The sequence below is a fragment of the Microtus oregoni genome, unplaced genomic scaffold (assembly GCF_018167655.1).
Source record: "Microtus oregoni isolate MIOR12 unplaced genomic scaffold, Mior012 000042F_ref0000377, whole genome shotgun sequence".
Lineage (NCBI taxonomy): Eukaryota > Metazoa > Chordata > Mammalia > Rodentia > Cricetidae > Microtus > Microtus oregoni.
The window spans coordinates 4840522-4984700 of NW_024543209.1; the positions used below are offsets into that span (position 1 = coordinate 4840522).

General features: G+C 41.2%; 3 protein-coding genes and 1 non-coding gene across 10 annotated transcripts; 2 read left to right on the plus strand and 2 right to left on the minus strand.

Annotated features, from left to right (window-relative positions):
* Nucleotides 1-5242: 5242 nt before the first annotated feature.
* Nucleotides 5243-87841, plus strand: Ranbp9 (RAN binding protein 9). Its single transcript, XM_041632619.1, has 14 exons — nt 5243-5900; nt 20539-20650; nt 47811-47863; nt 49098-49265; nt 53712-53734; nt 59510-59694; nt 61807-61919; nt 63173-63281; nt 64958-65148; nt 68294-68438; nt 71187-71308; nt 73205-73356; nt 83163-83274; nt 86849-87841. The coding sequence occupies exons 1-14, from the start codon at nt 5390-5392 to the stop codon at nt 86977-86979; spliced, it is 2127 nt and encodes a 708-aa protein (XP_041488553.1). The 5' UTR covers nt 5243-5389; the 3' UTR covers nt 86980-87841.
* Nucleotides 58693-58794, plus strand: LOC121434190. Its single transcript, XR_005972403.1, has one exon. It is a non-coding gene; the product is annotated as a U6 spliceosomal RNA (small nuclear RNA).
* An 813-nt stretch (nt 87842-88654) lies between the features above and the next one.
* On the minus strand, nt 88655-92809 carry Nol7 (nucleolar protein 7). The gene is made up of 8 exons (XM_041632620.1): nt 92523-92809; nt 92381-92441; nt 91414-91472; nt 90289-90317; nt 89978-90059; nt 89395-89516; nt 89077-89154; nt 88655-88885 (listed from the first exon to the last, which is right to left on the minus strand). The coding sequence occupies exons 1-8, from the start codon at nt 92774-92776 to the stop codon at nt 88806-88808; spliced, it is 765 nt and encodes a 254-aa protein (XP_041488554.1). The 5' UTR covers nt 92777-92809; the 3' UTR covers nt 88655-88805.
* A 3499-nt stretch (nt 92810-96308) lies between these two features.
* Sirt5 (sirtuin 5) lies at nt 96309-117357 on the minus strand. 7 transcript variants are annotated; one of them, XM_041632751.1, is made up of 10 exons: nt 117107-117200; nt 115955-116037; nt 114282-114430; nt 110961-111094; nt 110004-110229; nt 107604-107691; nt 106845-106898; nt 104487-104610; nt 101632-101747; nt 96309-97608 (listed from the first exon to the last, which is right to left on the minus strand). In XM_041632751.1, the coding sequence occupies exons 3-10, from the start codon at nt 114394-114396 to the stop codon at nt 97533-97535; spliced, it is 933 nt and encodes a 310-aa protein (XP_041488685.1). In that variant the 5' UTR covers nt 114397-114430; nt 115955-116037; nt 117107-117200; the 3' UTR covers nt 96309-97532. The 7 variants fall into 7 exon arrangements, with proteins under 7 accessions (XP_041488685.1, XP_041488684.1, XP_041488681.1 ...); XM_041632750.1 differs by having other exon boundaries at nt 117038-117189; XM_041632747.1 differs by lacking the exon at nt 117107-117200 and adding an exon at nt 116843-116858.
* Nucleotides 117358-144179: the final 26822 nt, after the last annotated feature.

Sequence of the window (144179 nt, forward strand, 5' to 3'; positions counted from 1 at the left end):
TAGTTCTGAAATGGCCTCACTAAATCACTTTAGACCATGGTACTCCAATCACAAGTCAGTTTTGTGCCTTCTCTGAAGGCATCCTGACTTTCAAAAATCAGTTATCTCCATGCTGTAAACAACACTCAAAAAACCTGAATTAATTCATGTTACTCAAAATAATGGGTTAGGCCGGAGAATACTTTTCTCCTGTGATATTAGCCCGACACACATGGCATTTTGGTTTGCTTTGAGGCCCAAGCTGGCCTTGAACGCACGACCTTCTTGTCTCAGTCTCCCAGTTCTGAGGAGATGGACAGTCACCAGTACACCTGGATTCCCTGACACTATTGCCTTTATTAGGGCACTTTTCATACTCTGAAAAGTTGATCGTGTAAGTAACATTCTTTCCCACAAATTACACACTTCTTAATGGCAAGGATGGTAAGTTATTTCAAAAATGGTGTTCTGGGCCTGGTGTGGTGTCTTGTAATTACCATACTCAAGGGGCTAAGGCAGTTCCAGGATATGGACTGCAGAGAGAGAGAGATCGTGTCTGAAAAACACAAAGCAAAATGAAACCAAACTAATGCACGTTAGCCCTAGGGTCTAGGATTGTAGCTCAGTGGTAGAGCAAACATCACACCTTGGGTTCATTTCCCAGTGGTCCCCCCATCTGTGTGCTCCTCGCTTATGTATTTCATCCGATTGGCACTGGATGGCTGAAGAAAGGCATGCAGGCCACTTTTTGGGCCAACCCACAGTGGGTAGGCAAGTTATAGCCCCATGATATCTGGCACTTCGGAGAGCTATTTATCATGGCCCTAAAGCACCATCATTTTCTCTAGTCCCTACCCTGTCTATTTTTGGCTACTGTGTCCCCTTTCCTCTGTCATCCTTCCTAAATATGCCTTTGGCTGCCTGCACAAGAGAACAGTCACTTAACTATGGCACCTCCAAGGATGGCAGGTGCCTTTCCCTGGGGCTCAAGACTTTCTGGGTCAGCTTTCCTTGTCCACAATTCTGTGGTGAACTTGACCTTTGACCCAGAAGCACTAGGGAGGAGATGCATTCTTGCTGTCTGCTCTCTGTGGTGCATGCTCCATTTTAAAGCATCCTGTTTGTCAGTTAGCAATAAGATGATTCTAGTTGTGTTAGGTTGACAAACAAACACCCAGTACAGGATCTGAAGCAGGGAGGGTGTGGTGGTTTGAATGAGAATGGCCCCCATAGGATCATATGTTTGAGTGCTTAACTGGTCCCTAGTTAGAGGAATGGTTTGAAAAGGATTAGGAGGTGTCCTTGTAGGAGGAGGTGTGTCATTGGGGTCAGGCTCTGAGGTTTCAAAACCCTCACACCAGGTTCTCTCTCTCTCTCTCTCTCTCTCTCTCTCTCTCTCTCTGCCTACAACTTTCAGATCGAATTGTGAGTTCTCAGTTACTTCTCTAGCACAATGCTTGACTGCATGCTTCCTGCCTTGGTGATCATGGACTAACTTTCTAAAACTGTGAGCAAGCCCCCAATTTAAATGCTTTCTTTTATATGAGTTACCTCGGTCATTTTGTTTCTTCACAGCAATAGAATAGTAACTAAGACAGAAGAAACTTGCTTCATAGATACTGTTCAATAATAAATTTTTAAGCCACTAAGTTTGGGGGTGTTTGTTATCCAGCAACTGGTAACTAATACAAACCATAAACTCATATTCTAGATCTTGGCACACATTTTGTGCCAACTTTCAGTACATAGAAGGAAGGATGTTTGTAGTAATAAAGGCGGCGGCGGGGCTGCTTTCCCAGCACCCCGGCCGCCCGCTTGGCTAGCTTATGCCCGGAAATAACAACACACAAACTGTATTCATTTAATCACTGCTTGGCCCATTCTCTTCTAGGCTAATTCTCACATATTAATTTAGCCCATATCTAATCATCCGTGTGTAGCACCCCAAGGTGCGCTTACCGGGGAGATTCTAGCCTAGTCCATCCTGGGTTGGAGCTTCATCCCATGTGTCTGCCAGGGAGCAGGGCATGGTGTCTCTGCTGAGGCGTCTGCTCCGGAGAGCAGAGCTGTGGCTTCTCTGAGCTCACTTCCTCTTCCTCCCAGCATTTTGTTCTGTTTACTCCTCCCACCTATCCTCTAACCAATAAAATGGGCCAGGGCAGTTCCTTTATTAGCCAATGACCTTCCTCCATCAGATGTTATCATGGACATACGTGAAGCTGACCAGTGTCTGAAGCTCTTTCCTGATACTGAAGACCCTCTAAAGGGTCCTTTTCCCACCAGGGCAGTCTGTTTTTGACTACTCTACGTCAGGCCATAGTCAGAAAGCGAGACGTCAGATACTCAATGAGTACTCTCTGGAGGATGGACTGTGAGGACTACAGCCACTGCTGGGCTATCCTGAGCTGATACTATCCCTATTAAGCTAGCATACCTATGACACTTGGATTAAGCTGTCTGTCTCTCTATTGGCAGTTACTGGCATGGGCAGGAGATGTGTGCTCGCCTGCTTTGAAATGTGTGTGAGTGGTGTGGAGATGAGAAGGATCAGAAATTAGAGAGCAGAGAGTGCTCTTATTTGGGGGTGACTTCTGTGTCTGTTCAGGGCCTGGGCCTAATCTTCTTGACCTTTGTCCCTCTGGTTGTCCAGATTTCTGATCAATTCTGAGAGTCATCCAATTTGTTTCCATTAGGTTCCCGGTCTGCTTAGGATAACCAGATCTGGCTCTTGCCATTTGTTCCTGAGAAACTCAGTAGACATGGATGAACAGAAATATTGTGGTAATATATGATAAAGATGGAATAATCTAGGCCCAAGAAGAGTGATCAAGTTCGTGGCTAATGGATTTTTACCAGCTGTCTATTACAATTATAATATTTTGTAATAATTTATTTTTAATTATACATTTTAATTGTCTGTCATTGAAACATTTTATGATGTTCTTTCATGTCTTTTGGTAACGATTTGGACAGTGCTATAATTATTGGATAGCCTCTTTTCATTTAGCATATCATAGTCATTTTTCTGTGTCGGTAAAACCATGTTTTAAAAAGGCCATAAAATCTTTGTTTAAGCCTCTGCCTGTGGAAGCAGCCTCCAGGGAGTGTCTGAAATTGGGCCTGAGATCCACCGACTAGTATGAAAGGGGTGGGGAGTGGTGCTTTTATCTAAGTGCTTGGCTCTCTTTTAGCAATTCCACAGCCTGAAAGGGAGGCTTTTCAAGAAGCATAGTGCAGCTACACAGTATGTGCTCCTGTAACCATAATCCCATTAAGTGGCACCCAGATAATTTCTTCAGCTAGTCTGCTCACGTTGGGCATTTTTGTTTTATACGTTCACCTCCCATTAATATTTTCACACTTGGCCTTTGTTGCTTGGCTTCTATATTTATTATCTGCTTACTTATTTAGGGTGTATGTGTGTGTGCTCCCAATCATATAGAGAGGACAGACGTCAGCTTCAGGTTCTTTTCCTCAGGAATTGTCCACCTTAGTTTTGAAACGGGACCCCTTATTGTCCTGGAACTCATGCTTTAGGCTAGATTTGCAGGTCATCGAGTCCCAAGGACCCTCTTGTCTCTGCCTCTCCCCTGTGATTACAAGTGGGGGCCACCACATCCCACTTTTTTTTTAATGTAGGTGTTGGGGCTTGAACTCAGGTCTTTGTGCTTGTACAGCAAGCACTCTACTGACTGGGCCATCCTCTTAGCCTGTAAAAAGTTCTGACAAAAAAAAAAGATTAGTACCTTTCATGAGTAAAATCTTGATGACTCTTTTAAGAAAGTTTGATGAGGCTCGGAGCCCATATGTTCTAACTTGGCTACCAACATGTAGAAGAACATGGCTTCCCTTGAACTTATTGCTATTTTATATAAATGAAAGTTTCAGTGTGCTTTACATGCAACGGTCTCATGTAAGTGTGCTGTGACTTGAATTCAGACCATAACTTAGAGTTACGTGCTATTTTTTTTTAAATAAAGAACAATGGAATGTCTAGTGTGGGTAACTTAAGATGGAAATCAGGAAGAATGACAGCAAGTTCTGGCCAGGCGCTATGGCAGTCTTCAATTAAATCACCATTGGCCCATGCTCTTCAAAAACAAAATAACTAGTTCTCCATTCAGCCGAACACTCCATGCTTATATGGCCCAATGATTACCATCATCTCGGGAAGCAAACAGGATCTGTATCATGTAGCTGACATGATTTTGTGTGAAATCTGATTTTGGCCGCCTAAGGAAAGGGTAAGCTAAACAAAGGGAAGTGGTGAACACAGAATAGTAACGCTATGCGGGGTCAGAGAGCAACACTTGGCAAATTGTGCCAAATGAGTTGACCAAGCACTCTACTGAGAATTGCGAAGTAGGAAGTCCCTTAAAAACAAAGCCCCAAACCCAACTCTGCTGACCCCAGTAAATAATGTTAAAACATGGGCATAATCTCTACTATCTAACAAAGAGGCCTAGGATGAGAATGAATAATCCTAGAAAATGTTTTGACGTCTCCAGGAGCCCTTCGTAAACGCACACGCAGTTCGCGTCCCTGCCCTTTGACGATCCGCTGGTCTTGACTGGTGTTCCTAACGTGCCTTTCCCTCCATCAAGTTCGCTCGGACTCCTCATAAACTAACCAATTAATTAATTAGTTAGAGAGTCACTATTTGAAGCGAGAGACTTCGCCTTCAGAAATGGTTTCTAGGGGCCTTTTTATTGACCCGCTAGCGTTCAGGCGTTAGGAACCCGGGGCTCAGCTCCCGGCGGCCCAGCGGAGCTCGATTGCTCTCGCCTGGGAGCGACGCGGGCTCCCCGCGGCTGAGGGGGGGGGGACAACACGACAAGATGTGCGGGCCGCCGACCGGCGGGGCGAGGGTCCCGCGGCCACCGGAGCCCCGTGCCCGCGAGTGCCAGCCCTAGGCCGCCGAGGAAGCCGTCCGCGCGCGCACCCGGCCCGCCCCTCGCGCTGCGGCCCGCCCCTTCGCCTGGCGCCGCCCGCGCGCAGCGTCTCGCGCCGCTCGCCCGCCCGCCCGCCCGCCGGGAAACAGCCGCGAGAGCAGCGGCCGTCGCGGCCGCCCGCACCCTTCGCAGCCTCCCCGCTTCACCGCGTCGCCCCGGGCCGCGCGCCCACTCGCCCGCCAGCTTGTCCGCGTCCCTCGCCGTCTCATCCCGTCGCCCACGGGCCGCGCGCCCGTCAGCTCCGGGTTAACGCTCCGTCGCTCTCGCCTGCCTGCCCGCCCGCCCGCGGCCGGTCGCCTCAACCGCCGCGCTCCGCCGGGCCGCGCGGCCCGCCGCCTGCTTCCGGGGCGGGCGGACACTGGGCGCCTGGTGCCGGCGGCAGCAGCCACAGCGCCCCCGGGAAGCAGCAGGAAGAAGCAGGGACGAGTGGAGCCGCCGCAGACTGAGTCGCGGCCGGGATGTCCGGGCAGCCTCCGCCGCCACCGCCGCAACAGCAGCCGCCGCCGCCGCCGCCCGCCGCCGGGGCCCCGGGCTCTGGAGTCGCCCTACCCGCGCCCGCGGCCGCCAGCGCCGGCTCCTCTCCGGCCGGCTCGCCCGGCGGAGGTTTGGGGGCCGCGGCGGCCGCCCTGCTGCTCCATCCGCCGCCGCCGCCGCCCCCGGCCACCGCCGCGCCGCCGCCCCCCGCCTCGGCGGCCGCCCCCGCCAGCGCACCCCCCGGCCTGGCTGCGGGCCCCGGCTCGGCCTCAGGCATCCCGGCCCCGGGCCTGGCGGCGGGCAGCAGCGCCGCGGCCCCCTTCCCGCACGGCGACTCGGCCCTCAACGAGCAGGAGAAGGAACTGCAGCGGCGGCTGAAACGCCTCTACCCGGCCGTGGACGAGCAGGAGACGCCGTTGCCCCGGTCCTGGAGCCCGAAGGACAAGTTCAGCTATATCGGCCTCTCGCAGAACAACCTGCGGGTGCACTACAAAGGTACGGGGCGCGGGGTCCCGCGGAGAGATCCGACGGTGCGGGGCGAGGCTCTGGGCGAGGGAAGGTGAGAGTGGGTCCCCCAGGTGGGGAGGAGGTGGGATTCCTAGGCCGGGAGCTGGACGCTTGGAGGGGAATCCGGGATGACGGGACACCTCGCACCTTCCGATTTCCCCGAGATAAATCTACGGGCCGGAGTTGGGTTACATTGTTCTCCAGGTGGAGGGTCAGAGGCGGTCTCCTCTTACGCAGCGGGGGTGAGAGGTACGATTCCGAGGTACAGTTTCTAATTAAGGGAGCGCAGAGATACACAGGAAGGGGGAGGGAGGCGTGATCTGTGGCGGATTTGTCCCAAATTAGGCCAGAGATTGTCTAGGGGGACAAAAGGACAAGGGGCCCAAGTTGGCCATCATTGCACCTTATTGAAAGCAACCGGGAGGGTGAGAGGGAAACCTTAGGATTCGCTGTTTTCTTTGGGGAGCAGAAACCCGCCCCTCCGGGTGGGAAATGCCCTGTGTTTCCGGGTTGATGTTACATGAAGTTTTGTTGAAAACAAGGGTTTTCAAACATGTTATTTAGCATTCTGAAGAAAATTGGCTCCCATTTTGCACCTGCAGTTAGCAACCTAAGCACCTTAGGCTACTGCTCCCTCCTATCCCCACTTTTCCTTGGTTAAAACAAAGCTTCAAGCAAATCGGTTGTATAGGAAATTGTAAATGGCAGTAGGGGTTTTTTGAATTGTAGCTCAGATTGATGGCATGCGTCTAGTTTACTTGCGTGAAAGGGGTAAAAATAAATGCAGTGGTGTCAGTTTGGAAGCACATTCTGTGTTTCAGGCCCTAAACCTAAAAGCAGGAGCTTTTACATTCCGAGCAGGTTCTTTTTGATTGGCTCTGAAGGAAGGGTCTTCGGATCTTAGTGACAAGCATGTAAAAGGATATAAACAACCTTGCGATAAGATTCGGGAAGCATTCAGAACTGGGGTTTGATAAGAATCTTAATAAATCTGCTACTATTTAATTGGCGAGGAGTATGGCAGCAGAAATCTGCTGAATGATTTGGCTGTAAAGACTACACAAAGATAGGCCTTGTTGAACATTCCTTTTTATTCTTGCCATAGGTCCAAAAAAGTGCTTACTATTTCGAACGTTATGTTCCTTGATCTAAGTGACTGAAAATTTCAAAATACTGAAGGTTTTTTTTCCCCTTTTAGTTAGGACATTTTGTTGATTTCTTCCTGGATTATTACTTAATTTTGTTTTTAAATTTGTGTGAACAGTGAGTGCTATGTTACGAAGTGTTTACTTCTGTTTTGGCTGCCAGAATGCTTTTGTTAGATTTGACAAAACTTTATCATTTTAAATTTGTGGTTTATGGTCAGTAAAAAGCTTTTAAAAGTAGAGACTGTATGTAGGGGAGATTAGTGAACAAAGAATCATAGGTTTCCTGAGTCCTGGCAGGCACTGGCAATATTAGGTATGTTAAAAGAGAGCCTCAGTTTCTTCTGAGTGTTGTGGGAGTTGGGCTACATAGTCCCTAAGGAAATTTCCATGGTAGCTTAAGACTCACGATTATGGCTTTATTTAACATTATAACATGCCTTGATTAGTTGTATTTATTTCTTTCATGTAAAATTAATCATCTGGGCCAGAGACAAGTGTGTGTTTATGTGGTTGGGGTTTGACTATTATGGTACTGTTGTCGTAATTATTTTTTCCTGTTGGCCTTTTTATTACTTTCTGTTGTGTAACACGGAGATTCACTTTCTGGAAACATCTCTGTTTTATAAACATAAACCATTCATTCTGGAAGAGCAGATTTGTTGTCATATTTTCTCCCCGTTTTTATCTCCTCTTTGTTTCTCATTTCCCCATGTTACAAAGACAATGTCTCTTTTCTAAACCTTCAGCTAGTCTATTATTTTAAAGTCTGTGTGTTTTCTTTTGTTACTATTTTTCCTGTGTGTCTTTTGAGAGGAAACCAAGTATTCTAGGCAACTTTGACTTAGTAGCAAAAAGGAAGTGTTGTAGGTAGTGAATAATAAAACTTAAAAGTCACAAATAAGTATAGATGTGTTATGTAATGTATCCTTGTACTGCCTTGATTTTTTTTAAACACAAAATTGTTATTCTATTGGCATTTTTTTTGTATTACAGAATTTTAAAAGATTAATCATACTTGTTTTCCAAGAATGATGATCTTGATTTCTTTTTTTCTGAACAAATGTTTTCTAAGTCGGAATTGCTGATTATGGAAATAGTTTCTTTAGTGACCTAAAGATCCCATGTCAATAATGACTGATACCTAGATAAAATGAATTGAGTTGCAGAAGAGTCCCCGTGTGTGTAGAATAGTGTATGTTTTTTCTTTGTGTGTGTGTGTGTGTGGGGGTATGGGTGGGGTGCTCGGGTGCTCCATGGTGCACGTGTGGCTCTCACAGGACAAGTTTTAGGAGTAGGTTCTCTATTTCCACCATGTGGGTCCTAGGTTCCTGTCAATCAGATTTGTTGGCAGGAGTTTTTACCCACTGAGCCACCTTGCTGGCTTTATATGAAATTTTTTGAGGCTTTTTACTTAACAGTCACACATTTGTTATCGAGATGATCCTCTTATTTCAAAAATTGTTGATATTGACTGATTTTTAAGGTGACAGGTTTAGATGTAATTATAACTTTATTTTTAATAATTATTAAAGAAACATTTAATGAAAATTGGGTTCAGATAGCATGTGTGCTATTGCTATCAGGATGCTTTACAAAGACAAGTAGATCTGGAAAGTGGGAGCACCTGAAGGTTAGATTTTTTTTCAGTCACAAGTCAGGATTAAAAATGAATTTTCTGGGGCTGAAGAGATGGCTCAGCTGTTAAGAGCACTTGTTGAGCTTGCAGTGGACTCGGATTCAATTCCTAGCACCCACGTGGTGGCTCATAACCATCCATAAGTAACTACAGTTCCAAGGAATCTGATGCCCTCTTCTTACCTTTTTGGGCATCAGGAACACATACATGCATGCAGGCAAAACACTTTTACATATAAAGTAAAATAAATTTTTAAAAATTTAAAGAAAATTTAAATGTTTTTGCTGACTCCAAATTTTGTGATCTTTGTTTTATTCTTATGACTTCATTCCATTTGTGTGAGCATAATTTCACATTTCTAAGACAGCTGTGCTCAAAGGCACTTCCCTCTGGGGGAAAAGGTAGCGGAAATGCAATCATGCTTCAGAAAAGTTGGGACTCCTTGATACTCCTAATTTAAAATGCTTCATACAGACGCCAGAGAACTGAAACTTGAATTTGAGGAAGTGATGGAATAGTGAATTGTACCTTTTAATTGAAGCAGCTTTCAAATCTCTAAGTAGATACTATTTTTATGTGTGTAGGGTGTGGGGGTAGGGAGGTATGTATGCCTGAATGCATTTGCCTTGGTGTCCAGAAGAGGGCATTGGATCCCCTGGAGTTGGAGTGAGTTACTGGTAGTTGTGAGCCACCTGGTGTGGGTGCTAGGAACCAAACTTGGGTCCTAGGAAAGCATGAGATTCTCTTGAATTGCTGAACCAAGTCCCTGAAGTTATTAATTTTTATATAATTGCTTATAATTTTGTATTTTTATTTTTTTATTTATGTGTGTGCATGCAGGCTTGTGTGTGATTGTGTGTTGTGGACATGTACTTGTGAAGGTCTGAGGACAACTTCCAAAGTTTGTTCTCTTTCTGTCTTGTGGGAGCTGAGGGATTGAATTTAGATTGTGAGCAGCACTCCTGTTCACTGAGCCGTCTTGCTGACTTGTTTTCCTTAAATCTGAACAAATATTTTAACAAATGTTTGCTTAAAAGGACAAGGGCCTATTAAGGATTATAGGGTGCTGAGAAGATGGTAAAGTGCTTCCTATATAAGCATGAGAACCAGAGTTCAGATCCCTACTGCTCCCGAGAAAGCAGGGCCTATCATTGTATTTCTGAAACTCCTGGGGTGTGTGTAGGGGGAATATGGACACAGGTGTATCTTGGGGACTTATTAATCAGAGAACAGTCAGTTCCAGGATCAGTGAGAGATCATAAAATAAGAGTAAAAAGTGATTAAGGAAGGTAACTGTCATTCTCACAGGGCGATTTAAGAGATCTTTAAATCAAGGAATTTTACTGGGCGTGGTGGTCAACTCTTGTAATCTCAGAATATGTGAGAGTTAGAGGTAGGAGTTCTAGGCCAACCCAACCTTCATAGCAAGATATTGTATTAAAACAAAAAATCAAAGAATTAAAAACGAACTGAGTTTTCCCTGGGAATCTCTTTGCTAAGGTTTTGATAAATTGGCTGTGGTTGCATTTAATAATTATACTCAGAAAAAACTAGATAGCAGTAATGATAATTGAGCAGTTGCCATGGGGCAGAAAATTGTGGTTTGTGTGCATACCTTGTTTACTCATTCATTCTTTCATTTAAGCTTTCATTTCATTTCTACATGTTTACTTGGCACTGGTTTCTGGGCTTAAAGATGACTAAAATACTGTCTTTGACCTCACAGAAAGAACATAAAATGGAGTAGTAAGGAAATATTAGAGGATACTGTGGAAGACAGGAGCATCTAACTTAGACTGACCCTGGGAAGGGGTGCAGTGATTCTCAACCTTCCTAATGCTGTGACCCTTCAATATAAGTCTTCATGTTGTGTGTGGGGGGGTCCATCAAGCATAAACTTATTTCATTGCTATTTCGTAACTGTAACTGTGCTACTGTTAAGAATCATAATGTAAATACGCAGAGATACGCAGGATCTCTGACAAGAGACCCCTGTGAAAGGGTCATTCGAACCTCTGAGGTTGAAAAACCACTGAATTCGAGATTCAGTCATGAGTAGTTTCTTCGAGAAGTTAAGCTCAGTGGTAAAACTTAAAAAATGAGAGCAAAGGCTTAGAGACCTTATTCTGTGGGCGCTGGAGAATCGTCAGGTTTTAAACAGAAAGTGCCTGGGTCACATTGTTATTTTGTCAGACCTCACAGCTGATTGAAATATAGATCCAAATGTATAAGACAAAAAATTCAGTTTCTTTAGGAAACTGTTGCTTTAATGTCTTGATCAGTGGAAGGGGCAGAGAAGACCTATATATATATATATATATATATATACATACATACATATATATATATACATATATATATATATATGTATGTATGTATATAATGAGAGTTTAAAGGTAATAGAGATAGGAGGAATAATGGAGAAATCAAGGATACTGGAGAAAACCAAGGCCTAAGTCCTTGCTCTCATTTCTTCTAGCTCTGTTGAGATCTTAAAGTAAACCTTGAGTCAAATAGGTTGGAAGATGTTAGTGCTATCTCACAATATCTTTGGGGTAGGTGAAAATGGGAACATTTTGTTTGTTTCTGAAACAGGAGCTTCCTATGTAGACCAGGCTGGCCTGGAACTCACAGAGATCCACCTGCCTCTCATCCTTCTGAATACTGGGATTAAAGGTGTATGCCACCATACTAGGTTCCAGAAGTGGGAACTTGAATCTGAGATCTTAATGGAAACCAGGAGATGCTGAAAAGGGGAAAAAGCCCTAAAGAGGAGCAGACTCAAGGGTCTTTTTAGTCATCTCAGCAGTGGAAATCCACTGTAGTTGAGACCCAACTACAGCTGCAGATTTTGGATCTCCCCCATGGCCGGTTTATATTTCCTTCCCCATTTGAAGTCCTGGGGCCCTATGGTGTCTGCTGAGCTAATTCTTAGTTTATTGGATAGAGCTTTTCACGGGCTGTTGCTATATGAGCTGGTAGTCTTCAGATGGGGTGCTGGTTAGTTACCAGATGAGAAAGATTAGTTACCTTTCTCATTACTGTGACAAAATAACTGGCAGAAGTCCCATGGGGTAGGATTGACTTACTCTGTCCACTCTTGAGAGGGGAGGCAGTCCTCTACAGTGGGGAAGGCCAGGTATGGAGGGCTATTTGCTTACATCACTATGGATCGGGAAGTAGACTGCAGTTAGACTGAAGGAGAGCTGGGATGGCCTCTGTTCTGCCCCCAGCCACTCACTTTTTCCAGCTCAGTGGATGCCACCTCTTAAAGGTTCCACAGCTTTCCCAGATTGCTATAACAGTTGGGAGCCAATTTCAAACATATGTGCCCGTGAGGGACAGTGCCACTCAAACCCCTCACAGCTGTGTTGAGTTAGTTTGGATTGGGAGTAATTATAAAATGCAAGCTGAAGTAGCAACAGCATAGTCTGGGTCCTGTCTTCAAGGAAGGGTGTGTAAGTCACCTGAAGCTTGGGAAGAGAGAGGGCTCTCTGTTAGGACTATTTAAGGACTCATCTTGAGGTGGTAGTTGAAACTGAAAGTGTTGGAGTGTATGGAGTGAGAAAACCATGGCAGAGGCAGAACATGTACTGCATCCATCATTAAAAGGCAGGTGGGGGCCCAGGGAGAAACCATTCATTTCCAGGAACCTGAGTGGAAGGAGAGTAGTGTCATAGGACCTGAGCAGGGGGAATGAGAAAGGTGGAAAAGGCCCTAGTATGTGTATAGTGTAGTGTGTATGGAATAGGCCTGGACCATTTATTACTGAATTTGGAATAAGATCATTGTAGCCTTTGAGAGAGCGTTTTGGGTTTCATGATAAGAACAAAACCCAGGTGGCAGGGATTGAAACAATATGTGTGGAAGGGTCCAAGTAGAGAGGATACGGCACATAGAGCACACTTGAGAAAATTAAGGGGAAAAAGATCTGGTTTTTTTTGTTTGTTTTTTATTATTATTGTTTTGTTTTTTAAACCCTGTAGCTTTGGAGTCTGTCCTGGAACTTGCTCTTGTAGATCAGGTTGGCCTCAAACTCACAGAGATCTGCTTGCCTCTGCCTCCTGAGTGCTGTCTGTTTTTAATGACTGGTAGTTGGTTACATTTTAGCTGAGGGCTAGATTCTGATATCAGGATAGATGAAAATCCCACATAATCAAGACTTCTTAAAATCTGAAAGATCTGTTCGGAACAGTTGTATCGTTTCCAAGTCAGTCTTCATTTAGTTTGTGGGTAAAGCTGAAGCATGAGACTATGATTTTAATTCAAGGTTTGGTGTCTCAATAATTATAAAAATTTAATAAATAAAATTGATAACAGCAAGGCCTTTTCTATTACTTTGAAATAAAAAAATTATTCACTACCAGCCTTGATACAACACTGACAATGGTTTTTAACACAGAGGTACAGAACTTGGTGAGAAAAGTGTATACATTTTAGGGATATTGTGCTCTTAGAGGTTGAGGTGAAATTAAAAAGAAAATGGCTGAAAGTATTTAGCTTGCAGACTGATGGGGTCAAAGCTGGGAGGAGCGTGCAAAGCACAGGTGGGTGACTGGTCTTAGAGAGGAGAAAACCTTCTGTTCCTCCAGTAGTAATGGCATTCTTAAATTGGTGTGGACTTTGGAATAGCAGAAGGAGAGCTGACTGTTACCACATCTAATGGCCTCCCATTTTCTTCACAAAATAGGCTCCCTGAACTTACTCTGCCATGAATGAAGAAGATGTAGATGAGCCTTTTTGAATAATTGGAACAGGTTGAATGGAGGGAGATTTCTGAACATGTCGTTAGTAGCCCTGGGAAAGGCCAGGTGGTATTCTGCCTTTGCAATAGTGTTTGTTTGCCACCTGTTAGACGTCTCAGCAGAGGCTGACTGCTCGGGTGAACAGGGAAGGTGGACTGTGAGACCCATAAAAGGCCGTGGCTGTAACTTTCCTGGTTGGTGTGGTGGAAGGATAGTCTTAGGAAGAAAATCCAGGGTTTTTGAAGCCTTTGAAGAGATTCCCATGTAAGCTTGTCTTGGAAGGAGAGGAAGGAATGGAAAGAAAAACCCCAAGGAAAAATTCAGAGAATTAGATAAAGTTTAGAAGTGAGGTCCTCAGAAAGTGTTGTATAAGAAGACAATAGGCTTTTCTGCTTCAGTGCCACAAATGCGTTGCTGAGAAAACCCTATTTTCCACTCAACTGTGCTTAAAAATAACAGGATCCCGGGAGTTTGGGGCTGGCATAGTCACTTAAGAGTGTGAGCTTTGGGGCTGGAGAGATGGCTCAGCGGTTAAGGGCATTGCCTGCTCTTCCAAACGTCCTGAGTTCAATTCCCGGCAACCACATGGTGGCTGACAACCATCTGTAATGAGGTCTGGTGCCCTCTTCTGACCTGAAGGCATACATGTAGACATAATATTGTATATATAATAAATAAATTAAAAAAAAAAAGAGTGTGAGCTTTGGTAAGAGCCAGCAGAATGCAGAGCAGTGGCTGTCACACTCAGTGATCTACAATCCTGGTTCAGTCCCCACAACATTTGTGCCATTGTAGCAAGGGTCTAGAATGTGGGTCCAGGAGGGAGTAGGAAGCCCATGATAATCACAGATAAATGCTAGTATGTTAGCATCATATAGGAAAGAGGCATGTTATTGGGAGTGTGTGTAAAAACGAGGTTAGACCAAGTCAGAGAAGTTAGCTGGTGTTTGAGGCAGAAAAGATAGAGCTCATATCTAAAGAGTGAGGAAGAACTGGGCAGCCTAAGAGAAGACAAACTTTCCCTTACAGTTAGTGTCCAGATAAACTAGCTGTGTGACTAGAACAGGGCTAACAAGGCTGAGCAGTAAAAGAGGTGATGATGTATCCAGATGGCAAAGCTAACAAGGTTTGTAGCAAGTGTGTCTTATAAGCTAATGGGGGAGGTTTTGCGGGGAGTTTTTCAGTAGTATCTCTTAAGGGACCTACTATTTCCAGAAAGGTAGTTGGCTGGCTGCTTGTTGGAGAGTAGATGGGTGTGGCTTTATTCAACTTTCCATTTCAGTTAAATGGAATCATCAGATTGTTAGAATACAATCTAACAAGAGCTAATCTTGTTGACTTTAAAACTTCTAAGTAATATATCAGTTTTATTCTAGAGTTATAAATGTCTCGTTAACATTGAGGACTTTGAACTTACAAAGATTTAAACTTAGCAGGGTATATTGACATATGCCTTTAATCCCAGCACTTGAGGCAGAGGCAGGCAGATCTCTGAGTTTGTGTCTACATAGTGAGGTCCAAGACAGATAGCTGGAGCTACATAGTGAGAACCTGTCACACACACACCCCAAAAATAACCCAGTTTTAAAGTTTGGGGGATCAGCACAAAGGCTCAGTAGATAAAAGCACTTGCCAAGAAGCCTGAAGACCTGAGTGTGATTGTAACTGGAGGTTTCTCTCCCGCCCACCAGTTCCTGAATAACCACTCTGAGGCTTAATATTAATTACAAACTGTTTGACCTATTGACTCAAGCTTATTATTAACTAGCTCTTACGACTTAACCCATTACTATTATTCCATATTTTACCAAGAGGCTCGTTACTTGTTACCTCACATCTTGCTTCTCCGGTGGCTACCTGTGTCTCTCTTACTCTGCCTTCTTTTTCCCTTTATGTTTGCTTGGATTTCCTGCCTAGCTATATTCTCCCTTGCCACAGGCTAAAGCAGCTTCTTTATTAATGATAATAAAACATAATCATAGCATACAGAGGGGCATCTCACATAACTTGATCCCTGGAACTTACTCAAAAGTGGAAGGAAAGAACATACTCTGCAAAGTTGTCCTCTGATCCTCCATAGGTGCCCTGTGACTCTTCTGTATCCATATACGTGACATGTATCCATATACGTGACATGCCCATCCCTAAACATTTTTTAAGAAGATTGAAAGAAATCTTTTAAAGTGAGACTCATGAATCTGTACTCTTATAAAGAGTGAGGCATGCCTGTGGTCCTCATCTCTATCTCATCCCCCAGCAGGGATTGAATTTAGGACCTTCTTACATATGTTAGGCAGGCACTCGGTCACTGTCTCCCCAGCCTCCTTTTACATTTTGTTTTGATCTAGGATCTCACCAGGTAGACCAGGTTGACCTGGAATTCATTTTCTAGCCTGTGCAGACACTGAATGGAAATCCTTCTGCTTCAGTGGAATGATAAACTTGTGCTACTGGCCTTGGCTCCACCCACCCCCTCTTTTCTTTCTTAAAACTATAGACTTTAAAATAATAATAATCTTACATTTGATGAGCATAGCTAGAGGTAGGCCCTATGCATATGATATTACCAGCTTTGTCTAAGAGATGGTACTTTTTAAAAAGAAATTTATTTATGCTTTCTTTGTTTATCTCTTTATTTTCTATGCTGGGAATTGATACTAGGGCTTTGAGTATGCCAGGCATGTGCTCTATAAGCTGAGACACCCCAACACCTCCTGCATTTTATTTGTTTTAGTGGAACTGGGGATTGCCTAGGGCAGTGGCTTTCAACCCCTTTTTGATTGAACCTTTCACAGGGCTTGCAAATCAGATAGCTTGTGTATTAGATATTTGCATTATGATTTATAACTGTAGCCAAATTACAGTATGAAGTAACAATGAAATAATTTTGTGATTTTTGGGTCACCCCAACATGAGGAACTGTATTAAAGGGTCACAGCATTAGGAAGGTTGAGAACCACTGGCCTAGGCAAATGCTCCACCACTGAACTATACTCCCAAACCCCTGTAACTTTTAAATTTAATAATTTAATAATGTGAAAATTTAATTTTCACATTTACAGAACTTTTCTATAGTGTTTTAGAAAAGCATAATAAACAAAGGCTGTTTAACGATTTAAGATTGTGAAGAACTTATGGATATTTTAAATAATGAGAACATATGAGATTTTAATCTGCATGGATTTAATATAAATCTACCAATTTGGAACAAATCATATTATCTCTATAAAAGTTTAATTTTAAAAGAGGTGTTAGAAAATACCTGTTACAAATGTTGAATGAGAAAGTTGCATACAAACGCTTCTGTCTCTGCTAAAAGTTGTGTGCCTTTCAGTATTGGTCCTCAGTTTTAGTCTGCCTTGATGTAGGAAGAATAGATAAGGATAAGTGTGGAGGGATTCCCAGAATTCTCGGTGTCCTTAAATCTTTCATGTGGGGTCAGAGCTCTTGCTTGATCAAGCTTCTTGAATTTAAATTGCAGCACATATCCTGACTTGGAATTCTCAGTAACCAGTAGGGTTCTAAAATGGACATGGTTTATATAACTTTGTGTCCTTAGTTGTGAAATGAGGCTACCTAGTATTTCCTTCTTTGGATTGCTTTGAATATTGAATGAGTTACTAAAAACAGTTCACTCAAAACAGTGCTTTTCCTATAGTACTGGATTATTTCTTAAATCTATCTTGAAATTACTCCTAGAAGCTGTGGCTACCACCAGAAATTTTATTATTCATTGTTAGTATAAACTTTTTGGTAAATTAAAATAAGCTTAAGTCACTGCCAAAATTTACTATTTATTTAAAAAAACCCAACAATAAGATAATTGATTTAGAATTCCAGTCAGAGTCTTCATACTCCCACTAACCTGCTTTTAATCCAACTAATCTCCCTTTTATCACCACCATGCATGCGTGTGCTTGTGTGTGTGTGTGTGTATTTAATACAGTGAGTTTCATTAGAGTTGCTTACAGAGCTTGGATGATGGGTGATTTACAGGAACAAGAACAACTTCTTAGTAGCTACACCACTGAAGAAAGTGTTTCTCACCTAATAACCTGTAGGTCCTTCACAGTGTTGACAGATCCAAGCTTGTGCAGATAATCTTGTCAGCTGAGAATGCAAGCATTGTCTGTGCCATGCTTGGAAGACAGCATTCCACAACACTCCGTCCTCTAGCTCTGAACATTTTCTCCATATCTCTTTTGTGATGTCCCCTGAGTCTCGGAGAGGGTATTGTAGATGCTCGTTTAGGATTGAGTATTGTGTGGTCACTTATTCTCCACACTTGGACCAGTAACTGCTACCCACTGTGGAAAGAAGCTCTTTGACCAAAGCTGACAGCAGCACTAGTTTATGGGCTAGACATAAATGTTTAGAAGACAGGCACATCATGGTCCATTTAGCACAACAATAGTAGTAGCTTCTTCACTAAAGCCTGTGACCTCAGCTATGGGCTTTTTTGTTCAGGTTTATAGAACTAAATGTGAACTGACCCCAAATTGAAGCAAAAAGTGGTTGATCATGCCTTTAGTATTTATTGTGCCAGTAAACTTTACTGGTAGGTCAGTAGTGTATAGCATATAGTGTCCACAGTTGAATAAGACTGCTGATGACATCTCCAGCAGCCCATGTAGCACCTTTTGGCAGTATTTAACATTAGTTATCTGGGAGGAAGTTAGCTCAGCTTGGTTATTTACGTACTATAACTAACCTTGTCTTTGGCAATAGGATCTTAGCCCTCTAGTTTTGGTGGGCAACTAAAAGCAAGGACAAATAGCCTGTATTGTTATAGGGGCTATATAGACCTCCCTGGCCAACAGCTAGCTTACAGAAAAAAGGCCTAACTATGACTGTGCATTCAGTTCACATGAGTTTTGGATTATCAGGTAACCTAATTATTTAAATAAATTTTACTGAGAAGCTAGTTAGTTCACTGTTACCACAATTCAATAAATGTTTGTTTATTAAGTAGTTATATATTGGGGCCGGAGAGATTATACACTTGTAATCTTAGCTCCAGGGATGCAGAGATTGGCATACCATTGTATCCTACGCTGTTGAATTCTAGGCTAGTGAGACTCTTTCTCAGCAAGGTTGGTAGCACCTTTGGAACAATACCTGAGGTGATCTCTGGCTTCTATGAGATCACATGTCTCACACATGGACACCACCTACACACATAATCATACGACTGTTTCTCACATTTTGCACTTTTTTTTCTTGCTGCTCAGCGTACAGATGTTAGAATAAAATTGTCGGGCTGTGGAGGAAGAGGCTGCATTTTGCTGCTTCCGTTTTTTGTCTTCCTAGCTAACTTGTTAGCTCTCTGTGGTCATGGGGCTGAGTCTGTTGCCTTTATCAGAAGTTTCATGGTGGTCTGGTGAAATAAGTGCAAGTCTGATAAGCCGGGTTCAGTCCTTAGGACCGACAGTGGAAGGAGAGAACTGACTCCCGAGTGTTGTGCACATACATACTCCCCTCTTAATGTCTATCATACACGCGTACAGTAATAAGAAAATTTGTTTTCATGATAATAGAAAGGAAAAGGAGAGGTCCAGCTTTGATCCCTGCTGCCACCACCACCTACCACCACCAGGGGAAGAAAAGAATCCATTCAATTCATTCTTTTGGGCCAGTGACCATGTACTAAGTTGGCATTGCAATTGTCAGTGTAACTTCTAAAATAAGGTGTATGTTAGTAATTTGGTAAACTGAATGCTGAGATACATACCTCATTTGTGTATATTGTATGTCATATGATAGAGTTTTTTACTTGAAAGCAGTGTTTCATTGTAGAGCAACCATGGTGACTTTGAGATGGAAAACTCCACTGTCTGTGAAGGATGGTAATGACAGTTTTGTACTGAGTGACATGTACCTACCTAGAACACTTGAGTAGTGATCGAGACTGTTTCTCAAGCAGTCCTTCTGAGGGTGGAGGAGGTTTGACTCACATTCTGAGATTTCTGATAGATGGACCGTTGCCAGCTTCTATTTTCTTGTAGTTTTTTGTTTTTGTTTTTTAGTTAGGTGTATATGTATGTGTCTGTATGTAGGCGTCTGCATGTGAGTACATGTGTCCTCCAAGGACAAGCATGTGCTCTTCACTGCTGAGCTGATTTTTTTTTTATTTGTTCATTTTGTTCACAGAATAGCTTTCAGGATATTTAAATCGTGAGGAAGGAGTTAAGAATTGATAAAGTAAGGTGATTTGTGAGTGATGGAGACCTGTGGGATTAGAGTAGAGGAATGGCAAGTTTAGAAAGTTTAAAGCCATTGCTGAACAGATGGTCCAGTATGTTAACAATAGCATTGTGTTATTTCATTTCTTACAGAACTGTACTTAATCAATAGACTATTCTTGAATGAGATTGTGAGTTGGTGTTTTTTTTTTCAGAAACGATGATAAGAACATATCAAATAATAGGATTCTAAGTTCTTTGTGAGATCTACCTATTAATGTAGTTTATTTAAAATTATGCCATCATATAAATATCTCCAGTTTAAAAGTGGTCTGTTTTGCAGAAGAATGTATAGGATTGTTACAAATTAAATGAAGATTTAGATATGATAAAATTAAGATCTTTTTATTACGTGATTCCAATCCAGAATAATTACCTAAAATACTGTAATCTGGGGACTGGAAAGATGACTTGGTAGTTCTTGCAGATGATTTGGGTTCAGTTCGGAGCACCCACATGGCAACCTCACAACAGCCTGTCCCTCTAGTTCCGAGGGATCTAACACTCTTCTGGCCTCTGGGCAGCAGGCACACAGGTGGTACACATACATAGTTGCAGGCAGACACATAAAGTAAAATAAACCTTTAAAAAAAATCTCAAAATTTTAGTTTTCATTAAGGGTCACTGCCAGACTCAGTGTGTTCAGACTCTGAACTCTTCACCTAGTGATAGTATGAAGGGGTCTTTGGCTGGTTTCTGCTGTTTTGCATATTGGATTCATTGTGATGATAAATGTTTCATTACCTCTTCAGTTGCTTGAAATTAAGTTTCATTCAAGTGCCTTGTTTTCTTGAGCTGTTTAAGATTTTCACATGAAAATCTCATTTGCCACTTTCTGTCTTATTTTCCATGCAGGTCATGGTAAAACCCCCAAAGATGCAGCATCTGTTCGAGCCACGCATCCAATACCAGCAGCCTGTGGGATTTATTATTTTGAAGTAAAAATTGTCAGTAAGGGAAGAGATGGGTAAGTGTAAATTTTGGTGGGCATGACAATTTTTTTATTCCTGGGTAGTTATATTTGAAATGATTCATAAATGTTTATGATATAATTGGAAAATTGTATTCTTAAACCTTGGTTTTGGAAGAATAGACTCTAAATATCACAGTACAGCAAATTGGTCCTGGTTCTGGTTAAGTCCTAGTTGAACTAAAGCTTGAGTTCATGCTTTTTATCAGTCTTTTCTGGCAGTTCATTATGAAAACTGAGAGTTGAGGTTTAAGCTATAAAGTGACTAGTTTTTCCGAGTTCTGCCAAGAGGCTAGATCTAACTCATGGTGAACAAAAACAAAGCCAGTAAGTGACTTGCAGGTATTGTAAAGGGTGTGGTGTTTAGAATTTTAGGTGATACTTGGAAGATGGATGTTTGTGTTGTGTGTTCTTGATTAGAAAGCTTCCTAGGAGGTTAGTTTAATACGTGGTATGGAAACTTCAGAGTGAAAATGCTGGTTGATTATGGAACCAGCTTTTGTTTATTGCTTTCAGTCTTAGAATTGATGTGTGTGATATGTGTGTACATCAGAACTACTTATGGGACTATTAAAATATAGTTTGGGCCTTAACTGGAATGTTATTAGAATTCACAGAAGTAGAGCTTTGGTAAAGTGTAGGCATTTTGAGAAAAGTCCATGGGGAATTTTGGTACATATTCCTTCCTGGTTCTCTCAAGTCATACTATTTTTGAACTTCATTGGGATGTTAGAGAGTCCTTTAAGCAACCATAGAGTCATTCATCCAGCTGTTAAGATATTGGGCTCTTCCAGTAAGTAAGTTGACCTGTATTTGAATTCCTCTTGTTGGTTTACCTGTGTTTGATTAAAAAAGTGTCTAATACATTATTCTTCACTTTGCTGAATATGCTCAGTGCCAGTGGTACTGAAAGTAGACAAGTAAAGCTTGAGCTTTAATGTCCTGTTTTGTCACCTGATCACACAGAACGTAAAACTAGAAATTCCCAAGAGAAAGCTTCTGAGAGAGACATTGGCCTAACTCTGTAGTTGTATGTTCGGCTTACTTGGCTACATAATGCTGGCATTGTCATGATGACTCCCAGGTATCTCTAGCTTTCATTCTGTGTAGTCCATCCATAAATGACCTTGGCCTTATATTTTCTTGGCTACAAGTACCTGGAACCTTTAGTCTAATGCTGTGTTTCATTTATTCCCCTGAACTCCAGTCAGATAGATATATCTACTGAGTTGCTCCACAGTCATTAAATTTAGCCTCTCTGAAATGCTTTTCTCAAAACCAGTTGGGTCAGTGTTTTCACTGTTGGTGTAAACTTGAGGTCTTCCAATTTTTTTCTTGTCTCCACTGCATCTCCTGTAGTTGGATGGGTCTTGACAGTTTAGCTCTGGAGTTCCCCCAGGTGGTTGGTAATTGCCTCCCAGCTGCTCCATGTTTGTAATTGTTACCAGTGTCTTAAACCTGACTTGATTTTGTCTTTTCCTTAAGAAGCTAAAATAGAGCCGGGCGATGGTGGCGCACGCCTTTAATCCCAGCACTCGGGAGGCAGAGGCAGGCGGATCTCTGTGAGTTCGAGACCAGCCTGGTCTACAGAGCTAGTTCCAGGACAGGCTCCAAAGCCACAGAGAAACCCTGTCTCGAAAAACCAAAAAAAAAAAAAAAAAAAAAAGAAGCTAAAATAGGAAACTTTTTATCAGAGTTTATGATGTGATTGGATCCTGTGTAATTTTCATTCTTACCTGTTTGTAGCCAGGATTCCTCATCCTTCTTTTCCTCTTGTTTAAGATTGTATATGTTTTGCATGTAGTAAATTTGGTCCCTTTTGGTGTAGAGTTCTGTGAGCTTTTGTAAATATGTTCAATCATAACCACTATAACTAGTGTGTAGAGTAGTTCCCTCACTCTCTGTCCCTTGGTAGATGACCCTTTCCCCCATCTCCAGCCTGGCAACCACTGATGGGGTTTCTGCCTATCCTTTGCCATTTCTAAAATGGCATATGATGAAATCATAATATTAAACCTTCTAAGTCTGCAGTATTTGCTCTTCATAACTCTTAATGAATTGGAGATCCATCCTTGCTGCTGTATATTTTGGAGAACAGTCCTTATTGTTGAGGGTATGGAAGATTAAACCAGTATGCTAACCCAGTCCCCAACTGAAGGGTAGGTTTTCACAATGGTAAATATAACCATTTTTTTCTGTAAATGCAACTTTTCTTTTCACTTGGATAAGTATCCAGGAATAAGATTGCCAAAATGTAGTTAAAACATATTTTTAGCCCTATAAGGAACTGTGAGATAATTTTTGCAAAGAAGCAGGCCTAATTTGCATTTTCACCAACAGTGTATGAGTATTCCTCTTGATCTGCCTCAGTGGCATGTTTTGTTGTGTTGTCAGAGTTTTAATTTTTTTGGCTATTTTTTCCACCTCTTTAAAAATTACCTCGGTAAAGTATACAAACCACTGTGACACTTTCTTAACAAAACCTGCCATAATTACTTTGTCCTTGTTTTCAATGTTCTCATGGTTTCCACTGTTGTAATGGTGTTTGTTTTTTCAAATGAGAGCTTCTTAATTCTCATCGGCTCTTCCTCTATAAGGCAGTTTCTTGACATGTTCTGCTCATGTGAGCTTAGGTTTTTTTAGTTCTTTATATCTGCCCTTTTCTTTCCCCCTAGTTAGCTTCCTGTTCCCTCTTCATATTTGCCATTTCAACAAATCAGTTTTTAAGGTCTAACTTCGGGATATCTTTTTTGTATGTGTGACTGTCTTTATCCCAGAATAATATTGTGTCCCCTTTACCTTTTGATCAGGCTAATGATGGAACATACACTCTTTTAATTGTCTGTGTACTACTGATTTAAGTGTAGGAATATTTCAAATCTTGAATTTAGATGAGTAATTAGTTTTTGTCTCTATTTCTGCCATTCTAAAATGGCATATAAATACTACTTAAGTAGTCTTTTAAGTGTGGCATCTTCAGCTTAACGTAGTGCATTTGAGATGCAGTTCTGCTGCAGCATATATTGGAGATGATGGCGTGGATGAGCAAACTAGTTCACTTACTCACTCCCCAGTTTCCTTGGAGAGAGGAGTGTCCATCTGTTTGTTTATTTCATTTTAAGTAGAATTTTCTTTAGACCATGTTTAAGAATAGAACAGGTAAAATTATTTGAATCCAATATCTTAGCTTTCTAGAAAAATTGTCATTGATGAGTTTACTCATGAAATGGCAGGATTTAGTATGATTGCATCTCTGGACACTGAAAGCTAACAGGCGGGTTGTGGTGTTAAAGTGTCGAGTGTGTGAAAATGCTGCACATTGTTTCTAGGTCTGGTGAAGAGAATTAGGAGCATGACTGTGGTGGGGATTTTTTTCTTCTGCCTAGAAAATAAGACTTGAAGGAAATTTGTTTTACTGTATGAAAGAATATAGTTTATTTTTTGAGTTAGCTTTTTATTTAAACTGAGTATATTTTTATTTTTTAAAGATTTATTTATTTATTTTTATTATGTATGCAACATTCTGCCTCCATGTATGCCCGAACGCCAGAAGAGGGCGCCAGATCTCATTACAGATGGTTGTGAGCCACCATGTGGTTGCTGGGAATTGAGCTCAGGACCTATGGAAGAGCAGCCTGTGCTCTTAACCAATGAGCCATCTCTCCAGCCCTGAGTATAATTTTATGTGTAGTCATAAAAATAAGTTTATAAGGGCAAATTATCTGACCAGTAACCTGTGAATTTATTAATTTAAAAATAAAAACTGAACACATTTCATAACAAAAATTAAATTGTGTTATATACATGACCATATTTTTAGGAGACATAGTAAGGGTATATTTTCACTTTGTGTTTTTAATATTGATCAAAGGCTGGTAAGAAATTTTTTAAAATCATTTTCTTTATGAATGTACTTTCAGGTTAGGAGTTTCATTCAAGTTTTTAAATTACACACGCCAATAGACATAGAGGTAGCAGAGAAAGTTAATTCAAACTGTGAAAGATAATATTTTATTTGAGAACTTTCAGTTATAATTTATTATGCGTATGATATTTTTAACTCTTCAAACAAAATATTGATACCACTGTTTGACAGTGATTCTGGAAGAATTGGCAAGTGCTTCAGTCTGTATTATATTCCTCAGTTTTCCTGCTGGTAATAGTATACTCTCAAAGTGTTCCTTTTATGCTTATTAACTTTATAAGCTATTTTTTATGAAGAATAGAAAGTGTCCTATCTAGCCTTGAGACTATCCAAAAACCAGAAGGACTCGGACTAAAGAGATGGCTCAGCAGGGAAGAGCGTGTACTACCCTTGCAGAGGACCCCACCTCAGTCCTAGCGCCCGTATCAGACAGCTCACAACTGCCTTCTAACTCCAGTTCCATGGGTTTTAGCACCTTCTTCTGGCCTCCTCAGGCATTGACTCAAGTGCACAAACCCACATTTAGACACATTTACACTGATGTAAAAAAACAAAAACAAACTAGAAGGGCACCTCCTAGTTTCATTTTTTTTTAAATCAACAACTGAATGCTTACAGAGGAAGGTGTAAGCAAAAAGAAAATAATGTAAACAAGCAATATGGCTATCAGCTTAACTGATGTCTGTTGGATACATTGCATGCTTAGAAGGTCAGTGAGCCTAAGCAGCATTATGGTTGTCTAGGGAGCTTTCTGACATGCACTAGAAGAAACTTAAGGAAACGTATCCAGGCTGGTATTTAGAAAGTACAGTGGGATAGGGCAGAGATCAGTCACTATGCAAAAAAGCCTTTAGATTAAGACGGTCTGTATTGAGTAAAGACTGAGATTATATATCGGGGAACTGAGGAGTAATTCTGGCTCAAGGAAACACATGTATTAAGGAAGTAGTATATGCTAGCCCTTTAATATAATTAAGAAATTGAGAGGCTTTGCTGTAGAAAAACATTTCACAAGGTGGTAAATGACTAAGGTAGTCTTGGGTAGAGTATGAATTTGTGTGGTCTTTGGCAGAGGCTCTTATACCCTACTGGGATTTAGGGGGTTGTAATGGAAACAGACAGAAGAAAGAATGGACTTAAATATGAGAGAGCCTTGATGGCAGTTCTAAACTTTATAGTAATAGCGGATCATCTTTGTTTTTAATAGGAAAGTGAGAGAATATCCATATTCAGCAATACCACTGGGAACTAGGAATGAGTACCACATGTAATAATGGCAGTGTGCAAGGTAGCTAGAAAGAGTATGGCCGAGGAGTAGATTACAGTAGGGATGATAAGGGAAGAAGGGGTTTATGTGTCAATTACCTAATATGTACCACAAACTTGGGTAATGTAGCAGCAGGCTGCTTGTTTGTCCTGGCTGCCCAGAACTGAAATAATCACAGAAACTGTATTAATTAAATTACTGCTTGGCCCATTAACCCTAGCTTCTTACTGGCTAACTCTTACATTTTAATTTAACCCGTCTCCATTAATCTATATATCACCACGTGGCTATGGCTTACCAGGTAAAGTTCTGACTCCACCTCCTTTCTCCTGGCATTTAGCTTAGGTACCCCCCCCCCCCCCCCCAGCATTGTTCCCCTATAGCTCTGCTATGGGCCCAAAGCAGTTCCTTTATTTATCAATGCTGATCACAGCACACAGGGGAATCCCACATCAGGGTAAGAATTAAGATTAACAAGGTTTTAGAAGGATAAAGACAAGAACCTGACTAGTACACCTTGCAAAATTTGAGAAGTGAACAGTGGTAGAGGTAGCTGGGGAGAGAGTAAGCATGATGACTCTGGGGTCTCTGGCTTAGAGAACTAAATAGATAGAGGTGTGATTAAACAAAGTGAAAAATTAGGAGTGTGGATTATGACCTGGAATTGATTAGGCTTAAGCATTGCTACTTTGGAAGCTTGTCTGACCGCCTTTCCATCTCCAAACCAGATCATGATCCTTGGTAATTGATCTCAACCCCATCCTGTGCTTTTCCTTCATAGATTTTGTTGTGTTCATGTTCCTGTGTTTAAAAATCTACCTTCTTTTTAGTGTTGGCACTAGAGGAAATCCTATTTATATTTAACTATCTCAAACCTTTCTTTTGTTTCACACTTAGTGTCTTAGTTAGGGTTTCTATTGCTGTGAAGAGACACCATGACCATGGCAACTCTTATAAAGGGAAACATTTAATTAGGATGGCTTGCATTTTCAGAGGTTTAGTCCATTATCATCATGGTGTGATATGGTGGCATGTAGGCAGACATGGTGCTGGAGAAGGAGGTGAGAGTCTTACATCTTGACCTGTGGGCAACAGGAAGTGGTCTGAGACATTGGGTGTGACTTGAACATATATGAGATCTCAAAGGTCACCCCCACAGGGACACACTTTCTCCGACAAGGCCATACCTACTCCAACAAAGCCACACCTCCTAATAGTGCCACTCCTTTGAGCTTATGGGGGTCAGTTATTCAGACTACAACATCTAATTTGATGGTAAATGTTCCCTGATCAGAGAAGCAAAAGTATTATGAGATTAAAAACCTTAAATTTGAACTGTATGTGATGGTGATTACCTTTGCCTTTGAGAGAGACAGAGGTTGAGTTCAAGGCTAGGTCTCATCTACATAGTGAGATCCTTTCTCAAAAATAAGAACAAAAAAGTAAAATTGTAAATTTGTTGTGTCAGCAGTTTACATGTGCAAGATACTTGTCTGCACTCAGTTGGTAAGAATTCTGTGTTTGCTGCAGAGTGGGGAATTATGGTAAAGTGGAAAAACAGTCTCAGTTGAGATTACCGATGAGAGAATGTGTAAATGGATTGTTTTAGTTCAGACTGGATAAGGAAGGAATAAAACTATGAGAGACTCAAATCAAATGAGATATTTATATATTGTTATTTTTTTGTAAGGTTTAAGAAGTTTGTGGGTGGGTGGGGTTGAGATGGATTTGCTAAAGATGCCAGGGATATACATCACGAAACAATGAATGATAGAAGAGAAGCAAAGCTTCCTGAGAGGGTGTGTGTGTGTGTGTGTGTGTGTACACTCTGTGTATCTGGATGCAAAACATCCTAGGTAAATATATTACCTGAGCCAACATGAGCCTTTCTTCTGTACAATGCTAGAACTGTGAACACTGCATAATTTGAATGAGCAAAATTGTAAGCTATGGACTTTGAGTACCTCTTTGTGCACATTTGTTTGTTTTTTGGGGTGGGAAATCCTTCCCCCTTCTCCCCCACCCCACCCCACCCCAAACAAGGTTTCTCTCTGTGTTTTTCCTTGGCTGTCCAGGAACTTGCTCTTTAAACTAGGCTGGCCTTGAACTCATAGAGATCTGCCTCCTCTGCTTCCTGATTGCTGGGATTAAAAGTGTGCACCACCAACTGTCAGGCTCGTACATATGTTTTTTAAAAGAATTTTTATTTCATATATGAACTCATAGAATCTGTGACAGCATGCACAAGTCCTGCACAAGTGTATGTCAGAATTCTAGAAATGTGTGTGGACACTGCTAAGAAAGGGGGAAAGTCAGTTTTTTCAGTGCGTGACAATAAGTCTGCCAGTCACACTCTGAGGCAGGTTACATCAGGACAACACAAAGGTACTCCATGGCTTTTTTTGTTTTAGGAGAGAGAATATAAAGTTGGGTGGTTGAGGGTAAGGATCTGGGAGGGGAATGTATATGTGATCAAGTATGACCTTTTTAAAAAATAATAAAATAATTTTTGTTGCATTTAGTTTGTGGGGTGTGTGTGTGCGGGTGTGTGTTGGTGCATTTATGCCATGTTGTGTGTGTAAAGGAGATGAGAGCACAGCTTGAAGGGATTTGTTTTCTTCATGCATGGGTCCTAGAAATTGAATGCTAGATAGTCACTGTTGGCTGCAAGTGCTTTACCCAGGTAACCATCTTGCCAGCCCACATTTTTTATTGGTCATCCAACCCTTTCACTCTGAAATATCTTTACCCTTTTAAAAAATTACTTTTATTTATATATGTGTATGTGCACGTATGTGGGTGCATGTGTGCCACTGCATGTGTTTAGAGACCAGCAGACAGCCTACAGAGGAGGCTCTCTTCTTTTACCATGTATGTCCTAGTAATGAACTCAATCTTCAGGCTTGGTGACAAGAGCTTTTACCCAGTTAGCAATCTCACCAGCTCTACGTTTAGTTTCAGGGCCAGGTATGGTGGTGCACACTTTTAACCTAGCAGTTGGAAGACAGAGACAGGCAGATCTCTGTGAGTTCAAGGCCAGCCTACTCCACATGAGTCCTCTAGGCCAGCCAGCCCTTGTACTGAAACCCTGTTTGAAAACAAAAACAAAAAATCTACAAAACTAAACTCAAATTTTAATTTTACTTAATTAGCATATACAATATTAGATTTCTTTATCCATTTTCATACTTAGTTTTGACTGATGACTCTTCACAGCTTCCTGCTCCCCCCATCTTTCCATTCCCATATCTTTTTCATATCTTGTGTTCTACTACCTTCTTGGATCGTCTTCTATGAAGTCTCTTTTTATGTCTCTCATGAACCCCTTTCTGGTTTCCTGGCTTCTATAATACTCCCACATAAATGCACATATATAAAAATTAAGAGCTAGAGTTCTCATATGAAAGAGACCATGTGTTGTTTGTCTTTCTGAGCCAGAGTTATCTCATATAATACAATTTTTTAGTTCTATTCATTTTCCTTGTTTGAGTCAAATTCCATTGTGTATTTGTACCACATTTTAAAAAATTGGTTCATCTCTTGAGGGAGCCTTAGGTTGATTCTGTTTCCTGGCTATTGTGAGTACAGAGGAGCAATAAGCATGGATGCTCAAGTGTCTCTGCTGTGTTTAGGGAGTCCTTTGGGCATATTCTGTGTTGTCCTTGTAGCTTTTTTGAGAATGCTCCACAGGGATTTCCATAGTGACTACACCAGTTTACCCTGTTATCAATAGTGAATAAGTGTTACCTTTTCCAGTGTCCCTGCCAGCACTGTTTTCTTGATGATAGACATTCTGAAGGGTACAATGGAATCTCAATGTAGCTGAACTTTCCAGATGGTAGAGGCAGTTCCTTCTTTTGAGATTTCTATTCAGTTCTGTAGTCAGTGCTTTGATTAGGTTGTTTTCTTGTTGCTGTTTTTTGTTGTTGTTTTTTTTTAAGTTCTTTGTGTAATCTGATTATTTTCTGTCCTGTGTATAGTGGGCAAAGATTGTCTTTATTTTGTAGCTTGTCCCTTCATTTGACCAACTATTTCCTTTGCCGTTTTTCCAGCGTTGACCATGTCTCCTGAGTGCCTGATCGTCCTATTCAGACAGTCCTTGTTATGTCAATATCTTGAAGTATTGGCCCTCCTTCACAGTTAGATGCTCTGAGCAGTTCCAGAGCATCTACCACCTCTTAAGCTAAGGGCTTGATCCGTTTGAAATTGATCTTTGTGCATGGCTAGAGATAAGGATCTAGGTTCATCTTGTGTGTAGACATGGAGTCTTCCTGGTTTTGTTTTTGAACAGGCTGGCTTTTCTTCCTTAGTTTTGGCATTGTTGTTAGAAGTCAGAGGGCAGTAGTTGTGTAGGTTTACATTTGATTTCTGCTCTGGGGATCTGTCTGTTTTTGTCTCAGACCATATTGTTTGTCACAATGACTGCAGTGTGACTTGAAATAAGCATTGTTCTTTTTCTGAGGATTGCTTTGGCTGTCTGAAGCCTTTTGGGCTTCCAAATTAATTTTAAGGTAAAGTTGTTTATTTCTGTGATAAATGATGTTAAAATTTTGATTGGAAATCTCTAGATTGCTTTTGCTTACTTGCATTTTGAATTGATAAGGAAGGATGGAAGCTGCACTTTTGTTGGAGAGCAGGGTGAATTCTTTATCTTAGTTAATGTGTGAAAGGTGACCTGGAGATACGTAACCAGTATGTTCCTTAAATATTCTCCAGTTGTTGTTGTTTCGGTACACTTGAAATCACAATTCAATTCTTGCTCTATCAGTAATTTTATACATAGCAAATACTGTTTTTAAATTTTTTTCAGTTATAAGGTATTAACATTTTTAATTGAAAGGTGGAAATTTGTGAGACAGAACTTGTGAGACAGAAAAGAACATAAATATTTGTTACTGTGATGATGGTGATAATTTTATCAAACCTATGGCTTCATGCTCTGCCCAGCATAGATGTGCTTGAAAACCCCAATGGTGGGTGGGGGTGCTGGAGAGATGGCTCAGAGGTTAAGAGCACTGGCTGCTCTATCAGAGGTCCTGAGTTCAATTCCCGGCAACCACATGGTGGCTCACAATCATCTGTAATGAGATCTGGTGCCCTCTTCTGGCCTGCAGGCTGAACATTATATACATAATAAAACTTAAGACAGAGAGAGAGAGAACCCCTTATGGTTCTACAACCCAAATTAATTATGCTGGCATTGTGTGTGTGTGTGTGTGTGTGTGTGTGTGTGCGCGCGCACACACACACACACACACGCACATGCAAGCTTTATTTGTCTGGTTGGTTGGTTTTTCGAGACAGGGCTTCTCTGAGTAGCCTTAGCAGTTCTGGAACTCATTTTGTAGGCCAGGCTGGCCTTGAACGCTTCTGTTTTATTTTCTTATCCTGTTTCTCTCTATTCCAACTTATTTTTACATTAGTCAGAGAAATAGGGCTTAAGGTGTATTTGGGTCACAAAAGAGAGACTTTAAAAATAGGTCATTAGCCAGGTGTGGTGGAGCGTGTCTTTAATTCCACCACTCAGGAAACAGAGGCAGGCAGATCTCTGTGAGTTCAAGGCCAGCCTGTTCTACAAAACAAGTTCCAGGACTGCCAGGGCTGTTACACAGAGAAACTTGGTCTTGAACAACAAAAATAAAAAACAAATAAATGTTATTGTGTACCACTACTTACATGTTGATTTTAATACAAGTTTAATTAAGAGTTCAGAGAAAATTCCCTTTTAATACTGTCTTCAAGATACCTATAATTTTCTATTAAAACTTCTAGCATTGTATGACCTTGTTTTGATATACTGCTTGCAGTTTGTTATACTTATTTTATAATTATTACTTGCAGTGCTATTTCTTTATTTTCCTTTTTTTAATGAAAAGCAATGTGTTTATCTCATATGTTGCTTGAGTATTTGTTTACTTCTGCTGGACTCAGGTGAGAGTAACCTTCCAAAATTAGGAAAATGATTTGTCCTTGATCTTCGTGCTTGATCGAGGAATCCAGTGGATGACTTGGTGATTGTTTGAAATGATTTAAAATGATTGAGGAGTAGTACTTGGGGCTGTGTGGAAAAAATGAGTTAGTGAAAAATTGAACTGCTGATGGGTGAGATGATGGCCCAGTGGTAAAGGTGCTTGCTGCCAAATCCGATGACATGAGTGAGTTCAATCTCTAGGACCTGTTCGGTGGAAGGAGAGCCTGTAACCTACATGTGAGTGTGCTGGCCTGTCCTCCCGTCTGTCAAATGTGCCAGGCGTTGTGACACACTCTCTTAATCCTATCATTTAGTAGGCAGAGGTAGGTGAATCTTCATGAGTTTGAGACCATTCTGGTCTATGTAGTAAGTAAGTTCCAGGCCTAACTAGGGCTACATAGTGAGACCCCATCTCAAGAAACAAACAAAACCAAAAATGAACTGGGGAAATGCTTCCACAGGTAAAAGCAGGAAGCTGAGGGCGTACATCTTGAACCATAAGCATGAAGCAGAGAAAGCAAACTAGAGATGGCGTAGTCTTTAAACTCTTAAAACCTTTCTTTCAATGGAATACTTCTAAGCCTCCCCCAAATGCCCAGGATTATAGACGATATCTCCTTCGAATCACCACACCTGTTGAGTCTGTGTTTGTATCTGTTGTTCACAAATAGATGTCACAAGTCCAGCAACAGTTGCTGGAAAGGCAGACCTTTCTCCACCAAATTACCTGTGTTGTTTTGTTAAAGATGAGTTTGCTGTATTATTGTGGGTCTGTTTTCCAGGACTCTGTTTTGATCCAGTGAGAAATAATTACAAGCTCGTTCTTTTTAAACTTTGAACCTGGTTGTAAATTGCAGCTTTTAAGCAGTGTAAGTGTTTGAAAAGCCCCCAAGTCCTATAAGTAGCTATTGTTTATTTCGGCAGTTCTCTCAAGTCCTTGCTTTAATCTGAAAAGTACATTGTCACTTGCTCTTTATCTTTTAATAACCCAACTTGGCTTCATACTGACTCATTCTGAAATTATTTTTAAGATCCTAGCCACCCCAGAGGTCCCATGGGATTGCTGTTTAGGCTGACTCCTCCAGTGTGACCCTGTGGTAGCCTGCTGTCTTGTGCTGCTTAGATACTGTATACTAACTTTTGTATGTGTCTACTTAAAAAAAAAAAAAGAAAACAAACTATCTTTATTCATTTTACATACCAATCCCAGCCCAGTTCTCACTCCCTCTCCTCCTCCCATCTCCTTCATCTACCCCACACCCCACACTCCTATCCACTCCTCAGAGAGGGTTAGGCACATCCCTTTGGGGAAGAACCAAGGCCCTCCCTACCATCTCTAGGCTGAGCAAGATATCCATCCAAAGAGAATAGGTTCCAAAAAAGACAGTATGAGCAGCAGGGATAAATCCTGGTGCCACTGCTGGTGTCCCCACATTCTGCCCCAGCCATACAACTGTCACCCACATTCAGAGGGACTAGTTTGGTCCTATACTGGTTCTTTCCCTGTCCTGCTGGAGTTGGTGAGCTCCCATTAGCTCAAGTAAACTGTTTCAGTGGGTGTCCCCATCATGGATGGCCTTGACCTCTTTGCTATATTCTCACTCCTCCCACTCTTCAGCTGGACTTTGGGAGCTCAGTCTAGTGCTACTTTTTTTTTTTAAATCGTTTCCCCATGTCATTTCAGTTTTGTGAGTCTTCATGACCATGCTCTTTCTACTGATATCTCAACAGAGATATTCTTCAGTTTCAATGTCTAGTGTCTCCTAAATTCTTTAGCGCATTATCGGCTGTTTTGAATTCCTAGTTTGAAGTTTCATCTTCTGTCATCACTTAGTTGGATTTGACACTTGTTTTGCTTTTCTGACTGTACTTTTTCTTGCCCTTTATGTGTTTTTTTATTGGAATTTAGGAATTAATTTCTGGGTGACAGAAACCCAGGTAAACAGTCTTTAAGATTTCTTAGGAGTTGGGTTAACAATGCAAAAAATTTATTCTTATGAAGTCTATTTTTTCTTGTTGCTTCTGCTTTGGATGTTAGATCTAAGAGATCATTGCCTGAGACTAAGTCCAAAAGATTTTGTTCAGTGTTTGAGAATTTTATAGTTTTAGCTCCTCCTTTATTTTCTACTTCATTTGAGTTAATTTTTATGTGAGTACACATCCAGTTGTTCAAGCACTACCTGCTTAGAGATTGTTCTCCCCCTATTGAACTAACTTCTTCTTTCTCTCTGTTATCAGTTTACCATAGTGCTGAGCTTCCCGGTGCATACCTTCAGGGCCAGTTTCAGCCATATAAGGATTTTCTGGGCTAGCCCGCAGTACACGTGAGCCTGTCTTAACAAACCAAAGATAAACAGACCAAAACAAAGTCATCTTAACATAGATTAGATGCTAATTTCTGGGTTCTAAATTCTATTGTAATGATCTCTCAAGTCCAAATATAGGAGTATTTCTTCTTGCCTGCTGTATTTTGTAGTATATTTTGAAACTGGGAAGTTTGAATTCTCTAGTTTTGTTCAAGATTGTGTTGGTCTCTTGGGAACACCATGTATTTCTGTATTTTAGGATCAAAAAATCAGGTTACGATTTTGGTAAGGACTGTTTGAATCCCAAGGTCAATTTGCCATCGTCATGTTAAATATTTTAATTTTTGATCATGTCAGTCATTTATTTAGAATCTCTTTAATCTCTTTTATTGATCTATTGTAGATTTTAGTTCTTAAACCCTATACCAGTTTAGCTATATTTATCCTATATTCTCCCTGTTTTGTATTATTATATTTTTATACATATTTAAACATACACACACACACACACACACACACACATATATATATATATAATCCCTCAGAATTTTTTCTTTTTTTTAATTGACCTTTTTTTTTTAAATTTATTCTTGGGAATTTCACATCATGTACCCCAATTCCAGTCATCTTTCAGTCCCTCCATATCTGTCCTTCACCCTTGTAGTGTCCCCCCCCATGAAAATTAAAAAAGAAATAATAAAAATTAAAAATAAACATACAATTAAGAACATTAAAAACAAAAAAACCAAACAAACCACTTTATTCCTCTGCCTTTCTCACCTCTCTGTCGCCTCTTCATTCATCTTAGTGACATTGGGAGCTGCTGTGTATCATGCAGTTCACCCTTTTGTCCAGTTTACTTGGAAATGTTCATATTATAATGTGCTGCTGGTCAGGTCCAAGGCCTCTTGGCTTCTGGTACATTATCAAAACTGGACCCTCATTCATTGAAACTCCTCTCAGGTATCCTGCTGTTACCTTGACTCATGGAGATTCTGTGGCAGGACCAGTCCCTTCTCAAGCTTCAGCAGGTCATGTAGATGGGATAGATGTTAGGGAGTGCCAGCTCAAAGCCCTGAATATGTGTCTGGGTGGTATCTGAGTTGGTCTGAGAGACCACTCCCCTCAGACAAGGAGCAGAGTCAGGTCTCCCATGCCCATGGGGGAAGCAGATAACCCCCCAGATAACCCAGGGTCTATGAGGAGCATAGGGAGCTCTGCACTACCCTCACACCTGCATACATGGTTTACATGGGCCCCTGTGGTAACATAGGCAACAGACATGGACACAGACCCCAGCTGTGGCAGGACCACAGACCCAGACATGGCCAGCAGCAGCATCATGGTCCCTGGTGTCGGCCTAGACACTAGACAGTCACATGCCCTTTGAAAATAGGAGCCACGGACCTCAACACAGACCCCAGCAGTGATAAGGCCACAGACCCAGACATGGCCCTCTACCACCACTCCAGCCTTGTATATCAGTATGGCTCCAAGTGGCAGCTCAGGCCACCCTGATCTATATGGCCCTGACCACAGCATGACCCTCGGGCCCCAACATGGCCTCAGGTGTTGGCCCAAACCCCAGGCATCTGCATTGCCTTCAGTGCTAGCTGGAGTTACCCAGATATGGCCCTTGGCAGCACCTTGGACCTAACCAACGCTGTGGCCAAGGGTGATAGTGCAGACCACTCAGGTCGGCTGGTTCTGGCAGCAGCACATCCCTCGGACCCCAACATGGCCAGAGGTAGTGGCCCAGAAGCCAGGCATTCTTGTGGCCTTTGATGGCAACACGGGCCATGGACATCAACACAGATCCCAGCTCTGATAGGACCATGGATCCAGAATGGTCCTTGGCAGCATGCCAGGCCCAGATGTCACCATGGCCTAGGGTGGCAGTGCAGGGCAGTCAGATATGTATGGCCCCAACAGCAGCATGATCCTGGCTTTGGCTTGGGCCCAGTCAGCACCTGTGGGCTACAGGTAAGGCCACAGAATTTTATAGTCACTTCTCTATGTTTAAATCAGATAGAAGACAAATTTTCTATATATTTCTTTAAGATTTTTTTATATTTTTATTTGTATGTGTATTTGTGTTTATGTGTGTGTGAGCACAGGTGCCACAGCACATGGGAGTGGGTTCCTTCCTTCAACGTGTTGATTCCAGAGATTGAACTCAGGGGTCAGTCTTGGTGGGCAAGTATCTTTCCCTACTGAACTACCTTGCCCACCCATTATTATTTCTTGTAGTATATAATGCTAACAACAAGTTCTCACAGTTTTTGTTTGAAAACTTTTTAATTTCTCCTTTTTAAAAGAACAGTTTAGCTGAATACAGAATTATTGGTTTGCATTCTTTTTCTTCCAGCAGTTTGAGTACATTCTCCCACTGGAAGCTGGCATCCATAGTTTGGTTAAAGTCTACTCTTACTCCCTTTAGGTTAAATTACAGTAATTACTTAAAACAATAATAACAGTTGTGTGGAAGTAATAACATGAAGACATAAGACATGATGAAAATAGCAAAACATAAAGTGAATAGGCTCTTCAAAGTTAGGTCTTACATTGTCAGAATGTGATAAAAACACTAACTTGAATTAATATACAAAAGATAGATTTTTAAATTTATAAGATTTAAAATTTAAGTAGTAGTCAAAAAATTAAAAAGAAAAAGGTTGCCAGGTGCATACCTTAATCCCAGCACTTGGGAGGCAGAGGCAGGTGGATCTCTGAGTTTGAGGCCAGCCGCTAGTTCTAGGCCAGCTAGTACTGTTACACAGAGAAACCCTGTCTCAAAAAACAAACAAACAAAAACAAAGAAAATAAACAAAGGAAAGAAAGAAAGAAAAAAATAGGTAAATGGAAGGGGGAATATAGAACAGATGCTGAGATAATAGGCATATATCTTTAAGTCTGCTAATTTCTGGTATGCAGTGTTGGGCACAACTATAACTTAATTAAAAATACTTAAGAATTAATAATTTGAAATTTTCTGTCTTGAAATATTGATCTGAAGAAATCGTTGACTGTTACTTTTCATAAACATGTAGTGCCAGGACAGTAAATTTCTTGCTCGTCTATATAAACAAATTTTACTACCATTGAGTTTCTTGCCTTTTCTACTACACAGCACCCTGAACATTTATCAACTGTTTGGTTATCTGTGTGTTACGAGGCAAACCCAGCTATACTGTGTTTGCAAACTTCCCTCTGCCCCGTAACTTTCCTCCCATGGCTGCACAGAAACTTTTAAGCTGTAGCCCTGTGTCTTAGAGTTTCTATTGCTGTGAAGAGACACCTTGACCATGGCGATTCTTATAAAGGATTAGTCCCTTATTGGCATGGTGGGACTTGGCAGTACACCGACAGATGTCGTTCTAAAGAAGGAACTAAGAATTCTACATCTGGATAGGCAAGCAGCAAAGAGAGACTCTGGGCCAGGCCTGAGCACCTGAAACCTCAAAGCCTACCCCCAGTGACACAGTTCCTTCAACAAAGCCACACCTTTAGTGAGCCTAAGGGGGCCATTTTCATCCATACCACCATACCCTGTGACACTTGCTTCTCACCTAAATATCAAACTGTTTCCAAGATAAAGTGTCTAATTTATTGTAGTTTATAATTTTGTTTTGTTTTGTGTTTTACAAGACGGGTGTCTCTGTAGCTTTGGGGCCTGTCCTGGAATTCACTCAATAGACCAGACTGGCCTTGAACTCACAGAGATCTGCCTGCCTCTGCCTCCTGAGTGCTGGGATTAAAAGCGTGTGCCACCACTGCCCAGAGTATTTTATAATTTTAACACATGGAAAATCATGGTTTTTTTTTAATGTATGGCAAAGGTTTTGCATGCCATATCTCATTTTTTCCTATAAGATCTTTTTAAAAATTGTTTTTGTTTGTTTTTTATATGTATGGATGTTTTTACCTATATCTATGTTTGTGTACCATGTTCATGCAGTACTTACTTGCAGTGGCCAGAAGAAGGTGTTGGTTCCTCTGGAACTGGAGTTACAGATCAGTTGTAAGCTATGGGTGTTGGACATTGAACAGGTTCCTCTGCACTGAGGTATCTTTTCAGTCCCAGCCCTTTAGTTCTTATTCTGCAATTTCATATAGTATATATTTTTTAAGAACACATGTCATGGTATAGAAGTGATGGTAATTGCTTTATCTCACATCCCATTTCCTTGTTCTTTCTTTTATTCATCTTCTTTTTATTTTTTTTTTAATTTTTTTTTTTTTTTGGTTTTTCAAGACAGGGTTTCTCTGTGGCTTTGGAGCCTGTCCTGGAACTAGCTCTTGTAGACCAGGCTGGCCTCGAACTCACAGAGATCCGCCTGCCTCTGCCTCCCGAGTGCTGGGATTAAAGGCGTGCGCCACCACCGCCCGGCTCATCTTCTTTTTTTTAATGTTTTTCAAGATAAATTTAACCCCTTATAACGGTCATGACTATATAATAGCTACAGTGGTTGGCTTTGCTAGCTTGACACATGTGACCTGGTAGGAATATGTCTGTGTTTTTCCTAGTGAAATTTCATGGTCCTTTGTTATGGTTTTGTCTGCTATAAATAGTAACTGTTTGGGTCTTGTGTAATGGTATCGCACTGCAGTTAGAATTTGCCTTTTCTTGATGACTAATAGCACAAAATAGTGTTCATGCCAGTGGGTATTTGCAGTGAGAACAACTGTGGTTTTTTTCCCCCTACCTTATGGCTCTCTTTGTATTTAACTTATTTAAAGAAATATTTTCTTTGAATCTACAATTTTTTGTCTTTCCAAGTTTGGAAAATTGTTGTGAATTATTCTTTTCTGCTCCATTTCTTTTCTTTCTGGTGCTCTGGTTTACATGTACGTTAGATGTTTTAGTACTGTTCCAAGCACATCCTCCCATCTCTAGGCTCCACCTCCCCCCCCCCCCATTTTACGTACATTGCCATCTTCTATCTTGCTATTAATCATATCAGGAAATAGTCAAGTTATTTTTGGCTCCAGGATTTGGTTTATTTTAGTCTGTTGTTTAGGCTGCTATAATAAACTACCTTACACTGGGTAATTTATTTTGTAAACAACATTTATTACTTAAAATTATGGAGACTGAGAAGTCAGAGATCTGGGCATCAGCAAGTTTGGTCTCTGGTGAGAGTTTTTCATAGATAGTGCTGTGTCCTCTTCTGGTCATGGCGCTCCTCTCCCTGGGACACGGGTTTTACAGGCACTAACCCTATTCCTAAAGGGAGAGCTTCTGTGATCTAATCACTACTCAAAGGCCTCACTCATACCATCCCATTGGAAAGTACCTTTCAACAAAGGAGAAACACAGACAGAAACAATCAGACGCTCCCAGTTCTTCTTGTTCTTTTTCTTCTTCCCGAGACTTCCTATTTTTCCTTTAAAACAAGCTGTTTTTTCTCCTTTTTCATCCTGAGCATGTTAACAGCTGGTTTGATTTTTGTATGTGCCAGTCGTATTTTCCTGTTTATTTTTCTTTTCTTTTTGTCAAGTCTTTGTTAGTTATAGCTGGGAAATTGTGCAAAATATAGATTTAGAAAATCTCAATAACATTTAGTTTCTGATGATCATTTTAGTGATTTTTTTTTCTTTGCCGATGATTGCTTTGGCCCATGCATTCATTTGTTTCTGCTGAAATACATCCTTAAAACATTCTTTGATAAAGTCTATTTTTGGTAAATGATTGGTTTTTACATGCTTTGATACTGTCTCCTTTTCTTCTCAGTCTTACTGCTTTCCTTGGGCATTCAAGTTTGAGGTTGGCAGTTAGTAGACCTGTACCCACCATGGTTTTTGTCATTAGTTGTTGAGAGTGGATGTCCAGTAACAAATATCACTTGTTGGTTAGTGCCTCTCCTCCCTAGTAGCTTTTTGCATTGCATCTTCTATTGATTTTCTAAATGTAAATTAATGTTTAGCCTTCTTAAATGGTGTACATTTTCATTTCAACAATACTCTTTTTAACTCTGGCAAACTACTAGATAAATGATCTCGGCAAAGAGGGTGTTCCACTGTTTCTTTTTTTTTCGTCTTCTAGTGATTATGGATTCTCTTTCCTTATAAAAATCCCTATTTACTAACAAAAATAAGATGCTGCCAGGTTCATGAGATGGGTTATAGGTCAGTGGGTAAAAAGCATTTATGCAAAGATTGGCAGCTTGAATTGGCTCTCCTGAGCCTACTTAAGTGGGAGGAGAGAACCAGTAGTGTGAAGTTTTCCTCTGACTTATACATGTGTGACCTCTCACCCCCACTCTAATGACCAACAAGTAAATGCTGCTATTCATTGAGTTGCATCATCCATAATAAAATCATGGTATTGTTAATTTTGTTTTATATCTTAGAATTTTGTGGCCTCATTTTCATTAGGAAGCTTAATATTTATCTTTTTCACCTATTTTCTGTGCAGATTAGCATTTTTATTTTTTATTTTTATTTTATTTTATTATTGTTTGTACTCATTCCAACTCCTTGGACCTGAGTCTAAAGAAGGGAGGTTTTCAACCTTCCTAATGCAATTCAATACAGTTAATACTTTAATCTAGTTCAGGTTGTAGTGGCCCCCAACCATAAAATTATTTTGTTGCTACTTTATAATTTGTTAGTTATGAATCATAATGTAAGCATCTGATATGCAACCCCTGTGAAAGAGTAATTCAACCCCCAAAGGGGTCAGAACCCCCTAGTTGGAGGCCTACTAGGCCTAGTTGGTCTAGAGTTCCTTTTAGAGTTTCTAGGTCTTACGTGTGCGATGTGGGAGGAGTGTTGCTGATTCGTCACCGTTAAGAACTGGTCTAGATCATTGTCCAGAATTTTCCTCCTTCTCCCTTGCCTTCTACCCAGACTGTGATGTCTTCTAACCTCAGGGAACAGGTGGTATCCTGTTTTCTTAACTTCCTTAGTATGAGAGGGGTGTGGTCCAGTCTGTAATTAAGCAGCAGGCTTGGCGAATGCGGCTTGTGCTGATTAGTTGTTTAGGAACTAGAGGGAGCCTTGACTGAGGAATTGCCTCTATCAGTTGTCTCATAGGCAAGTAAGTCTGTTGGGCATTTTATTAATTGTTATTATTAACTAATTGATGCTGCTGTGAAGGGACCTACCTAGCCAACTCCCACTGGAGATGATACCAACCCTGAGTGGGTGGTCTTGGGGTATATAAGACAGCAGATTGAGCAAGCCATGGGAGAGCCAAGTCAGTAAGCAGTATTCCTCCATGGCTTCTGCTTTAGTTCCTGCCCCAGCTTTCCTTTGTGATGGAGTAATTACCTGAAGTGTAATGTAAAATAAACCCTTTCTTCCTAAAGTTAGTTTAGGTCATAGTATTTGTGAAGAGAAAATCAGGATGTTCCTGTTGTTCTTCTACAAGAGACTTGTAGGCACCTGGGAATGAGCACACACAGTCACAACTTGTATTCTTCTGGGAGCTAGGTTGGGGCTGCTCCCTTCAAATGGCACAGGGTGTGTGGGCCTTCTTACCAGTCCTCAGCCAGCCTGCAAATGCTTCTTCCTGTTCTGTCACCTTTGCCTCACTCACAGTAGCTCTTACTAGTAATATTCCTCGGAATTGTCATCAACTGAAAGTTATTAGCAGGGAATGGCCCGCTGTTTACCTAAGCTTTGTCTTTTCTTGGAATTCTGTATTTGTATATGTAAACTTTAAAATCATTTTCTTCTGGATTAAGAATTGGATTGGAATGTGCCTTGAAATGTATACTGTTTGTATGTGAAACTTCCACAGAGATCACCTAAGACCATCAGAAAACACAGGTATTTATGTTATGAATCCTAATAGTCGCAAAATTACACTTTATGAAGTCGCAACAAAAATAATTTTGTTGGAGGTCACTACAACATGAATTGTATTAAAGGGTCACAGCATTGGAAGGTTGAGAAACGCTATTTTATAAAAACATCTGTTGTCAAGTTATTTAGATACATATGCCTAGAGATTTACAACATTGTTTTTGAGCATTACTCTAAAACTTTTATTAATATTGTATAGTTTTTGTGACTAATACACTGCTCCTGTTCTCAGCTGGCTATTGCTGGACGTCAATTACAATTGGTTTCCTTAATATCCAGTTATCCTTCAAAACTACCTAGCTAATTTTAAATGCTTTGAATAGTTTCTGTGGTTCTGTATGTATATAATTATACCAGTTACAAATGGATACATTGCCTTTTAATGTTTTACTGGTTATTTTTTTGTTTTACATTAAGTTTTATAGGATCTCCAAAACAATGTTTAACACAAGCAGCTCCTTGTTCTTGTTTGTAGTGGACAATGGCTTCGCTGTTGTTCACAGTTATTGTTTTGTGTGGGGGTTATATTGGAGTTCGGGGAAAAAGAATACTATATTAAGTAATTTCCTTTTATTACTTTACTGAATGTTTTGTGAGGAATGATGACTGAACATTATCAAATGACATTTAAAATCTTGATACAATTATAGTCAACATAGACATTTGACAGTTGGATTCAGTTTACTGTTTTCTAGTTTTTACACTTGCAGTTATATTTTATTTATTTCTGATTTAAACCTTCCCAGCTTCTGTTGGTGTTTATAAGATTTTGAAAATTGTGTATTGTCCTAGAAAGTCTTTATTATCAGCTTGATAAAGCCTAGAGTCATCTAGAATTGACTTAGCCCAGGACCTCCTGCCCAGAGTGATACTGCTCACTCCTATTATCAGTTATCAGCATAGCAGTTAGCATGCTGTATGTATCACTGAAGAAAATATTTCCCAGACTGAGGTAGCTCAGTGGGGAAAGTTCATATCTACAAACTTGAAGGCCTGCATTGAAATCCCTGGTGGCTTTTGTCTGTCATCCCTGTGGTAGGGTTTTAGTAAAGGTGGATCCTGGGGGTTTCACTATCCAGCCTCTCTGTCTAGTAAAATGGCCTACTCTAAGTTCTGTGAGAGACCCTGTCTTGAAAAATAGAGAGGATGACACCATTATTTGCCTTCAGTAACCATAGACTCTGAAGAGTACTTTTGATTTGCATTTTCCTCATGGCTAAGAATTTTTGAACACTTTGTTTTTATTGGCCTTTTGTATTTCTTTTGAGAACTGTGTTTAGTTACATAGCACAGTTTTGATTGGTTGCTTGTATTATTGTGTTTTAGTCTTTATATAATTCCATTTAATAATCTGTTGGATTATAGCTGGCAGTGATTCATTATGTAGATTGCTTGATTAATTGTTTTCTTTGCTGTATGGAAACTTTTTTTTTTTTTTTTTTAAATTTCTAGAGGTTCCATTTGTCTTTGCTGGTATTAGTTCCTGAGTGACTGGAGCAAGGCCTATTCAGCAAGGCCTTGCCTAAGCCAGTATCTTGAAATGTTTTATTTACTTTCTCCTCAAGCAGTTCAGAGTTTCAAGTCTTACGTTATAATATATAACGTTTTATATATTTGATATAGTTGAGGTTGAATTTTGTATGTGGTGAGAACAAATATTTAGTTTCACTCTTCTTCATGTAGACATTCAATTTTATCAAATGCCATTTGTTAAAGAGGCTGTCTTTTTTGCCTTGGGTATTTTTTGGCATCTTTGTAAAAAGACAGACAAAAAACAAAAATCGGTGGCTGTAGCTCCATGAATTGTATCCGGATCTCCCATCTATTGCATTGGTCGATGTGTTGTTGTTTTGTTAGTGCCATGCCCCTGCTTTACTAAGGCTCTGTAATGCAATTTAAAATTATGTATAGTGATAACATTCAGCATTATTTTTGCTCAGGATTGCTTTGAAGGTCTGTCTTAATTACCTTACACTTTGCTAGGACAAAATACCTGGCAAAAGCAACTTAAGGAAGGGATAATTTGTTTTGGTTCACAATTGAGGGTTATAGCCCTCGCCTAGTGAAGCCATGGCAGTAGGAGTTTGAGGTGGCTGGTGAAATTGCATCCACAGTTAGGATCCAATCGAGTTGAAAATAAGCGTCACGCTGAGTGAGATTTTTTTTTTAATGTTTTGTCAGCATTTTGCCTGTACCGCATGCTTTTCTGGTGCCCATGGAGGCCAAAAGAGGGTATAGGGTTCCCTAGAGCTGGAGTTATAGACAGTTGTGAACTGCCTTAATGGGTGCTGGGAATTGAACCTGGATCCTCCAAATACTCTTAACTGGTTAGCCATCTCCAGCCCCTGTGTGAAATTCTTTTAAATTTTTGATTAAGATGGATGTTTCAGTTTTTATGAAGAGTGGCATTGGAATTTTGATGGCGTTTACATTGAATCTCTAGGTTACTTTTGGTTAGGAGAGTCATTTTACAGAATTATTTCAATCCATGAGTATGGAAGGTCATTCTGTCTTCTCCTGTCTTCAGTTTTAAATGGTTTTTGTTTTTTAAAAGATTTTATTTATTTATTTAGTATGTATACAATGTTCTGCCTACACGTATACCTACAGGCCAGAAGAGGGCATCAGCTCTCATTACAAATGGTTTGAACCACCATGTGGTTGCTGGGAATTGAACTCAGGACATCTGGAAGAGCAGTCAGTGCTCTTAACTACTGAGCCATCATCTCTCCAGTCCCCCAGGGTTGAATGTTTTAAAGTTTCCTGGGTTGATGAAATGACACATCAAGTCAGGGTGCTTGCTGACAATTCTGAATACCTGAGTTCATGACCAAAGATCCACATGGCAGAAGGAGAGAACCAACTCCTACATGTTGTCTTTTAACATCTACCTACATACACAAAGATACATAAAAATAAATGCATAAATGAAACTAATGTAGAACACTTTACTTTGGTTTGTAACTGGAGGTTTCTCTCTTGCCTGCCAGTTCCCCCAATAGCCACTCTGAGGCTGATATTAATTACAAACTGTTTGGCTGATGGCTTAGGCTTCTTACTAACTAGCTTTACATATAAATTAACCCATTTCTAATCATCTGTATATCACCACGTGGCCTCGTGTTACCTCACATCTTGCTTCTTTGGCAACTGCTAGTGTCTCCCAGACTCTGCCTTCTTTTTCCCTGTATTTTTCTTTGTATTTCCTACCTAGCTATATTCTGTCCTGTCAAAGGTCAAAGCAGCTTCCTTATTAACTCGTGGTAATAAAACGTATTCACAGCACACAGAGCGGCATCCCCCATCATTGGTTAGTTGTTTTTTTTTCCAAGGTATATATGTATGTGTGTATGTATTCACCTTGGCTATGAATAGGATTATTTCCCTGATAGCTTTCTTGATATAGGAAGGCTACTTGGTTTTGTATGTTAATTTTGTATCTTGATACACTTTTTAGAGTATCAGTACTAAGTCTTCTAGTGGAGTCTTTAGGGTCTTTCTTTCATATTCATATATAAATTATACTTTGCAAATAAGGATAGATTCACTTCTTCCCTATTTGTGTTCATTTTGTTTAATTTTTGTCTTACTCTCTTGCTAAGACCATATTGAATAAGAGTGAGTTGAGGAGAAGATAGCTTTGTCTTAACTCTTGGTTTTAGTGGAAATTCTTTTTGAGTTTTTTACACCATTTAGTATAATGTTGTCTATAGGTTTATTATACATAGTATTTATTGTGTTGTGTTAAATTCTTTATACTCTCAGTTTCTTCAAGTTTATCATGAAACAGTACCTTCAGAAGCCTTTTCTCCCTTTTTTGGGATGACCATGTGGATTTCTGTCCTTGTCCATTTATATAATTTGTAATGTTTATTATAACTAGCCATCCCTGTGTCTCTGGAATTAAGCCAACTTGATCATGATAATCTCCTTGGTACTTTCTCAAATTCAGTTTGTAAATATTTTCCTGAGTGTTTTTTTCCCCTTTCCTTCCCCTCTTCTTCCTCCACCCCCCCTTTTTTTGTATCTTTGTTTATTAGTTACTGTTCTGTTACTGTGAAGACACCAAGACAAAGGCAACCCTTTAGAAAGCCTTTGCTTAGTTTCATAAGTTGGTCAGTTATCATCATGGCAAGGACTATGGTTGCACATATGGTGCTGGAGAAGTAGCTAAGAGTTTTACATCCTGATCCGCAAGCAGGTCAGCAGAGTAGACTGGACCTGGCGTAGACTTTTGAAATCTCAAAACCCACCCCCACTGACAAACTTCTGCCAACAAGGCCTTACTTTCGAATCCTTCTAATCCTTTGAAAGAGTTTCACTCCTTGGTGACTAAGCATTCAAGCCTATTGGGGTCATTCTTCAAACCACCACGTATGTCTATCAGAGAGATTGGCCTGTAGCACGATTAATAAAAACCCAGAGACAGAAATTGGGGTTCAGCCTGAAGGTCGGGAAAGCAAAACAGCCAGCTACTGGCTCTTACCTCTACCTCAATCTGAAATGGCCATCGAGCATCCAGGAATCTCAGAAAGAGACTGTGTGTCAGAGCTGTCTCCTCCCATTTTATATTTCTCTCTAGGGCTGGGATTAAAGGTGTGTGTCACCACTGCCTGGTTTGTAAAGATGATCAGTGTGGCTGTTTCACTCTGAACTTCCGGCAAGTTTTATTTATTAAACTACAAATGAAATATCACTACATTGGCCTATAGTTTTGATTTTTAATGCCTTTATCTGTTACTGGTGTCAAAATTTTTACTGGCAGTATAATAAATTGATACTGTTCTGTCCCTATCTTATGTAAGAGTTTGGGAAACATTTGTTTTTGAATTTTATGTAGAATTCAGCTGTCGGTCTATTTGGATTTAGACTTTGATTAGTTAACTTTTTTTTTAAGCTAAGCAGTTGTGACATTTATTTATAATGGTGGTGTGTGATGGTCAGAATAGTTATGGGGAGTTAGCTTTTTGTTCCTTTATGGGGGTCCCAGCACCTTTACCTGGTGAGACATCTCACTAACTGGGAATTTTGTTTGTTTTGTTTTTTAATTGCTGTTTCTGTCTCACTACTTCTTATAGATCTGTTTGACATATTCATCTTTTGGTTTTATTTTGGTAGGTCATACATGTTTAGAAGAAATTATTCATTTTCTTTTAGATTTTCCAATTTAGTAGACTGTATAATATTTTTAAGGTTTGTCATTGTTACCTTTTGAATTACATCGGAATATGTTGTAAAGGCTTCCTTTCATTTCTCATTTTTAAAACTGGGCCTTTTTTTCTTTTGGTTAGCTTGGCCAAGGGTTAACAAATCTTAATCTTTCCAAAGAAGTAACTTGGCATTAGTGATGTGTATTATCATTAGTTTCTAATTCATCAGTTTCGGCTCTGATCTTCTTTCCACTTACTGATGGTAGGTTTCTCTTGTTCTTGTTTTTCCAAAGCCCTAAGGAATATTATGAAGTTATTTGATCTCTCAGATTTCTTCTTATTGGCACTTAGAATGTAGTATTGGCACTTTGTGTATATGGACGTCAGAGGACAATTTCTGAAAGGCTATCACTGTGTGGATCCTGAAGTCTGAACTCAGGTTATCAGGCTTGGCTGTGGGTGTCATCTCACCTACTGAGCCATCTCTCCAGCCCTTACTAATATTTTTAATGTGCTTATGAGTGATTAATGTAGTTTGTTGGGGATCTAGGTTTTTTTGCTGGTTAATAGTGCTCTTTATTGCTATGGAATACACTGTATTAACATTTCCGTGACTACCTTACTTAGGAGCTTCAGTTTGGGCTTGGTTCTGACTATGTTTTAGAGTGCTTAGTGATTTGTGTATATCCGACTGTAATAACCTGCCTTTCCTTTGCTCTCCAACAGCTACATGGGAATTGGTCTTTCTGCTCAAGGTGTGAACATGAATAGACTACCAGGTACACTTGCAAGTGAATTACAGTATTGTTAGAGTCTTAGGACTGACATTTCTGGTTAAAATTTTTAAACCATACTGAAGTTTTTTTTAATTAATCACTTATGGATTCTAAGTGGAAGTTGAGTGGAGTTTAAATGTATTTAAATTTCATGTTCTTTTGTAGAACATACATAGCATAATACCTATGCTTTGTTTTTTTGTTATTGTTTTGTCCTTTTTAACTTTATATACTTGTATCAACCACTTGAAACATTTTAATTTGACTGGTTCTGTTGTCACCAGTCACATCCTGACCTTTAATCTTTAAAGTGCGTTGTGTGACCTGTTAAGAGTATAGATAAATGACAGAAGTAAGTTTAGGAGTGTGCAGACAGAAGGAATTGATTCTGTCTCCTGATGTTAAAAGTCAGGAAATTTTTTTAATGTAAAATACAAACTGACCTATACAAAACTACAGGAAATACACTGAGACACGAACAAATCAAGCTAGTACTGCTGCCATCTAATTATATTCTTATGTAACTTGATGTGCTTTCCCTGTGTGTTTCTGCTAAAAGTTAAGAGGGTCTTAATTGTAAGAATGTGTGTAAAGAGATCAAAGATTACATGACTTTTACATATGGATCACAGCCTTGAGAAATTTGTGGTAAATGAAAATTATAATCTAGGGCTGGACAGATGGCTCAGTGGTTGAGAGCATTGCCTTCTCTTCTAAAGGTCCTGAGTTCAATTCCTGGCAACCACATGTGGCTCACAGCCATCTGTAATGAGGTCTGGTGCCCTCTTCTGGCCTGCAGGCATACACACAGACAGAATATTGTATACATAATCAATCAATAAATATTTTTTTAAAGAATTATAATCTATTTTACATTAAAGTTTATGTGTGTTATTCATATTAGAGCAAAATTCCTTTGCTATATTAGCTAAATAAGTAATTCATGGAATACATGCTCCCACTTAGACTGTGTTTATGTTCATGTTCCTGGTAGGAATCCTTTCTCTTCAGTACTTCTTTTTAGTGTTCTGGGTGGTGAGTTTATTTTCCTTAATGCTTTAGACAACATCTTAATGCTGAAATTTCTTTATAACATAGTTCTTGAGAATGTAGGTGTACATTTGGAGGTTTATATTATGTGTTGTGCTATTCTGGCACAATCTTAAAACATTAGTGAATAAATGACAGCTGAGGAACTTTGTTGTTCATTGTAAATATACTGAACCTGTCTCTCTAGGTTGGGATAAACATTCATATGGTTACCATGGGGATGATGGACATTCGTTTTGTTCTTCTGGAACTGGACAACCGTATGGACCAACTTTTACAACTGGTGATGTCATTGGCTGTTGTGTTAATCTTATCAACAATACCTGCTTTTACACGAAGAATGGACATAGTTTAGGTACTGAGATGTTGTATTGCATGCAAAATGACCAAATATTGTGATTATTTTACTAGTGCTTGATTTATTTATTATGTGGTTCTGTTTGATGAACAGATGCCTTTTTATTCTGTTTATATGGATGTTAAGGAAGTGTTAAAAATTCATATCTTGTGAATGCTAACATCTTATGTACAGACGTAATAATAGAAGTGTTGCTTAGTGTTGAGCCGTTGATTCTAGTTACAGAAATTCCAACTTTGGTTTGAAAAAATTCTTTACTGGTTATCCAATTCTCTAGTACAATAATATCAGTTCTAAGAATAATGTGGGCAAATAGTTAAAAGAAATGAACAACTCAGTATTTCTAGCAAAAGATCAGAATGAACATAGTTAAATTAGATAGATATGCTAATGGTGACTGCTGAAGGATGGTGTCTGAGACAGTTTGTGGCACAGGACAATTAAATATATAACAGAAACAAAAGACACGGGCTAAAGTGTGTTAATGGAACAAGGGAACATTGCAAGATAATAGGAAATTAAAGACTTTAGCTGAATTAGGTATGCTCATTAGCATTGTGTGTAGTTAGTAGTTTTTCTTGCTTTAAAAATGTATTTTTATTTTACTTATGGGTACACATGGACGTGTTTGTGTGAATGAATGCCATGTATGCGTGGGTGCTGGAGGAGGCCGGATGAAGGCATGGGATCTACTGAAGCTAGAGGTACTAGTGGTGTGAGCTGCCCAGTGTGGGTGCTGGGGCCCGAACTTGGATCTTCTGGAAAAGCAGGAAGAGTTCTTAACTGCTGAGCCATCTCTCTAGCCTTCATTTCTGTTTAAATTGTAAGAAATAGGAAAGCTAGTAAGACTAACACTTTTAAAACCTTACATTTTTACCATTGGAAAATTTAATATGCTCATAGCAAATTATTTCTAATGGGCTCAAGTGAAGAGAAGCAAAAATAAATAACCTTAAAGGGCATAAATAGCTTTACTTGTGGATAGTAGTTTGAAAGGTGTCATCTTACCTATAATGGAATTTCTTAAATGACAGACATTTGTGTTCTATTACATAGAAGAGAATTCTGAACCTCAGTTTGCACTGCAGCAGTTTTCTGTAGTGCCCCAGCACAACCAATGGGCAAAGGCTTTGCATTTCTCTCCAGCCTCAGATTTTCACTTAGAAATTTTTTTTAAATTCTGAAGCGCCTCTTTTTTTTTTTAAATATGACTTAAAAGTTGTTACAGGTCTATCAAAAAAAAGTCTTATATTCTCATCCATGTATCATGTTAATGACCCCATGCAGATTATATGATAATATTAGTCTTATTCTTACTGCTTAAACTGTTTAAGATCTTAAACTTAAGGGAAGTCTGCTTTTAGATTTGACAGCTCAAAAATGCAAAACAAGACATTTTTAGAAAACCACAATTAGCCTTTTTAACACTAATTTTTTAAACTTTTCAGAGAAGAAATTTTATTTTGGGAGATGGGAAGATCACAGGTGATGTGATTTTTTTTTCCTATTAGATTTTCACAAACATTTAAATCAAACCTTTTCATTGAATAAGAAAGCCATTTTAAAAGGTAAGATGCTTAAGAAAAGGGTACCTAATGATGAAATTATGGTCTGATTTTCTGTAAATTTGAAATGTTTGATGGTGTGCATAAATCTAATAAATTTTGAGCATATAGGTAGTGTAATGATGGTTAATCAGGTCCTTTCAGTCAGTCTTGACTGTTTTTGACTCTTGGCTTCTTTGCTGTGTGACCTCAGGCAACCTGCTGAACATTTCTAATTCATAAAAAACCATTACCTGTACGTAACACATCAGTGTTTAGAACCACAGTAAGTTCTTCAGGGAAAACTGAAATGATATCTGAAAAGTCATAGTTGCTGAGCACTGCTGTTTGGCTGGGGTGTCAGGGCTGCAGAGGTGACACTGGTAAACAAGTTATTCCTGTGAACAGAACCTCTAGAATTGACAGCCAAAGCTGCTCTTGAACACAGCTCCCTGTTCATTTACATGTTCCCCATGGCTGTCGTGCAGAGTTGGAGAGTGGTGAAAAGCAGAAAGCGTTAACTAACTAGTTGACTGCTTTCAGGAAAGGGCCTCAGGATTTTGGTCTGGACTAGAGTCTAGAAGATCAAATACTACTCAGCTCCTGACCCCGAATCTTGCCAAGGGCATCTGCAGAGTTGTACAGTAAAGCTAGTGGATTAGTTTTCAAAATGTATTATTATACAAAGAGAAATGGAGAACTTTTTATTTTGAAAAATAAGAGACGTTTAAGTATAGAACTTAACTTGAAAAATTTAATGTATTTTCTTATCAAGCATCATTTGTTAGCTGAAGATAACACTTCAGAAAGCTTCTTGACAAGTCAGGAAAGTGAAAAATAAAGTTTAAATAGTTGTACCAGCTTCTTTATAGGCACTTTTTTGTGGTCTGAACCACACATGCTGTGGATGCTTACTTGGCAAATGTCTGAACTTGAACTCTGGAACTAATTTGGATTTTTTATTAGCATTCCCGATAAGAAACAAAAACTTTAGAAATTATTGACAAGATTTTTTGGTAAAAAATGTAAATTTGGACAGATTTATTATAAATACATATCTTTGAGAAAAATAATTAGGCTATATTATAAAAAATATTCAAAATGAGATAGTCATGTTTTGCTAAAATGTTCTCTTATTTTCTGTATTGTTTAATTTTCTGATAATTTTGGTATAAATTTTTATATTTAGCTCCCAACCACTATAAGTGAACCTAAATATAGTCAAAATATTTTGTATGGAATTACAAAAACAAAATACCTCCCAGCTTTGCTTTCTTTTTGACAGATGAACACCGTTTACTTATTGGTAAAAGTCACAGAAGCAGAGATTTATCGACCACAAAGCATTATTTTTACATTAAAGTATATAATTAATATATTGTTAAATAGATGTTAGATATCTTTTATCTGAAATGCTTAGGGCCAGAAACATTTCAGATTTTGGATTGTAGGATATTTGTATGTGTTTGTGTAATATATACATATATAAAATGAGATATCTTTGAGATGGAACCCAAGTGTAAACAGGAAATTCATTCAGGTTTCATATATGCCTTACACGCACACCCCGAAAGTAATTTTATGACCTACTTTTAGTATGCCTACATTTTGAATATGACCTATCACGTGTGTTGAGGTAGAATTTGACACTAATGGTTTCATTAGTTTCAGTTTAGAGTTGTTCAGACTGTGATATTTATATTCACTGTCTTTTAATTTTCTTATTTTAATAAGTAGAATCAGTTTACGGTTGGGTGATTTGCTGTTGGTGCAGCATAGCACTAGATACTCTTAGGCTTTAGATGCTTTTTCCAGCAGGAAAGATGCTGGTGCTGGGGGGAGGTGGTGCTTCCAGTGTGTGACTAGACATTGCTGTGACCCTTGAGGTCAGTGAGGTACTGCAGAAAGCCTCGTCTCATCTGTTGTGTTCTTTGTAGTTAAGAATGCTGGTAGACTTATGCCATTATTAGTATTTCAGCTGTATTTGGTACGTGGCTGTGTTGAAATTCCTGTTGAGGCATCCAGGAGCACTCTTCATCCTTCAAGAAGAAAGGGATTTCTTTTGTTTTGTTCTGTTTTTGAGATATGGTCTCAGCATGTAGCCCAAACTGGCCTCATTAAAGGTCCTTGTACTTCAGTTTCCTGAATGCTGGGATAACAGGCATCCATTACTATTATGTTCTGGCAAGAAACCGTGTTGTTTTAAACATGAGTATTATACTTGCTTTTGTTTACCTTTAGAAAAAAAACACAGAGAAAATGTCTGCTCCTTTCGCCTAAAGTGCTTTTTATTTATTTGGTTTTGGGAGACAGAGTCTCTTATACCACAAGCTGAGTTTGAATTTGCTGTGTCGCTCAGGATGACCTTGAACTAATCATCTTGCCTCTGTATTCTGAGTGCTAGAAATACAGACATGCACTATAATGCTGAGCTCCAACCTAAAATTTTGTAAAAGCTAAATCTAGACAAGAATTAAGTGTTGAGGTAGATAATACAGCTTGCAAGCGAAACAATCAAATCTGACACTGTTGCAACCAGTGTTCTTACTCATGTAACTCTGAAGGTTTGTCTGTCTAAGATCATTTTAAAGCTCTGGGGTTAATGCCAATATCCCCAAAATAGAGAGAGAGAGAGAGAGAGAGAGAGAGAGTTGTGTGTGTGTGTGTGTACACACGTGTGTGCGTGCATGCGTGTGTGTGCCTGTGCTCAGTAAGACTGATGATCCATAGTAGAATAGCATCCACTCAGATAGACATTAGTGTTAGTGAGAAAAATCAGGCTTTTTTTCATCTTTTCTTCCTTTGCTATTCTCTATCTTTGTTTTAGTTAGATACTTAGCTTTTTGATATTACTTGCCTTTGAAAAAAAGCCACTAATACCTTTCTTTTTTCTTTATAGGTATTGCTTTCACCGACTTACCGGTAAGACATAATTCCTTGAAAGATATTTTTTATTTTATCTAAAAGAAATACAAGAAACTAGAAGTAGACATGTAGAGCAGTCTCGCTTATAAGTATATGTGTTATGCATCAAATAGAGGGTCCTTCTCTGCTCACCCTGGAGCATCAGAAGTTAAGCTCTAAATTACGTGGCATCCTGTTGTATGACATAAAATTATCCAAAATACTCTTTTGATTGTTTGTGGATTAGGCCTGTGGCCTTCTTTGTAAGAAGCACTCGTTTACACTGGGGTATACCCCTAGCCCTAAAACACTCTTGTTACTGTGCATTCATCTAAATATTATGTTTGAAGATGTCAGCGGAGGGTTGTACAATTGTAACTGTTCATTCATCTAGGAATATTGGAAACCTGCTGTGCGTTTGGTGTCGTTTGACAGCCAAATTAGAAAGTAAGCACATGCAAAATAGTGAATTGTCACATTTTAAAGGAATTTATGTACTTTGGAGAGAGATAGGACATGCTAAAGGCCAGGCAGAGTCATAGAAGCTGCCCACTTTTCTCAGAGTGGGGCTTGAGCAGAGACTTTTCACAGAGTAAGCCAGTGGGTGTGAAGGGCAAGAGTATTTCAGACAGCGAGGAGGAAAGTGGTCAGGCAGAGTCCAAGACAGGATTTAGGAGCTAACGAGATAGCTCGCCAATCAAAAATACATGCTGTTCTTCCAGAGAATTAGAATTCAGTTCCTAGCACCCATACCAGACAGCTGATAACTACCTGTAGTTCTAGCTGCAGGGTATCTGACACACTCTTCTGGCCTCTGTAATATCATATTCATCTACATACACACAAATAAATAATCTTTTAAAGAAAAGGAAAGAACTTGATTTTACACACAAATAATCTTTTAAAGAAAAGGAAAGAACTTCATTTTAAGATTGTAGGCCTGAGGAACTGAGAGAATGGATGGTGGCGATAGGCCTGCTTTTAGTCCTATCTAAAGCAGAAAAGTTTTCTTTGTTTGTATCAGAGGATCAAACTGTAGGTTCCTGTGCTTGGTAGGGAAAAGCTTTAGCACTGAGCTACACCCAGCACTTGTGTTTTATTTTTAGGACAGGCACTCTCCATGTTGCTCCATCTGCCCCTAAACTTGTGCTTGAGCGATTGCTCAAGCAGCCCTTCTGCCATAGCCCTCCTAGAAGACACCACACCTGGGTTTGTTGGAACATTTTGGGGGCAGAGTGAGTAATTTAGTTTGATGTAAGAGTCAAGGTCAAGTATACAGTTGGGATTGCAAGCTGGAATTAAGAAAAATGTCTGCTGTAAACTTGGGGGCCATTTGGCATTTAGGTGTCAAAGTCTTAAAGCTGGTTGTGAACAACGTGCAACTATGTGTTGACCCAGAAGAGAAGTGGGCGAATTTCTAGGACATGGTAAGTTTAGGGGAAAATAAGGAACTATCAAAGAGAAATTGAGTAGTTGTCAGTGAGGTAAGGAAGACAATGAATTAACACTGAAAGGCTGATGAAGATATGAATTTAGGAGGAGTTGTTTTCTTGTTGGTAGATGTTAAAACATTGCCATCACAGGTGACTTGGGGAAGAATTTGTTTTGACTTATGTCTCAGAGGGTAAGAGTCTTATCATGGCAGGGAAGCCTGGCAGCAGGCATTATGACAGGAGCAGGAGATGGAGTTATCACATTCTCAACCACAAACCTGAAGTGGAGAGAACTTAGAAGTAGAGAGAGAGATTATTAATTCTCAAAGCTTGTTTTCCAGTGACATGTTTCCTCCTAAACTTCTCCAAATAATATCACGAGCTGGGGACCAAGTGTTGAAACGCCAAGCCCATGAGAGTCATCAACTATATCAGTGCTGTGATGTCTCCTGTCTGTGAGGACCCAGAGTAAATAAGAGATTGTGGATGACTTTGGTGATGGGGAAAGTAGAGATTTAGGGCAGTAACTGGCAGTGGAAAGCAGATGAGTAGAAAAAAAAAAACATTGAGTTAGATTTAGCAGAATATTGTTAAGTGATTCACTAGAAAACAAAAAGTTGATATAATACAGAGAGGAAAACTAATATAATGGCCATATTCTTCAAAAGCAAATGTGTAAGTGGAGGGGATTTGCTTTTAAATAGAGCATTTATGGGAGTGACAAGCAAAGTATACAGGTGCAAATTGTTTTGTGTGGGAGCGTATACATATGTGGTGAGGGTGGCACACGCCAAAGGAGAAGAAGATCAGGAGTCCTCTATTGTTCTCACCCCTTCCCACAAGGGAGCTGTTAGGATGCAGCAACACCCCAGCACTGTCATTACAGGCACACACAACCATGTCCAACTTTTACATGGGTGCTGGGGACTTGAACTCAGTTACTTTTGATTTCACAGCAAGTTCACTTACCCACTGAGCTATGTCCCAGACCCTGCAGGTAAATTCTAGTAGGTAAGATGATGGCATCCTTAACTGTTGCGGGGTCTGTCATCAAGACAATCCTTTGTCTGGCGGTGGTGACACACACCTTTAATTCCATCACTCGGGAGATAGTGGCAGGCGGATCTCTGTGATTTCGAGGCCAGCCTGGTTTACAGAGCGAGCTCCAGGACAGACTCCAAAGCTACAGAGAAATTCTGTCTCAAAACAAAACAAAAAACCTCTCAAGATTCACTTGGAATTAGTTACAGGGTTTTGTTGCAGGGCATTTTGCTTGTTAGGCTCTAAGCATGTTATACCCTGTCCTCAGGTGGACTGTGCTGTAATGGTTCTTCTCAGCTCTTTGTTGGGCAGTTCAGTAGTGATCATTTAACAAGGCATACCTGGTTTTAGGCGTGTGTGTGTGTCTGCCCATCTAGTGGTTTTCTTTCCCACTTTGTTGTATGTATCCCCCCCCCCCACTCTCCCACACACATTTATAGGGAATCAGTGGCCACTTTATTGTTACTGAGCAAGGTAGTTATGGTGGTAATTCTTACCAGTTTCCTTTATAGCGTCTCTAAAGGTCTTCTGCATGTTGCACTTCTCTTTTCAACTGCAAGATAAAAGAAAAGCTAGTCTTTCCCTTAAAAGGGGTTGCAGAAAATACTTATTTTCCTTACCTATAGTTTCTTCTGAGTTAGTTGGAGCATTGAATCCCGAGGCCATATATTTGCAAAAAGCCTTAATTCTCCTCGACTGCCTTGTGCAATTCATTGGTCATGTGTGCTCATACTGCTCTGACAACATTACACCTTTAGTTGTTGTTTGAGATGGTGTTTCACTCTGGAGCCCCAATTGGGCTGGTACCTGCTGTGATCCTTTCCCAGCCTCCCGAGTGTTACGCCTAAACCTTAAACTTTTTAACAAAAATACTTTTTCTTCCTCAATTCACTTCTGTTTGAGAAATATTTTAAACTTTAAACAAGCTAATTCAGTTTGAAATCAGGTACATACTCCTGGTGTCATTAGCTGTTCTCATTTAAGATTTATTTTTAGTTTTATATGTACTCATGTTTTATCTGCATCTCTCTCCACACCACATGCATGCTTAGTGCCCATATGTGTAACTCATGTATGAACCCCAGGATCTGGAGTTACAGGCAGTTGTGGACTGCCACGTTGCTTCTGGAGCCTGAATGTGGGTCATCTGCAAGGTCAACAAGTGCTGTTAACTGAGCCATCCTCTAGTCCCGTTTGCATTTAGAACGATGATGCTTTCCAAGTCTACAAGCTGGTAGCACAGATACATTATTTGCCTTTTTTTGAAGAAATATTTAAAATATAACAAAACTTCAGTTGTTAAGTATGAATTTGAACATGTACATTAGTAGAAATAGTTTTTTCTATTTTGAACAAGACATAAAATTGTTGTGTCTGAATAGTCAAGGATGATAGTTTTTGAAGAAGGAATTTCCTGCCATGTGTGTTCTAAATACATGTGATTGCATGTAAACCACAAAACCACTTAAGCTTGTAGTTTTTGTACTGAAATCACAGAACTGTCTTGCCCTCCATTGATGTCTTTATTGTCTTTGATCCCTTACATATTTTTGTTTGAAAAATATCTAATAATTCTGTGATGGTTTTAATGTAAAGTTTCCCATGTAAGAAGTAAAGAGACAAGATTTTTTTTTCCTTTTATGTGATGTCATTAACAAGCTGTGCTATTATTGGTCTCAGGCTTTCTGACTGGTGAAACGAGAAGATTGTATTGTGTCGGCCTGCTCTAGCTTTAATTTTTTTTAAATTCATTCTGCTGATTATTAAAAGTTAAAGCTAGGCATGATAGATCACACCTGTAATCTTAGCACTTTGAAGGCTGAGACAGGAAAAGTGTCATGAGTTCAAGGCTATCCTGAGATTCTTGTTTTGATAACATACATAACCATATCTTCCCACCAAAAGAATCAATACTTTGTCTTACTAGATATCTTAATAATCTAATAAGATTTCGTATTTATTTTGACATACTATTTTATTTCTGTTTTGTGTTACTTATTGAACAGTTATTTTTAAATATTTAGTCTGCTGTAAAATCTCTTTCTGCACACATTTTATCCCCCTTTAATATTTACCTTGTTTTGTTTTGAAAATGCTTGTGATAATCCAAGTACTAAAGGCATGGGAGGGTTTGGAGTCTCAATAAAAATAGAGCTTGATGTTGTATTGTTTGCCTCTGTTCTGTCTTTGCTTGCTAGTAGTAGAGCAACCCTGAACAATTGTTTAACTTGTACATCTGTGAAGTGGTAACAAGTACCTCACAGTTGATTTTAATGAGTGGACCTGAGATTTAATGAACACTCAGTGTTTGGTCTCTTTTTGGGTGCAGCAGTGGATTAATCACAGCAAAAAAAGAAATCCTGACTTTTTTATGTGTGCATTTGAAGCTGCTACTTTTTACATTTTCTTTTTTTTTTCAGATTAAAATCTTAGGGTATTTTTGAACGCATTTCAGTGTGAATATTCATATTTGCCTCTTCCTTTGAAATTGTACATTTGAGCTTTTATTTTGCATTAAGAATCCTCTAAATTGGAACGGTAGAAGATTAGATTGGCCCCTGTTCAAGGGTGACACATAAAACGTTGCATATTTTTTTTCTTTTTTTTATTTATTTATTATGTATACAATATTCTGTCAGTATGTATGCCTGCAGGCCAGAAGACCCCATTACAGATGGTTGTGAGCCACCATGTGGTTGCTGGGAATTGAACTCAGGACCCTTGGAAGAGCAGGCAATGCTCTTCACCTCTGAGCCATCTCTCCAGCCCCCCATATTTTTTTTCTTAAAGAAAGAAAATCCCCATGATGACACCATGTCTTGCTTAAAGCAAGTTTTTACCACTGACTTTATAAAGGCGGGCTCCCAAGTGTGCTGTTGATTGTAGTAGATTATAAATGGTATTTTCTTTGAACTAGCTGTAATGTACATTTTGTAGACATGTAGCTTATATAAAAGCTGGGATAAACCTGAGTTGTGTGTTAATCCTAAAGCTTTGTAACTGTTATATGATGTTTTAAGAGCATGGGTTAGATTTTTCATATATTAGACATATAGTGCTACATGGATTATGCAACAGGGTCTCAGAATCATTCATGTGAATATCTTAGTTGTTTACACTTTCTTGATGATTAGAGTTTAGAAAATAGCAGTTTTTGTCCAACACATAATGTGTTGTTTTAGTTGTCTTCCACTAATACTTTGATTGAGATTTAAAAATATTCATGAAGTAAATTTATGGTTCTATTCTTGCATTGCAAAGAAAATGAAGTCTTTAGTGTATAATCAATAGATATTTAAAGAAATATGTTGTCTTACAGCCAAATTTGTATCCTACTGTGGGGCTTCAGACACCAGGAGAAGTGGTTGATGCCAATTTTGGACAACATCCTTTTGTATTTGATATAGAAGACTACATGCGAGAATGGAGAACCAAAATACAGGCCCAGATAGACCGGTTTCCTATTGGGGATCGAGAAGGAGAATGGCAGACCATGATACAAAAGTAAGAGCAAGGAATTTTGTATGTACAGAATGTAAACACTGAGTGTTTATAAGGCAAATTATTCCTTTTTAAAGATACGTATCTAGAAGTCTAGGTTAAATCCTAATCATTTGTGTGTACTACTGATTGTATTTTAATCTCTCAAAAAGTAATTTGACAGTTGAAATAAAATTATTTAAGGCACATAGAGAATTGTATTTGTTTGACTTAATTGGATGGAGGAAATAGTGATGCTTGTTCATTTACTTTGTTAACCTTAGTAATATTACTGAACGCATTCTGTAGATTATACAGTCAAATTTCTAATAATGTTGGCAAAAAAGATAGGTTTTAAAGGTGTGACCTAGATGTTATGTTTTGGGTTCTGTGATTTAGGAACATGACCTCGAGCACCTTCCTTTGCAGTAGTTCAGGTACAGTGGGGGAAAGAGAATGGCTGCTTGATGCTCACTCTCAATGTGGAGATATATGGGAGTATAGTCAGAATGCACATACACCGTTTCCAAGGGTGAGTTGTGTGGGTTCTCTCTCTGTGAGAGTGTCAGCAGGGGGCCTCTAATTATTGGAGTGAGCTCCTTTTCTTTGTATTTAGCATTTAAATTCAGAAAGACTATAATTGTTCCTATTCAAGAATCTAACTATAGACCTCTACCTAAAAGGCTTTAAAATTTAAATTAATTTTTAAAATTTGGGTAAAGATGGCTAAAGTTACCTTGCTCCTGAGCCTTTCCACTGAGTTGTGTTACTGCAACCCACATACTCTAGAAAGAAACACTCTTACAAGTTGTCTTCTGACCTCCACATGTGTGCTGTTGTGTGAGTGTACACGCACACCAAATAAATTAAAAAATAGATGTAATTTTAAAAATAAAAAAGTTTTAGTGACTATTTTTAATGCTATTTTTTATATAAGTTACCATTAGACACTTAGGATAAGATAAAGGGAAGAAGACCAAGGAACAATTGACTGTGGAGTTAGCCCAAGTGCAGCATAAATACTTTGAATTCATTAATAATAATGGAGGATGGCCAGCAGCAGAGAAGAAAGTAAGTGTTAAATCTGTTACTAGGAAGAGCTTTTCAGTGGCTTTATATATTTGATTTATGTTGTAGAATTTCATAAGAAACAGCAGGAAACTGAATTTCTATGTCAGTCAGCTTTTTTAGACTATACATCTGTCCAGAAGTCCAGAGACACTGTCTGGTTATCATTAGGAGTAAGTGACAGTTGTTAAAACGTGAAGTAGATAGTACACATACAAAACTTAAATACCATTAAGTTAAAATCATTGTGATTGTATAATCTAGGCAAGAAAATAGCTAAGATCTTTAGATAGTATCAGTGTGACATGGTTGCGAAAGTGTATTTTTAATTGCTTTAAAGGTTCTTCAGTTTACAATTCTAAGAAAATCTTTTGGGGTTTTATTTAAAGAAGACAGTGGTTGGAGGTAACAGATTTTTGATTAATGTTGTTGTATTACCAGTTTGCTAACTATTCATGGCTTTTTAAAACATAGGATTGTTGTCTTAGAAATGTATTGTCTATAAACTGCAAATTAATTTTCTGTTCAAAATCAAGTTGATTGCAAGATTGATTCCTTATTGTTTAATGACCCCTTGTGGGTTTATTCTGAACATTTCTCTCTCTGGGCTAACATCAGTGTCTCTCTTCAAACTTTGAGATCCCATCTTACTGGATTAATGAGTACAGAAAGTGTTTGGTCCTCCAGAACACCAGGAATTAATCAGTTATCTCAAAATTGGGTGTTTTACACCTAACTAACATACTATTGGGATATCTATATTTAAGGTGAGGTAGAAATTATCATTAGTAGGATTAGATAACAGGAAAACGAATTAGGAGCCAGGGGAGAAGAAGGATCCAAGAATAAAAAAAAAAAAAGATAATTTAATGCCTTTGGTCTTATTTTAAATTATGTTTTAGACTATCCATAACTTATATTAAAGTTGAAAGTCATAGAACCTGGCTTTAAGGAAATAGATTAATTTTGTAATACCAGATTAGACTTTGCTAAACAAAGCTTGTTGTCTGAAACATATGTATTCTCCCGACTAAAAGATATGTTTTTTTCTTTGTTTTTCCTTTTAAGAATGGTTTCATCTTATTTAGTCCACCATGGGTACTGTGCCACAGCAGAGGCCTTTGCCAGATCTACAGACCAGACTGTTCTAGAAGAATTAGCTTCCATTAAGAATAGACAAAGTAAGAACATCATGGTGCACAGCAAATACTTGTTTTTAAATTATAAGTTTGGTTGCTTTACCTTGTAGAAATTTTATTCTTTTTAATTAAAGATTTCATGAATATATTGCTTTAAAGTGGATGCCTTCGGATTTATTTTTATTTACTTTTTGAATGTTTTTGTTTTGTGCCAGGGACGAGGAGTTCTTCTGTTTGAGACAGGGTCTCATATAGACCAAGGTGACCTTGAACCTCATTCTTATGTCACGCTCATTGACAGTTTTGAAATTTTTAAAGAAAAATTTACACTGGAGTTTTAAATATAGAAATAATCTTGTAGAACTTTAGAAAGAAATGCCTTTATCATATTTCCATGCAAAGATTGCTTTCCTGTGGTTGGGATTGAGGTCGTCAATACAGCCCTGTGCTCTGGGTTTGCTGTCAGACCTGGTAGGTGGAGGGTGAGGAGGGACAACTCTTTTAAGCTTCTTAAAATAGGAAGCATTTGATACAAAGAAAGTTTTCTTTTGTTGCTTTGGTGACAGTCTTGAGGGTGACAGTATATAAAAGAATGTTTTTCTTTGAAAGAAATTTAAATATCTTCTAATTTTCTCTGAAATTTAAGGTAGTATTGGTTTTAAGTTTTTATTGCTTAGGGCCTTGAGCTGGCCAGTGCTGTTACTGTTTTAACCAGGGCAAAGCATGCTGACAGTAGATGTAAGTTAGTCATTAGAGGAGGTCCCACCTGATAGACAAGAGTGGAAAGATGAAACAGAGCAGACTGGTAACAGTTGGAGCATGCTGTAGCACACGTTATACTGTTATACTATTTTTTTCTCACTGCCGCAGTGCACTCTCCTGCAGAGGAGTCACTTACTTGAGTATTCTATGTCCTCAGTGTCTAATTTAGCAAAGTTCTGATCTTTTCAAAGTCTGGTGTTCCAGTCCTGAGGCAAGGTTTGATAAGACATTTTAAGCGTCGATAGTCTTCTAAATTCTACTGTTTGAAAATATAGTACTTCTCAATGGATATTTTTCCTATAATACTTACATACCCATTCATGATATTTAAAGTAGAGTCTGAAGATATTTGTTTTTCTAATTTTTAATGTCTGAAATTTTTCCTTGGATTCCCTAATCTAAACTTAAAAGGTTTAAAAAGAGAGTTTAACAATAATTATTTTAGAGGTTTTTCACTATTCCTTTTTTTCTGGAGTGATACAAGGATTTCTCTGCTTTTGTAGAGTTAATATTTTGCTTTCTTTTCTGAATAGGAATTCAGAAGTTGGTGTTAGCAGGACGAATGGGAGAAGCCATTGAAACAACACAACAGTTATACCCAAGTTTACTTGAAAGAAATCCCAATCTCCTTTTCACATTAAAGTGAGTTTTAGTAAAATGTTTTTGTGTTACACATTTTAAGTAGCTAAAATTATCTTCATGATTTGTGGTTTTGATATTTTATTTTGCTTTTTGCAGATATTTACATATACTTTTATAGTATAGAATGTTTAAGTGATATTTTTAAAAATGTGGAGCTGGGCTGGAGAGATGACTCAGAGATTAAGAGCACTGGCTGTTGTTCTTCTAGAGGTTTTGAGTTCAATTCCCAGCAACCATATGGTGGCTTACAACCGTCTATAATGCATTCTGGTGCCCTCTTCTGGCCTGCACTGCAGGCATACATATAGGCAGAACACTGTATACATAATAAATAAGTAAACCTTAAATAAATAAAAATTTTAAAAAGATGTGGAGCTGAGGATGTGCAGCTCAGTGATGGGGCAGGTGCTCAGCAGGTGTGAACAAATGCAGAATGCTTTGAACTGAGACCTTTAAGCATGTGATACTTTGCTTTTATCATTCATCCAATCTCTCACTTAAAATGTGAATGTCTTAACTTAGAAGACAGTGATCTCAGTTTTCTCCTGGTACCCGAGTAACTTAATGACTATATTGAAAATTTATAAATTTATAGTAAAATAATACATAAAATTTTACCTTTTACCCATTCTTAATGTGCGTTACTATATGTTTAAGTATGCTTATGTTTTGTACATCCTGCCATTAAACACCGTGCTTGCTAACCAAGAGCCCTCATACAGTATTGGTTGTTTTGTGGCCTGCTTAGTCATTTAGCGTAATATCCTTAAGTTTTGTCTATATTGTAGCATGTGCCAGAATTGTCCTTACCTGTGAAGGCTGGGGATCACCCCATTGTGTGGATACACTGCGTGTTGTTTGTTCTTCTGTCTGCTGATGGGTGCTGGGGTTGCTTTTGTCTCTCTGTCATTGTGAGTAATTCTGCTGTGCACATAGGTTTATGAATATCTGCTTAAGTCCTAGCTTTCAATTCTTTTTTACTCACAAGTAGAATTGCTGGCTGATGGTTGTGCTTAACATCTTAAGGGCCTCCTGTACTGTTCTTCTTGGCGAATCCTTTGATTTACTGTAGAAGGTTTTCAGTCTTTACACATCATCTACACTTGTTTTCTGCTTTGTAGGTTATAGACATCCTAATTTGGCATTAAAATTTTTTTGATGATTCTTTGTTGTTTAAGAAAGATGGACATGTGGGGCCTGGGGGTACATGCCTATAATCCTGCACTCATAAGACAAAAGTAGGTGGATCTCTGAGACTTCAAAACCAGTCTGGTGTTTACATAACAAGTTTCAGGCTAGCCTGGACTACAAAGTATGACTCTTTCAGAAAGAAAGCAAGTTGGATGTTACTGAACTTAGGATTTCAAACTTTCAAGCAGTAGAAAGTCTTTGTAAGCTAAATATCATTTATTTTGCCTCACAGTAAAAGCCAACTGAGGCCCATTTTGGCTAAGAGGTTGGTAATGCATGCAGCCTGGGGTAAGGAAGGACCAGGTGAAGGCTGTGCTTTGTACCTCCCTAGGTACGTGTGTATCTAAAATCTTGTTTTACATAACTCACTTGATATGATACCAAGAAAAATACAGATTTTAAGTTTTAAAATAGGTCTTTTTAAATTTTATAGCTGTGTACAGACTTGATGAATGTGCCTAAATAAACTTCCTTTTCTCTTTCAGAGTACGTCAGTTTATAGAAATGGTGAACGGTACAGATAGTGAAGTACGGTGTTTGGGAGGCCGAAGTCCAAAATCTCAAGACAGCTACCCCGTCAGTCCTCGGCCTTTTAGTAGTCCAAGCATGAGTCCCAGCCATGGAATGAGTATCCACAGTTTAGCACCAGGCAAAAGCAGTACTGCACATTTTTCTGGTGAGATGCAGTCTTTCAAACTTTTACTCTTCTTTATATAATTTTGAGTTTGAAAATTTTTTTTAAATCTAGACATTCTCTTTTCAGTTGTATATGTACAATCTCATGTTTTGTGTAAAAAGAAAAACCAGATTCATTAGTACCAAGAAGTATCACAAGGAATTGAGATTATTAATAGAGCTTCATAAATAAATGTCAATCGTCAAAAAGAGTTGTTACTAAATCCATTGACAATAATGAGAAAATTATCCTATGAAGTAAGGATTTAAAGTGGTCTGGCTATACTGTCCCACAAATTACCAAGTCTTGTTGCCTTCCTTTTTCTCTTGATTCATTCCAACTTTTTTTTTTTATTTTGCAAATTTATGTTCTTTCCTTGTGCCAGGTGGTGGTGGCACATGACTTTATAATCCCAGCACTCAGGAGGCAGAGACAGGCGGATCTCTGAGTTCAAGGCCAACCTGGTCTACAGGGAGAGTTCCCGAACAGGCTCCGAAAAAGCTTCAGAGAAACCCTGTCTTGAAAAAGCCCTCAAAATTATTTTCTTTCCTGTCTGTTTTTCAGCTTACTTACTACTTGCACTATAGCTCTGGGTGTTCTTGTGATTCAGATTTTCTCTGTTGGCTCTCTTGCCATCACTTCTACAGATCCTTTTCTAATCATCCTCCTCCTCTCTTTGCCTCTTTAATTCTGTTTCCGAACATGAGCCTTACCTTTCTGTATTTAACTTTATTTTTGTCGTTGTTTAATTCTTCATGATTTATTCCTTATATATTAGCAGATTAAACAAGTAGTATTTCCTCAGGTACTGATTTAGAGATGCTAAGAAGCACCAACAAGTTTCACAAAGACTGGCATCTTTAAATGCAATTTTAATTCTTATTATAAGCTAAGACCAATAATAATTTAATGTAATAGGCTAAATACACAACCTGCATGTCTTGAACTACTAGGAGTGATTTGTATAACCACATATTCTTTTTTTATTCAAGTATATATTTCCAACACGAAGTAGTTTAAGTTATGTCAATAAGAACTACTCCAAATGCTTGTCCTGTCATTCTTGTTACTGAAAGCATTTATAAACCCTAAAAGATTTTAAATCAAAGGGCTCCTCAGCACAGAAGTACTAACATAAAACTTAGTTTCTTTACAAAAACAAACAAAAAAAACCACTACTCTTTTGAAAAGAATGTTAAAGCAAAGGATCTATTACAGATAAACATTTCTTATTAAACAAAACCAAGCTGGCCATTATCTTTGGTAAATTGAAAAGAACATTTAGATTTCACATATTATGTATTTAGCTTGTAATGGAGAAATCTACCTAAGTCAGAAACCCTACTTTAGGGGGCTGGAGAGATGGCTCAGTGGTTAAGAGCACTGACTGCTCCTCCAGAGGACCCGGGTTCAATTCCCAGCACCCACATGGCAGCTCACAGCTGTCTGTAGCTCCAGTTCAAGAGAATCTGACATCGTTATACCAGTGTACATGAAATGAAGTTAAAATAAAAGTTTAAAAAAAAAAAGAGAATTAAAAAAAAAAAAGAAACCCTACTTTACCCTTTATATATGGAACTGTATGGTTTGCAGCATTTTAATTTAAGTTTAGTCATAAAAATCCAGGAAGCAATTCAAATATGGCCAGATAAGGCAGGCAGGCTGTTATAGGCTCGGATTAGAATTCTAAAACTGAAAACCTCTTTCATTACATATCTAACTATCAGGGTATTTCTGTAGAAAACTGTTATATAGTTTCCAAAGGAAATACCATAGTTTCAGAAATTGTTGGTGGTCTCAAGATCCGTAATTGGCTTGGCAAAAGCTTTTCTAGCTAGTTTGAATTCTTCATTCATAGTAAGTCTGTCTTCATCTCTAGCAAACTTCCTTGGGTCTTTTTTAGTTAAGAAGACAGAATATTCAAACTTGCACTTGCCTTTGTCTTCCAGTTGACATTGCATTGTAATTTCTGTGACAAGAACTGACAAGCTCTTCAGTAATACCCACTGATTTAGCGTTAAGGATTCTGCTCATCCCCAAGCCATACACATAGCCTGTAATTCTGTAGAAAAAAAAAAAAATCTTTATTTTACTCTGTCTACATTCTGTTCTTCCAGTTTCTTTTTTTTTTTTTTTCCATCATCTGGCATCCTACTAGCTTGTCAGCTTGCTAAGCCTGTCTTTACTTTATAGAGCCGATCCAGTGATGGGATGGCTTTATTCCCAACAAGTAACCCTGTTCTTCCCTCTGTTCTGTACTGCTTTACTTCAGGATTTTTGACTCAACTCCCATATGATGAGAACAAGCTTGCATGTCTGTGTCTTCAGCCACCACCTCTTCAGTACCTGCCAGTTAGTATATTCATATGAAAGGGGATGACTATAACATGCCACATAACAGCATTTCTATTAGTGACAAGTTATGCAAAGTGGCCCCATGTGGTATTGATGGAGCAGGAAAACATCACAAAATCACATATTTCTATTGTGATTATTTCTATGCCAAAGTATAAAAATACATACCATTGTATTCTAATTTCTTTATGGATGTTTTGCTTGCAGGTATGTATGCTTGTGTACCACGTGTGTGTATTGGCAGGAGAGGCCAAAGAGGGCGTTGGAGCTGAGTTATAGATGGCTGTGAGATACCATGTGGATGCTAGAACTCTAGCCTAGGTCTTCTGCAAGGGCAGCTAAAACTCTTAATTACGGAACCATATTGCTAGCCCTGTATTATGATTTCTTATATCATGTAGTATAGTAACATGTGCTGTCCAGATTTGTAGCCTCAAGAGGCATAGGCTGTCCCACATTGCCTAGAAAGACTGACCATCTAGACTTTTGTAAGAATACTTGATGTTAGCACTACAATGGAATCATTAACCCTGTTCTCATAATTTGTCTTTGCTAGTAACACTGTAGGGCCCTCACAAGTGATTGTGGGGATTAAGTAAGATCTGTAATGAAACTTGGAGGAAATAATAGTTTACAAAGAAGTTTTAATACACTGTCAAGCTTTGAAAAATACTTTAAATACTCCATTGGCCTTCCTGCATTCTAGAAGCGTAAAATATAAAAGTATTATTGACAACCTAATCAAATTGTTGTTTGTTTCTAGTAGTATCTTTTTCTGTTTTCTTACCAGGTTTTGAAAGCTGTAGCAATGGTGTAATATCAAATAAAGCACATCAATCATATTGCCATAGTAAACACCAATTATCCAGTTTGAATGTACCAGAGCTAAACAGTATCAATATGTCAAGGTCACAACAAGTAAATAACTTCACCAGGTAATAAAGTGATTTCTTTACCTTTTGTATTAATAGAAATGACCAGGGCATAGATGCCATCTTCACTGATGATGTTTGAAGAACGTCTGTGATCCACACTGGGGCCTGGAGCTATGAGTTGCCAGAAAAATAAAAGGGTAGCGACTATTTCCTGTAGGTTTTTCACTTCTTGTGTGCAGAGCTCTTCTTCGGTCTTCTGTTTCCTACTATGTTCTTCCCTCTAGGAGGTATAAGGGAAAATGTTGGGCTTGTGTGCTGTCTTCTTGCCAAGGGCCATGAAAGAAGATACATCTTAATGAACATACTATGGGCCTTGACACTCGCAGATTTAACATAACATCCATGTATTTTTTTTTAAAATCCATGCAGTTTAATTGCTGAATACAAGCATTCAAGAGCAAATTTGTGTGCATTCAGCCTTCCCAATGATGTAGCATTTGAACTGGCTTCATACTAATTTGGTCCTGTGGCTAGAACAAGAAACATTGTATTTTTGTGTTCTAAATCTCATATTGAGGGAGAACCAACTGTTAGCATGGAATCTTACAGCAAATATACTTCTGCAGGAAGGAGTCTTTTTAAAAATTATATGTGCAAATTTAGAGATTGAAATTTCTGGGTTATCTATCACATGATGAAAATCTTAAATGGTAATGATGTATGTATGGTACAGAATCTGGGGGTGGGGTAGGCACAGAAACCTGGGAACAGTAGGAAAAAGAACTGCTGAGGAGGGTGGGTACTCACGGTGAAGTTGACCTATTAGAAAACAAATTCTGAATGGAAAATGTAAATATTAATTAGAACTTTATAATTGGCATTTTTGCTATTTACAGAGTTCTGCCTTTGTTTGGCAGTATGATTGCTGTTGGTGTGTGGCGGTTTCTCTAAGATGCTACCCTTTTGACAGGAAGTTGCACAGTAAACCTGTTCTTGCTTAGCTGCAAGGTTGATAATGCAACATCCCTCCTTTGTAGCAGAGAAGGAAAAGACAGCAAACTTAGCAATTGCCTTTCAAACTGCTAACCAGTAAGAATTATTTGTTAGGTAATGACTGCACCAGTATTGTGAAGTAACCTAGATGTCATCTCATTGTCCTTGCTTTATACCTTCACACAACATGCTCCTTATGGTTAACATTCTTCATAGCATTGGTGGAGACCATGCTGGGATACACGAAATAGCTGAGCACAGGCCATTTACTCTTGGAGAATAGTATCATATCCTTAGTGCCCAACAATGAACAGGCCTCGAGGCTTTTTTAAATGTATGTGAGTGGATGGGTGAATAAATGAATTCCTCTAATATTAAATCAGGTTATCCAAAATCTTAAAAAGCTTATATAATTAAAAACTGTGACAGTAAGGATTTTAAAATTTAAAATTTATTTTCCTATTTATGAGATTTCTCTAATAGCCAGACTTTTTCATATTGAATCAGTCAGTTCTATAGTCCCTAATCCTTTGCTTCATCTCCCAGGTCTGTCTTTACCTTATAGACAGACGTGTTGAACAGGAAGCGTGAGTGGGTGTGGGTGTGTAATGTGTATGTGCTCACCTCTACTCACATACCCACAACTGTGAACTATGGGCTTATCTGTACTAGGGTTTGGATTTTGCTGCTGTTGTTTTTTTTTCTTTGCTTGTTTGTTGTTGTTGTTGTTGTGTTTTTTTTTTTTTTTTGGCAAATGATTATAATTTACTTTATGATGAGAAATGCCCCCTTTCCACATTTCTTCAGTTTTCACCAGTTATCCACCTCTGGGTTCAGTGTTGCTTAACTCTTTGTAGGAGACATCCCAAGACTAACGTTTTTATTGTTTCTTTAGTCTAGGTGGATCTGTGTATGTAGCACAAAGGTGTTGATATACAGTACAGGATAAGCAAGCATGAGAATTTGTCCAGAAACTGTCTGGCTGCTGTTGAGGAATAAAGCTTTGTTGAGCTGGGCATAATGGTGCATACCTGAGATTTCAACTACTTAGAAGGTGGAGGCCCGGGGGATTAAAAATTCAAGGCCTGGGCAACATAGATTCAAGCAAAATAAAAATCAAAGTGAAGATTTGATAGTCCTTTAGACTCATTTGACCAACAAGATAATCTGGAGAGTAGTAGTGTTGTTTAGATCTAAGCTGGAAGATGATAAAGCCAGAATAGTTTGGATTCTGTTCATTTATTTATTTTTTTTCTATTAGCTACTTTTGAGGTAGCATATTTTTAAATAGCAAGGACAAGGGACCAAAAGCAGTGTCAGTAATGACCTAGGTATGGGAATGTCTAGAGACTTGTAAAAAGTCCAGAAATAAATAATGAGGGCAGGGAAGCAGCATACTGGGTTCTCCGAGCCAGGCTTATCAGTTTGGAGAGCAAAGTTTCACCATTAAATGCTGGAAGTGACTCTTGGGGGCAATGGAGAGGGTTGTCTCAGGAAGACTCAGGGACAAGAAAGAAGTACAGATCTGATTTTGAAAAATAAATATTATGCCAAAGCATAGTTTTTCATATTAATGTAAGGTCACAAGAGTCACTACACTTCTGCACCCATGCCTCTGCTCCTTCATCTCCAGGAGTTCAGATTTGTTACAGAACAGTTATGTGCTTGTGTTAATACATTTGAGACTTAACCTCATTTACTTCATTTGCAGATTTCTATCGTTGTATGAAAATTAGTTGTCTATAGGCTACAGAGTTGTGTAGTAACTTAACCTTAAGCCAATTTCTAAAATTAAGTTTGTTTTTTCATTTTCAGTAATGATGTAGACATGGAAACAGATCACTACTCCAATGGAATTGGAGAAACTTCATCCAATGGTTTCCTAAATGGTAGCTCTAAACATGACCACGAAATGGAAGATTGTGACACCGAAATGGGTCTGCAGTGATATTTCTTACATTTTAAATAAAAAATGGTGGCTACAAGGTTATGTTTTTACTTGGACTGATTCACAGCTAAGCATAAGCCAGATTTCAAAGATGAAACATCTCACTTAATACTCTGTGAGCATAGGTTGTTGGAAAGAGCAGGCACCTTTGGACTCTTGAGGGGAGGTGCCAGTCTTGCTAGCTCAACTCTGGTGATACGCTGTGTACTACCTCAGGGGTGAAGGCTGGAGATAGAAAACATTTTTATACCCATTTCTGGTATAGTCAGCAATACCTTATGGTTAGAAATTCTGTTGTAAATTTCAGTTAAACTGAGTCTCTTAAATCCATTCATTGCAAGCATATGACTTGCAATGCATAGTGCTATTCCTAGTTGTGACTTATCCCATTTTAAAGCAACATCGTAATGGCATTTGAATGTCTCACTTTATTGTTGATAATGTCTGTGGAGTTAGATGGTCAGCTGACATCCTTATCAAACAGTGAAAATGAGGGCTGGAGAGATGGCTCAGAGGTTAAGAGCATTGCCTGCTCTTCCAAAGGTCCTGAGTTCAATTCCCAGCAACCACATGGTGGCTCACAACCATCTGTAATGGGGTCGGGTGCCCTCTTCTGGCCTGCAGGTATATACAGAATATTGTATACAAAATAAATAAATAAATAAATATAAAAAAACAGTGAAAATGAAGCCTATAAATTATTTGTGGAATTCGCTTCATTATTAGATACCTTTTTATTTTGAGACTGGAAGATAATTACTGAAGTTGTTTAAGGGACAGCCTGGTTGGTCTTTTCTGCTGATGTAAGACCCTCTATATCTAGAGACATGGAAACACACTGGGTCGGGGCAAGAGTTCTAGAGCCAGATTTACCTGGATTTGAAAAGCTGCAACTGCTACTTACTAGCTGCATGACCTCAGACAGAATTCTTAACTGCCTGTGCCTCAGTTTTTTCATCTGTAAAATGGATAAAATAAATCTAGGTCATTGTGAAGAGCAGATGAGTTCATCTATGAAAAATTAATTATATCAAGTACTTTGTAAATATTAGCCATTCTTCATCATCATATGAATACTGTTAGTAGTGATTTTTATGGGTACAGTGTTGTCAGTTACTAAGTATTAACAATATATAATATAAAATACTTCTAATTTTTCTTAATATAATTTTTTTTTATTATAAGATACAATATCATCAATGTTTCTATTGGGGTCTTAACTTCTAAGAACATTTTATCTTTGTTTCCTATCAATTAAAGCCTGAGAGGGAATAACTGTTTCTTTTTTTTTTTTTTAAAGATCTATTTATTTATTATGTGTACAGTATTGTCAGTATTCTGTCTGCATGCCAGAAGAGGGCACCAGATCTCATTACTGATGGTTGTGAGCCACCATGTGGTTGCTGGGAATTGAACTCAGGACCTTTGGAAGAGCAGGCAGTGCTCTTAACCGCTGAGCCATCTCTCCAGCCCCGGAATAACTGTTTATTATTCTCATTCTCTTTCCCTCCTCTCTCATGTTTCATATTGTTTTGGGGGTTCCACTTAATTTCCTATGCAAACACTGAAAGGTTCTTGCCTCTGGGTAGCACTAAGTGTTGGATCCCAGACTCTGAGACAAAGTATAGCTTTGAGTCACAAAGTCCATACAAGAAATTTTTGAATCTCTGTGTTTAGCAGCCAGTCACTGTGGTACCTGCTTGTAACACTAACCCTTGGGAGGTCAGGGCCAGCCTGATAAGAACAGACAAACATCTGTGTGTAGATAAACTACTAAGATGCTGTTACTAAAGAATATACAAATGTTACATTAAAAAATTATACCATTTTTTCCTATTGTTTTTCTTTCAAAAAGTAGTGAAATGGCTGTTTGTTTTGTTTATAGAAGTTGATTCCAGCCAGTTAAGACGCCAGCTGTGTGGAGGAAGTCAGGCTGCCATAGAAAGAATGATCCACTTTGGTCGAGAGCTACAAGCCATGAGTGAGCAGCTGAGGAGAGAATGTGGCAAGAACACAGCAAATAAAAAAATGCTGAAGGTAAGAATGTTGCTCGCTTTCTGTGATAACATACCGGGGGAGTGGGGACTCTTTAGCTCGTCATTTTAGAGGTTCCAATCTGTTCCCACTTTGTCTCCATTGTTCCTGGGTCTGTGCTGAGACAGCACCTCATTTCAGGGAGCTCAATAGAGCAGAGCTGACAGGGAAAGGATGGGGGAGGAACAAACGGCACCCTTCTCAGGCAAGCCTGCAGTGACCTATTCCTTCCAAGTAGGCTCCGCCTTCTCCAGTTTCCATTTGTCAGGTTAATCTATCAATAAAATTAGAGCCCTCGTGTGTAGGTGAACTTTTCTTTCCTGCCCATCAGTTCTCAAATACACAGAGACTTAATATTAATTTTAAATATGTGGCCAATAGCTCAGGCTTGTTAGCTAGCCTTACAATTTAAATTAACCCATTTGTATTAATCTACATTCTGCCACGTGGAGTTACCTCTCTTTGGTTTTGTACCTCCTGTTTTCTCTCCATGTCTCTCTGGTGACTCATCTTTTCTCTCTTCTTCTTCCTATTGTTCTTATTCTGGTTCCCCTCCCCAACCTTATCCTTTCCAGCTATTGGCCAGTCAGCTTTTTTATTAGCCCAAGTAGATTCAGTAATCTACCCTTTTATCCTATCATTTCTATATCCCTTTTTTTCTCTTCATAATGAGGACCCTGAATCTAATTTCCTTTGTTCGATTTTTTTCCCTGACCATTACCAATAACAACTTGTAACCAACCCCTCCCCTGAACAATGACAAACATCTTTGAATAACCAAAACCCACTGATACTCCATCTCTTAGGAATGTGGGCATCATTCTCTAGTCTACTTTCTGTTGTCTGTGGGTGTTGGTATCTTTGGTGGCAAACTTGAGAAAATCAGGATACTTGTTGGGTCTTGACTGGAGCAGTTTATGAGCCTGGATCATCTCAGCCAGCAGCTTGAAGCTGTTTTGGATGTAGAATTCTGAGGAGACTATAATAGAGGCATTTTGAGGTGCTAGATCACCTGGGCCATCTGTTTTCATTGGTGTCTGGTCCCTTTGTCCTGAAAATACATAAACTTTTAAAGGTAACACACATGTCTGTAGTAATACAAGTATAGACTGTGTGTTGTACACAAGTTAGCCAAAGATGATTTTTTGTTTCATGCTTGAGTAGGTAAAATAGATATTATATGTTTTGTAGTTTTTCCTTTTTCTTTTTCTTTTTCTTTTTTTTTTTCTTAAAGATTTCTTTATGTCTGTAGCCAGGATTTTCAGGGGGTCTTCCTCAGTCAAACCTAATCATTTTTAACCTGGAAGGAATCCACAGCCTCTCATTTACTGTGGAAATAAAAACATAATCTCACCTCCAAAGCAACATACATTTTGACTTCCATTTTGAAATCCAGATATTTTTAAAATATATAGGTTTGTTTAATCTAGTAGCTTTCATAATCCAGTGTCTCTAAGCAGCCAAAAAATTGAAAGACAACACAATAAAATATAAGATCCAGACTCTACATTTTCCATCTTTATGTGGCCTTTTTCTTTTGTATTACTTTATTCATTCTTTTATTGTTTTATTTTAAAACTGTGGTTTTTGTTTTGTTTAGAGACAGGGTTTTTCTGTATAACAGACTTAACTGTCCTGGGACTAGCTTTTCTAGACCAGGCTGGCCTCAAACTCAGAGAGACCTGCCTGCCTCTGCCTCCCATGTGCTGGGATTGAAGGCGTGCACCACCACCTCCTGGCTAAACTGTGCTTTTTTTTTATGACTGTCTATGTCCATTTTCTCTTCCCTCCTAAGCCTATGTATATTTTTAAACACACTCTAACCTGTTTAGAGTTCTTTTCTGTTGGATCTGTCTTTACTGAGTGTCTGTATTGTTTTTTTAATTACATGAGATGATTCTTAAAATTGTTATATTAGTTGCTGGCATGATTCAGCTTAGTGAGTGGCATTGGCCACTGGCTCCTTCCCCACTTGGTTCCCTGAGAGCTTAGCTTCACAGTGGAGATATTGACAGGAGCCATTTTACTGCCCCAGCTCTGGGAAGTTGTTGGGTTTATGCTGCCACCAAGTAGCGTGCCTCCTGTTGCTCATAAACCCCACTTAAGTGTTTGGTAGCAGGGCCTCTTAAAAGAGGTGGGCTTGCTAGCAGTTAGCAGTGAGCCAAAGAAGCTGCCTCTTAAAGGGTCTTCTGTTAGTCGTTAATATGGAGCCTACCCAAGAAAAGTCGATTATCAGGAAGCTGTTTGGCTCTGTGTTTGTGTGCTTTTTTGTTTTGTTTTTTTAAGCTTTGTTAGGTCTTATGTGGAAATTCCAGGCATACATTGGAATGCCACTCATGGTTCATTTACCTTCCAATGACTTCACTTCTACATGGGGACCAATCCCTCCCTCCCTCCCTCCCTCCCTCCCTCCCTCCCTCCCTCCCTCTCCCCTCCCTCTTTCCTCCCTCCCCCTCCCCCCCCTCTCTTTCTCTCTCTCTTCTTTTTTAGATAGGCTTTCTCTGTGTTACAGCCCTGGCTGTCCTGGAACTCAGACCAGATTGGCCTAGAATTCACCACACCCAGCTTTTCAAAGTTTTTATTTTCTTCTTTGTTGGGGCAGGGACCAAGTCTTACACATATGAGCTTTTGGGGAATATTTCACATTCAAACCATATCCTATGTTTTCCTTTGAGACTTAGAAATTTGTTAGAGGTGCCAAGATAGTGCTTTTTAAACATTGAGCAATGTCTAGGAAATTCCTAGGAATCTGTACCTGGAATTTCCCCTTAGAACCTTACCCATTTGTTAACACTCTTGATGGCATTAGGCAGCTCTGATTTAGAAGAATGTTCGAGACCACAAATACAGTCACAGTCTGAAGTGCCAGTTGTCCTGCAGAGCAATGCCATGCTATGTAATTATAGTGTGCTGCTGAAACCAGGAACTTGAGGTGTGGTTTTTAGTAAACATCGTTCCAGAGTTGCAACAAATTAAATGGATTTTATGGGGATCAGTGAAGGAGTAGATTGTCTGTTGTGTCCAGAATGGTTAAAATCATTTTGAAGTACCTTCTGGATAGCTCAGTGGTTGATGATAAGAGGGATAAAATTTCAGTAATAAGTTAACCATAGTTTTGTGTGTCAGTTGAAGATGGACTGCTTTAATATGCTAGATTGCATTTAATTGTATTGATTTTTGAATATTTAAAAGTTAAATTATTAAAGATGAATATCACACATCAAAATTACAGAGACCCATAGACTATAATGCATCTTTAAACTTCCATATAGTTAGAACAGCCATTCTGAAGCTGTGGGGCTTCACATTGGATTTAACATTTTCACTATCAAATATATTTTTATGTACTTACCCACCACCAGAAACAAACAAAATCTATGTAGAAGTAAAACTAGAGATGGGAGGTGGTGGCACACATCTTTAATTTCAGCACTCGGAAGGCAGAGGCAGGAGGCGGTGGATCTCTATGAGTTCAAGGCCAGCCTGTTCTACGGAGTAAGTTCCAAAACTGGCTCCATAGCTAATGGGAAACCCTATCTCAAAAAACAAAAGAAGTAGAACTAGAAAAATAATTAATTTTATAGCCTCATGAATTTCATAATTCCTATCTATTGCCTGTATTCCACCCATAATCCTATTGATTCTGGCCCCTTGAATACCAAGAGCAGGAGCCCATGGCTGAGAGAAGCAAAGAAGAAACTAAGGATCATCTATATCCTTCAAAGACATGGTTCCAGTGACCTTCTTCCTGTAGCTAGGTCTCATCTCCTAAAATTTCCAGGGCTTCCAAAGATAGCACCACCTGCTGAGACAGAGCATTAAACTTAAAGCCTATAGGAGACGTTTTATATTCCAACACAGCACAGCCTAGAAAGCAAAGGGAGATGTAATTGATGTGTGAGTAAAGGTTGGATATTACAGGAAAGGGCAAGTGACTACTGGCTCGTATTTGTTCTGGACCTGAACTGAGATCTCAGTGATCAGCAACTTTTAATACCAAGGTATCTACTTGCATGGTATCGTCCTGTAATCAGTTATGATGATTACAGCTTATATTTCAGTAGCTAAGTTAGGAAGAGACGTGCAGTCACCATAGCACATCATCTGCTTGAGTTTCTAGTGGTAACCTTCAACAGTTGAGAGAAAGAGTTAAATTACTATTTCCTACTAGATATAAAAGAATTGGTAGAAACAGATATTCATGTATCAGGAAATGATTATCATTTTTAAATTAGAAGATTTTCTAATGGCCGGTATATGTTTACTTACTCTTCCATTTTAAGTATGTCTCCTATGAGTGCATTTGCAATGCACAGTTCCTATGAGCATTGCTGTGCAGCTCTTTAGAGCCTCTTGATCAGTAGTGTGAAGAAAGTTAACATTTTAAACTCCTTATTAACTCTTTAGTTGTTGTTGTTGTTTTTTTTTTTTTTCGAGACAGGGTTTCTCTGTGTAGTAGTTCTGTTCTGGCTGTCCTGGCACTCACTCTGTAGACCAGGCTGGCCTCGAACTCACAGAGATCCTCCTGCCTCTGCCTCCCAAGTGCTGGGATTAAAGGTGTGCGCCACTACCACCCAGCTTTCTCTGGCTTTCATTAACTTACAGACAGAACACCATTAAACTACTGTTGGGGAGAGTTCTAATACCCACAAACCCAATGCACCAGTTCAATTCCAGTCTGCAGGGAAACAAACCATCCCAACTTCATAGAGGAGCATGCATCCTCAGATAAAGAGCCGCTGGGCCCAGGAGGCTCCAGCTAAGCCTCAGGAGGGCCACGAGTCATTAGGGAGAAAGTAAGAATAATTTGAGGTGATAGTAACAAAATAATTCACAAAGGCACGTTCCACCACCGCCCAGCTAACAATTTTGTTTTTGTGCAAACATCATTGTACACTTAACACAGACCTAGATGGTGTAGTCTACTGCACAGTTAGCTATACGGTGTGTGTTGTGGCTAGCAGTACTTTATACTTTGTTTATATTTCTTCACACACATGAGTAATACTGACATGACGAGTGATATCAGTAAGTATTAGAAACTGCCCAGCCACATTATAATCATAAGGGATCACCTTGTATGTGCAGACTGTCAATGACATAGACCTTGTATTCAGAACAGTTTCACGCACACAGAGAATGGTTTGAAGTTAAGGTAAAATTTTGCTATAATTTTTAATAATGGGGCAGTGTTTCTTTTTCGCTTCACGTGTCCCACTCTAAAGTAAATGGTCAGGGAGCTCTTGCAGCTGTGGGTAGCCCACAGTGTCTCCAGTCTTCCTTTCCTCTTTGTGTGTCATCTTTGTTCTTTGTTCCTGAGAGCCTGTTCTTTACAGTAGCTCCCAAGGAAGCTGCCTGGATTGGTTGGTTTGGCAACCATTTCTTGAATGTCAGCCATGTAACTCAGATGTGTATTCATGGCTTCAAGGTGCTTTAAGTACAGCAGCTGAGAGAGAAATAGAGCCAGCTCAGATTTACACTATAGAGGAACTGCTCTGGTTCTTAAGTCAAAATTGAGTAGTTTGAGACTCTGCATTTCCCTCACAAGTTATTTCCATTGAAGCAATATTTTTCTTTAAAATGAAGCGTAACCTGGGATGACATCATATTTTCTCCCACGTGCACATATTTTACCTGGCTAATAATTACTGTGGTTCCCTTTGTCTTCTTAAAACAAGGTGCCACCATGTGGTCCCTGCTGGCCTCTTAACCTTCAGACCTCTTCCCTCGGCCTCCCAAGTATGAGCTGTCTTACATGACTTGTGAGATTTTGGTTTAATTTGGTTTTATCTGAAAGTATTTCTTCCAGATACTATACCTTATTTATAGGTGGTTTTGAAGTGGTTTTGTGACCTGTCCTTTGTGCGTTGCTGTTTTGATTTTATGTCAAGGTGTTTTTGTGACACCTTTTTATACATGCATCTTTGTTTCTTTAAAGATTTTTCCACTGAGAAAATTTTTTAGAAATTACTGAGAAAGGCTATGAGTGTTACCTTGATTCATGCTGCTTGATGCTAGATTGCATTCCAGAAACTTTGTACCCAGTGAGCCAACAGTGGTGGTCATGGATGGCAGAAGTGGCACGAGGTAGGGCCTTCATCCTGTCCTAGGGTAACACTGATTACAGTTTTAGAGTTGGTAGTTTTCATAGCATTGCAGGGTAAAAACATTCATATTGCTTTCCTAATTTCATTTGTGTTTCTTAACTTTGAACTTTCTAGGTTGCTTGGGAGTTTGATGCTGGTTTTCTTGCTTAGAGCTTTATTCTGCTTCTAAGCTTGTGGCTCTCAAAATCTCTGGGTTGTGACTCTTTTGGGGATCATATATTAGATATCCTGCATTATGATTTATAACAGTAGCAAAATTACAGTTGCAAAGCAACAACAAAAATAATTTCATGGTTGTGGGTCACCACAAGATGAGGAACTGTAGCACAAATAATAAAAACCCAGAGACAGATATTGGGGTTCAAACTGAAGATCAGAAAAGCAAAGCAGCCAGTCACTAGAGAGCTTTTACCTCTACCAAATCTTCAGACCAAAAGGGTTAGATTCTGTCTTCACGAATCCTCAGACTCCACACTCCTGTGAGTTCTTGTCTCTTCCCCTTTATATTCCTCTCTCTGCCTAGCTATATTGTTCCTGTCTCCACCTCCCTAGTGCTGGAATTAAAAGTGTATGACTTCTGAATACTGGGATTAAAGGTATGTACCATAACTCCCTGACCTCTAGTGCCGTAACTTTGCATTTTGATCTTCAGGCAAGCTTTATTTATTAACTGTATCAAGGGTCGCAGCATTAGAAAGGTTGAGAAGCACTAAGCTGTATTGTGGTGTTTTCTATGAGTCTTTTCAAGTCAAGTCTAATCCTGCTAGGCTCCTTTTTTAAAGTCCCATTGCCTCCCTTATGGAAAACATGTTTTCATCATGTGGTATTTGGGGTATTTTTAGGATCTAGCTCCTCCTTAACCATGCATTTTTCTTCTCTTAGCCTCCGTTTACATGTTCCCATTAGGTCAGTAGATACATGCTAAATGTAGTGATTAGGTTCTGGCCGTTGCTATGTGCCCTGTCTCGCAGCTGTGCTCACTCAAGTAAGAGGAGAAATTGACACTACTGTCTATATTCTAAGGGAACCTCCTCCGTCTTAATGTACTGTGTGATCCTCACCTTTCACTGTGCCTCAGCTTGCATCTGTAGGGCGGGCATACCAACCTCAGGTGAAAGCAGTTGAGATGATCCATGTCTGAAATGTTGTCTTATAGAATACTGGCCAGCAGTAATTCATTACAGCTGTTACTTCTGTGAGTTTTTGTTCTTAAATACTAAAGAGGATTGAGATTTTGAGTCTTCAAAATCTGCCTTTTTGGTGGTGTCATGATGTAGATCCACGACTAGTTTTATTTATTTATTTATTTATTTATTTATTTATTATGTATACAATATTCTGTCTGTGTGTATGCCTGAAGGCCAGAAGAGGGCACCAGACCTCTTTACAGATGGTTGTGAACCACCATGTGGTTGCTGGGAATTGAACTCAGGACCTTTGGAAGAGCAGGCAATGCTCTTAACCACTGAGCCATCTCTCCAGCCCCATGACTAGTTTTATACTTAGTTCTATGTACTAGTCACTCGTTGGACATATTCTTGGTATGTCTTATAAAATGTACCTATGTGGTAGCAGTGACACTCATTAGATGGCTGTGGTTTGCCTGGTAAATTAGTGTTGCTGAGAGCATAGTCTTTAGAAATAACATGACTAATAGTAAGTTAGGCCTGAGGGGTATGGACTGTTCTTTGAATAGTAAGCTGGAGGTGGAGTGTGGCATAGGAAACATAACCACTAGTTGTTAGATACAGAAGCATAGTCAGTACTGTAAGAAACAGTTATTGTTATCAAGCAGGTCCATAGAGGCTTTCTACACCCAACACCTATGAGTAGTTACTGGTAACTCTAAATGGTTTATTAAGAAACTTCTGTATTTCTATAACTTTCATTATGATTGGGGCAATCTAACCTGAATGAAATACTCAGTAATACAAGCCAGTCGTATATGTACTTAGTGGCATATATATTCCATTTGTAGCCTCAGACCAACTTCAGATTGTGTCATGTGTTGTGTGAATGGCATGAGCCTAAATACAACTGACCCCCCCCACACCCACACTGCTTTAGCAAACATTTAGTAATACCGACTAAGGGGAATAGAGTTGCTTGAACAACTAAACCTAGAGATGTTCCTTAGAAATTTGTAGCACACACTATTTTCAGAGTGCTGTGGTTACCAGTTCACAAGTTTATGCTCTGTGCCACCCTTCGTATGTCTGTGTTGGCAATGGAGTCTCTTGTTCATTCATAGTTGGTTTTTATTCGTTTATATATGTGTGTAGAATATTACTCTGGGTCAGTCTGTTGACTTGGCATACAAATACAGAAGCACTAAAATTTGTCTTAGTTACGATTTTGTTGCTGTGAAGAGATACCATGACCACAGCAGTTCTTAGAAAAGAATTCAATTGGGAGCTTGCTCACAAAATGGAGAGATGTGGTGCTTGAGCAGTAGCTGAGAGCTGTACATCGTGATCCACAGGCAGCAGCAGAGAGTCTGGGCCGTGGTGTAGGCGTTTGAAATTCCCAGTGACAACCTCTAACAAGGCCTCACCGTATCCCCTCCCTAACAGTTTCCCTTACCGGGTACCAATCATTCAAATATAAGAGCCTAGGGGGACCATTCTCATTCAAACTACCACAGGACATCACTAACATTAGTTCTCACACAGTCTGTGCAGTAGCATCTCTTTGTAATCCTATCAAATGATGAAACTGTCATTTTAAGACAGACTGTTTTATTATGCTAGGAGCTAGAGAGCTAGCAAGTAGTGCTGCTTATACTTGAAGCCAGTTTTTGAAACTATCACATCTTCCATGGTAAGAGAGAAAGTGAGAAGAAAGCTATGTGCCAATTGTTTTAAAGTTGTAAGAGAAGTTGTTTCAGTGTAGTTGAAAATAATATACTGAATGTTTACAAGATCCATCTTGGCTTTATTTTTTTCCACTACTAAACTTGGGAGGCTATTCAATGAGATTTGTCCAGTTCCCACATTTGTTTAGAATGAAGGCAGGGCTTACTCATTAATGTCAATTTTACATCAATGGTCACATGGTAAAGCACCGGGATGTTTGATCTTTCTTTTTCTTTCTCTTTTTGTTTTTCAAGGCAGGGTTTCTCTGTACCTTTGGAGACTGTCCTGGAACTAGCTCTTGTAGACCAGGCTGGCCTCGAACTCACAGAGATCCACCTGCCTCTGCCTCTCTAGTGCTGGGATTTAAGGCGTGTGCCACCACCACCTGGCGGTCTCTTCTTTCTTTATCAGTGAGCCCATTCCTTTGGACTTGGTTTTATTTTCCCCATTTTACTTGTGTTGCAGAAGTGGTGAGGGAATGGCAGAAATGGACAAGAGTGACTGTTCACAAGAAAACTAAGAGCCAGTTACACTTGTGCAGTCTGCTTTCTGAGACATAAAACTGTGTTTAAAGGTTATAGTCACCTAGTGTTTTAAAACTGTACCTCAACTCCCCGCCCCCCTTTTTTTTTTTGGTTTTTCAAGACAAGATTTCTCTGTAGTTTTGGAACCTGTCCTGGAACTAGCTCTTATAGACCAGGCTGGCCTCACACTCACAGTGCCTCTGCCTCCCAAGTGCTAAGATTAAAGGCGTGTGCCACTATCGCCCAGTCTACCTCAACCTTTCAACCTAGAACCACTGTGAACACATCACCTGAACTGTCTGAACTGACATTGTTTTCAACAGGACGCATTCAGTTTACTAGCGTATTCAGATCCTTGGAACAGTCCAGTTGGAAATCAACTTGACCCAATTCAGAGAGAACCTGTGTGCTCGGCTCTTAACAGTGCAATATTAGGTAAGTAACTAAAGCAAAACAACTAGACTTCAGCTACATTCTCTAAACATTTGAAAAGACATTGCCCTAACATTTGTTTCAGTAAAACAGTCAGGAACATATTAATCTTTTTAAAATACTGAAAATTTCCTCTATACCAGATTACATGAATACTGATGGAATAAACTTGGTAAGATGCTAAACTATATCTTGGAGTTTCAAAATAGTTTTTGTCTGCACACACATATATATAAGCACTTAGGATTAGGTAATTGAGTAGTTTTTGTGTTTAAGTGAAAAACCCTACCATAGAGGCACCCTGTAGCTCATAGCCCACACTCTGGGCCTAGGAATTAACAGTCTTTTAAATTCTCTCAAGTACTAGGCCAGCTCCCCTCCTGTATCATTATTGGAGTGATTTGAAGTTGTAGAAAATATGTGATTTTGACTGACCCAGGTGAAAAAGGTGGCTTTATATTGATAATATAGGAAAGTACAGAACCTTCTTATCTCAGTAGCTGTGTTTAATGGGCTGATCAAATCTTGGTTTGACTGCTGGGGAAGGAATTTGGGCATTTTATAAAGAATTCTGATAGATGCTCTACAGGAAAGTGAGACTAGAAGGGTGTTACTTGAATTGAGTACTCAGGAGTCAGAGCTGGTACCACCCTGAATACTGCATTCTGCTCGTTTTGATTCGGGGTATTTAAAGAAGGAATGAGGGTAACCTGAGTTCCCCACATCATAGCTTCTGTCTTGAAATATAAGCAGTACCAACCCCTGGACTCAAACATTTGCATTTAGATTAACCAGTCACTTAGGTGAAGAGGCGAGGCTTTATCAGTGTGTATTGGGAAGCTATTGTTTGGTAAGTTTCTGTTCCTATCAATATGTCACTGCAGTTGTGATAGTAATTACATACTGAACCAATACTTCTATGCAGATTCTGTAGTTGCACTCCCATGTAAATGTTACCAAGTTAATCTGCACATGAAGCTTAATTTCTGAGCTGTTTTCATCAAAGGCAATTTAGATAAGGGTTATTTTACATCTGACTTTAGAGTCTTCTCCAATGAGACTTCATTCCAGTTTTGAAGTTTGTACTCTTACTTGGCCTGGTGAAATTTAGAAGATTTTTAGTCATGTGTTTCAAACAGTTTTTAAAAGGTGACAGACAGTACTGGACATTGGTACTTGTATTGAAGGCTAATTAATATTCATTGCAAGAGTGTAAAGGAAGCCATGAATGCTCATACTTATCCTAAGTTTAATACGGGTCAATACTGCCATTTGGGAATAAGAATAGTGGCCTTTGTGTGTTAGCTTCTTAAATTAGTGTTTGTGTGTAGAATAATATGAATTTGGTTTGTGTGTTGTATTTTCAGTGGCCAAATAAGATCAACTCTTGGAAAAGTAAAAGAATCTAGTAACAGTGCTGACAGGAATGGTGGCTTACTATAATTGTCGTTTTGAAACTACTGCATTGCAGGTAGTTACAAACATCCGATTGTCAATTTCCTTATGGCAGCATTTAACTTCTTGAGTTCTTTTTTTTTTTTTTTTTTTTTTTTTTTTTTTTTTTTTTTTTTGGTTTTTCAAGACAGGGTTTCTCTGTGCTTTGGGAGCCTGTCCTGGAACTAGCTCTTGTAGACCAGGCTGGTCTCGAACTCACAGAGATCCGCCTGCCTCTGCCTCCTAAGTGCTGGGATTAAAGGTGTATGCCACCACTGCCCGACTTCTTGAGTTCTTCAAATCAAATGCTTAGGAACATTATCCAAGATACAAGTGTTAGGCTGGGTCTGGAGGCTTGAAACTAGCCTGTTTTACATAAGACTTTCAGACCAGACAGGACCACAGTGAGACTCTGGGCATGGGAAAGCTATAAATAATGCTTGCATTAAAAATGATAAGTTTAAACAATCTTATGGATAACTGTATCTTTTGTGCTACTAATGGGCAGACCTATATGTAATGTATAATGTATTAACTATGTATTTTATATATCTTAAAAGCTTAAAGATTCTTAAAACTAGAGGCCTCCTTTGATCAAAGTACAATCATGAACCTGGTGCTCACTTGAACCTTCCTTAGGTTTTAAAAATAGTAATCATTTCCTCTTTGTTTTTCGAGACAGGGTTTCTCTGTGGTTTGGGAGCCTGTCCTGGAACTAGCTCTTGTAGACCAGGCTGGTCTCGAACTCACAGAGATCCGCCTGCCTCTGCCTCCCAAGTGCTGGGATTAAAGGCATGCGCCACCACCGTCCGGCCTTTCCTTTGTATCAATAAATCAGTATTTCAATAATCTTAACCCTCAGATCACTTTATTAAACCATTACTTTCTTTTCAACCTGCTCCATGTTTTGTTTTTTGTTTTTTTTTTCGAGACAGGGTTTCTCCGTAGCTTTTTGGTTCCTGCCCTGGAACTAGCTCTTGTAGACCAGGCTGGCCTCAAACTCACAGAGATCCGCCTGCCTCTGCCTCCCGAGTGCTGGGATTAAAAGCGTGCGCCACCACTGCCTGGCTCCTGCTCCATGCTTTTATTCACAACTTATTTATTGTCCCTTGTACATTAAGCTCTTAGCCTGCTTTTCTATGGTTTTTATGGTTCATTCAGTTTTGTTGTTTTTTGTTTTGTACTGTCTTGCAAACTCTAAACTGAGGCTGCAGGTAATCAGAGAGTTTGACAGCCACTGTCATGGCTTTGCCCTTTGAGCTTTGCCTGCAGGATTGATTAGTTTCCCTAATTGATCTGGACACTATCTCCAGAGAGAATTACTAGCTTATGGGTGGGTTCTATCACCCTTAGTTCACTTCATCTTTGGTGCATCAGAATTTTACTGCATTTATAATAAGGAGGAAGAGGCAGGCAGATCTCCTAAGATTCAGACCAGACTGGTCTACATAGTGAGTCCCTATCTCAAAAACAAAACAACAAAAAATACACCTGTTTGAAGGTTAATATGTAGCACCCAAGAAATATTCTATTAAGACATCAGAACTAATGATTAAAAGTTAACCTCTTCAATTCTAGGGTGACTTTGCTCTATATTTTGACAGCCGTTCACTTGCTTGTGAATAACATTTGCCAGTGTGCTTTAGAGGTAGCTCTGCAGCTCTCTCTGGACTTTGGAAACTAAATAAAAATGTGGAACTGCCTTCTCTTGCTAATGTTAGCTGATGTTGGCTAAGTAGATAGGTAGTAGATTTCTCTTATTTCAGCCCAAAATGTCAGCTAGGTTACATCTTTTCTATCATGGTTAAACAGAGAATGAAAAAGTTGAGTATATACTTTAAAAATCTAGTTCTGGCCAGTGTGGTGGTACATACCTTTGATTCCAGCATCAGGCAGAGGCAGGCAGGTCTCTGAATTTGAGGCCAGAGAGGAATATGAAGTGAGACCATTTATTAAAAAATAAACTTAAAAAATCTTAGTTCTGCAAGAACTTTTCTTAGGAATATCATTCTGCCTTGTCATCAGGTAGTTGAGATTCTCACAGGCACTGATGTTACAAATGTTGTATTTCCCTGATTGAAAAATGTTTTTTAAAACGGTTTGTTAATTGCTATTTTCATATTTTAATCCTTTTTTTCCTTAGAAACCCACAATCTGCCAAAGCAACCTCCACTTGCCCTAGCAATGGGACAGGCCACACAATGTCTAGGACTGATGGCTCGATCAGGAATTGGATCCTGTGCATTTGCCACAGTGGAAGACTACCTACATTAGCTATGCACTTCAAGAGCTCACACTTACATTGTGGCAAATAGTCAACATGGAAGTAGACCGGCTCTGCTGATTTGAAATTTAGATTTTTTTTAATTATGTACTGGGGACAGGTTTTTGTCGCTTTACATTGCTTCCTAGTTTACAGCATGATGCAAATGATTTTCTAACTTAGTGTTAGGAGAAAATATTTTCCATCTTTTAACCTCTTAGGTGTCTAAGAGTTAAATATTACTGAATTTCAGACCTTCAAATTGATCATCAGAAATCCTTTAAAACAATTACCTAAAAGAAACCAAAAATCCTGCCTTCTTTGTTGGGGGGAGAAGGGGGAGGAAATGGAACAAGTTGTGTTTGTGTTAGCATGTGGGTGATGTAAACTACAAATTGGGAGCTGTTCCGACCCCCGCTCCTGTGTAAGCATTCAATCAGTGTAACTTGCAAAATGCATAAACATCCGACAGTTTGAATTTAATAGTGTTGATGGAAGAAATCATTTTTAATGTGTACTGTAAAACTTGAAATACTCAGGAGCTGAGTGAGTATGTTTGTTGCTACTTACAATCCCGACCTGTTAGTCCCAGTAATTTTGTTTTAACATGGTCTTTTTCAACTTTGTTTCCTGTTTAACTACAGATGACTTCTGTTGTAGACTCACAAGTTTAACTGTTGTATTATAACAGTATTACATGTCAACAGTGTGGTTATGACCTTTATTTATATAAAAACCAAATATTTAGTCAATTTACTGTGTCTTAATTTGATCTTTGTACACCTTCCATTTTTAAGTGCTTAAATGAGTACTATATTGCAATAAAAATGTAGTGATATAATTAACCAGCCATTAAAAATTTACTTCTACAGATATTAGTGTCAGTTGAATTTATGTATTAGGTTCTCATATACTCATATATCAGCCCAAGTTAACAGTCTAAAAATGCCTTCAGGTGATTGCACTAGTAAACCTGTGTGCAAAGAAAAACAGGAATTTAACAAGTACTGTAACTATCAACCAAGCAAACCCCCAAACTAATTAAAATTTGAAAAGCTGTTTCAGGGCTGGCAAGATGGCTCAGCAGTACTTGCTACCACGTCTTGAATTCAACCTTTGGAACCCACATGGTAGGAGACAGAATAGAAATTGTTCTCTGACACACCATGCATGTGTGCACACACACACCTTTTTCTTTTAAAGAACAACAACAACAAAAAAAAAAACCCACTTATTTCAGATTTACTCCATTGCTGGAGTAACAAAGGTGCTGGCTTAAGTTTAAGCCCCAACACATATTTATTTTCCTACTCTGGGGATTCTCCACCCCCGCCACTATGCTTTTTAACAATGACAAACCACATCTACAACACTAGAGTTAGCTTTTCAGCTGTACTGAAGACTTCACGGATGGTCTCTCTCTCTCTTTTTTTTTTTTTTTTTGATTTTCGAGACAGGGTTCCTCTGTAGCTTTTTGGTTCCTGTCCTGGAACTAGCTCTTCTAGACCAGGCTGGCGTTGAACTCAAAGATATCCGAGTGCTGGGATTAAAGGCGTGCACCACCACCGCCCAGCGGATGGTCTCTTTTTATTCCTCTTCTTGTGCCCACAAGGATGAAAATGCCTTTTTTAAACTGCTTTTCCCTCCAAGATGATCAAAAGTATTCTAGAAAGAAATGTAGCCAGCTGCTTTCTCAGACAAAAAGGTTTATGGTTTTTTCTTAATGATCCTTTACAATGATTTATGAATGACTAGATTTTGAAAAATCAGTGTTTTCCATACAAAATAACCTTAAATTCTATACATATAAATCATCATCATTTAGCTTTATTTCATTTCACTTATAACTTTTCTTCTTCATCTTTTTGGCCATCCAGCGTTTTTTAAACCTCTTGGCATTTTGTTGTTTCTTAGCACCTACAAGAGAACAAGAGGAATATTCAGTAAGTATTAGTTAAAACCCCGAGAAACAAAATTCAGATTTTTTGGAGTGTAGTTTACAAAAATACACATAAAAGTAGGTTTATTTAGTTTATAATGACCCATCTCCTTCCAAAAACATTTCCTTTGTAAAATAACTAGAGTCAAGAGAAGACATTCCAGCTTACCCCATGTGCCATTGAGAAACTGGGCTGCAGCTCTTTTCACTGGTAGCCTCTTGTTGTTCAGAGACAGGAACTTGTTCACTAAAGGGGAGAATCAGTTAATCATTTCTTTGTCATCGTGAGAGCCAGAGACTATAAGAAAATTACCAGCCGAGCGGTGTGGCACACACCTTAAATCCCAGCACTTGGGAGGCAGATCTCTGTGAGTTCAAGGACAGCCTGGTCTATAAGAGCTAGTTCCAGGACAGGCTACAAAGCTACAGAGAAACCCTGTCTTGAAAAGCCAAAATAAATAAATAAAAAGTAAAAAAAAAAAATTACCAGTAGTCCTCTTGGATTCTGAACCATATAAACAATTGTGGATAAAGTTTTTGGCTGCTTCTTGCCTTGAATCTCTCAGATCTTGATCTTTTAGCCTTACAGCCAAGTAGCTTTTAGTCTGACTGGTGAAAATACAAAAAGTCAAAATGAATCAGAAGGTACGTACCATTCTCCTATGTCACTGTGGGTTTGTGTGTGTGTGCACGCACGGGTGTATGCACATATGTACACACGTGTAGTACTGGGGGGATGGTCAATCACTACCATTCAGCCACATCCTTAACCCAACGCCTCACAGATGCCAGGCAGGGACTCTACTCTAGAAATCCCAGCCCCTACATGACTTCACTTTGAAATAGTCATTTTGTTCTTGTTTATCAACTGTATTTAAATAATTGTATGAGTTACACAATACAGATAAATCACATGCTATTTTATAAGAAAAGAAAATACATTAACATATTTTAAGGCAGCAAGTAATATTTTTCTACAAACAACCCAATCTGATACACTACTACTTTCTCCATAAGCTTTTAAAAGGAAACTTTACATCCCACCGGGAAAACAGAACAAAACTCATTACCTGTCAGACTGTACTTTCTGTATTTTAACTTTCTTGGAGTTTCTTTCTTTTGCAGTATGTTCGCCTCTCTTTTTCAAATTAACTGAAAAAATTAAGATCCACTTTATTAATAGTATATAAAATAACACTCCATGGCACGCACTTCGGTGACTCATATATCATGTTGAGTGCAGATTTTATTTGGAAGAAAAAAATGGGGAATGGTCTGAAGCCAAGCCAACTTTGGCCAGGCTTAAGGGTCACAAACAGCCAAGAATACCTGCAATTCCTCACCCTTACAATGCAGTTACTTAAATGAGAACAATTCATACCTTTTACGTTTCCTGGTGATTTCTTTAGGCTATGGAAAGAAAAACAACAACAAAAGCTCAGAATGGCAGGCAGTAAGAATACTCAAAACAACACATAAGATCCCCTCCGGCTCTCATGAGCACTACCCTTAATTTTCACTCATCATGCCACACGACACTGCCACCAGCTCAGTAACCACACTGGCATAGAATGACTTCTCAGAATTCAAATCTGAGCACTGTTAGTGGGCATCCAAAAGTTTGCTCAAGATTCTGAAACATAACTTAGCAGTTAGCACTCCAGGTACCAAGTGGTACTTATCTTAGTAATGAGGAAACACAGCTCATTCAACAGTTTGGACACTGGAGACAAAAGGTGAGCTCCAGACAACTATCAAATGGCAAAATTGCCTCAGAAATGAATTATAGAAGCAACTGTACTGATCACAGAGGAGAAAGTGATGAGGGAGGGTGACACTTGGTTATGTAAGACAAGGGCTTCACCAAACATCTGCTTACATGCCTCATGGAATTCAAAATAATAGGAAAAATAACCAACCATTCTGTTTAAAAAATATTTCAGAGTTTACACTAAGACCAGGTGTGGTGTTGCATTTAATCCCAGCACTGAGATGCAGAGGCAGACAAATCTGAGTTTGAGGACAGCCTGCCTGGTCTACAGATGGGGTTATAGGACAGTCAGAGCTACACAGAGAAACCATATCTAGAAAAACCAAAGAATGTACCAAAGAGTGCCAAGAAGTAGAGGAGTAAACTCAATAGAGCTTAAATGTGATGGAAATAAAGACAGCTGTAGCTCAAGCTTTGGGTTTAAGCACAGACCACGGTGCAAAGCTGCTAAATGAAATGGGGATGAGGAAGGGTGGTGGCAGGTAAAACCAGCTTAAGAAAAGTTTGGATTTTAGGAGTTTGTGGTTAAGTGCCCACTGGACCACTAAATAGAAAAAGTCACTTGACCTTGACCTCCGATTCTGCCCCAGAACAAGTGCTGGACAATGACCTTTACTTGTAGGACTGGGATTGGGAACTCCAAAATCACTCTGTAGCTTTTAAATTTGGACAAATCTCTGCAGTTATACAGACAAATTAAGGATTGCCTTACAGAAGTAAAAGCCTATTACTTACTCAGCCTCTGAAGCTTTAGTTAGTTGCTGTAAAATAGCATCTGGAAGCAGCTTTCTTTTCTTTTGGAATAAAGACATTTGAAGACAAGTTAAAAGTGATGTTCAGGTATTCTCAGAGTTGCTTTTAAAAAGTTACTCATTTCGGTGTCTGGCAGTGGTGGCTCACACCATTAATCCCAGCACTCAGAAGGCAGAGGCAGGCTGATCTCGTTGAGTTCAAAGCCAATCTGGTCTACAATAGCTAGTTCCAGGCCAGGCTCCAAAGCTATAGAGAAACCTTGTCTCAAAAAATAAAAAAATAAAGACAAAACAAAAAAGTTATTCCTCTCGGCCAAGCATCGGTGGTGCACGCCTTTAATCCCAGCACTCTGGAGGCAGAGGGAGGCGGATCTCTTAAGTATAAAGAGTGAGTTCCAGGACTGTTATATAGAGAAACCCTGTCTCGAAAAAGCAAAACAAAAAACTTAACTCGTTTCAAATACTCCTGCATCCAGACCAATACTGCCCCGCGACTTCTAAGCCAAGACTGGGTTTCCAAAGCCCAAAACATTCTTTTTAATTGTACCCACAGTAGCTCAACGTTCAAGTGTCCCTGTTATTAATAGAAAGGTATCAGACATGGCCAATTTGAAGTCAGATCTCTGGGATATGAAATAAGGAATCGCCTGTATGTGCCATTTTTACTTTACAAGTCACTTAAATCTTCGGAGTCCTAGTTTTAGACTTAGGAAAAAAAAAAGAAACCCACAACCTCTGGAAGCCTAAAAGACCAATACGTGAAGGCCAGGTGAGTGTCAACGCTTCCACGCCCACGTTGAATTAGGGCAAGACACCAAGAAACAGCAGCAGCCCTTGCCCCGCTCCAATATCCTATACTCCCTCACCCCCCCCCCCAAAAAAAAGCCCTGAGCAAGGGAACTCTCGCTCGCCCCGGTCGTGTTTCCAAAGCGACACGGCCCGCCGCCAACCTTCTGTTCGATGAACAGCTCCTCGCGCCGCTTCCTCTTCTCCTTCAGCAGCGTTTTATCCCTGGAAGAAAAGGGGACAGGTCAGCGCCGGACGAGCCTAGGAAGTCGCCGGGCGTCCCGTTCCCCGCCGCGGGCACCGCACCTCCGTGCACTCTCACGCACGCGCAGCTCCTCCTCCCTCGCTTCCGCCTGAGCATGGGCGAAAGTCAGTTCCTCGGGGGCTTCGTCGTCCCCATCCTCGTCCTCGTCCAGAGGCTCGGCGGCGGCGCCGCTGCTGGGCTGCCCGAGGAGCAGGCCATGCTCCGCCTCCTCTTCCTCCGAGGCCGGCTGGTCCTCGTCCACCATCGCCTCCGCTGGCGCGGGGACTCGCGACGGACGCGGCCGGAGCTGCACCATGGCCAACGGGAAAAAGGCTGTCTGACCCTTGACCCGGAAGCAGCCGCTAGCCGTGCGCGCCTCGCGCTCTCCGCGCCCCCTGTTGGTTCGGAGGCCACGAGACGCGCTGAAGCGCGTGCGCGGAAGGAGCGCAGTGCTCCCTGTGGGTGTTGCAACCCGGAAGATAGTCTGGGTAGGAAAGGAACGGACGTCGCGTTATTCAATGTGTTCCCTGTTGTTTTTGTTGTTGTTGCTGTTGTTCCCACGTTGGTCTGATCTACGAAACAGCGGTGGCAAAGGCGAAATAAATGCTTAATGACCTTCTGTATTCTGGCCATTCACGACCCTGTGGTCTCTGTCTCTTACCCGTTATATAATACGAAATGATTCTGCATTCCCTATTAAGGAACTGTATCTTGTTGCCTGTGGTAGATTATTTCCGTTGTCAACTTGATTGGTTTAATAAACATCCGTGGGGAGGCATGAAGCCTTGGGTGAATGTTCACGACCCTGTGGTCTCTGTCTCTTACCCGTTATATAATACGAAATGATTCTGCATTCCCTATTAAGGAACTGTATCTTGTTGCCTGTGGTAGATTATTTCCGTTGTCAACTTGATTGGTTTAATAAACATCCGTGGGGAGGCATGAAGCCTTGGGTGAATGTGTGTTGTTGACGACATGGGCATAGCCCTGTCAGTGTGGAGGACCCCAGTGCCTCAGACCCATGGGAATGGCAAAGCCTTCCTGTGCCAATGTTGACTGTGTGCAAAAACTGGCAACTACAGCTCCCTCCTCTTGGGGGATTGCAACTGGAGGCTGCACCCCTACAGAGACCTCCCACGGAGACAGCTGAACCCCTCCTCCTTGTGCTGCACACAATAAATTTGCTGAGTTTCCAGGTTGCATAGAAGGTGCTCTCTATCAGAGCGTCACAACCAACCCGACCCCATCTTTTCTGGATGTTTTTCTGTCGTTTGGTCCATGTCTGTCGTTTCTTCATTTCCAGCACCCAGCGAACCAGCGCCCACTGCATGCATTCATGAGGCACACCTTCGGACGTGCCCGTGGGGAGTTCCCAGAGAGGATTAACAGGGGAAGAAACACCCTGAATGTGAGGAGCAGACTGTATACAAAAGGGGTGAGGAGCCGGGCGGTGGTGGCGCACGCCTTTAATCCCAGCACTCGGGAGGCAGAGGCAGGCGGATCTCTGTGAGTTCAAGACCAGCCTGGTCTACAAGAGCTAGATCCAGGACAGGCTCCAAAACCACAGAGAAACCCTGTCTCGAAAAACCAAAAAAAAAAAAAACAAAAAACAAAAAAACAAAAAAACAAAAGGGGCGGGGGTGGGGGTGGGGAAGCAAGTACTATACTGGGAGTCCTTTTCTCTGCTTTCTGGGGAGCTACAGACCAAGTCACTCCCTCTATGGCACTGGCCCTGCTATGCTGCATTCCTTTGGACTGGCAGCCCAGATAGACCTTCCTTTCTTTTCTTTTCTTTTTTTTTTTCTGTTGATTTTATTGAGCTCCACATTTTTCTCTACTTCCCTCCCTGCTCTTCCCTTCCCCTTCAGTCCTCTCCCATGGTCCCCATGCTCCCAATTTACTCAGGAGATCTTGTCTTTTTCTACTTCCCATGTAGATTAGATCCATGTATATCTCTCTTAGGATCCTTACTGTTGTCTAGGTTCTCTGGATTGCAAATTGTACACTGGTTTTCTCTGCTTTGTGTCTAAAAGCCACTTATGAGTGAGAACATATGATATTTGTCTTTCTGGGTCTGGATTACCTCACTCAATATGTTTTCTACATCCATCCATTTGCCTGCAAACTTCAAGATGTTATTTTTTTCTGTGATATAAAGATGAATACTTTGCATTGGTATGGATCTTGGTTTATTGTTACAAATTTAAGGTCAATTTTGTCATCTATATTTCTACTCTTATTTAAGGTATGTTTAAAAAGCTCATTTAATAATGTAATGTATAATTAAAAATTATGTGTTACTAGATAGTCATTTGTAATAGTCAAACTTGTAGTCATGTTAGTTAGGTTTTCTAGATATATATTTCAGTTAGATAATCTTCAACACTTCAAAGACCTATGACATATGGCATTTAATTTTTTTGTTGTTGTTTTGTTTTTGTTTTTCGAGACAGGGTTTCTCTGTGGTTTTGGAGCCTGTCCTGGTACTAGCTCTTGTAGACCAGGCTGGTCTCAAACTCACAGAGATCCGCCTGCCTCTGCCTCCCGGGTGCTGGGATTAAAGGCGTGCGCCACCACTGCCCGGCCCATTTAATATGTTTTAAGAACTTAGACTTTTCTCAACAGTGAGACATATCTGATTCTGGCAGTACCAATTACTTCAGAGAGGTTGATGGGCATTGAAGAAACTCTTTACGAAATTTGCCTTCAATGTGACAAGGCTAGCCATTTGGGAAAGAAACTGCTCTTGCCTGGGCTGCTTGATGGTATGCTGTATGAACTGGACATGCCGGATCCACAGAAAAGTTGCTGCTGAATTTGCCTAAAGAAGGTAAGACAACCCAGAGAACCTAGACAACAATGAGGACTCTAAGAGAGACATACATGGATCTAATTTACATGGGAAGTAGAAAAAGACAAGATCTCCTGAGTAAATTGGGAGCATGGGGACCATGGGAGAGGGTTGAAGGGGAAGAGAAAGGAAGGGAGGGGAGCAGAGAAAAATGTAGAGCTCAATAAAAATTTTAAAAAAAAGGTGAGACAACCCTTCAGGGTTTCTGCTTCATGAAAGAGTCTGCCAGACATTCTGCAGGACACAGAGGAAAGTGACTAACAAAGTGCCAATGTAGGCAAAATAGTCTTTGAAATTTCCTGCTTCATGGAAAAGTCTGACAGATACTATGGGCCTGTAGGCTGAAGATGGATGCCCCACATTACAGAAGAACCTTGGGTGACTTGACTGTCCAGGCAGTGAGATGTCAGTTCTAGTTTTGGAAGTTGGCTTACAACGTACTTCCTGTTAACTTAGGTAATATTATATCCTTCTGGGGTATTTTGGAGTTGAAGAATAGATAGTTATAGTTTTCCTTAGTTATGATAAAATAAATTAGATATAAAACTTTAGCCTCACAAAGATAGGATAGATGATAGAATATTATCCTTAATTTGCCAAATGTAAATGGACTAAATATTGTAACTATAATTCTTGCTTGATACTGCTTTGTATATGTAATTTTACTATGTTAAAGATAAGATCTTCCTTTTTATTTAGAAATAAAAGGGAAAATGATGTGGGATGTCCTTCTGTATGTATTGCTTTTATTGGTTGATGAACAAAGCTGCTTTGGCCTGTGGCAGGGCAGAATATAGCCAGACTGGAAGAGATAGAGACAGAGAATAGGTGGAGTCAGGGAGATGCCATGTAGCTGCTGAAGGAGAAAGATATCACCAGAACCTTACTAGTAGGCCACAGCCTCATGGTGATACACATATTAATAGAAATGGGTTAATTTAAGATGTAAGAGCTAGCTAGGAATATGCTTAAGCTATTGGTCAAACAGTGTTGTAATTAATATAGTTTCTGTATTATTATGTGGGTTTGGGCGGCCAGGAAATGAAGAAGCATTCTTCACTTACACCCTTCATCCTTTAAATTAATTTTTGTCAGGAATTTTGGTCACAGCCATGAGAAAGCTAACTATTGACAGATGCCTGGAGTACTAAAATAAGTGGAGTTCTGAGACGGGCTGAGGGGAGGCAGCCCGGGTGCATCGTGACCTGGGGAACTGACTGGACCCAAGGGAGAGCATTATGTATGATCTTTATCCTCTTCGCTAGTGGCCACTGCTCCTCTCTAGGCCTCACATCCCTGCCACAGTTCAAGCCCAGGGCTGTATCAGCAGGTGGGGTTCAGAGACAGTGCAGCATTCTTGCTATTATAGTGCAAAGTAAAAAGGTCATTCTCAGGGTCCAGTGGAGCTCTTAGACCAGTAGAAACCACATACCCTTGTTTATGACACTAAGCGATGATGTAGACCAGCAGAGATGATGTTCCCCTTCATTTATGACATTGAGTGATGATGTAGACCAGCAGAGACGATGCTCTCCATCTGTCACCTTCAGCAATGATCACCCATCACTTCCTTCCCTCAGAGGCAGCTCATCTGCTCCGTCCTGGATTAGCATTATTCTTTTTCTCATCCTGACATTTCTACTTGGCTGTTCCTTTTCTTGCCTTGCATGAGTTCTTGCATATTCTTTAAGGTAAGGCATCCAAGCGAAGTAAGTACTGAAAAGAAAAGGGAAAAGAAGCCCCCAACAAAGACATCTCTTGGAAGAGCATCCTTATACAATAAGTTATCAACTATAAAGGATGGTTTCATTTCCACAAAAATGTGTGCCAAAAAATTTACTAGGGTTTAACTTTTAGGGTTTTAATTCTCTATTTCTATTTTTGCCCAAGATACAAACAAACAGTTTGTATAATCACCTTCTTCTCAAGCAATTTAAGTACAAATTTTTCCCTCCCAGTAAGTGACCAAGAACAGCAAATCCAAAATACTCATATTTCAGTTGAAATCAAATAAGATGGAAGAACTTGACAGTCCATCAGCCTCTCCAAAGAAAACACTGCTGTTGGCGTTTTGATGCCCAATCCCTTCACAGATTGTCCTCTAGGGGCTCAAAGGGTAATTTTAGGTTTTCCAAAGTTCAGCTTGTCATCCACAAAACCTCTTCTCCTGTTAGTGCCCTGGTTATGCGCTACACAATCTTCTCCTCTTTCCACAGGACAATTAAGAAACCCTTTCAGTTTCATGAGGAGCAAGGGCTTCAGGAAGTGTTGTCCCACAGGGTCCTGGAAAATGAAACCTAAATGGAAGGAGCAATAGAGCAGAATTAGGGGGGCACAAGTTAACAAAATGAACACAAAACTGCAGCTGATAGCATACAACTAATGGTGTTCGAATTTTTAATGGACTTTTCTTGGATAGGGTCTCACTATGTAACCCTGGCTGGACTGGAACTTGCCATGTGGACCACGTTAGCATTGAACTCACACAGAACAGCCAGTCTCTATTTCTTAGGTGCCAAGATTAAAGATGTGTGTCACCAAACCTAGCTTTGTGGACTTCTGTAATCCAAGTCATGACAATACTAAATGTAACACGTCACAGGCAACTGTCTTAAGTCTGTGCTATAAGACTTTATTGTGACAGGTGGAGAAGGCATGATCGAAGGCGTAAGTCACAAAGCAATCCCACACCATTTCAGAATTATGAATAATAAAAGGGTTATTTAGTTTTTTTCGGCCGCAGTAGCCATCTTTCAGTAACTCGCCAAAATGACAAACACAAAGGAAAAGAGGAGGGGCACTCGCTATATGTTCTCTAGGCCCTTTAGGAAACATGGAGTTGTTCCTTTGGCCACGTACATGCGAATCTACAAGAAGGGCGATATTGTAGACATCAAGGGAATGGGCACTGTTCAAAAAGGAATGCCCCATAAATGTTACTATGGCAAAACCGGAAGAGTCTACAATGTCACCCAGCATGTTGTGGGCATCATTGTAAACAAGCAAGTTAAGGGCAAGATTCTTGCCAAGAGAATTAATGTGTGGATTGAACACATCAAGCACTCGAAGAGCAGAGACAGCTTCCTGAAGCGGGTGAAGGAGAACGACCAGAAGAAAAAGGAAGCCAAAGAGAAGGGCACCTGGGTTCAGCTGAAGCGCCAGCCTGCTCCACCCAGAGAAGCACACTTCGTGAGGACTAACGGGAAGGAGCCTGAGCTGCTGGAGCCCATTCCCTACGAATTCATGGCCTGATGTACAAAAAGAAATAAAAGACCTGGACTATAAAGCTTTTTTCTTAAAAAAAAAATAAAAGGGTTATTTATTTAAGGGGAAAACTTACAGATCACTGTCCTAGACAACAGTCCCCTGAGCGAAGAAGAACAGAGTAAAGTCTAGCAACCAGAAGTGGGAGCTGGAAGCAAGACAGTGAGTGCAGGGCTACGGCTGATTTTTTAAAGCAAAAAAGACCATGTCCAAGTGGGCTGGTATCTTAAAGGCTTTTGGCTGAAGAAGCGGAAGGACCTCCCACAGCATATGATTACAGTGTATTTTACCATTATAATGCCAAATTCATAAATCAAAGTATATAAACATCCATATTTATATATATGAAGATACAAGTGGGTGGAAAGATATCCCATGTTTATGTATTTGAAAATATTAATATTATTTACAATATCTATACTATAATCCTTATTGAAATTCCAGTGTCATTTTTCATGATATAGATAAAGCAATCCTAAATCGCTTAGATATATACACAAACTTCAATAACTGATAAACTCATGAGCATAATGAACAAAGCCAGCGCCTCTACAGTAAATGACCTCCTCACAATATATAAAAAGTACAGAAATAAATCTAAAGGTCGACGGTCAACTGCCTTCACAAAGCTACCAGAGACACAATGGGGAAAGGAAGGCCATTTAAATATACGGTGTTGGTAAATTAGACAGCCACATGCTGAGAAATGAAGTTGGAGCCTTGTCTCATACAACAGACAAAAGCAATTCAAAACTACTAGAAGAAAACATGGTGGAGGAGCACACAACACGAGTCAGGGCAATAGACTTTTAGATTTGATTCTCAAAACACAGGCCACAAAAGCAAAAGTAGACAAATGTGATTATGCAAAATTAAAATCAGCTTGGAGACTAGCCCAGTGGCTGTACTCTGTGCTGTGCTACCCGAGGCTATGGCCCTGTCATTGGAAGAAGTAACTACTAGAGCATACTATGGGCTGTGTTTAGATGGGTTGGTGAGCATGCCTATAATCCCAGTATTTAGGAAACCAAGGCAGGAGAATCATGAGCTTGAGGCCAGTCTGGGTTATGTATTAAACTAAATTAAGATATATATATATATACATATATATATATATGTATATATATATATAGTGCTGAAGTGTTATCTTAGATTTAGAGAGATTGTCTAGCAAGCACAGGCTCTGAGCTCAATCCCCAACATTACAAAATAAAATAGAAATAATATATATATATATGATATTTACTACTTATATGCCTGTGTGTATGATATAATATTTATATATGATATTTAATATATGTGCATATATAATTACATAATTCAAGGCATGCATGCCATGTGTCTTTTCTCTTTGGACTTCCCTTAAGGAAACTTTGAGCCTGAGAGATCAACAGAAGCTCAGCTCCACAGGTAAAGAGATCAGCTCCACAGGTAAAGAGATCAATAGAAGCTCAGCTCCACAGGTAAAGAAGGCTTTGTTCCCTACTGGATGGCACAGCCAGGTGAGCATTCAACTGTGACTTAAAAGCAAGGGCTCGTCAAACCTTTGATAAGCGACATCACTACCTCCATGGTTTTCGGGCTACTTTCTTAGGTGACAAACCACCAGCAATTCGTATTCAGCATCAAGCCCCTCCCCCCACTTTCCCTTCACCCCCAATCCAAACTTTATTAGCCCAAATCGCCTCTCCTAGAACTCTGCCCACTGACCATCCCTGCAGCCAGGTGGACTCCTTAGCAGTCCTCACACTGCCCAGCTGTGCATCTGCCTTGGCCCTTGTATCAGGTGGTCCCTGAATCTGGAAAGGTCTTTTTTTGGCTTATTCTTTTATCTCATTTTTTAAAAAGTTTTTAAATTGATTTTATTGAGCTATACATTTTTCTCCACTCCCTTCCCTTCCTCCCCCCCACCACCACTTCAACCGTCCCCCAAGGCCCTCATGCTCCCAATTTACTCAGGAGAGTTTGTCTTTTCCTACTTCCCATGTAGATTAGATCCATGTATGTCTCTCTTAAGGTCCTCATTGTTGTCTAGGTTCTCTGGGATTGTGTTTTTTGGTTTTTTTTTTTTTTTTTTTGGTTTTTCGAGACAGGGTTTCTCTGTGGTTTTGGAGCCTGTCCTGGAACTAGCTCTTGTAGACCAGGCTGGTCTTGAACTCACAGAGATCCGCCTGCCTCTGCCTCCCAAGTGCTGGGATTAAAGGCAAGCGCCACCACCGCCCGGCTGGGATTGTGAACTATAGGCTGGTTTTCTTTGTTTTTATCTCTTGAGTCTTCCTCTAAGGACTGACACCTACCCCGCCCCCCTCTCCCAATTACACCTGGGCTCTTCACACTGCCTCTGCATCTCAAAACCCAAATAATGTGCCCACCAGGTACAGTGCTGATCGCTAGCCTCCGCCACTAGTGTCTCATCTTCACAGGGAAGGTTTGGGTTTTGTTACTCATCTGTCCTCTCCTTGGGACTATGGCAGTGTTTGGTACACCACATACTTCAGCTAAATTCTGAAGATGGGACAAAAAGACAACATGGTGGCTGAGAGCACTGATGGCTCCAAATGGAGCAGCGACGAGTACACAGCCCATCTCTGTTTCAGCCAAGCACAAATCCTGGCATTGCACGGACCCTTGAGGTTCCGTCAGCCAAAACACTGAGGGAATCAGCAAATGCCTCCCATTCACTGTAACAGTGATCACCCAGGGAAGCCATCCGGAGGGGGCGATGGTGCCTCTCACCTACGGGCAAAGGCTGTGGCCACACCTACTTGAAAACCACAAAGGCAAGTGTAAAGGGAGAAGAATATGAAGTGTCAAGGTGAAAACACAAGTTCTATGGAAACTCCCATGTAGTGAAAGAGAAACCCAGCCTGCAAGTCATGGTATTCTGCTCTTCCATAACAGCTACAAATCAAACAGAAGATGACAAACTCCCTTCTTTGCCCCCGTTCTCTTCTCTCCTCCTCTAGAGAAACCAGGACTGTACCGTCTATTGGGATGACATCTCCAAGCCCGCGCTGCACCTCCCGTCACCCAGCTTTGGTCATCCCTTACTATACCTGAATATGTTGGTGGCTGGGGTGGTTTCCGTGTTAAACTCGGCCACTGGGACTCCCCTGGAGGCCACCTGAGGGGCAAACATGGCAGCTGGGTAGACCACAGAGGATGTTCCCACCTACAAGGCAATTGGACAATGAGTGCCATTAGGTGAGATGAAAGGGGAGGGAAACTTACTCAGGCCGGGGCGTGGATGGGGGTGTGTGAGGAAAGCCCAGCCAGATGACAGAACTGCAATGCAGGGACAGGTAAAAGCCATGACCTGCCTTTGGTGTTTGGCCAATCACTGGAAGTGGGGAAGAGCCATGTGACACAAAAGGACAGTTAATTACATAAGTAGACAACGAAGCAAAGAAATGGCCCAAAGGACAATACTAGGGGTCCCTTTGGTTTTGGTCTTTGAAGTTGTGCAAATGATTCACGTTTTCTGTCTACAGTTGGGAATAATCATTGTTAATATTCTGACGTGCACACACACCCTTCACAGTCATGGAAAGGCCACAGCACATGCTGCAAACCGAGCTTTCTCACTAGTGACCACCACGACCACAGAGGCAGCACCCAACATGGGCTGTACACAGTTAACACAGAACGGCGATATCCCCAGCACAAAGTGCCTCTGCTTTTAAAGACGTATTAGAGTAACTGTGAACTCTGCATGCTTTTTCTAGTTAATTCCACCTTTAGGGACTGTGTCCTAAGGAAACTGCTTGAGGAACATGCTAAGATTCCCATCTACATGTGTTCATGCAACATTGCTTCAAATACCAAAATCTGAAACAGCCTAAGTTGGACCTAGAGTACAGACCTGTAATCCTAGAGGTAGAGGCAGGAGGATGAAGAATTCAAGTCTGGCTTTGGCTATATAGTGATACATGATACTCTCCTGGGCTACGTTAGACGCTATTCAAAAAACAACCTGCAACAACCCAAATGTCCTGTAATAGAGGATTTTCTCACTATATCATGTAGTAATATTTCATTTATATTTTAATAAATAAAGCTTGCCTGAAGATCAGAGAGTAAAACAGCCCCACTGGTCAGCCTTACACACCAGGCAGTGATGACCCACACCTTTAATCCCAGTAGCCACACTAGTTGCCATAGAAACCGGGAAATGCATGCCTTTAATCCCAGAACTAGAGAGGATTATAAAACAGGAGGAGACAGCTCTCAGACACAGTCTCATTCTGAGATTCCTGAAGGCAGAATCGCCACTTCAGAATGAGGTTAAGGTAAGAGCCTGTGGCTGATTGTTTTGCTTTTCAGGCCTTCAGGTTGAACCCCGATTTCTCTCTCTGAGTTTTTATTAATGGTGCTTCATTATCATGTGTGTACTAGAAAATCATACAGTAAACTAAAAGATGTGGCAGCTTTGGATATATTGGCATGGGATATGACAACTGAATTATTTATTATATGAATAAAACAGTCTCAAGACAGAATGTGTATTATGTGTATATGATTCAAACCATTCCATACATATATATATATATATATGTATGGAATGGTTTGAATCAGAAGTGGTCAACTTTTTGTGGAAAGAGCCATATATTAAAATTGTTAGGTTCTGTAGGCCATCTGCTCTCTGCCAAAAGACTCAACTCCTGGTCTAGAAGAAAACATCAAAATGCTACCAGTGATTATCTCCAGATTGTATAATGTGGTGGTTTCTAATTTCCTTCTTAGGTTTTGATTCTTTCATAGTTTATCAATGACATTTAATAATGAGCATGTATTATATTTAAAATCTAGGCTTAGGGCTGGCAAGATAGTCCAGCTGGTAAAGGAGCTTGCTGAAAAAGCCTGGTGAGCCAAGTGTGTCTCTTAGAACCCATGCAAAGGTGGAAGGAGAGAGCTGACTCTACAGCAGTGACCTCTGACCTCCACGTGCGGCACACTCGCACACAGGCATCATGCATACAAATGTGACAGATAAATAAAAAACTCTGATGCTTCCCCGATGGTGTTATGATAGTCTATTTATTACATCTCTAAATTTATACTGCTCTATAAAAGCATGTTCCTTTTGTTACTTTGTGGGGGAAGTGAGGCTTTTAAAGATGCTCAGAACATGGCCGTGCATAGCTTCATCCTTTAAGATAGGTCTTGGGGCTGGAGAGATGATTAAGAACAGTTGCTGCTCTGCCAGGAGACCCAGAATTAGTTCCCAGCACCCATGCCGGGTGGCTCGCAATTATGTGGAACTCGAGGAGATCCAAAGCCCCTGGCCTCTGAGGACGCTGAGCTCAGGTGCACATACCCACACCTAAACATAATTCAAAATAAGGAAACCAATCTTTTAAAAAGATTACTTCTTGGTTTTCTCTGCAGGACACTATGAGACTTCTAATCAAATCTGTGGAATAGTCCTTTACACTGTATGAATATATGTTACAGTGATTGGTTTAATAAAGAAGTTGACAGGTAGAGGTTAGGTGGGACTTGCAGACAAAAAGAGAGTGTGAAAAGGAAGAAGAGAGGAGTCTCAGAATCTCCAGGAGATGCAGAGAGAAGATGAACTTGCCATAGTGAGAAAAGATACTAAGTCACGTAGGAGAGTGTAGAGAAGAAATGTGTGTTAATTTAAAATGGAAGAGTTAGCTAGTAATAAGCTTGAGCTATCGGCTGAGCATTTATAATTAATAATAGGTCTCAGTGTGGTTATTTGGGAACTGTCTGGTGGGAAAGAAAAGTCCACCTATACACATCTTTCAGGGGAAGAAGAGGGGAAAGAGTGAAGGAGAAAAGGTGGAAGAGAAGTGGAAGGACAGGAAGAAGGGAGGAAGACGGCAGCCAGAAGACACTCCACCTCGGTCTTTCCAGGTCCTGAAGACTAGGGATGGGCATGACCTACCACTAGACACAGGTCACAGAGGGCGAGCTCTCTGTCCACCTCCTCCAGAACAGCAGGATCCAGGTTTTCTCCAAACCACACCACATGAGGTCGCAGCAAGCCACCGCATCCGGCCTCCTCACACCTGGAAGAATATCACCCTTGAATCAGCTCTAACTGCTGGGGCCAGGATTACCCAGGATCCTAGGAAAGCTGGGCTGCTATTCAGGCCAGGAGATGGGAACTTGCCCTGGATGTGGGGCACTCAGGTGACTTTGCCCTACTCGGTCCTTATCTTGTCTTCATCTACTGAGCTGTGTAGACACTGTTTCCGCTAAGCTTGGCTTGCTAGCTCTAAAAAATTGTTTCTCTCCCCTTGGTGCACTCATTGGCACAAACACACTCCCATTGCCCAGAACTGGGCACAATGGCAGCCGCAGAGCTGCCGCAACCCGAACCACCTGTTTCCACCAGTGAGCTGGCTCCTGCGGTTTCTCACAGATCACGTCTTTCCTGAGACTGGCCTATGGCCAAGTTTCTCGCTCTTCTCCCCCTCACCCTGCCTCTTGCTGGAACCCAGCGCTCTGTGCCCAGTAGAGCAGGCACAGATGGTCTCCCCAGCTTCTTTCTGACTTTTGACTTTGAGACACTTTTGTTAAATTGTCACAGCTGACCTTGAACTCACTTGTGGGTCAAGCTAACCGTGAACTTGTGATCCTCCTGACTCAACCTTCCAGCCTAGTCTACAGAGTGAGTTCCAGGACAGCCAGGATTAGACAGATAAATCTTGCTGGAGTGGGGGATTCCTCTTCATTCACTCCCTATTACCTCTAGGTAATATAGTCTAGGTTTATGTTCTAAAATCTTCTGCCTACTATATCAGCTTTATCTTATTAAGGAAATGTCTAGAATCTCTAATCTTTTCTATTGTAACTTCAGAATTTATTAATGAAAAGCCTTATTTAAAAAAGATGAAGAAAAGAAAAAGAAAGAAATGAAAAGGGTCTATGGTTAAAATAAACCAAAGAAGTATCAATACAGCATAATCACTTTTAGGAAGAACTGATTCAGGGCTGGAGGAATGGCTCATAGTGAAGAGCATACTGCTTTTTCAGAGGACCCTCACTAGTCTAGGGGGTCAGAATCATCTGGGAATTCCTTGATTCACAAGGGAATCCAAATGCCTCTGACCGCCAAGGGTACTGCATTCAGAAATACATACCCACATGCAGGCACACACACATAGACAAAGTTTTAAAAATTAAACCTTTTTTTGGTTTTTAGAGATAATAGAGACAGGGTCTCAATATGTAGCTTAAACTGTCCTGGAACTCACTCTGTAGACCAGGTTGTCCTAGAATTCACAGAGGCCCACCTGCCTTTGCCTCTCCAGTGCTGGGATTAAGGATGTAGGCTCACACTTTGCTGTTTTGTGTATGTGCATATGTGCACACGTGACTGATGCTCTTGCCGATGCATGTGTGTATGTGGAGGTCGCTGTTTTGGCTAGACTGGCTATCCAGCAAGTCCGGAGAATCTGTCTGTCAGCATGGGTTTCCAGACACTCATGGCTAAGCCCAGCTTTTCTGTGGGTCTTGAGATTCCACATTTAGGTTCTTATGTTTGCCTAGCAAGCACTTTACCCACTGAACAGCTTCCAGCCCCCCAAGAAACACCCTTTGGAAGCACTGTTTCAATGCCGGGTTTTTGGAAATCAGACATTCAAAGCTGGGCAGTGGTGGTACACGCCTTTAATCCCAGCACTCGGGAGGCAGAGTCAGGAGGATCTCTGTGAGCTGGAGGCCAGCCTGGTCTACAAGAGCTAGCTCTAGGACAGCTAGGACTGTTACACAGAGAAACCCTGTCTCAAAAAACAAAACAACAAAAAAAACCCCAGACATTTAAAAAATCTAATGTACTTTACAGCATACAAAATTATATTTTAATTGTTTTAGATTTATTTATTCTGTGTGACGGGTGTTTTGACTTATTTAAGTATGTGCCCCATAAGCATGCAGTGCCCTAGGAAGCCAAAGAGGGCATCAGATTCCCTGGAACTGGGGTTACAGGCAATCGTGAGCTGCCATGTAGGTGCTGGGAATTGAACCCAGGTCCTCTGAAGTCAGTGCTCTTAACTGCTGAGCCATCTCTCCAGTCCCATTTTTTTCCCTGTAATTTCACCCTTGCAAGACCTTTGCCACCTCCTCAGTCTTGGAAGGTATTTCGTCTTTGGTCCTTTCACCCAGAGGTCAGGGCTGTTTGTTGCATTTGGACATTTCAAAGGCATCTCACATACACACAAAGAGTTGAGATTTTGATTTCTAGTTTTTCTTTTCTGCAACCTTGAACACCCGCTACACATCCATTTTTCTTACTTACCGGGGAAGTTTGTCAACTGGGATTCTGGCGTCCTGGGTCTCTGGTTCTGGAGCCCTAAAGTAAATAGCAAGAAAGAGAAGGAAGAACATGACATAGTCATTTGTGTTGTGCCTGGCAGTATATGGTACCAAACCTGCTCACGCATGCTAACTTAGAAGGCTTATAGAAGCATGGACCCTAAACACTGACCATTGGCTTTGCTTCAAGAGGGAATTTGTGTAGTGGAGAGTCTCAATGGGGCGTTTAATGCTTCTCCAATGAAATTATGTTAGCTTTTTACTTCGATAAGTTTATAGTGTTCTGAAATGGTCCAGAAGAATTTTTTTCTCAGTAGTTTCCTTAATTTTTCCTACTTATAACACTAATACACATTCATCTTAAAAATGTTGGGAAATTCCCAATGATATGAATGAGAAATAAAAATTACCAAAAATCTCTCCGTTCCTTACAGTAACAGTTAGTCCTTTCTGGTATTTTCTTGTGATGTTTTAGCTAATATACAAATACATGAAAATGGAATGTGAATTTGTATAAATAAAATTTGGGGATCAGATCACACAGCAAATACTCTGGCATCTGATAGCTTTTCCTTAGCATGGTAAATTATGAATCAAATATTTCTTTCATCAGATATCTGTACAGTGTCTAGTCTTATGCATTAGAAAGACCCACGAGAATCTTCAGTGAATATTTAATTTCCTCACATTCACGTCCTGTTCAAGGGGAAATGACATGTATTCTGCAGCACGATGTAATTACCCTTTTCCTGCTAACGCTGGACAAATCGGACTCTTGTAGTTCTCAGCGACATTGCCGCATGAGGTGCACCGAGTTTTAAACAAGGTCCCTGAAAGAAAAGACGCGTGTCAGCTTGATGGATTTGACAGTCACGTAGCATATACACTTCCGGGCATGTCTGTGAAGATGTTTCCAGAGTTACTGATCTGAGAGAGGAAGGCCAGGCTGGAGCAATAGCTCAATGGTTAAGAGCACTTGACGGGCTTACAGAGGAGGCAAGGTGGATTTCCAGCACCCTCTTCTGGGCTCCAGAGGCACCAGGCACACATACAGGGCACACATACACACATATAAAGCAAACGGCTCCTTCAGGTCTTAGCTCCATTATGACCAAATTAATTAAGAAGAAACTGCAGTATAGCCAAGAAGGGGCCACAGCCATAGGCAGCCAATTCGCTGCACATACTTCACCCATTGAGGGCCCAAGGATAAAACAGTTGTGATCCAGCCGGGCAGTGGTGGTGCACGCCTTTAATCCCAGCACGTGGGAGGCAGAGACAAGCAGATTTCTGTGAGTTCGAGGCCAGCCTGGTCTACAAAGTGAGTTCCAGGGCAGCCAAGACTGTTACACAGAGAAACCCTGTCTCGAGAAACCAAAAAAGAAAAAAGAAAGAAAGAAAGAAAGAAAGAAAGAAAAAAGGTTGTCATTCATTCAGAACACAGTAGAGGTTGCTACTGTCTGAAGCAGGCAACTCCAATTCTTACAAGCTATCCAAGTTGTGTGACTGTGTGAGCTGTGGCGTTTCAACCTCAGGTGGTCAGGAATTGAGCTCATGAAGTTTCAAAGGCCCAAATACTCCTACCACTACTTAGACCTGTTGATGCTGACCCATGACCTCCACCAAAGTCCATGTAAAGAGCTGACTTTAGAAAGACAAAAGAAAAAACATCTGGGAAAAATAAAATCATACAAAATAAATAAAATATTTAAAAAAGAAAAAAACTTTCGAAAGAGGGAGGATGATCCACCTTAAATACAAGTGGGAGCACCCCAGAGGCAGGGGTCATGAACTAAATAAAAAGGGGGGCACACATGGGTCTCTGAGTTTGGGGCCAGCCTGATCTTAGTGAGTTCTAGTACAGCCAGGGCTACATAGTGTGTGTGTGTGTGTGTGTGTGTGTAGCACACAGAGAAGCACTAGTTCAACTCTCTGCTTCCTGAGTGCAGCTGCAATATGACCAGACCCTTTCACAGTGAGCCAAAATAATCCACGCTTACTGTGTCACCTAAAACCATGATCCCAAGCAAACCACCTTTCTCTGAAGTTGTTTTTGCCAAGTATTTAGTCACAGTGAGAAAAAAGTAACTATTTTAGGGATTTTTTTTTTTTGGACAGGGTCTTCACTGCCCTGATACGGCATAGACATGGGGTCTTCACGGCACCTGTATAGCACAGATATGGGGGTCTTCACTGCACTGGTACAAAACAGACAACATGGGTGGGCTGATTCTCAACTTGTTCACATGGAAATGCATTCCTTGGGTTTGAGCTTTGTAGACACCAATTCTAACGGCCTTGGACAGAACACCACCCAGCAAGGAAGCCAAAGGGACCCAAGACAAACTCCTGGACCTTACAAACAGGGTGGGCTTGTAACAGAACAGGGCCTGGGCCAACACCTCTCTCAGGCTCTAGGGTGGAGCAGGATGGCTTCGAGGGCAAATTCCCTAGTGAGGACAAAGGATAAATAAATAAACACCCCCAGGAGGTTGAAGTCACACTGGCCACGTCAATCCGGCTGAAGCCACAGTGGTCCTGGCACCCAGACCTTTCCTTTCTCCTCCCCTCTCTGGGTAGCAGTTCACAGCACAGCCTACTCCCACAGGTGGCCCAGGAGCAGGGCTTGTGGCTGTGTACACAGTGATTCTCCAGTGTACAGGACACCAGTAACACCCAATACTGTGCAGTGGAGGCTTTGGGAGAAATGCAGGTTTTGTTTTGGTGTTCAAGTAGAACCTGTTTAACTGAAACCCAAGGGTGTTGACATACTCCATACTAGCAGATTACAGGACACAACAAGGGAGGGATGCCAGGGGGGTAAGACATTCCTTGCTGCCAGCAGGAGCTGTTTGGGTACTATCAGGCACCAGCGTGTTCCCCCGGAAGTGCCACAACGTCCTCCGGGAGGGACAGGTGTGAGGAGGTGCGTAGGGTGGAGAGGCTGTTTTAAAATCTGGTCTCCAGCAGGGGTGGTGGTGGCGCACGCCTTTAATCCCAGCACTCAGGAGGCAGAGGCAGACAGATCTCTGTGAGTTAGAGGCCAGTCTGCTCTACAGAGTGAGTTCCAGGACAGCCATGGCTACACACAGAGAAACCCTGTCTTGTAAAAAACAACGAAAATAAATCTGGCCTGCCTCACCGTGGATTTCCAGCAGGTTCTTGGTGCCAGCCTTGCGGTGCAGCTCATCGATGTTCTGAGTGATGACTACAACCCGTCGGCCCTGGTCACGTAGCCGGGCTTCACACTGGGCAATGGCCAGGTGCCCGGGATTGGGTTCCTTGCTCTTCATGACCTCCCTCCGGTAGTGGTAGAACTCCCACACCTGTGATGGGTTGCGGGCAAAGGCCTGTGGAGTCGCCAGGTCCTGAGGGGAGAGGCAGAAGTCAGGGAGGGACCTGTGGAGGTGGTGAGGGGCCGCTGTAGGTCTGGCTAGATTGTGTGGCACCGGCCTAGATCCCAGTCCTGGGACTAACCCAGGACTTAGACGGCCACTTCCCTACTGATGAGACTTTCGTCGGTCTTGCACTCCCTTTTGGAGGTGAAGTGTGTGTGTGTGTGTGTGTGTGTGTGTGTGTGTGTTTCATGCTTCATGCACATGAGTATGTAGATATGCACATGTATGCGTGAGTAGTCAGGAATCAGAGGAGGATGTCTTCCTGGTGCTTCTGCCTTATTCCCTTGAGACACGATCTCTCAGAGAACTAGAAGCTTGTCGTTTAGGCTAGGTTGGCAAGACAGGAAGATCCGGCAGGACAGGAAGCTTCTAGGATCTTCCTGTCTCCACTTTCCAGTGTTGGGGTTTCGAGCCTACAGGTATACTCAGCTCTTCACGTGCATGCTGGGAGTCAAACTCAGGTTCCCATGCTTGATGCTTGGACAGCAAGTGCTCTCACGCACTAAACCCATCCCCTTGGCCCCAAATTTGCTATCATCGTCATCATAGAGACTGTGTTGACACCAAAGCCAAGAGGACAAAATGGTGACTGCCAAATTCAAACACTGCCCTTGGGCTTCAGGTATATATGTGGATGCTCAATCAACCGCCATAATAGCTTCATTCGGAAAAGCCTGTGGTAGTCCGGAAGCGTGACTCACCTGAGCTTGCCATTTTCTCCAATAACCTCCTGCTCCTCTGAAAGTTGGAACCCCGCTCTCCGCACTAACGCCAGCCCCTGAGATGATGGCTATGTGCTTGGCGTTTGCAAAACACTTCCGGAAATCTGCCATATCTAAACAGAAAATAAACCCGTGTCAATCCAGAGTACCAGCGGGACACTTAGATTCCACACCAATTGTCTATGGCATGAAACTTGAATAAAATTACACTGTAAGATACTCCAATAGGGGCCGAAGAGATGGCTCAGCAATCAAGAGCACTTGTCACTCTTACAGAGGGCTGGCGTTCAATTCCCAGCACCTACCTGGTACTTCACAACCATCTCTAACTCCAGTTCCAGATATTTCTGGTGCCCTCTTCTAACCTTTGTGGGCATGAGGCACATGCATGCACACATATAGGCAAACACTCGTACACATTAAATAAACAAATCTTCAAAAACTGAAAGATTTAAGATATCTATTCCAATAAGAAGTATTCCTCAGGGCTGATGAGATGTCTCAAATAAATAAGGTTTAAAAAATATTCCCTGTACCATGGAGACATCATCGTGCACACTTGGTATGTGGGTGTATGGTATCTCAAGGAAATGAGGGCTCTGGGCACACACCTAGCAAGGCATCTCAGCTCCATGTTCCGGCCCACTGTGTGATCTGAAGGGCTTACACTCTATACTCGGTTCCGTGGGTTGCTTGGCATGCATGATGCTCTTACCTTAGAGCACGGTCGTGCAAATGTAACAGGGTTGATGGAGCCAGAGTTCTCGTGGAAAGTCAAGACAAAGAAAGCCTCTGTGCTGACGCCCACCAGACAACCTGACCTGAGGCCCACCAGACAACCTGACCTGAGGTCCACCAGACACCAAGCATCTAAAATTCTCCTCGTGCTGTAACAGCGTAAACGAATGCAGACAGATTGTAAAAATATATACAGCTTTAATGGAGAAATAGACTTACAGAACCACCGTTCCAGTGGAGACCAGGAAAGCAGAAGCAGTAGCTGGGAGCATGCTCGCCAAATTTATAGGCAAACATTAGCCCGAGGCGAACATGCCCCCTAAGGGGCGGGACTTATCCCTATATCTCCCCTTTTTGTCTAAATAAGACAGAACTAAACTGAATACAATAATAACAAATAATAAATATAACAAACAATATTGAGAATCAAAAGTTTTGCTAAACATTTTATCTCAAGGAGTCTAAATAATGTAGAGAGTAACTACAATTATATAATCTTCAACTCTGTCAAAGATCTGAGAAAGGAATAAATATTACTTAACAAACGAGATATATCCAAAATGTGCAACAATTGACAGAGACAACTGACTACCTGGGCAATCACCCAAAGTCTCGTTTGCAATGTTGAGTCAACCAACTTTGGCTAAGGCTTAACATAATTGACATACCATTATTAAAGGCATGGAACTTTCTTAGAACTATCCTACCCTGTCTTGGCAGGATAAGACAATCCTGTTTCATTGTTAGAAGTTGAGGTATGGGCTTTTCTTAACCCAAAGGCCAGTTCTGCCAAGAAGACAAGCTCCCAGTGGAGTGTCTTTGGTGCTCAATGTTCTCTCAGGAATAGAGAGGTATTGCCAGGAGCAATTGTGTCTCACTATCACGAAACTCTGAATTATATTAAAGGCCATTTTCTACAGCTCTTTGAAGAGGCTGAAGATTATCTATCTATACTGAGTATAATCTCTATATATCTAAAGAACCTGATTATTCTTGAAATTTAACCATCATTTTACTTTCACAGGATCCCCCAGAAAGAACGTCGCCCCCATGACAGCTGAAAGTAATTCTAGAGGATGACGTCCCCTCTCCCAGTAAAGTTTGCCCCTGGGTTTAGGGACATCATTTAGGGGTTGGGAGGTTGGGGGAGGAATTTTATAAGCTCAGGGATCATTTTGAAAAAAAAAAAGGGAATGATGGGACAATAGATTTATAATTGTGAGTTACTGTTTTTAGACAAATATATTGATATCGATTCTTGTATATTGATACAAAGTTAAATTATATTGACTATTGTATGCATGCATGTTTCTACCTCTGTTTAAAACATTTTTTTATGTATGTTGGGATTAAAGGTGTGTACTACCACACCCAACAACTCTCTTCCTTTTTTTTTTACTTTAAGAACTGCAACTTTTAGCCTGCACATATTTTTTTTAATATTTTTTATTTATTTATTATGTATACAATTTTCTGTCTGTGTGTATGCCTGAAGGCCAGAAGAGGGCGCCAGACCTCTTTACAGATGGTTGTGAGCCACCATGTGGTTGCTGGGAATCGAACTCGGGTCCTTTGGAAGAGCAGGCAATGCTCTTAACCACTGAGCCATCTCTCCAGCCCCCCCTGCACATATTTTTAACACACTGTAAATCATTTAAAAGTTTTCTTTTTTCTTTGAATCTTTCTTTTACTGTATATGTCTCTTTTTTGACCACATGAGTCTTTAATTTATCAAGCAATATCAGTAGGACTAAAGCCGTGGCTTTGACGGCTGGATCCAGCCCATTCCTTAGCTTTCCAGCCTCATGGCTGAGGTACTGGCTGTAGCCATGTTTACTGCCACAACTCTATGGCATTTCAAGGTCTCTGCCTGCAAGCGAGCTTCAGCAGCCTGTGCTTGCAAACCTCACGAACCGCCTGCGTAAAAGAGTCAGAGTTTGCCCTGGCAGGACAGCCCAGAAAGCCAGCATTTTTAAACGGCGCAGCTTTTTTCCTGCTACTGCTAAAAACCGAAAAGCACGCTTTCAGCTTTTTGTCAACACCGTTTAAGTGTTTCGTGGCAGGACCTCTTAATGAGCTTCAGGGTTTTGCAGCTGAAGCTGAGTCAGGAAGCCTCTCTTAGATGAGAGCGCTTGCTTGCCTCTAGCAAGCAGAGTAGACCCGAGAAATTGTTGCTACCAAGAAAACATGCTTTACTCTTTCCCAAGCTTTCTCAGGCTTTCAGTGGATTCAGTTGTCCACACGTCTGGGCACCGTTCTGTAGTAATAGGAGACATGCTGAATCTTTCCCGGTAAGACCAGTGCTACACAATTTATTAGAGATGGGTTGATCGGGATATCAGAATTAGCCAGTAAGGGCTAGAGCTAATGGGCCAAGTAATGTTTAAATGAATACAATTTGTGCGTTGTTATCTCGGGGCATAAACTAGCCAGGCAGCCGGGGTGCTAGGGACGCAGCCCCGCCGCTCCTTATTACTACATCGTGCTCACTTGCCCTGTGAAAATCATGCTACAGCTTCCTTAGCACCGTGACCGACGTAGGCATTTCTAAGGATGACTTACTTGAACTTGGACGAGCCATGGTGAGGCAGATCTTGCTTCGCGGGGAGGCTGGAGGCTTCAGTCCACAACACAGCTGGGAAATGAATTGGCCGGGAAGGATCTGGAGCGGTCGCATCAGGGTTTCTTTGAAGTACTGCTTCTCCAGCAGGCTTTAGAAGAGTTACAAAATGACTTAGAAACAATCATAAAACATTTAAATACGCAGCATTCTTTGTTTCCTTAGAGGAGTTATTACTGTATATAAGTATAAACATTTTGCTACTTGATTCAAGATAACTAGTCCTAAGTGGAAAATCTCATAAATATACTCAACCAGCAGAACACTGTTAGTCCAGCCTACTTCAAATGTGCTCGCAACACCGCTTAATGTGAAATCTGTTAGAATAAAGATCAAACATATTATGGTTTCTAATTTTATTTTATTTTTTGGGTTTTTTTTTTTTTAGACAGAGTCTAGTTACATATTACAGGGTTGGAACTTAAGAGGAACTTATTTTGACAGTGTGTGCATTGTACCACAGTAAACCCCAACTAGAAATCAGAGGCAAAAATACTGACATTTCTAGGGTAACCTGTCTCTGTAGAGTAGAGACACCTCACAGGAAGCCTGGGATGCTCAAACTGGAAAGGTGGGAAAATGGGGCCAGAATGGATATCTGAGTCTGGCGAAGGAAGAAGAAGATTGACACAGGGGCTCATGCTATATATACCCCAAACTGGCTTAGGACTCACCGTGCAGTCCAGGCTGGCCTGGAATCCATGACAATTCTGTTTCAACTTTATAATAGCCAGGATTACAGATGTGAGTCACCAAGCTCAGGTTTCATTGTTACTTGTCTTATATCACACACACACAAAAAAATCAATTAGAAATGGATTAAAGACTTAAGCCCATCACCTGAACCTGACACGCCAAGAGAAAAAGAGATGGAAGTCCTGACATGGCCTGGGCAGTGGTTTCTTAGCTAGAGTTAAACATGGGTGATAGAAGCAGAAACAGACAAACAGGCTGATAAAGGAATCAGTCATTTATACAGTGGGAGAAAATACTTCAAACCATACAGTTGAAAGATGCTAATGTCTAAACTCTATGGAGGGCGGCTGGAGAGATGGCTCAGCAGTTAAGAGCACTGACTGCTCTTCCGGGGAACCAGAGTTTGACTCCTAGCATCCATATGGTGGCTCACAACTGTCTATAATTCCAGTTCTAGAGAATTCAACATCCTCTTCTGGCCTCCTTGGACATCATACACGTGGTATATAGAAATATATGCAGGCAAAACACCCATACACATAAAGTTAAAAAAATAAATCTCAAAAAAATTGTAAGTAATTTAAATAAAATACATGGAGGGCTGGTGATATGACTCAGAGGGTAAAGGCATTTGCCACCAAGCCTGAAGACCTGAGTTCAATCCCTGGTGATAAAAGGAGAGAACCAACTCCTGCAAATTGTCCTCTGATCTCCACACGAGTGCCATGTCATGTTCCTGTACATAACACACAAACACACACACACACACACGTATTTACATATATAAAATATATTTATATATTTTTAAACTGAGTTGCAAGAAAGCAGGCTAGCTTTAGAAATGAGCAGAGTTCCCGGATGGGTATTTCTCACAAGAAGATATTGAGGCAAAGAAAATTAAATCACAATGAACTATCACCTTAGCTCTGCTGGCGTGGCTTTTATCACAAGGACCAAAGCTAATGTTAACAAGGATGTGGAGGAAATGTCAGCACAGCCATTCTGGAAAACAACATGGAGATTCCTCAAAAATTCAAACCAGAATTACCATGCATTCTAGCAAGCTTGTTATAAAGGGATTGGAGGTCAGTATGTGGGAGAGGCATCTGCACTTGAATGCTAAATTTCGTGTTATCCACATGGAAACAATCTAGGTGTTAATCAACAGAGGAATAAATTAAATGTAGCCCATGCATATGTAAGGCAATATTAAAAGAAAGGATTCGTTACCAGGGGCCCGGTGTAGGGGACAATATGGGGCACGTAGATGTTTGTCAAGGGGCACAGACTCTGGGCAAGAGAGAATAGGTTTTGCTGGTCTAGTGCCCAGCACAGTAACCATAGTAGATAATGGTGGAATGCACGTTTCAAAATTTTGAAACAAGAAAACTGGAAATGTTCTTACCACTAAAAAATAGTAAGATGGTAGACACGTTGATTAGCTTGACTTACTCCTATTATATATAATACGTATATCAAAACACCCCATCGCACCCCAGAAATACACACATTATCTTTTATCGACTGAAATGCAGGAGTTTTAAGTCATGGCATAGAATATATGGCAACTGTATTGGCAGAAACGTTCACAGGTTGTCAGATAAGACTCTTTGGACACCAAAAGCTCCACAATCGAGATCAATACACCAGTCCCAGACTTTGACGCGGACTGGCTCCACTAGCACCCGCTCCTGTCAAGCCTACCTGGCATTAAAACCTAAGAAGGAGTACAGCCTAGGACCCAACCTCTCCCAACACGTGCGTGCGGGGCTTCCAGCCCCCCACCTTCTGAGGGTTTTCCTCCAACCTCGTTGCCGCTGATCGCTCCAGATCTCCCATCTTCACAGAGCTGAAAACCGCCTCCACTCCCCATCCCCCGCCCTAACCTCCACACCACTCGCAAAACTTCGGGGCACCATCCTCCGGCTGCTGGCTTGGCCTTAACCTTTCCCCATTTCTCTGTTGCCATGATCATCAAATCCTACGGGCTCTACCTCTCTACCTTCAGACTGTGTCGCCATCCTCTGCTTTCTGCACTTCCTTCGCCACCACAACAGCCTGCCCCTGTCACCTTAGCCAAAGTGCCCTTCCTCCAGGTCACCGCCTTCCGGGGCCCGGTTGCTCCCAGGAGTTTCCGCCACCCATCCTGTCGCTGGCGTCCCTACCGACGCCCGGCTGCGCATGCGCGGGGTGGGGCGCGCAGAGCCAGGACAAAGCTAGGACCCCCCCAAGTCAGGCCTCAGACTCACCTGCAGGAGGTGGTGGGGACAGAGCAGGCAGGAGAGGCCGCGGGGCGGAGCGCTCGGCATCCTAGTGTTCTGCCCCGGCTGCAGCGGCCCCTGCCGGAGACCCGGGGCCCGGGCCAGCCTTTGGCTCAGCTTTTCTTTGCGGGTTTCCATGGGACCAGGAGTCAGGGGAAGATGGGGGAACTTGCTTGCTTCTTTGTGACCTTCCAAGGTTCGTTCCACTTCCCAGACAGGTCGTGAACTACCGCCTGCTCTGTTGCCTCCTTTAGCACACTGGGGGACGACAGTTTCAGTACAGAATCGTTTCCCTTGAATTTCTGTGGCAAACCCTGGCGAGTCGGTTTCAGGCTAGCCCAACCTCTCTAACCTGAGAGGCTGTGTTTCACTGCTGCTGGTACCACGATCCACCGGCTTTACGGACTTCTCTGCCTTTCTAAGATACTGGTGATGGACCAGAAAGGGAAATAATATGAGAACTTGGGAGCAAATTGGTTCACGTTTATCTTTCTCTTTCCCAGCTTAAACCTCAAATGCCCCGTTGGCGAGACATTCTGCCCACTTTGAAGTCCCCCTTCAGACCTTAAGATCTATCAGTACCCCAGAGACTTGCAGAAAAAGAAAATGAAGCAGGTTTTCATATCTGGCTGTTAACATCGGGCTGCTGTTGTTTTTCTAGTCGAATGCACAGTGTTTGCCTGGCGCCGGGTACTTATGATCAAATCAAGCGTGTGGATGGATTTAAATCTTCCCTGTCATCTGATGAAATGGATTTTGTTGTCTTCACTGCACAGCTGAGCAAACTGAGGCCCAGGAAAGTCAAGCAACTAACTGTCCAAGGCACAAAGCTTTTGATTCGTGGGTTTGAGATTTGGACCTAAGTGTGGCAATAGGGCACAGGTGACAGGTATCAAGGTTACCATGAAAGAAGCCAGTTGGCAGACAGACTGTAAAGCCCTCCCCACCAGGGTTTCATGCAACATAACAGAGAGGGCCAGGACTATTGAAACGACCCATAAAGGCTCACTACCCTAGTGGCTGGAGGCTGTTAAGAGTCTCCACCCTTTTCCACCTCTCTAGACTATTCAGTACTTGGAGAAGTTCCTCTTCTTAGTAAACTGTCTCTGCTAACACTGTCCATGTGACCCCGTACCCTTTGTCCTGAGACATGAGACCCTGGAATCCCAGCTGGTGACCTCTGAACTCATCTATGGCCTACAGTGCTCCAGAGACAGGTGTTGTGGGATATTTGTACACTGTGTGAAGACGTGTTGCTGCGATTGGTGTAATAAGAAGCAAAATGGCCAATAGCTAGGCAGGAGAGATTAGGCGGGACTTCCAGGTGAAGAGAGGAAGTCAGAGGGACCAATCTAGGTGCACAAGCGGTGCCAACCAATACAGAACAAGTTGGACATAAGGAACAGAGGAAAGATAATGGAGCTAAGGCAACTGAGTCATGTGATAGAATGTAGGTTAATAGAAATAGGTTATAAGTTATAAGAGCTACTTAGAAAAAAAAGTCTAGATTAAGGTCAAGCTTTCATAATTAAAAGTTTCCATGTCATTATTTGTGGGCTTGTGGTCCAGATGAGAAAGCTTACCACATCCACACCACTACCTATGATGCCTGGGCAAAGTATTGTATTCCAATACTTTTATTTTTTTTCTTTTGCTGTTGGGAATATTGAACCCTGGATTGAACCTCCTGCTCGGCAAACTCTCTACCACTGAGCTACCTCTCCAGCCTTTTTGTTGCTTTTCATGCTTATGACAGTGACCACCATATGTTAATCCTTCACTCTCGATACTTGGAGGACTGGGGAAGAGACAGCTCCTCATTGCAACTTTCCATGGTCCACAGGCCTGATATGTAGTCTTCCATCACCCATGGGTTCTGCCAATTCTGAGGTTCTCTAATCCATCCACATCCAGACGACTTCCGCCATGGCCCACACCGATGCACTGCCCACTCCAGCCTTTCTTCTAGGCTTTTCCCGACCTCACCACTCGAGAGATGTTCCCTCAAAATCAGTGGTCGAGAAAGTACATCGCAGGGCTCGCAGGAAAGTGCATTGTCTGTGATGAGACTTTCCCGACTCAGGCTTCAAACTTGGTCATCTACACCATGAGAGGTGCACATGGTCAAAGATGCCGTTAAAAAAGGCCTGGCTGGCTGGGAGGACAACAGAGAAGAGTCTCATAAGCAGAAGGAGGGATTCTAGAGCCCTGAAAAGCACCCCTTCTCAGGGAAGACAGGAAGGCACACAGAGCAACTGAAAAACAATCTGCGGTGGTTCTGGAGTTTGGGGGCAGCCGCGTGCCAGGCACTGTACAGCTATGATTTCTGCCCCTTCCCCTTGACAACGGGAGTGCTGGAGAGTGGGAAGGGCTGATAGAAGATGAAAGCTCTTGACTCATTACGCTCCGCCATGCTTGGATGCTGAGGAACTAGCCCAGGGCCTCGAGAGTATAAGCTTAAAACGAGCTGAGCTTGTAACTCATTACCCATCACTCTGCAGGGCTCAGGAGACACTGCCCGAGACAACTGCCGAGCAGAAGAGTGGCTCGGGGCTTGAGGATGCTTCTTGCCCTCTCCCTTGGAAAAATAAAATAAAGACAAAGCCTAGGAGGTTGTACCAATGAAGATGTGGTGTCCGATAGATAAAAAGAAAGTTATTTAAGTGATAAGTGACCTTTCTTGTTTTCCACAGGTGATGACATTATTGGAGGTCGGGCGGTTCTCAGCCTGTGGGTTGCAATCCCTCAGGGAGTCAAGCATCCCTTTCATGGGGATCTCATATCCTGCATATCCGATCTTTACATTATGATTCATAATACTAACAAAATTAATTATGAGGAAGCAATGAAAATAATGTTATGGTTGGAATCCCCACAACATGAGGAACGGCATTGAAAGGTCAGAGCGTGAGGAAGGAGGAGATCCATGCTCCAGAGGGAGAGCAGTCTGACCAGGGCAAGCAGCAGAAACCAACGCTGAAGGGCTGGTTTAATTAGAAACAATGACTTTGTTAATCCTAGCTAACAGCTGTTCCTACCCCTCCCCAAATGGAAACAACTTCTACTGGGCAGAGTTCTCCAGAGGAACTGAATGAATATATATTAAAGGAGGGGTTTATTAGACTGTCAACTTGTCACGAGCTATGGCCACCTGGGAAGAAGGAATTTAACTTGAGAACACGCCTCCACCAGATTGGCCCGTGGGCAAGTTTGTGAGGCATTGCCTTGGTTAACGATTAACGAGGAAGGACCCGGCCCACTGCGAGTGGTACCACCCTTAGGCACGTGAGCAAGTGGTACCACCCATAGGCACGTGGTCCTGGGGTACATAAGAAACAAGCTGAGTGAGCTCTAAAGAGCAAACCACCAAGAAGCCTTCCCCTGTGGAATCTGCTCGAGTTCCTGCCCTGACTTCCCTCAATGAAGGACTGTGGTGTGGAAGTGTAAGCCAAACAACTCCGTTCCTTTCCAAGTTGCTTTTGCTCAAAGTGTTCTACCACAGCACCAGAAAGCAAACGGATACAATGGTAGAGGCCTGGTAGTCCAACAATGGCTGTCTGCCCACAGAGAGCCTGAGAACCCAGACGCTGCTCAGTGCGTGAGGCCAGATGCTTGGACAGGCTAATGGCCTGGAGGGTTCCTGGAGAGCCACTGGCTCCCAGTCCTCATTGGAAACTTAGGTGTTGTTTCGGCACACTGTGAAATTTAAAGCATTGAGGGAAACCCTCATTTGAGGCAAGGTTTCTGCCAAAGGACAAATACATCTCTTCATAGAGCCATGGCTTATTAATGACTTGAAAGCACTTCGGCTCTATCAAGTGTTATAAAAATCCTCCTGTGATAATGCATGGACGGTTAAGTGAAGCGTGGTGGCCAATTGCCCTCTGTGAATCTCCAGGTCAGTGTTGGTATCGGCCTCATCCAGCGCAGCTGTCCAGACTTAGGGTTAAGTGGCCGGCCCAAGGTTAGAGAGTGAGACAGTGATGAGCCTGACATTGCAGACTTCGCCCGAAAGAGGAAAATCCAACACCGTATTCATTGGAAAGAGGCTGGACTCAGCCAGGCCACTTTAAAAGTCAAAGGCAAGAGGAGGAGTAATTGCATGCTGAGCTAATCCCTTTTAAAACTTGGCCAAAGTTGATTACCTGCCTGTCCCATACAACAGGGCCCCTCCACTACAGACATGAAAACTGCCCCCAGGACACAGGTACGGATGTTTTGATGGTATTCACACTTCTATAGTATTCACACTTACATTCTAGCAGTGACTTGTTATTGTGTTGTTTGAGGCGGGGTCTCATGTGGCCCCGGGACTGGTCTCAAGCTCACTGTGCAGCAGAGACAGCCCTTCAAATCTTGCTCCTCCTTCCACCTCCCAATAGGCATGCGCTACTATTCTTGGCTATTTGAAACAATTTTGTTGGGGGTTAATAGAAAAGGTGGTCTAGGCCGAGTTAACTAAATTTGATACTTTAAATGTTTTTTTGTTTTGTTTTGTTTTGGTTTGGTTTTTCAAAACAGGGTTTCTCTGTGTAGCCCTGGCTGTCCTGGAACTCGCTCTGTAAACCAGGCTGGCCTTGAACTCACAGAGATCTGTCTGTAATTTTTTTCTTATCTTAATACAGAAATCATTTTAAAATGATTGATTTTTATCATTTTTATGTGTCTGTGTGTCAGTGTGTGGGTATGCACAGGTGACAGCAGATGCCCAGGGAGCCAGAGGTGCCAGATCCCTTGGAGCTGGAGTTCCTGGCATTTACTGGGTACTAGGACTTAAACTTGGGTCCTCTGCAAGAGCCATCTTTCCAGCCCAAGATCATTTTTAAATGCACCAGAAAGCCAATATTCTACTTTTTCTTAGTATAGACAGTTTAAAATATATATAGCTGTCTCTGACCCTTAAACAGCCCTCTTTTGCACATGCCTGGGTGTAACCCAACATCCCTGGGGTTATGTGGTAAATATTTTCATGATTTATAAACAGACCCCTAGCTTTTACCAACTCAAAGACTAAGAATGCCGTCAGTTAGTGCCTGAAGCCCATAACAGATTCTCCATCCCACTTTCTGTTACTCCCCAGCCAACATTCCCACCAGTGCATTTTCCTTACTTAACTTGTTTTTACCATTTCTCTCCCTCTCTCTCTCCCCCGACCCGGTGTGTCTGTGTGTCCCCTTGCCACATAATAATCAAAACACTAAACACAGAGAATAAAGAAAGAACATTAAGAGCTGCAAAGGAAAAAGGCCAAGTAACATATAAAGGCAGACCTATCAGAATTACACCTGACTTCTCAATGGAAACAATGAAAGCCAAAAGGTCCTGGTTAAGTGTTATGTAGACATTAATAGACCATGGATGCCAGCCCAGACTACTATTCCCAGCAAAACTTTCAATCACCATAGACGGACAAAACAAGATATTCCATAGATGGACAAATAAGACAGAATCAGATTTAACCAATATCTAGCCCCACACCCAGCCCTACACAAAGTACTAGAATAGGAAAACTCCAACCCAAGGAAGTTAGCTACATCCACAAAAACACAGACAGTAGATGATCTCATAGCAGCAAATCCCAAAGAAGGGAAGCACACACAATTACATCACCAACAACGAACACTAAAATAATAGGAACTAGCAATCACTGGTAATTAATAAACTTTAATATAAATGGACTCAACTCACCTATAAAAAGACACAGGTTAACAGATTGGATACAAAAACAGAATCCATCCTTCTGCTGCATACCAAAAACAAACCTCAATCTCAAAGACAGACATCGCCTCAGAGTAAAGGGTTGGGAAAAAATCCAATCAAATAGACCTAAGAAACAATCGACTGTAGCTATCCTAATATCTAACAAAATAGACTTAAAACTAAAATCAATCAAAAGAGACAAAGAAGGACATAGATAGCTCAATAAAACAATAAAAGAAAATATTTCATTCATTCACTTGATGTCAGGATGCCAGTCTTCTCTGTGGATTATTGTTGTTGTTGTTTTTTTAATGTTCACCTAAGCAACTTGAATGAATAACTGGGTGGCATTTTTTTGTCACTTGTCATATTCTCATTACTTTCAAATTGCTATGTCCTTCCTGTTTGATTCTATTCTCTCTCTCTCTTTCTTTCTTTTTTTTTTTTTTGGTGTGGGTGTACATGTATGCAGGTACCAACAGAGTTCAAAAGGGGAGTCAGAGTCCCTGGAGCTAAAGTCCCAGATGATTGTGAGTTGCCAGTGTAGGTCCTAGGAACTAAACCAGGGTCCTGAGGGAGAGCAGCAAGGGCTCTTCATCACCGAGTGGTCTCTCCAGCCCCTGCTTCTATTCTTTTCCTAGCGTCTGAAAACGCTCAGCATTTCTTGTTGTGGGATCTCTCATCTGTGGGTCAGACACTCATTTTCCTCCCTCCAGATGGACTGTTTTCAACATCTCCCAGAGGTTTCCCAGTGAAATCCAAGGTTCAAAGTGACACAGGCTAAGAGAAACAACATATGGCCACCTCAAACCCAGATTTGTTTGAACAATTGGTTGCTGTGAGCCCCAGGCTTCCCTCCACCCAGAACCCATGGGTATGAGCCAACCTCTGCATGCTCCTGGCTCCCTGATCTCTTGGCAAGCTCGCCCAGCGTCTAACAGCTCTCATTACAGAAAGTTAAAAAAACAAAAAAAACAGCCTTCATTTCAGCTCATTTGAAGCTCTTAGATGGCCATGAAAATTCATTTTCTTTTGTATCGTGTGTGCTCAGTGGAGACAGAACAGCAAGGCACTGTCCCTGGGGAATGATCTTTTTTCTTTGTTTAACATTTGCCCACACAGTGGACTCTCAACAAATAATTTATGATTAATGTTGATATTTGAATCTCTGACTACAGCTGCTTTAGGCTTCCTCACTCCAGCTAAGAACAGCTGACAATCTTTTCTTGCTTTTTTTTTTTTTAACTTAGTGCATCGTTTTCCCATTTCTTACTTCCAAAGGATCCTGTTCCTCCTGAAGTCAAATCCCTTAGCTGGGACAGAAAAGGACCAGTCTTCATCTCAGCTGTGCTCCAGAGCTCTCCCATGGGTGTCTAAGTGTCCCTAGCGCTCTTGGCAGTAGTTTTGACCTGTCCACAGTAAGTAGAGGAAGTTGTGTATATGATTGTTCAGCATTGCCACCGTCCATTACACACACACACACACACACACACACACACACACACACACACACAATCTCCCACAGGCTCACTTGTCTTGAACCTTTGGTCCCCAGTTGGTGGCGCTGTTTGGGAAGGTTGAGAACAAGCCTGTTCCTGCATGAAGCCTCTTCAGCTTTGTCTTCCTTACCGTGATGGTCGTACTCTGGACCACAAGTCAGTCTTCTCTGTAGACTGTTCTTGGCAGAAGTCCGGAGTACAGCAGTAAGAAAAGAACTTACTAGACCCCTGATGTGTTCTAAACTGAAATGAAGACAGAGAGCTGGAGAAAACAAGGATGGGGACAGAACAGATGTGATAAACAGATACACGCTGGCCCACAACTGAGCCCCAAGCAGGCTTTCTCAGTGTTTGCTATTCTGCAATGCCTCCCTTCTTGTATTCTTTTCAGTAGCAAGCCCAAAACTGCTCCGACAGATTCCTTTTCACAAAAGCAATGCTTTTATATAACCAAAGTTTGATTTATCTTGCTTTCTTAACGAATGTCCAAATATATTTTTATTCTTACCCCCCCCCCACACACACACTTCCAAACCCAGGGTCCACCTTTGAGTCAACAACGGTGAGTGATTTGGTTCCTTCGCTTTGCACATGTCTTCGTAAAGATAAACAAATGAGGGACGGGGGGAACTCTACTGGTAATTCTTTCCCTGGGAATAGCAAAGTTCCCAGACTGGATGGATCACAGTATGTGTTCATTCTGTCTCCACATAACCACATGTGTGGCACAGAGTTCTACACAGAAGGATGAAAACAGGGACCAGGCACTGCACGAAAGAAGTCGTAAGTGCCCCTGATTTCTAGTGCTCTGGTTTTTGCTTCAAGGACAGCTGTGGATGGGGCTTGGGCTGAATATCCTCAGATAACCTCTCGTGAATTCATACCCATCTCATAAGCAGAATGCATTCAGGACCTTCCCCACCCCGAGCTTCCTTCCTCTCCTGCTCATTTCTAAGTTGTTTGATTAAGAGCCCTGCCATCCCATCCCCACCTCAGGCTGTTTGCTCGCCTCCCTAAAGTGCAAAGAAAGGCCCTGTTCATGAGAAGGCAGCTGTGTGAGGCTCCCTCAGGAAAGGTGGCTCTCCCGGCATGAAGGAGACAGGCAACCCAACCTCAACCCCCCACCCCAGCTCTTCAGAGCTTCTTTGTGAGACTAGTTCTGACTGGCATTTACCATTTACCGGAAAGGAAGGCTGCAAGGCCATAGGCAGGCTGGCCTGTCAGCTGTTCAGCTTCGTGTAAATGCTATCTTATCTTGGCCAGCATTTCCTTAGAATGTTTATTTGGTATAGAAGAAAGAACACTGTAGTCTTTGCTGTGGCCATGGGAACTAGATCATGCTAAATTTTAAGAAGTAGATGGAGAAACTGGACAGTGGTGGTGCACGCCTTTAATCCCAGCACTCTGGAGGCAGAGGCAGGCAGATCTCTGAGTTTGAGGCCAGCCTGGTCTACAGAGTAAGTACTAGGACAGCCAGGGCTACACAGAGAAACACTGTCTTGAAAAAACAAAACAAAACAAAACAAACAAGAAATTCAGGTACCCCCACCTTGGGCCCCAAGTGTCAGGCAGAAGACTAGAGATTTAGAGAATCTGAATCAGTTTCTTTAGAGAAGCTGAAAGCAAGAGCAGGTGACCGACCCTTGGCAAGGGCCTGCCTGTGCTCAGCAAATCCTTGGCCTGTCCCCTGAGTGATTCTGAGACACACAGACATCTGAGGACCTCTCACCTTAAAAGATGGACCATCTCCATCTGCCCACCAGTGTAACCATAGCAGCAGACTGTCACCTGGCGCGAAGCAACGGAAAGAGATGAAGGATGAACGAAGTGATGTCCCCTGCAGATTTCAGTTTGGACACTAAATTACCTTTTTTTTTTTCCTAAGGTTGTTTTTTCTTTCTTCAAGGTCACTTTTCTTCCAAGGTTCCTTGGTTTAGAGCAAGAGGCTGTAGGTCCGCATTTCCAGTGTCAGGGAAAATTGAAGCTCGCTAAATGCTAGGGGAACCTTTGTGAAGAAGGAAACATCATATTTTAGGGCAAGCCAAGCCAGCAGAAGGACATTATCATTATTTGTATAAGAATGAGTTGAAGGGCTGAGAGTGTACTTCAGGGAATTTGCCTTGTGTGTGTGCAAGGCCTTGAAACTAAGTGCCAGCATCTCAAATAGGAAAGAATACATTTGTTCCAAGCTGACATGAAGACTACATGTCTGAGCTGGGTGTGGTGGCTCACACTTTTAATTCCAGCACTCCCACCAGAGGCAGGCGGATCTGAGTTCGAGACCAGCCTGGTCTACAGAGCAAGTTCTAGGACAGTTGGGCTATTCAAAAAAACCCTCTCTTTCCCGTCTCCCTCCCCCCAATACTGCATTTCTGTAGAGAAACCCTTCTTCTCATTGGGCTTCATTTCCTGGACATTACCCGTGCCTAAGCAGAATAAAATCACTCTTCAGATTGTAGCAACTCTTTAAAGAGCACATTTCTGGAAAGCCATTTTTTTTCTAATTTTCTAAAATGAAAAACTTTAGTTTATGATGAAGTGAACGAACAATAGCATATTTTTTTAAAAGATTTATTTATTTATTATGTATACAGTATTGTGTCTGCCTGCAGGCCACCATGTGGTTGCTGGGAATTGAACTCAGGACCTTTGGAAGAGCAGGCAATGCTCTTAACCGCTGAGCCATCTCTCCAGCCCCAATAGCATATTTTTTTTCCCCAAGTTTTGCATGATAGTTTTAAGTCCTAGAGAGGCGCAAAATGAAAGACTAAACGAAGCTCACAGTTCTTCTAGAATTCTGAAAGGATGTGATTTCAACACTTTCTCTTGCAGTAAAGATAAGAAGAGATGCTTCTCTGATAAATCTTTGAGAGAGTCTAAGTGCACTCTGAAAATGTCAGGCACAATGACAGGAAACCGCTTCTGGGAGCATTATCAGATTGCTTTGGGATCAGGAGGAAGCTGAGTTAGTTATGCTGAAGGCGAAGCACTGTTGGTGCCAAGTTCTCTGCATAGTCTCGGGGCTAAGGAAAACCCTGCCCCAGTAGCCCAGCTTCCCTTTTATGGTATTCTTTTGATTTGATTTGATTTTCATCTATGGGTCGTTCACTGTCTTGGATATAGGTCCTCTGCAAGAGCAGCAAGTGCTCTTAACCTCAGAGCCATCTCTCCAGTCCCTACTAAATCAATGGGTGCTCACACATTGTGTTTTACTTTACGTAAAGTGTGTCGAACTTTGGTAAAGCGAGTGACGGCTTTCTGTGGGTGTTCAACAAACAGCTCACACATGACCTAATCTATGGTAAGAGCTCCTCTTCACCCTCCGCAGACTACAAACAGGGCTCACAGGGTGAGCCTACGACGATTTGTGTGGCTTGGCTGCCGCTGCAATAAGACAAATAATGAAATGGGAAAGTAAATTTTGCTTTTATATTTTGGGAGCAAGCCCAAGACCTCCTGCAGAGAAGGAAAATTTGAAGTTGTAAAGCTGCGACTTGTAGATCAATGCCCAATGTTCTGTCAGTCATTCTAGAAATAGTCTACCATCCAGTAAAAAAATAAAAATAAAACACACACACACACACACACACACACACATATATATATATTTATTTATTTCAGATGTATGCTCAACTGTATGTTCTCACCTGTACTTCCATACTGGGTAATGAACCTAGAGCTTCGCACAGGTTGGCAAGAACTATGTTGTATCTCTACCCCTTTTGAGCAATTTTATTTTGACACGCGGTCTTGCTCTGTATTCCAACTTGTGATCCTCCTGCCTCAGCTTCCTGGGTAACTGAGATGACAGGCTTCTACCACCATGACTGCTCATGTGTATATATTTTTAGTTGAAATCGAGACTGAACAAAAAAGTGGACGACTTTATCATGGGACTTTGTGCAAATTGATTAATCAGTTCGTGCCTCAGTTTCCTGGTTTCAGATCAAGGACTCTAACAGCGGTTATCACGAAAGCTTGTTGTCATAAAAGCCTGTTGTGAGGCCACCTACACACAGAGCTTCGCAGAATGTCTGGAAAGACATTTCCTTGTCTTCCTTAGGGTCACTATTGCTGTGATGAAGACAATGACTAAGCAAGCTGGGGAGGAGAGGGTTTATTTGGCTTCCACTTCCACACTGTAGTCCATCACTGCAGGAGGTCAGGACAGGAACTCAACCAGGACCAGAACCTGGAGGCGGGAGCTGATGCAGAGGTCATGGAGGAACACTGCTTACTGGCTTGCTCCTCATGGCTTGCTCAGCTGCTTTCTTATAGAACCCAGGTCCACCAGCCCAGGGGTGGCCCCACCTATAATGGGTTGGGCCCTCCCCCACCAATCACTAATTAAGAAAATTCCTTATAGGTTTACCTATAACCCAATCTCACGGAGGTATTTTTCTCAAGTAGGGTTTGTTTGCTTCTCTACTTTGTGTCAAATTGACATAAATCTAGCCAGCACACCTATTACATTTCTTCTGTTACATATGATTCTTTGACACTCATGCCAACAATCTGCAATTGTCAGACTCTGAAACCTTAAATCTGGCCATATAGCCTGAAATGAGCTGCCAAGAGGTGGATGTGTGGCTCTGTCCCCTTCCTTTGGTGTAAACATTGCTCTGTCTGCCAGAGGAATATTAATGAACTTACCCTTCCAACATCCACAACTTTCTATAAAACATTGGCAATCATGGGCCTATGTCAAGAAGATGCTAGCTCGACTCAGGGAAGTAACAACCAGGTTTGGTTTCATAGACTCCCTAGCTTTGAACCTAACCCTGTCATCTACTTTGTGGTGATTTGGGAGTTTGACATGTATGAACTCCACCCCTTGACTAATAACCTACATCACTGTGACCAAGATTCCTCATAGAAGCCGGAGAAAGCTTCTGGAAACTTAAGGTAGAGCTTTCTTTAACCCTTTTGTATTTCAGAACTTTGGCCCATCCTAGCAGAGGAGGCTTGCTACAGTGTGTTGGAGACTTTATCTCTTGGCAGACCAGAAAGGCCAGAGCAGCCAGAACTAGGGCTCAGCCTAGAACCTCCAGGTCTACTCCTAGTTAACTACTTCCATTACCTATGTCCCACTGCCCTTTCCAAACAGTTCTAACAAACTGAAGGCCAAGCACTCAAAACAGGAGCCTGTGTGGGATCACCATAGCAATTCCCACCCCTTCCCCACCGATGCCTTCCTTGGCCCTGATCTTGGACTGAGCCCCTGTGCTCGGCCCAGCAGACCAAGCCAGTATAGAGTCCAATTTTAGTAAATGGGCTTTGGTTGACTGGCTGCAAGAGGCTCTGTAGCCAATGAACTGATTAGGCTCTAAACAACCAGTTAAGCTAGTGGATTAGTGGGTGATTGAGCTGCAGCCGATGAAGTTATTGTCTGTGCTGTTTTCCTACAAATGCCGTCCAGTTGCGTTGTTGTTGGCTGCGGTTCTACAGACCCTTGCTCTGGTTTGGCTTGGGAGCTGCTCAGTTTTGTGAATTGTTGTCTGATGTTCAGATAACCCGCTGCTGGGTTTAATTGGTCTAGGGACTTTCCCTTTTCAAATCCCCAGTAGCTGTTTCGGGAGAGCATCACATGCGTGGCTTGTTTAAGGCTATCCTTGCACTATACGCTTAGATAATCATCCCTCCAGTGGGTGATGGAGGAGTCAGATGAGAAAGTTCTATGCAATTCTGGAGACAATGATGCAAATGGACGGATTTGGTGGATCTGGGGCTGTTTCCCTGCTTGCCTTTCTCTGCACTTGCCAACACCCACTAACAGTCCACCAAGGTAGCACCACAAAGGACAGGAGCCCAGGAGGTAATTTGCACAAAATGACTAACTAAACAAATAAAAAAATGATTCTTAATGGTGATGAAGAAGATTAAACAGGACAAAGGGAGAAAGCCGCTTTGTATGGAACCATTGTTTCTAAAGAGGTGGTGATCCGAATAGGTAAAGTGGGTTGATCTGAGAGGCTAAAGATTAAGACTGAAAGCAGTTCTGGGGTTGACTGCACAGTTTTAAAGAGCTGTGTGAGGGGCTGGAGAGATGGCTCAGTGGTTAAGAGCACTGCCTGCTCTTCCAAGGGTTCGGAGTTCAATTCCAAGCAACCACATGGTGGCTCACAACCATCTGTAGTGAGGCCTGGTACCCTCTTCTGGCCTTCAGGCATACACACAGACAGAATATTATATACATAATAATAAATAAATATTTTTTAAAAAAAGAGCTGAATGAAGTATCTGCAGCTGCTTTCTCTTTGCAATCAAGCACCAGCCACAGGGCGCGGTCATCAAATACATCCCATTGAGGACCGGCCACCCGACTGCCCACAATTTCTGAGGCCTAGGTGAGATGAAGAATGAGGATGTGATGGCCCAGAGAAATAGCAAAATACCTCCTCTATGCTCAAACCTTGCCACGGGCACAGGCCAGACAGCTAGCAGCCAAAAACTGCCCTCTCTCCAAGGTCCCCAGCCCTTGACATTCTTGAGCCATTATTCAAGTCTTTTCTGTGACAAGAACGAACCTGACTTTTTTTTTACCTGTCACTCAATCTGAGATAAACGGACTTACCTGATTATTATTGCCTCTTCTGATAAGCCTGCTGGCTCCTCAGCCTGGTTACCATTTAGATAGGAAATAGCAGAGGGAGGAGGGCAAAGTGTCCGTAATAGAGTAAAACTGGAGAGTAGAACATTCCAGGCCTTAGACTCCTAATGGGTATTTTATTTTCTTCTTTCTTTCTTTCTTTCTTTCGTCCTTCCTTCCTTTCTCCCTTTCCTTCTTTCTTTAAAAAAAAGTGTGTGTGTGTGTGTGTGTGTGTGTGTGTGTGTGTAGCCATGGAGCCCAGAAGATAGCATTTGCTCTCTTGAAGCTAGAATAAGAGGCGATTGTGAGGCACCTCTCATGGATGCTGGGTACTGAACTTGAGTCTTCTGGGAGAGCAGTAAACACTCTTAACTCCTGAACCGTCTTTCCGGCAATCTGACAGGGGGTCATTTATTTCTCTGTCCACTGGGGCCTGGTAAAAGCCATAAAGGAAAATGTGCTGGGCCCCCCAGACTAGAGCTAAAATCAGAGACTGACCACTTGCAATTCTTCACCCCACCTTGCCCCATAGGTTAGTATACAGTTGCGAGATAGTCAATCACTCTGTAAACCCTGAGTTTGCATTTGCATTAACTAAAAAAAAAATCAGCTTTGGGTCAGGAGGCAGTGTCAGCAACTAGTTGATAGAAAGTAATCATAGAGAATCAGAGGGAGTCTGGAAGATGGATAGAGAGATGCACAGGAAGTAGTAGGGAGGGACTTAGTGTGGTGATCTTTTTGGTTTGGCAGAGTGGAAGGATGCTCTCTTTCTGAGATACTGGCAAGAGAGGAAGGTCAGCAAGTTGCTTCTCAACCTCTTTGAACTAACAGGTTTTCACCACAGCCTCTGATCCCGAGTCTTATTAATAAATAGAACGCTAGAGATTTAATTAAAAACTGCATTTGGTGGCAGTGGCAGGAGGCAGATCTGGAGGGTCTGTAAAAGCTCCACTGGGCCACTGTCTGACAAGTGGAGCCACAGTTACTGGCTGAACCTCAGTAGATTCAGATACAGCCATTGTGCCCAAAGAAAACAACAGCATATCTGTGACTCTCTGGTACTTAAACGCAGGCTGCGTTCTGTTTTAGCATTTTGCAAAAATACTGTCTGTTTGAGAGCTGTTTTGTCAAACAGGGTGAGAGCTCTGACGTGAAACGTAATTGTGCCTTGGGAGATGAAGCCCCTGTCTATGGTTTAAATACAGGCATTTCCTTCACACAGACACACATAGAAGCATACAGAAGAACACACACACATATGCACACAGACAGACAGATGCACAGAGACTCCTCTTCCATTCTGCTCCCTCCTCAGTCTAGCCAGGTGACACTATAGAGGGCTGTCATTTAAGCTCTGAGACACTGGGTCTCCTAAGAGCTCTGGAAAATCCTGGGTGGGTCACCACATTTCTGAGGCCTTTTAATTTGGCCCCAAGCATTCCTTCTGTTGTGAGGGACTTTTATTTTGAAAATTGGAGGGGAATTTTTGTTTTGATTTACGTTGTTGTTGTTGTTTTGTGTGTGATTCGGTATGTATGTGCCATGACGTGCATGCACAAGTCAGGACAACCCATGAGAGTCATTTTTCTCCTACTGTGCAGGTTGGAGAGATGGAAATCAGGCCACCAGGCTGGCGACAAAGCACCTTTAACCTCTTTACCAGGCTGAGTCATCTCCAGAGCCAGCCTTTTGTTTCTAAGCCTCCTTCCACTCCGTTTTCCTGTTTATCAGCAAGCCCTTCCTTGCTTTCCCACGGTCACAGCTGGTGTGGGAGCTACCCTGCCCACTTGCCTCCTTCCATAGCATAAAGACATGGCAGTATCACCTGCCAGGTGTCATCCCATCAGAGGTGTTGGTGCAGATGTTGTCACCTCTGTCTGCATGACAACCAGATGCTGGAGGCCCCAGGCAGCTGGAAGCACAGTCAGCCTGGAAACTAACATGTTCGCTGTCACTGAGTTCTTGCAATGAATCCTTTTAAGAGAGAAACAGTAGAGATGCTGAGGGTTTAAATACCATGAAGAGGAGGAAGAGATCACTGGATTCTGCTCGTCTCATTCTTTTGGAGGAGACGATTTTTACTTTTTGCTTTTATTAATATACCACTGACAAAATGTATGCATTCAAGGCATGAAATATGATAATTTGATGCATATATACATTGTGAAATGATTGCCATAATCAAGATAATGTGTCTATCACAGTGCATAGGTTGTGATTTGTGTGTGTGTGTCTGTGCCCACTTACAAGATGAACTCCTAGTGAACTTCAAGTAAGCAACACAACATTTTTATTTATTTATGTATATATTTAAACAGGGTCTCTCTATGTACCCCTGGTCGTCCTGGAACTCTTTATAGACCAGGTTGCCCTCCCTCTGTTTTCCGACTGTTAAGATTAAGAATGTAGACTGCCATGCCCGGCACAATACAGAGATGTTACCAGACTGTGTACTAGGAGCCTGGAGCTTATTCCTTTGCCCTTCTTTAGGACAGGGTCCTATGCATCTCAGGCTTGCCTGAGACTCACTGAGTAGCCAGGGATGGTTGAATCTCTGATCCTCTACTTCCCAGTCCATGCTGTGCCAACACCAGGACGCCATGCATCTCAGCAAGCAATCTGTTCAGTGAGCTCTATCTGCAGCCCTTGATATTCTTACCATCGAAAGTGAGACACTGGGATCAACATTTCCCCCATTGCTTCCCTGCCTCTGGCAATTCATTCTATTATCTGTTCTGTACATTTATTTAAAGTTCTGTTTATAAATGAGATCACTGTATATAGAGTTTTTGTTGGGAACTGCAGGCTCCCCAAATAACCGCACAGCGTCTTATTAATTTTAAACGCTCGGCCAATAGTTTATTTAGTCTTGTTACTAACTAGCTCTTACAACTTAAACTGACCCACAGTTCTTATCTACACTCTAGCACAGGGCAGTACCTTTTCTCGGCATGTGTTAATCTGCTTCCTCTGCATCTGACTGGCTACTCCGCCCCCTTCTTCCCTGGGCTCTCTTTTTATCCACAAGTCCCCCCTAACCTCTACCTGTCTACTGGCCATTTAACTCTTTATTAAACCAATGAGAGCAACAAATGCTCACAGTGCACACAAGGGTTATTCCGCAGCACATGTGCCCAGAAGAGTCTGACTTATTTCACTTTATATAGTTCCTACCAGGCTCGTCCATGTTGTTACACGTCACAAGACTTCCTTCTTTTGATAACTGAATATTACACGGGACATGGGAGCACACACACACACACACACACACCCTTGGTTTTTATCCATTCATCTGTCCACAGACCTTTAAGCTGACTCTAGATCTTGGCTACTGTCTAATATTGCAATGAACTTGGGAGTGAAGACATGTCTTGGAGTTATTGATTTCATTCCTTTGGATTTAGATTTCCATGATTTATGATGGCTTTAATATTCTTTATGGCGATGCAAAGATGGTAAGCATTCTGTAGAAACTGTACTCGTATTTTGGAGTTGGGTCTTTTGCTGGGCTGATGATTCATGCAGTTCAGATCCCAGCCATCTGTCAGCCCCATAGCTACCCGACACTGTAATTTGCCATGCTCCACAAGTTAGGATGTCTGGAAGGTTCGGTGGATTAAGTACAGTTCAACCTAGGACACTGTCAACTTGCCATCAGTTCATAGGGACCTATGCACATGGTAAATCAAAGAGCAACTATGCGCCCTAGAGTAGCATTGCTGAGTGGTCTGATGGGGGAGGCAGTGGATAAACTCTCCTTTCTCTTCTAAGGCTTGGCCAGAAGCTCTGAAGGCACTTGCCCCAAGAAGAGGGACACTGAATTCTTTTCTCTGGCAAAAGAAATGTAGGAAATATCAGCACTCTCTTTAGTATGCAGTATATGCGAATCAGTTGCATTTAAAGCAGGAGCCCAAGCATAGAAGCTCTCCTGAAGAAGCCCTTGGTGCTTCATGCCGGCTTTAGTCTCTCCACTGCATTAGAGGGTCAGGCCCAGAACTTTCCTGGCTGTTTTTCCACGCTTCCGGCTTCTAGTTCATTTCACATGCAATGATGTGGTCCCAAAGATCTCTGGGCAGCTTTCCTAGGTTGCTCACTGCCTACTGGCTTTCCGCAGCTTCCTACTGATGGAGGCTTCTGTAGGGGACGGAAGGGTCAAAAAGAGCATCACGTAGAAGGCTGTCCCACTCCTGTTCCAGCAATCGCTGGTCCCCAGTAGGACACTTTTGTCCTTTGCCCTGATGTGGTTTCGTCTGGAATGTCCCCCAGAGACCTGTGCGTGCGTAGAGAGGCTTTGGCTTGGTGCTACTGGGAGACAGTGGGGCCTTTGGAAGGTGGGGCCCAGCGGGAGATTTTAGTTTATAGCTCATCCCAGCTGCCCTATGGTGAAGGACTAATTCCTGGTATGCTATCCTGGTTCACCGTGAGCCCAGAAGTAAGTGCCTACCGCCACAGTCCAAAACCACTGTAACCACGGGCTAAGCATCCTTTCCTCTTTATAATGTGACCAGGTCAGTTGTTTTGTCACAGTGTGGAAGAACTGACTGCCACATCCCTTCAGACCTAGAGGTGGTAGCCATTCCCAGCATCTGCTATCCCTGCCCACGCTTCTGTATGTAACTGTTTCATTATCTTTCCTGCAGTTAAATACTCTGAAATATTCCATCTGTTTCCTGTCAGGCTCTGGCCTCTGTTGTCACTACTGTGCTTTTCATTTAGGTTTACAGTAACCTGGGGATGTCTGTCTGCAGATTTAATTACTGAAGCCTGCAGTTTCCTGCTGAGGTCCACACTTTTGAATAAAGAGCCTATGACAAGGTCCGTGTGTGTGTGTGTGTGTGTGTGTGTGTGTGTGTATGTGTGTGTGTGTGGTGTGGTGTGTGCGTGGTGTGGTGTGTGTGTGTTATGTGGTGTGTATGTATGTATGTGGTATGTATGTGTGTGTGATGTGTGTGGTGTGTGTGTGGTGTGTGTGTGTGCGAGTGTGTGTGTGGTGTGTGTGTGTTATGTGGTGTGTGTGTGTTATGTGATGTGTGTGTATGTATGTGGTATGTATGCGTGTGCGTGTGTGTGTGGTGTGTGTGTGTGTGTGTGCGAGTGTGTGTGTGTGTGTGTGCGTGTGTGGTGTGTTCAAGCTACAGGTCAAGCTTAGGATTCATTCCATTAGGCTGGCTGGCCAGCAATTCCGGAGATCCTTCCATTTCTGCTCCCCATCCCTGAGGTCACAAGTGTACACCTCCATCCTTGGGGACATATAGGGGACTTCGCTTAGACCCTCCGCTTGTCCACAGGTACTTTGCTTACTGAGCCATCTCCCCACCCCCTCCCGTGTGCCTCTTGTACATTTTAATTTGAACAACTTCTTACTACCACCCATTGTAGGGCAGGCGGGCCTTGCCCTTCAGATCCTCCTGCCGCAATCTTCTGAGTAACAGGGATTACAGCCCTTGCTCCTGGACCAGCTGCTAACTGTGGATTCTGTACTTTCCGTTTTCCTCTCAGGATTCTCATCTGTTTACTACTTTCTTTCCTGGCTGGGTTCCTGATTTGTAAAAAAAAAAAAAAAAAAAAAAAAAAATGTGAAGATGAAAAATTTAGGTAGTAATATGTAGTGTCGCTATGTGACCTCATGCAATTGCTTAATGTCTTTTGGGCCTCAGTTTTCCTCATCACTAAAATGGACACAATAGAGTTACCTTATCTGATAGGGTTTACATGACGGCTAACTAAATTTAACATGTGAGGCAGGGGCATAGCCGTGAGAGTAAGTATTTAATTTACGGCAGCTATTATTTTATCAGAGACAGGATTATACTTGGTATTAAATGATAGGGTTTTGCATTCCAGCTTTGGCACCAAGTAGTTGGTTGACCTTAGGGCTGTTGCGTAAGCCCTTTCAAGTTTAAGTTTCTACTTTCACAGGGTGGGGCTAGCACTACTTGGCTCACTTATCAGTCGGCAGACAAAAATATGATCCCGTGTGGGATGTTTGTAGACACGAAAGTGCTGTACAAATAGAAGGTAGCCTGCCCACACACCGGTCCCAGATCCCTTTCGTGTTCTAAGTGGGTGTTTTCTCAGGTTCCTCCTTGGCCAAAGAGGAGACTAAAACAGGGGGGTGGTTATGGGTTATTGTTGGGAGCAGTGAGACCCCAGATCCTGAATTTCTTGGAAAGAACTTGTTTTCCCCTGATCTGAGTGCCTACAGCTGCTCTGAGCACGAGACCTTCAGGAGTTCCTGATGGCAGGAGAGTGGTTTCTGGTGGGTTTGGCTAGGCGTAGCTATCTCTATATAATCTGCCCCTGAACACAGTAAAGGGGGGCATTCTTGGGGAATTCAAGGGTGACACGTGTCGCTCTCGCGCGCGCGAACTGGGTGCCAGCGCACAGAGCGCAGACACTGGGGCGCTCGTGACGGAAATGGAGGGAATGGCAGGTAAGGTGTGATTGCTCGGATTGCTCCGCAGCTCCCTGAAGATCCCTTGTTCCTTAGAAGCCTAAAGCTGGCACTCGCTGGCTTTGTCTGCAATGAGGACTAGAAATGGTAGACCCAGAGCAGACCTTGAGCGTTTGGTGGTCAGGATGGAGACAGCCCAGCCCAGCAGGACTGGATAGAGAGTTAGAGGGGTTGCAGCGGCCATTCGGGATAACTGATGGTACCAGATCGGCAGTTCATGGCTGGCTTAGCCTAAATGGAACCTAGGACCATATGGGAGTCTCAGACCCTGTCCCATGTAACTTGGTGTTTACAGTTCCTCCTAAGTGGGTGTCTCTTTACAAGATGCTGAGTGGGGAGGACAGGCGTCATGTCCCCAGGTGACTCTGCCTGTACGCACCGCTGGTACAGAGAGACTTCAGGAAGAAATCCTCAGGAAGATTTCCGGAAGATTCTGCTGCCTCAGCGCCTGTACGATCTTGCTGACTTCCCTGCATGTGTCCTGAGACCATGGGACTTCCGTCTGTCCTCCTGAGGTGCCAGGGACCTGACACAATACTGTGGCTGGCAAGGGACCAAAGGCATTTATGAGGCTCTGCCAGCTCTGTCTCCTCAGGACGATTATGCCGGCATTTGAGTGACCCAAATACATGTTTGTCCTTCTGGGTTCTTCCTCCGCTATTATATTCTTCTCGGTGTGTGCATCTCCTCTTGCTGTGGGGTGACAGGAGGAGTCTATGGCCCTGCTTAGGTATTTTTGAAAGATAGCTGGCTGATGTATTTCCTATTTCCCATAATCCTTTTTTCTCTCTTCAAGTTTCCTTTTGAGATAGGGCCACTCTCTGTAGCCATTGAATGACTCATCTTCTTTCCTAGAAGTCTTTTTTCCCCTTTGTTCTTTCTTTTTAAGATTTTGTATTTATTTATTTGGTTGGTTGATTTTGGTTTTTCAAAACAGAGTTTCCCGGTGTAGCTTTGGTTGTCCCAGAACTCGGCTTGTAAACCAGACTGGCCTTGGACTCAGAGATCTACCTGCCTCTGCCTCCTGAGTGCTGGGCTTAGAATGGGCACTGCATCAGGCTTGGTTTTATTTCTAGTTCTGTGGAGGTGTGTAGATTTGCTGTATAGGAGTACAGTGTTCTTGGAAACTATAAGAGAGGGCTGGATTCTCTTGGAGCTGGAATCACAGGTGCCTGTGAGCTGCCTGACATGGGTGCTGAAAACCGAACCTGGATCCTCTGCAAAAACAGTACTTTGGTACTCTCAACCACTGATCCAACCCTCCAGCCCCCTCCCTTCCTTTCTTTTCTTCCTTCCTTTCTTTTTCAGACAGGATCTTACTCTGACTCACTCCTTCTAGGTGTCTCTCTGTGTCTCCTTCTCTCTCTGTGTGTGTCTGTTTGTCTGTTTCTGTCTCTTCTCTCTCTCTCTCTCTCTCTCTCTCTCTCTCTCACACACACACACACACACACACACACACACACACACACACACACACTTTTAAGTCCAGACTAATGTATAAATCCAAACAGTCTCCCCCAAGTGTTGAGATTATAGACATGGCTTTTTCATTTTTCCTTTGATTAAGCTGAGTATTGTGTGTCTGTAACTTGGCTTTTTCATGTGGGCCCGGTTGGTAACACACTACAGGAGATCTGTTGTCAGGAGGCACACCCATGGTTGGGCAGGACGTAACTTTTGGTTTATGGCACGTATTCCAGAACAGAGAAAGATGGTCAGCTATGGAGGAGAAGACTGAAATGTCAAAACTAGGCACCTGGAGGGGGTCCCTGCAAACTGCCTGTCCGTTCTGATTTCCTTTTTTACTTAGAAACCGTATGTCCCATGCCATCTTTAGAGCCCACTTGCAAACCACTATGCCTCATCAAGGACTTCTTAACCAGCTGGAAGGCGATGAAGAACAAAGTAACACAGTTTTGAGCAGGGACACACACACAGAGAATCTGAGATTTGTACATTTAGTCAATACTAAAGAGGTTGGCAGTGGGGCCTCCAGCATATCTGTGTGTCAGACTGTGGGTGCTTTCCTCTGTGTGGCTTAAGGAAACTGAGCTCACCCTGGTTCTCCTTAGTGGCAAGCAGGGTGGGACAGCTGCCCACAGGAGAATTTTGCAGGGCGTATGCTTTAAAAAGGACCTTGGCATCAGTTCAGACACCTTGTGGCTGCAGGCTCAGGGCAAATGGCTAAACATCTTAGAGCTCAGTTTTCCTGTCCAAACTGAGGACAGTATTGCCTGTTTGGGAATGTCTGTTTCAAAGATCTGGGGTCTGGAGAGATGGCTCAGCAGTTAAGAGTACTTATGGCTCTACAGAGAACCTAGAGTTGATTCCCAGCACTTACATGGTGGCTCACAGCAATCCCTAACTCTAGGCCCTCATATGGTACACAACCATACACACAAAATAAATCTAAAGACTGTATATATATTGGATGGACAGAATCTTAAGATTTAAGATAAAGCAAAATACCTAACATTCTTTGTAATCGGAAGTTTCTCTCCCACCTGCCAGTTTCTGAATAATCACTCTGAGGTTTAATATTAATTACAAACTGTTTGGCCTGTTAACTGAGGCTTATTACTAACTAGTTCTTACAACTTAAATTAACCCATTTCAATTATTCTATACTAGTGGCTTTTTACCTTACATCTTGCTTCTCCAATGGCTGCTGGCATCTCCCTGACTCCGCCTTTTTCTCCCTTTATCTCTGTTTGGATTTCCTGCCTGGCTCTATTCCGCCTGGCTTTTGGCCATATCAGCTTCTTTATTAACCAATGGAAATAAAACATATTCACAGCCTACAGAGAGTCATCCCACATAAATTCTTTTTTTTTTTTTTCAGATGACGTCTCACTGTGTATCTCAAACTGGCCTGGAACTTGCTGTATAGCACAGGCTAGCCTCAAACTTTGGACTGGTATTATAGACTTGGGTCCCTACAACTGGTTCTTAACTTTCCAATTCCATAAAGTAGTCATTATTACCACCAAAAATCCAGGGCAGCTTAGTACTCTTGAGCAAGCATTGGATATGTACTCTGAGTACAAAACAAAACTGAAAACCTATAACTAAAGACAGCCCAGGGCTAAGGATGTAGCTCAATACTAAGTCTATGCCAGGGCCTCGATTCCACCCTAGTATCTTCAAAAATTGAATAAAACAAAAGCAAAGAAAAAACAAGTACAGGCTTGCAAGATGTCTCGCTTCTTTTACTCATGTTTAAGATTTGTCCACATCTTTCCCTATAGTAGTAGCTCAATTAGTCTCATTGCTACTTACTATTCTATTGTATAATACACTTTTTGCAAGTATTAACATTTATGAATAAATGCTTTCATTGCAAACTCCAAAAAGTCATTTACTTTCGTGTGTGTGTGTGAGAGGGAGAGTCTCACTTTGTAGGCCTAGATAGCCAGGAACTCACTATATAGACCAGGTTGGCCTCAAGCTCACAGAGATCTGCCTGCCTCTGCCTCCCTAGTGCTGGGATTAAAAGCTTGTGCCACCAGGAGTGGCAATTATTTTCCTCTGACACTGGGATATCTTGACAATATCGGGGATGCTGGTGAGCTCATTCTTGCCCAGTCCTGTGAAAGACTGCCTTCAAAGCTTCTCTGGAGTGATGCGGATGCCCAGTTCTTCCCGGGTCATTGCAAAGGCAGTGTTGGTATCTGTGGAAGACGTCTTCCTTTTCTGTTTCCAACGGCGTTTTGAGAACACAGACCGAAGCTTCCAGTTTGGTATCTGTCTTAGCTTTAGTGGTAGGGATGAAATCTGGTGCTAGTTTTTTTCCTCTCTCAAACCTGTTCTCCTTTCTAGTCCAGATGTGGTTCTGTTGGAGGGCTAATTATTTGCTTAGGTGTCCGTGATTGGCAGAGCTTTGATATTGGTGATCAGAGTCTCTCTATGTATTTTGTTGTTCTATTGAAAACCACAGGAGGAGATTAGGCCCGGGCTGGCCAGCTCAGCTGTCCACGTTCTGAGCTGACCGTCTGGAATTACTTATCAGATGTTTTGGCAACAAGGCAATCCCCAGTGTATTTTGCCTGGAGCACTTTTACACTTCTGGGTTTAGTTTGGATTTTTGTTTTGTTTTGTTTTTGTTTTTCCTTCAAGTCTGTCATTTGGAAGGAAATTCCATCCTAGGCCGCTGGTTAACTTTCCACTTCATTCATTCAAATGGTGTTTGCAGAAAAGAAACTTCCAAGAAAACTGTAAGACATTAAAAATCACTGTTACCTTTGCCAGAAACACAGAAAGTGGCTGCCAAGAATAAATAAAGCTTTACAACCACTTTGTAAAACCATTTGGCATTACTTCTCAAAATTGAATCTTTGTGTAGCCTGTGACCCTGCCATTTTATTCCACAGTGTATACACCCTCAGCAGAAGTAGCTGCAGCACCAGATGCACCAAACGGCATGCGTCTGATTCTCCCTGCAAGCACAAACTGTAGCAATCTCGAACTGCAAAGAAACCAGATTTCTGTGAATGACAGGATGAATGAATAAGTTGTAGGATGGACACAGATGCCCCCCAACTTACCCGCCTCCACCTCTTGAGTGCTATTATACTCATTATATATGGCGCTGGGGACTGAACCATCAGATGGTGGGAGGCACACATACATTCTGCCAACAGTTATGTCTCTAGAATACTTATAGCATTTTTAAAGCATTTTTAATAGTAAAAATAGTAAAAACAAAAAGTTCATTAAACATAAGTATTAATATTTTTAGAGATAAACATAAGTTTGGAAAAATCCATTTCTTTCTTCATGTCCCATCCCCTTTATCTAAGAGACAATAGTCTTCACTGTAAAGTACATAACTGTACTGTATGTGAATACACAGAAGTGAACACAGCTGTATTTATATGGTTTTTGTTTCAAACATAAATAATTTAGTGTGTTCACCTTAGATTAGAACAAAATAATTCATCGACTGGCTATCATTGTTGTAGCTAAGGACCACTGCAGCTCTTGACACAGATTTTATTAGTTAATGTATTCTTTGTTTTTATTTTTATTTTACATGTGTGTGCTTTTGTAGGCCATGTATGTTTCTACCATGTATATGTCTTGTGTCAGTAGAGACTCAAAAAAAACATCATGTCCCATAGGACTGGAGTTAACAGATGATTGTGAGTCACTCTATGTGTGCTGGGAATTGAACCTGGTTCCTCTGGAAGAGCGGCCAGTGTTCTTATTCGTTGAGCCATCTCTCCAGCCCCAGAGATGATTTTCTTACAATTCATTAAAGCCCTTCTTTCTCTTTTAGTTGAAAAGAACTGACCTTTAGAAAATTCGCCTCTTGTCTCATGCAGTACAGTTTTCTGAATCTTGCCATAAAATTATATATATAAAGAAAAGGTCTGCATCTTCAATGACATCAGTACAATCAACCTGCCAATCCCCCAGAATCCACGCTACAAATTGGACTAACCTTGGACCCAAAACAGTTGAAAGAAGAATACCAGAAAGTAAAACTTGAATTTGCTGTTCTCTGAGCACAGCTGTGGTGGTTGGAAAGAAAATGGCTCCCAAAAGGATTTTGGCACTATTAGGAGGCGTGTCCTTGTTGGAGGAAGCATGTCACTGTGTGGGTGGGCTTTAAGGTCTCTTTTGCTCAAGTTTCCCTCAGTGTGACTGTCAGTCGACTTCCTGTTGCCTGCAAGATGTAGGACTCGCAGCTGTTTCTCCAGCACCAAGTCTGCCTGCATGCCACATGCTCCCCACCATGATAATGGACTGAACCTCTGAAACTGTAAGCCACCACCTCAATTAAATGTTTTACTTCATAAGACTTGCCGTGGCCATGGTGTCTCTTCCCAGCAAAAAACAACTCTACTAAGACACCCACTCTGAACCCACAATGTGAGGTGGTATGCAGGAATGCTTCTCATACATTTTCCAAATCCACACTCCCCTTCTACCTGTGTTTGAATATTTCCTCAGCCTTACACTCCACAGTTAGACCTACAGTAGTTGGTGTTTGTATTTTTATCGAATAATTGTTTTCCTTGTCATTGTTTATTTATTTATTGCTTTTTTGAGACAGGATTTCTCTGTTTAACAGCCCCTGGAACTCACTTTATAGACTAGGCTGGCCTTGAACTCACAGAGATCTGCCTGCCTCTGCCTCTGCCTCCTGAGTGCTTGGGTTAAAGGTGCCAATACCTGCCAGCTTCCTGTCGTTATTTCTTAAGCAATGTAGTAGAATAGAGGTTTGCATAGCATTTCCATTGTATGAAATGTAACCTAGAGATGTAAGTAACCTAGCTGTAAGTAACCTAGAGAAGTCTTAAATGTATGGAAAGGTGTGAGGGCTGAGTGCAAATACCATGCCATTTTAAAAAAGATTATTTTATTTTATGCTTCCTGAATATATACATATGCATGTGCACTGCATACATGACTGGTGTCTAAAGAGACTGGTGTCCAAATCTCCAACAACTGGAATTGTGGACAAAAGAAAGGTTGTGAACCATCACATAGGTGCAGGGAGCTGAACCCAGGTCCTCCGTGAGAGCAGCAGGTACACTTAACCACTGAGCCACCTCTCCAGCCCCACACCATGGCATTTTTATGTAAAGGACTTGAGGGGCTGGAGAGCTGGCTCAGTGATTAAGAACATGTACCAC

Bases quoted from the DNA above. Each gene is read 5' to 3' on its own strand.
- Ranbp9 (XM_041632619.1), top strand. From the start codon at position 5,390: ATGTCCGGGCAGCCTCCGCCGCCACCGCCGCAACAGCAGCCGCCGCCG. The intron at 5,901-20,538 runs GTACGGGGCGCG...TTTTCCATGCAG, and splicing joins CCTGCGGGTGCACTACAAAG to GTCATGGTAAAACCCCCAAA. The intron at 71,309-73,204 runs GTCTGCAGTGAT...TTTTGTTTATAG, and splicing joins AGATTGTGACACCGAAATGG to AAGTTGATTCCAGCCAGTTA.
- Sirt5 (XM_041632746.1), bottom strand. From the start codon at position 114,396: ATGCGACCGCTCCAGATCCTTCCCGGCCAATTCATTTCCCAGCTGTGT. The intron at 106,899-107,603 runs GTAATTACATCG...TATTTACTTTAG, and splicing joins CCAGCGTTAGCAGGAAAAGG to GGCTCCAGAACCAGAGACCC. The intron at 104,611-106,844 runs GTAAGTAAGAAA...ATATTCTTCCAG, and splicing joins CCAGTTGACAAACTTCCCCG to GTGTGAGGAGGCCGGATGCG.
- Nol7 (XM_041632620.1), bottom strand. From the start codon at position 92,776: ATGGTGCAGCTCCGGCCGCGTCCGTCGCGAGTCCCCGCGCCAGCGGAG. The intron at 90,318-91,413 runs GTAAGTAATAGG...TTCTTTCCATAG, and splicing joins ACTAAAGCTTCAGAGGCTGA to CCTAAAGAAATCACCAGGAA. The intron at 88,886-89,076 runs GTAAGCTGGAAT...GTTCTCTTGTAG, and splicing joins GTTTCTCAATGGCACATGGG to GTGCTAAGAAACAACAAAAT.